Raw genomic sequence first — 127667 nt, forward strand, 5'->3', positions numbered from 1 at the left:
CAGTCTTAAGTAGGGCGTTATGGAGATTTGCATCCCAAGTTCACATTTTTAGGGTAGTCTAGAAGTAATCTCAGTTGCCAGTTTAGTTTAAAGTGGTCATTAGCTGGTAGTCATCCCAGACAACTAGCAGAAACAAATGTAAATCCTGAAGAAAAGCACTTCATCCCACAAATACTTTTTCAAGAACAATGAGCAACGTACAATAAAAAATAACCAAGTATATAAGGAAAGAGACAGCAGGAGGGAGAGCCAATAGAAACAATGGGTAGCAGAAACAGCCCTCAAAAAGAGTCAGCTATTAGATTGTAAGACACGGAGCACAAAATAATAACACTTGGGATGTTTAAAGATATTGAAAGCTTAGACATATCTGCAGAGAATAGGAAACTATAAAAAGTAATAAAGAAGACTTGAAATAGAACCAAATAGAACTTCTAGGAATAATTTAAAAGGAACAATCAAAATTCAAAACTCATACTTTCTTTTACTTCCATTTTTTATTGTGGTAAAATATACAGGACATAATATTTACCATTTTAACAAATTTGAAGTATATAATTCAGTGGTATTAAGTACATTCATATTGTTGTGTAGCCATCACCACCATCCATCTCCAGAACTTTTCCATCTTCCTGAACTAAAATTCTGTATTCTTTAAACACTGTCTCCCCATTCCCCCCTCCCTCAGTTCCTGGCAGCCATCATTCTGCTTTATGTCTGCATAAATTTGATGACTCTATGTACCTTGTATGGGTGAAATCAAATGGTATTTTCCATTTTGTGTATGGTTTATTTCACTTAGCATAATGCTTTTAAGTTTCATCCATGTTTTAGCGTATATCACCATTTATTTCCTTTTTAAGAAAAGGAATATACACATAGCATAAAATTCACCATCTTACCCATTTTTTAAGTGTACAGTTCAGTGGTATTAAATTCTTGTGCAACCATTCTTGTGCAACCATCACCACCAATCGCAAAGTCTCTTTCCATCATATAAAACTGAACCTCTGTACCTACTAAACAATTCCCCATTCTCCTGTCCCCCCTCAACTCCAGTAACCACCATTCTGCCTTCTGTCTCCATCAATTTAACTACTGAAGTACCTTATATAAGTGGAATCATACAGTATCTGTCTTTTTGTGACTGACTTATTTCACTAAGTATATTAGCCTCAAGATTCATCCATGTTGTCACACATTGCAAAATACCCTTCTTTGCTAAGGCTGGATAATATTTTAGTGTATGCATACACCACATTTTGCTTATTCATCTGATTACAGACACTTGGGTTGCTTCAACATTTTAGCTATTGTGAGTAATGCTGCTATGAACATGGATGTACAATTTGGTCTTTGAGACCCTGCTTTCAACTCTTTTAGGTATATACCCAGAAGATGAATTGCTGAATCATATGCTAATTCCATTTTTAATTTTTTGAGGAACGATTATACTATTTTCACAGCAACTGTACCATTTTACAGTCTTACTAACAGTGCACAAGGGGTTCCAATTTCACATCAGCAGCACTTGTTTTCTGTTCTTTTAATAGTAGCCATCCTAATGGATGTAAGGTGATATCTCATTTTAGTTTTAATTTACATGTCCTTAATGATTGGTGATACTGAGTACTTTTCATGTGACTTTTGGCCATTGGTGTATTTTTAAAAAGTTTTTAGGGGCGCCTGGGTGGCGCAGTCGGTTAAGCGTCCGACTTCAGCCAGGTCACGATCTCGCGGTCCATGAGTTCGAGCCCCGCGTCAGGCTCTGGGCTGATGGCTCAGAGCCTGGAGCCTGTTTCCGATTCTGTGTCTCCCTCTCTCTCTGCCCCTCCCCCGTTCATGCTCTGTCTCTCTCTGTCCCAAAAATAAATAAAAGCGTTGAAAAAAAAATTTAAAAAAAAATAAAAATAAAAAAAAAATAAAAAAAAAATAAAAAGTTTTTATTTAAATTCCCATTAGTTAGAGGCGCCTGGGTGGCTCAGTCAGTTAGGCATCTGACTTTGGCTCAGGTCATGATCTCACAGTTTATAAGTTTGAGCCCCGCATCAGGCTCTCTGCTGTCAGCACAGAGCCCACTTCAGATCCTCTATCCCTCTCTCTCTCTCTCTCTCTCTCTCTGCCCCTCCCCTGCTTTCTCTCTCTCTTTCTCAAAAATAAATAAACATTAAAAAAAATCAAATTCCCATTAGTTAACATACAGTGCAATATTAATTTCAGGTGTATGACATAGTGATTCAATACTTCCATACAACACCTGGTGCTCATCACAAATGCACTCCTTAATCCCAATCCCCTATTTTTTTTTTTTAAATTTTTTTTTTCAACATTTATTTATATTTTTGGGACAGAGAGAGACAGAGCATGAACGGGGGAGGGGCAGAGAGAGAGGGAGACACAGAATCGGAAACAGGCTCCAGGCTCCGAGCCATCAGCCCAGAGCCTGACGCGGGGCTCGAACTCACGGACTGAGAGATCGTGACCTGGCTGAAGTCGGACGCTTAACCGACTGCGCCACCCAGGCGCCCCCCAATCCCCTATTTTTAAAATTTATTATTTTTCATTTAAATTCCAGTTAGTTAACATGAAGTGTAATTTTAGTGATGAATGGATAAAGAAGATGTCACACACACACACACACACACACACACACACACACACAATGGAGTATTACTCTGCCATAAAAAAGAATGAAATCTTGCCATTTGCAATGACATGGATAGAATTAGAGAGTATTATATTAAGCCAAATAAGTCAGTCAGACAGACAAATACCATATGATTTCACTCATATGTGGAATTTAAGAAACAAAATAAATGAGCAAAAAGAAAAAAAATAGAGAGAGGCAAACCAAGAAAGAGACTCTTAATTATAGAGAACAAACTAATTGTTACCAGAGGGTAGAAGGGTAGAAGCATGGGGGAAATAGGTGATGGGGATTAAGGAGTGGACTTGTTGTGATGAGAATCCTGTGTTGATCACTGTATTATACACATTAGTCTATCTTTGATGAATTGTCTATTTAAGCATCCAGCTTCATGGTTTTTTTTGTGTTTTTGTTTTTGTTTGCATGTACATATAGTTTTCCCACCATCATTTGTTAAAAAGATTGCCATTTTCCCATTAATTAATCTTGGCAATCCTAGCAGTAGTCATTTGACAATATGTGAAAGGGTTTATTTCTGGGCTCTTTATTTTATTCTATTGGTCTATGTCTGCTTGATGTTGATACCACACTGTTTTGATTACTAGAGAGTTTAGTAATTTTTGAAATTAGAACGTGTGAGTCCTATGGTTTTGTTCTTCTTTTCAAAGGTTGTTTTGGCTTTTCAGGGTCCCTTGAGAATCTACATGAATTTTAAGATAAGTGTGTCTATTTTTGCAAAATATCATTGGGATTTTGCTAGGGATAACATTGAATCTGTAGATTTTAGTACTGACATTTTAACAATATTAATTCTTCTCATTCATGATGTGTTTCCATTTATTTATGCATCCTTGATTTCTGTTGGCAATGTTTTGTAATTTTTACTGTATGAGTTTTTCAACTCCTTGGTAAATACCTGAATATTTTATTCTTTATGATACCATTGTAAATGGAACTGTTTTTATAATTTCCTTTTCAGATTATACATTATTCATGTATGCAAATGTAAATAAGTTTTTGTGTATTGATTTTGTATCTTGCTACTTTGTTAAATTCATTTATTATTTCTCACAGTTTTTGTGTGTATGTGTTTGGAATCTTTAGGCTTTTCTATATATAAGATCATATCACCTACCAACAGAAATAATCTTACTTTTCCTTTTCCAATTTGGATGCCCTTTATTTCTTTTTTCTTGCATAATTACTCTTCCAGTATTATTGAACTGAAGTAGTGACAGCAAGCACCCTTGCTTTGTTCCTGATCTTAGAGCAAAAGTTTTCAGTCTTTCACCATTGAGTATGATGTTTGCTGTGGGGTTTTCACATACAGCTTTTATAACATGGAAGTGGTTTCCTTCTACTCCTAGTTTTCTAAGTGTTTTTATAATGAAAGCATGTTGAATTCTATCCAATGCTTTTTTATACAATTGAAATAATTACGTGGTTTTTTCCCCTTCATTCTGTTGATGTGACATATTATACTCATTAATTTTTGTATGTCTAACTGTCCTTGAATTCCAGGAATATATTTCACTTGGTCATGGTGTATAATTCTTGTAATATGTGGATGAATTCTGTTTACTAGTATTTTGTTGTGGATTTTTGAATCATTTTTAAAAAGGGATGATCATCTGTAGTTTTCTTGGAGTATCTTTTTCTGGCAATGGTATCAAGTAATGCTGGCCTCATAGAATCAGTTTGGAAGTATTCCTTTATCTTAAATTATTTTGGAAAAGTTTGAGAAGGATTGGTATTAGTTTTTCTTTGAATGTTTGGTAGAATTCACCAGTGAAGTCATCAGGTCCATGGCTTTTCTTTGTTGGGAGGTTTTTTATTATTGATTGAATATCCTGACTAGTTATAGATCTATTCCAATTTTCTAGTTCTTCCTGATTTAGTCTTGGTTTGTTTTGTATTTCTAGGAATTTGCCCATTACATTTAGTTTATCCAGGTTGTTGGCATACAGTTATTCATAGTACTTTCCTGTAATCATTTTTTATTTCTATAGAAACAGTAGTAATGTCTCCACTTTCATTTCTGATTTTAGTAATTTGAGTCACTTTTTTAATTAGTCCATCTAGCTAAAGGTTTGTCAATTTTGTTGATCTCTTTTTAAGAACCAACTTTTGGGGGGCGCCTGGGTGGCTCGGTCAGTTGAGCATCTGACTTCGGCTCAAGTCTTGATCTCGTGGTCCATGAGTTCGAGCCCTGCTTCGGGCTCTGTGATGACAGCTCAGAGCCTGGAGCCTGCTTCTGATTCTGTGTCTCTCTGTCTCTGTTTCTCCCCTGCTTTCACTATCTCTCTCTCTCTCTCTCTCTCTCTCAAAAAATAATACACATTAAAAAAAAAAAAGAATCAACTTTTGGTTTCATTGATTTTTCTCTATTGTTCTATTCTCCATTTCATTTATCTCTTCTCTAATTTTCATTATTTCCTTCCTTCTTCTAGCTTTATGCTTAGCTTCTTCTTCTTTTTCTAGCTCCTTAAATTGTAAACTTAAGTTGTTGATTTGAGATCTTTCTTGTTTTTTAACGTGTTATAGCTATAAATTTACACTGCCCTGCCATGTTTATATTGTCTGATCCGTTTTGGTATGTTGTATTTTCATTTTTGTTTTTCTCTAAGTATTTTTTTCATTTTCCTTGTGATTTCTTCTTCAATCCACTGGTTGTTTAACAGTGCACTGTTAAATTTTGGGGGCGCCTGGGTGGCTCAGTGGGTTAAGTGTCCAACTCTTGATTTCAGATCAGGTCATGATCTTCCAGTTCATAACTTTGAGCCCCATGTCAGGCTCTGCACTGACAGCATGGAGCCTGCTTGGAATTCTCTCTCCCTCTCTCTATGCCTCTCTCCTGCTCATGTGTACTCTCTCTAAATAAATAAACATTTGAAAAAACAGTGTGCTATTAAATTTCCAAAATTTTGTGAGTTTTTCAGTTTGCTTTTTGTTAATTTCACATTCTTCAAGAACATCTTTAAGATAGTTGCTTCATCTCATTGTGATGAAAGAAGATATACATTGTATATTTAAAATTACATCTTTTTAAAAATTTTATTGAGACTTAATTTGTGACTTAACATATGGTCTATCCTGGAAAAAGTCCCCTGTGCACTTGAAAAGAATGTATGTATACACTGCTGTTATTGGGTGGAGTGTTCTGCATATGTCTGTCAGATATAGTTAGGTTAATGTGTTAAGTTCTCTATTTCCTTACTTCTGCTGACGTTTTCTATCCATTACTGTGAGTGCAATATTGAAGTCTCCAACTATTATTATAGAAATGTTCATTTCTCCCTTCAATTCTATCCATTTTTGCTTCACATATTTTGAGCGTCTGTTATTAGGTGCATAAATGTTTACAATTGTTATATCTATTTCTATATTGAGTTTTACTAACATATAGTGTCCCTTTCTGTGTCTTATAAACTTTTTTGATTTAAATTCTATTTTTTTCTATTAGTGTAGTCACCCTGCTCTTTTTTAGTTACTATTTGTAGGGACTATCTTTTTCTATCTTTTCACTTACAACCTGCTTGTAAATTTGGTTCTCAAGTGAGTCTCTTATAAATAGAATATAGTTGGATCATATGTTTTTATCCATGTTGCAATTTTTGCCTTTTGATTGGAGAGTTTAATCCATCTACATTTAAAGTAATTTCAGATAAAGAGGAATTTACTTCTGTCATTGTGCTATTTGTTTCCTGTATGCCTTATAGATTTTTGTCTCTAATTGCCTGTATTTACTATCTTCTTTTTGTTTAGTTAGGTTTTGTTGTTGTTGTTGTTGTTTGTTTGGAGGTTTTCTTGGTAGTGAAATGTGTAAATTATTTTTTCATTTCCTTTTGTGTATATTCTATAGCTATTTTTTTTTGTGATTACCATGGAGATTACATTTAACATTTAAAGTTATAATACTCCAGTTTGAATTTATATCAGCTTAACTTCAATAACATAAAAAAGAAATCTCTGTTCTTTACAGCTCTGTCCCCACATCTTTTGGTTGTTGATGTCACAAAATTACATCTTTATACATGTGTGTCCCAAATCATAAACTAATAATTTCAAATGCATTAGTCTTTTAAGTTATGTAGAAGATAAGATTTGAAATCATAAACAAAAGTTACAATAGCACCCCTTTTTACACACATAATTTTTTTTCGTTAAACATAATAGTCTCTTCAATCATGTAGAAAACAAAAAGTGCAGTTGCAAGCTATTGTTACAATAATATTTGGTTTTAGAATTTCCAGTGTATTTTCCTTTATTGAGATTTTTATTTTCCCATTCTGCTCAAGATGCTATCTAGTGCCCTTTCATTTCACCTAGCAAAGAAGTCTTTGAGCATTTCTTGTAGCACAGATGTAGGGGGCACAAATTCTCTTGGCTTTTGTCTATCTGGGAATGTCTTAATTTCTCCCTCACTCTTAAAGGATACGTTTGCTGGATATAGTATTCTTGGTTGACATACTTTTTTTCTTTTAGCACTTTGAATATATTGGCCCACTGTGTTCTGTCCGCCAGCATTTCTTTTTCTTTTTTCTTTTCTTAAGAACTATTTTATTTTATTTCTTTATTTAATTTAATGTTTTTTTAATTTACATACAAATTAGTTAGTATATAGTGCAACAATGATTTCAGGAGTAGATTCCTTAATGCCCCTTATCCATTTAGCCCATCCCCCCTCCCACAACCCCTCCAGTAACCCTCTGTTTGTTCTCCATATTTAAGAGTCTCTTATGTTTTATCCCCCTATCTGTTTTATTATTTTTGTTTCCCTTCCCTTATGTTCATCTGTTTTGTCTCTTAAAGTCCTCATATGAGTGAAGTCATACAATATTTGTATTTCTCTGAGTGACTAATTTCACTTAGCATAATACCCTTCAGTTCCATCCATGTAGTTGCAAATGGCAAGATTTCATTCTTTTTGATTGCTGAGTAATACTCCATTGTGTGTGTGTGTGTGTGTGTGTGTGTGTGTGTGTGTGTGTGTGTATACCACAACTTCTTTATCCATTCATCAGTTGATGGAGATTTGGGCTCTTTCCATACTTTGGCTATTGTTGATATTGCTGCTATGAACATTGGGGTGCATATGTCCCTTCTAAACAGCACATCTGTATCCCTTGGATAAATACCTAGTAGTGCAACTGCTTGTCCTCCAGAATTTCTGATGAGAAATATGCTGATAGTCTTATTGAGGATCCCTCATATGTGACAATTAATTTCTCTCTTGCTGTTTTTAAGGTTCTCTGTCTTTAACTTTTGAATTTTTGATTATAATGTGTCTCATTGTGGTTCTCTTTGAGTTCATTTTACTTGGAGTTTGTTAAGCTTCTTTTATGTTTATATCCATGACTTTGATCAAATTTGGAAAGTTTTCAGTCATTATTTTAAAAAATATTCTCTCTCTTCTTCTTCTGGGACTCCTACAATGTATATATTAGTGGACTTTATGATGTTCCACAGGTTCCATAAGCTCTGTTCAGTTTTCTTCAACCTTTTTTCTTCTAGTTCCTTAGATTCCACAATTTCCATTGTCCTGTGATCAAGTTTACAGATTCTTTCTCTTGCCTACGCAAATTTGCCTGTGAATCTCTAGTGAACTCTTCATTTCAGTTATTGTATCTTTCAGCTCCAGAATTTCTTTTATTTTGGTTTTCTATTTCTTGATCATTTCTATCTCTGTATTGATATTCCCATTTTGTTCACACATAATTTTCTTGATTTTCTCCACATCTTTCTTTAGCTCTCTGAGCGTCATTAAGATGTATTTATTTTAAACTCTTTGTCTAGGGGTGCCTGGATGTCTCAGTTGGCAGAGGATGCAATTCTTGATCTTGGGGTTGTATGTTTGAGCCCCATAGAGGGTATAGAGATTACTTAAAATCTTTTAAAAAATATTTAGAAAAAGTATTTCAAAAAATAAAGTCGTTGTCTAATATATCTGCCATTAAGACTTTTTCAGGGACAGATTCTGTTGATTTATGTTTTTCTTTGAATGGACCATCCTTTCTTATTTCTTTGTATGTTTTGTAATTTTTTGTTGAACACTAGACATTTGAATCTAATAATGTGGTAACTTTCGAAAGCAGATTCTCCTCCTTCCACAGGGTTTGCTGTTTTTTATTACTGATTTTTGTTTTTATTTTATTGCTATAGGCTGTCTCTGTGAGGAGGATCAGATTGAGTTATAAACTTAAGATCTTCTCGGGTCTTTTTTTTTTTTAAATTTTTTTTTTCAACGTTTATTTATTTTTGGGACAGGGAGAGACAGAGCATGAACGGGGGAGGGTCAGAGAGAGAGGGAGACAGAGAATTGGAAACAGGCTCCAGGCTCTGAGCCATCAGCCCAGAGCCTGACGCGGGGCTCGAACTCACGGACCGCAAAATCGTGACCTGGCTGAAGTCGGACGCTTAACCGACTGCGCCACCCAGGCGCCCCTTCTCAGGTCTTTTCTGGGCCTCTCCATGGGCATGTGTGATCATTTTCTAATTTTCCTCATACATGCAGTTGTTTTTGAATGTCCTACTCTCTGACGTCTGGCTCCCAAAAGAGGAAAAAGCAAAAAATGAACAGAGTGACAAAGGACAGTAGCTCTTTAAGTCCCTGGATGCCACTTTAGCCAAATGGAGAGAAGTTTCCAATAATGGAGGGAGGTATATGGTTGCATGCCTCTTTGACTACATACCTGTGAGCAGAAGTAGCAATCAGTGATCACATATGGAGTGCATGTCCTTGTATTTGGAGGACAGGAGGATAGTCTTTTTTGCCCACTGTGGCTCCTGTAAGATGTGTGCAAGTTGTTCTAGGAACACATGCATAGCTGCCTGCCACATGGCTGGGGATGGAAGATGGGTAGCTGCTACTGTGCTAAGAGCTTGCCCAAAATTAACAAATTTTACCATCCAAGTCTTTTCCTGGATGTTATAAGACTTCAATAGACCCCAGATCTCCAAATAGCTATATCACACATTACCAGTACAATGGTTGTTTAGGTTGAGAGACAGATTTTTGGTGCTTCCTTCTCTGCCACCTTCCCAGGATCCTCCTCTAAACTCAGATCTTTTTTTTTGTTTGTTTGTATATTTTATTTTTTGAGAGAGAGACTGAATGCAAGCAGGGTGGGGCAGAGAGAGAGGGAGAATCCAAAGCAGGCTCCAAACTCTGAGCTGACAGCACGAAGCCTGATGTAGAGCTTGAGCCCACAAACCACAAGATCATTACCTAAGCCCAACTCAGACACTTAACCAACTGAGCCACCCAGGTGCCCTAAACTCAGATCTTTTAATAAGAGGTTAGAAAAAAGTTAAAGAAAGAATTTGGGAACTGGAAGTTAAGTTCATAGAAATTATTCAGAATGAAGCACTGAGACACATAAAAAATGGAAAATATGAAAGAAAGGTGAAGAGACATGAAACGTGGAGTTAGAAGATAAATACGTATTTAATCAGAAGAAAGCACAGAAAGAATCAGGCAAACTCAATATTTGTAAAGATAATGGCCAAACACTTTCAGAACTGATGAAAGTTTGGAATGTGTTTCTGGGTGGTGTTCCTCAATAAACACATAACAAAATTTGCTCTGCTGTTATATTGTTGTGGGTGTTAGAAGGACTCAGGAAATTTTTTAATTTTATTAAACCAGGATCACATCACCCCACCCCCTGAGCTAAAATCCAGTTTCAGTGTGATAATGCACTGCAAAATCAGCCTTCACTCCTAATGGGAATGATGATTTCCAGCCCAGCTGAAATGGAGCAGAGGAAATTCTTTAGAACACTGATCTCAGGTTAGGATTCCTTTGAAATCTCCCAAAAGAGCCATGACATTTCATTTTTAAAAATCAGTATCATTGGTGAAAAAGCATAACTTCCTCAGAGGATGAAAAAGAAAATCCCACAAGGTTCTACATCAACAACCTAGGCCAAGGCGCCAGAAAAATTTCACATGCTGTCTTGTCATGAGTTACAATCATTGTTCTGGGAATTTTCTCAGGGCTTGGCATTTTTCCTTATAAACAAAACTACATATCACTCTTGAAACTGTCTGATAACTGGAATGCAAGCAATTGCAGCATCTTCTTCAAGCCAAGGAATGATACCCGGTGGCTCCCATAAACCAGGAGTTTATGCTTCATTCTTCATTTCCTAGTGGAGCTGCCTCCATTCAGGACACATATGGAGAGAGGCATCCCAGATATCTTCAATCTGGCCCCAGGAATCTCACACATGGACCTCAGAGGTCCTTTCTCCTTTACCCCACAGAGTCTTATCTCCACCTGGAGATCAAGGATAAGGTTTCTGAGGACCTATTAGTGTGGACACGAGTTCTTTAAGATCTCTGGATCAAGTACCCATGGTTGGTACCTGTCCCTTGTTTGTAAATTAATTCTGGGATAAAGTTTACAAGAAAAAGTTTGATGACCTCTTGGATAAAGACATGTAGGCTCAGAGATAGTTTAAATAAATCAGGCCAAAACAGAAAAGAAATTATCATTAACAAGCCTTCCAGTCATCTTTTTTTTTTTTTTCTAGTTTCCCTCTGTTAATATCAGGGTAGTGCATCTCTGTATTATGTAGTTTTGATCTCTACATGCTCTGAGCCCAGAGTTTTCTGATTCCTCCAGGGATGGATAAGGGAGCATCCTACACTTCTGTCTTGTTATCACCTCTTCTGGTTGTGGTGCTGGATCCTCTCTCACAGGTACACAAGAGTGACCGCAGTGGGATAGGCAGTGGGTGACTTACAGTTATTCTTAGCTACCTTGACAGTCTTCTCTCATTTAAGTCTGTGATCTCCCCTTCCCCAGCTTCTTCTCTACTCCAGCTCCCTTTACTTCCCCCAAATACTCTTCTTTTCTTCAGTGATTTCCCATTGTCTTAGGGATCAAGACCAAATTCGTTCCTTTGGTTTTCAAGGACTTCCTCAGTCTGACCGCAAATCCCACCCTGATTTCCAACTTGTTGGCTCTAGTGGGTCTCCACAAGGGGTGCCCTACAGGGTGTTTGGAAGTGAATAGAAGCATTTTGGTTGCTACAAGGATAGGGTGGTGACTGGCATTTATTAGGCAGGGTCCATGCATGCAAATTGCCCTTTAATGGGACTCCCAACAGTCCCACACAGTAAACATCCCAACCTGATGCCAGCAGTGCCCCTGTTGAGAAATGCTGCTTGATTCTGGCCAAACTTGTTCACTCTTCATCCATCAAACCAGTTATGTGTGTTTGTCTATACTGTTCCATCCCACCTGGAATTTCCCTCCTTTCCTCTCAGCTTATCTGAGTTCTACTATTTGTAAGGTCTGACTTGCTTGGATACCCTCCTGAAGCCATCACACCTTCTGAACCCTTGAAACAACTGTCATCTACCACTGGGAGGTTAACAGAGTCATGTGAAGGATATGGATTCTGGAGTCACACAGAACTGAGTTTGGTTTCATTCTGCCACTTTACTAATATGGTCTTGGGAGAATCACTGCCCCCGGCCAAGTCTAGTTTCCTCATTTCCAAAGTAGAGGTGATAACTGCATCTACCTTAAAAGGTTTTATGAGGATGAGATGCTACACGGTAGGGTAAAGTGTCCAGCATCACCTGGCAAGTAGTAGTAACTCCACTAATACTATACCAATTTTATTTTTTTTTCAACACAATATATGTATTCAATAAACACGTGTGGAGTTAACATTTACCCCTAAGACTGTGGAGTTAAAGCACTAGGTCCCATCATTCTAGACAGGGACTGTGTAGGCAGAGACTCATTTTTAATCAGCCATGTAAAATGACTTAGAAAATGAGCCACTGAGAAATGACAAAGGAAGAGGGACCCCTAGAAGGCAGCACCCCCTGAATTTTGACTTTACGCTAATGCTGAGTATAGTGCCGAAACACAGGCTTAAGTCCACTCTCTTAAGTATGTGCCCAGCCCAGAGGAGGCCTAAGAGGAGAAACAGGGGCCCATATATCTCTTTGAGAGAAGTGCCTACTCAAGTCATGGACACCACAGAATGGGAACAAGATGTTGTCTCTCTGACACAGTATGCCACAGTCAAGCCACCTCCCCAGCTTCTCTTGGCCACTTTTTGCTCTATGCACTATGAAAACCCTCAATTACCTTGGAGTTCTTCCAGTTTGGCTTTGCTCTTGGCCTGAGAAATGTCATTGTCTCCTAGTCAAGGAATGGCAGATATGGGGTCAGAGAACAGCTTCACTGCTTTTATTCCATGACATAGGGCATCACAGATCTTCAGGGAAGTGTACAAGGGTAGACAGCAAGTGGGCCCAGGTTCTCTGGCCTGATCAGAAGCCCAAGTCCCCACAAGATGTGCACTGGCTCTTAGCAAGCACTCAGGGGCTAGCTGATGAAGGCTGAGAATATGACTCACTCAGTAATAAGAAGTGAAAGTTGGTAGAATTTCTGCTAAGAGATGACTAAGAGAGATATTGTAAATCAGAGACCCTTCTCCAATTCCTTCTTATTATTTCCTACTTTTAAAGTTAGCAATATCCCAAAAGTCTACAAAGACCCATCAAGAGTATTCTAGCCCAGCTCCCCTCACCCCAGAGAAACAGTTCAGGCATGAGGCACTGCATTTGTTGCAATTTGAAAACAAGGAAGTGGTCCCAAGCAGACCTAGGTCAATGGACTGATGGAGCATACTGTACCTTCCTGTGTGGAGGAAAAAGGGAGGAGGACTGGAACTGAGGCATGGTTCTGCCACCAAGTGGCCAGAAGGTTCTGGGCACCTCACACAGCTTCTCTGGGTGTCTGTCTCCATATTTATTCCATCAGAACATTGTCCCATAAAGATTACTTCTATGATGATGATTTAGTTAAATACCCGATTGACTTTTTTACCCAAAGAATTGGTGAGTAGTTGGAATGATTATGTTGTTCATTTGACTGTTGGCTCTTCCCACAGAAGACTTCTCACCCACCATCCATAAAGGTGATTGGAGGATATCACCCAGATCCACCCTGGGGGGGGGGGGTTCTCCATATGACCAGGTTATATGTTCCTGGCTTCAAGTCCTGGCTCAAGCTCGGATCTTGACACCTGTCATCTATCATTTACTCCCCAGGACTGTCTTTTCTTTGTGTGTCCACTGATTCTGCCCCCAGGCCTGGGATAAGGCAAGCTACATAAGGGCTCTGGGCTGGGGGGGAGGGATCAGATGGCACTTGTGACCCAAAGGCCAGACTCAAGAAGATGCAGTGACTTCCACTGCCCACAATCCACCAGCAGTGGATGGTGTTCAGCCAGAACACTCAGGTGAGAAATGACAAGCACCAACTCGGGTTCTTACTCTTACAGAGAAGGTGCAATGAGGGCCCAGAGCAGAGCTGGAACAGATAATGATTGTACAACACGTGCTTGCAACACCCCTTTCAATGCAGGGTCCCATCACAAGTTATGAACAGAAAGCCACTATCATTCACACTCTTGGGGAAGCTGTCCAAAAGAGCCAGGCTGAGGAGTCTTCTTTGGCCAAGGACAAACACAGCTTCCCTTTCTAGGAGCTGGAGAAGATTCAGTTTCAACGTGAAGAAGCGTGAGTCCTTCTCAAACACACCTCCAGCAATGCAAGCACATGGCAGGGGCCAGCTGGATGCCTCCTGCCGGCCTTCATACTTCTGGCCTCTTCAACTCAGAGGTTTTACTAGAGGACAAAAACCTTAATGAACTAGAGTCCAATCAACATTTTGAATTCCTCAGATCATTTTTGTAAGATTTTCCTGTAACAGAAAGAGAAATCACACAGTAGAGAAAGAGCATGTCTCTGGTGACTCTTCCTCTTCTTATAGGGACTCTAATCCCATCTTGAGGACCTCACTCAGAGGACCTCATCTAAATCCAGTTACCTCCCAAAGTCCCACCTCCTAATACCATCACGCTGGGGGATCAGGGCTTCAATATCTGAATTTGGGGGGAGGTTACAAATGTTCAGATCATAGAAAACATTCAAGTTCTATGTCATCGGTATCACCAGGGCATGTAGAACATGTTTTCCTGCTGCTCCAAACCTGCTCTGGCCACAGGCTCCCTCCCTATGCAGTAGCCAGGGAAGCAAACCATGTGTAACCCCCTTATCCTATGGTTTCCTGGGCAGAGTCAGAAGGGTAAAGAGGCAGTGAGGGAGGTCAGCCTTAATTTGGAGATTTGGTGGTTTTAGACATAGATCCTGAGCTTCCATCCCAACGTTTGGTGTATGGCTGAGAGTGTAGGCCTGTACTCTGGCCTTCCAGAAGGTCTATACTCTTCTGGACCAAAGAGTAGAGCAGGGGTGGTTCCCGGGCCAATGCTTCTTTCTCTGCAGGAACACATAACTCGGCAGCATCTGAGGCCTATGGCAAGGCTGAGCTAGTGCCCTGACTGGTAGCCCTGCAACACCAGCTAAGAGGGGTTCAGAACTGAACCTCAGCCCAGGCTGATGGGGCGGTTGCCTCTCCCTTACATCTGGCTCAGGGCTTTGTTTGATTTATTCTCAGGACACATTTACAGTCGGAGGGTCCTCGTTCCTCACCCATCCAGGGACTCTAGCTATTTCCCTGATCACCTCCCCCCCTAAACCCTCTCCCCCACTGCTGCTGTGACACCGACCCCTGGGAACCTGGATGGCAGAATGGATCATTCCTACCAACACGGCTGGCATGGGGGAGGAGCTGGAAGTTTTTGCCGGTAATAGGCTACCTTCTTCCCTTGCATCAGCATGAAGAGGCTGCACAGCCCACTTTTCCTGTAATTTGCTCATCTGCTCTTGTAATCCTGGGCCGAGTGATGTAATTAATGCCTCTCTGTCCCCCACTTCCTGTAATGATTTCTTTTACAGGCCCCGTTGAAGCCAGAGGCCCACCAGACGTTTCCATTTTGTTCCTTCCATTTCTCCCTTTACCATCACCCTTGCAATCCATCCTGAAACCTTCTGAATGAAGCCAGAACAGCACATTCTTGTTTTTGGCTCACACTTTTCTCCAGTTGAAAGCTCACTGTGTTTCCCTACAAACCGAGAGGCTTCGTGTTGAATATCTCTGAGAAACTCTTACTCAGTTGATTACAACATTGCTGAACTTTTGGCAGAACGTATGTTTATCCATTTAATTATCATTATTAAGTTTCTCTCCCACTCAAATTTTTGGCTTTACATATTATATCATTTTTGGCTGAGTGTCCATGACTCGGGGGAGGGGGTCTATGGAAGGGTAAAAAAAGATACAATTACTCCTATTGACTATCATGCTGTGTACTTAAACTTTCATTTTCTCCCAAGGATAAATAATTAAGAGCTATCTATGGCACTAAGCAAATATTCCTTTCTTTAAACCAATTTCCTTTTCTTTCCTTAGTTTCCCTTCCATTGTTTCTGCCCTCACCAAGTCTTACTCATGCCTCAGTCACTTCCTACTTGGGTTAGAGATGGTTTTGTCTCACCACTGGTCTCAAATGATGTCTTTTGAATATTTCAGAAGCCAGCCAGACAGCAGAACGATTGATTCTAGGCTCTGGAAGAGAAAATTTTAGTCATCTGCTTTACTCACTTGTTAAGCACATTGAAGGATTAAAATCAAAAGCACTCATTCAGATTTCCAAAGCTTCGTTGTCCCAGTAATTACCATAATTCATACTTCACCTGTTACGTATGCCTCCCTTTCCTTAGCATGTTTGTGGGTGACCATTTCCAAACCACTGGCCAGGGGAAACAATAGAGCAGTTACAGATGAGCCCTCTGTGGGAGCCCCAGGCCTGCCTTCTTTCCCACCCAGATCCACGGCTCCCTTACTCTTGAACCCACCTGTCTCCAGGGTATGGTGCTATTGGAGGGACTCTGACAACTTTCAGGCTAAGGCATCCACATTTGGCTCTGCTCTAACTCCCATTTCCTAACAACTAACCATTTCTTTTGCTCATCGACATACCCCACCAAGGTTCCCTGCTCTAAGCCTGTCTCCCAGGAGACTGGAGCCAGAGCTAGTCCACAGTTCTCAGGGAGCCATGCTCTCACTGAGTCTGGGCCCACACAGGGATACGTCTCTCCTTGACTGGGATCCTGAGAGTATTTCCCTTCTCTTTCTCCTCCAGTAAGTGGCCCTCAGAAGGCAGCCTTCTCTTACCATTACCCACTTCTGTCTGGACCTTGTCCCTACTGAGGCAGAGATGGCCACCTGCACACCAAAACTGTGTGCTCCCCCACCCGGGTATGGGATGCTCCAGCCCCACCTGCACTACATTTCCCACCTCCCTGGCATCCAGGAGAAGCCATGTGACTAGTTCTGGCCAATGGAATGTAAGTAGACGTGCAGAGAGCCCCTTTAGGTTGGTGTCCTCTCTAAGCAGATGTGACCTCCCCATACTCTGCTCTCCATTTGCCCGCTAGAGAAATAGAAAGCCAAGGGACTGGCAGACAGCAGAGATCCAAAATGGAAGGGCTCTAGCCTGACATAACATATGGAAGAAAGTCACCCATTGACCAAGAATGTCTGCTTTGGACCATCGCATGAGAGAACACGAAGGTCTATTATGCTCAACCACTGAGAAGTGGGGGATCATTGTTATAACCACTGGTATTACTTCCCCTTCGCCTCTGGGGCTGCCATCCACTTTCCCAAGGGGCTAATTTCCCCACAACAGCGGAGACCACACCCTGAGGGTGGGTGGTGGAGCCAGTTTGGGGCCTCTACACCTTTGGGTGAGGTGACTTCCACTGTGCCTTCAGGGTTATCCCCAGCGCCTCTCTCCCCAGAAGGATGTCCAGCAGGTATTGCCCTGGGTGCTGTGAGGAGGTTGGGGCTCATTTGCCACTAGGGGTGAGGCAAGGCTATCTTGGGGTCAATTTCCCAAGTGCACATCTGCACCCTGACTCCATGGTTGTCTGGCCTGTCTCTATCTCTTCCACCTGCTAAGTGGCATGATGATATCTGTCCCACAGGGAAAGTGTGAGGCTTTCAGAAGATAAACTACTCAAAGTTCCTGATAGCAGAGTGAGGGCGCAGAACATGTTAACTCCCTTCCACATTCACCCCACTCTTTCCCAAGGATATCCAGATACGAAATCTTAACTCTATGCCTGCAAATTGCCTAGTGAAACAAAGAGGGGAAACCCCCCCTAAGAATCCAAGATGGCCAAGCCAGACAGGGCAGGTCACTTCTGGCTGCGCCTTTCCTGCTTGGGGGTGAGCTCAGCGAGCCTTGCCGCATTCCAGGGAAGTGAGCTGTCCAGGCCAGTTGTCCAAGCGCCCCGCGCCTTGTCAGGAAGGCCATCCCGGGCCCATCACGACTGCTCAGCAAACTCCTGCACCATGCCAGGAGCCTCGGAAGGGGCTGTGGGTGCTGGACAAGAGTCTGAGGGGCCCCTTTGCAACATCCACCTCGTGACAAGAAGGAAGCTGTCCCTTGGGACAACCCTTTAGAACAACCCCTCCATGAAGAAGGAAGCCCCCTGCACCATTGGCAGGAATGCAAACTGGTGCAGCCACTCTGGAAAGTGGTAGGGAGATTGCCCCCAAAACTTAAAAATGTAACTGTTACAAGTTACAATTCACACTGTCGTCGAAAACCGACCTCTGTACTCCCCAAGCCGAAATATGTAGCTGGAAGACAGAGTTTTGTGATAAAGAAGGAAGAGAATTTATTACTTTGCCAGGCAATTGGACGCTGTAGTGGCTAATGCCTCCAAGACGGCAAGTCCTCGGGGGGTAAAAGGCTGGGGGGTTTAATAGGACAATACAGGATCTGGGCGGTTTCGAGAGGAATCTGCTACTTGCTGCCAGCCGCGTTCTTACCACGTTCTTATGTCTTCGAGGTGGTCTCATGACTAGCCAGCGCTGCCATCAGAGTCTCATTACTAAGTATCAATATTGATACCTCGTTCCTGGAATAGAGGATTGTGCAGAAAAGCAAGGGAGGGGGTGGGGGAGGCTTCAAGAATGAGGAGGAAATTTGTTCAGTTTGAAGTCAAGAATTGGTGAAGCATTAGTGTGTCTGTCTTATTTTCCATTCACTTTTACATTTCTGTAGGGGTCTCAACACTACTGGGCATTTATCCGAAACATACAAAAACACTAATTTGAAGGGATACATGCACCCCTATGTTTATAGCAGCTTTATTTACAATAGCCAAATTATGGAAGTAGACCAAGTATCCATGGACTGATGAACAGGTAAAGAAGATGTGGGAAATATATAATATATTATAATATATAATATATATATACATTATATATATATATATATATATATATATATATATATATATATACATCAGATATATAGCTATCAGAAAGAATGAAATCTTGCCATTTGCAATGACTTGGATGGAGCTAAAGAGTATTATGCTAAGAGAATTAAGTCAGAGAAAGATAAATACCATATGATTTCATAGTTGGAATTTAAGAAACAAAATGAGCAAAGAAAAAAAAAAACAGAGAGAGAGAAAGACAAACCAGGAAACAGACTCTCAACTATAGAGAACAAACTAATGGTTACCAGAGAGGAGATGGGGGAAGGGGGTTGGAGGAAATAGGTGATGGGGATTAAGGAGGGCACTTGTGATGAGCACTGGGTGATGTATGGAAGTGTTGAGTCACTATATTGTACACCTGAAACTAATATAACACTGTAAGTTAACTATACTGGAATTAAAATAAAAGACTTAATGAAAAAAACAAAACAAAAAAAAGCCCCTTCAGGGCCCGCAGCTACCTCCTATCTCTGGTGCAGAATCAGCACTGGTCTTCTGTTTATGTGGATGCAGTCCACAGCTTGGCTCAGACGACCCCACAGCTACTTTCCCACTAGCCATCTGACAAGGAGGGAACACACTGGCTCTTTTCCTGGATGGTCTCCAGCTCTCCCATCCTCTAGGTTCCACCCTTCCCTTTCCCCCACCTTGCCTGCCACATCTCTTTGAGCACCTGGGCAGTCCAACCCAGATGCCCTAGGAAGGACACCTCATGCCCTGAACTCAGGAAGAGTGTCCACCAGAGCCCAGACAGAGATGCCTGCTTGTCATCTGTCATCTGTTGGAGCCTGCGACCTTTTGTGGAAGTCCTTCCGCCTGAACGCTGCTTCCTATAAGTCTGACTGCTCCTCCGGAAGGGTCAATGTCAGTGAGACACAGCCAAGGAACTAAAGTCCACTGGATGTTCCTGGTGATTCTGAAGAGTGATTCAGGACCTTTCATTGAAAATGGGGTCAAATACTGTACCATTATGTTGACCTCTTTTCTTCCACTGAGCACTGATAGCCTCAGAATGTCAGCCAAGGGAAGCTCAGTTTGGGGGCCACGTTTTGCTCACAATTGGAGTCACCGTTTCCTTATATTTAGGGGCATCAGGATGCCATCAACTCTCCCTTCCTGGTGGGAAGGTGGGGGGCTACGAGTGAGGGAGATGTAAAGAGCTCCATTCTTACTCTAATGCTTCACTGAGGCAGCTCTTCCCCAAAAGACTGGCCGGGGCCTGAGAACCTCCTGAGACCAGCTTCTAGAAGCAAAAGGGAGAAGCTAACTTCTGTGGGCCCCAATGCCTTCGAAGTGGCCCACACCCCATCCAGGTCCTCCAAATTAAAAGGGGCAGGTGGTATTTTGATCAGGGGAAAGGGACAGGAGAAAACATGTGAACTGCAGTCCTTTATGACAGGGGTGGATGGAACAGTCAGGGATGGAACCAGGAGACCTGCTCCCCCACGACTCCTTATTAGGTTTGGGGGCCATTAGAAAAATGTCAACCACAGCAGGGTCCACAGGAATCTGAACCTTCCCCCCACCCAGCTGGCCCCCAAATGACTTACACGTTTAGAAAAGACTCTGTCAGAATCCACAATAAAAATTCTCTAAATAAGAGTTGGAGTTTGAAGCTAGTGCAATACTTGGTCTGGAAATGTCAGCTGCTTCTCGAATGATAGACCCAACCCTTCCTTAAAATATCCTGCTCTGCCTGACAATAAAATGCTATCAAGGGTTTAAGGCACTCTTTTCAAAAAGATATTTTTTTTCTTTTAACATTATTCAATTTTGAGAGACAGAGCATGAGTGAGGGAGGGGCAGAAACAGAAGGAGACAGAATCTGAAGCAGGCTTCAGGCTCTGAGCTGTCAGCACAGAGCCCAATGTGGGTCTCAAACTCTCGGACCCACGAGGTCCTGACCCGAGCTATAGTCAGACGCTTAACTGAGCCACTCAGGCACCCTGGGTTTAAAGCACTCTTGATTTACCGGTGGTGCAAAACTGTCAGACTTCAGAGTTTTTTGACAAAGCCAAAATTTTCAGGTGGTACCTGGGTAAGTCAGTGACACCAACTGCTTCATTACCAAACAGCAGTGAAAGAGAAAGGGCTGAACTTGAGGGAGCAGACCCACTGCTGGGGATTCCCCAAGGGCCCTAGCCGCTCCTGGCTCCAGGAGGTACACATCCACCCTGCAGGCATGACACTTCGGTGGAAAATGCCTCCAGTTGGGGGCGGAGGGTGGGAAGGAATTTACACCCCAGCAGCTCTCCAGTGTCCCTTTGTGCAAGGTCTGGCCTTATGCTTCAAGTTTCTTTGCAAGTGATACAGACAGGACATTCAGAGAGGACATGCCATGTGGTTTGTGAAAGAGGTTGGGACAGGATTCCACGAGCATCCATGCCATATGAGGCAGGGCCATCAGGAGGAACGTGGGTACAGTCTTTGGTGCCCATAACCCCATCCTCACCCCTACTTCCTGGACAGTCTTTTCATCTCTGCGCTGCCGTCATCGGATGAAGTGTGTGAGGGCTTTCAGGGAATGGACTGTGCCGTGGCCAGCTGCCTTCACAACGTTTTAATCATCACATACTCACCCAGTGTTGCAACACAATGGTCCTTATTCATCCATTCTCTTAAAAACTGCTAAAAAAGAAAGAGCAAACCCCAAACGAAGTTGTTTCCGACTCCACAACAGCAAAGGAGACTTAATTACAGTTTCAACCGATCCCAGGAATGTGACCTTTTAATAGTCAATCTGTTAAAGTTTCCTGATCAGCACTAGTGAAGTCAAATGCATGATAAAAAAATAAAATAAAATAAAATCTTGGTGTTCGCTTCTCCCCAAAAGAAGATGATCTGGCCTGGAAGAATCCTTTCTTTGGCTAATAATTCCTTGCCTTCCATTTTGCACCACTCTTAGGAGCATCTCTCTGCTAGGATTCATGAACCCCTTAATAGAGCCAATTAGATCTTCACATTTATCTGGTTGAATTTCTTTTTTTTACAGAACTTTGTGTTGAGCACCAGGTGCTGAATGAACAAGACACATGGGGCCCATGATCATGAAGTTCACAGTCTGATGGCGGTAGAGTCCCGTAAGCAGGGAATAAAGAGACCCTACCACGTCTGGGCATCAGAGCAGGCTTCAGGCTGGACGGGAGGTCTCCGCTGAGGCCCGCAGAATGTCTGGCATGGGATGGGGGCAGAGAGTCTGAAGTGTAGTGGGCACCCAGGAAATACCATGCCACAGTCACACCAACAGGGGGCTGAGCACAGGCCAACAGAGTTTGACCTTCACCTCAGGGGCAACATCAGGACACAGACTTGGCATGCAAGTACCAGGTGGGTCAGCTATGGGGGTCATGGACTTTGAGATAGCATCAATTTTAAACCACAACCCATTTCAGAAATGTTAAAATGTGGGGGTGCCTGGGTGGCTCAGTCGGTTAAGCGTCCAACTTTGGCTCAGGTCATGATTTCGCGGTCTGTGGGTTCAGGCCCAATCTGGGACTCTGTGCTGTCAGGTCAGAGCCTGGAGCCTGCTTCAGATTCTGTGTCTCCCTCTCCCTCTGCCTTTCCCCCGCTCACTCTGTTTCTCTCTCACTCTCAAAAGTAAATAAACATAAAAAAAGAAATGTCAAAATATGGAAAAAATGTACATATTAGAATATGGGAAATGGAAGTTCAGTCCATTGCATGAAGTGAAAATCATAATCAGTTGAAAGCAACCTAAGCATATGAGGGACGGGCAGCCCCAGGCAGGGGTTGGGGAGAGAAGGCCCATATACAGCACCACTTGGGGGAGGCGATCTTGGCCCCTTCATTCCCTTCCCTCAACACTTTTGTTCAGACCAAACCAGATAAAAGTAAGCCTCAAGAGCTGACTGAAATTAAAAAAATAATAATAATAAAAATTAAAAGTCCAGGAAAAGGCTCTCAGAACTAGATGTGGAAACAAAGGGAAGCTTATGTATATGAGGCCCCCCACACTCCCAAAACAGAGCTACCTTTCTAACCCCCAACTCAACAGCACCCCTGAACCCCCAAACCATCTCTTGTTCTGTCTCTCCCCACCCCCAACATGGTAGCAGGTGTCCTGCCCTCCCCTAGACACTCAGTATTCACACACCATATTTCCCTGTTGGCATTTTACCCAGATTTTAATATTTCTGAAATCATGATGACTCTTACAATGGATGTGTACATTGAAGGTGATGGTGTTTTTTCCCCCCTGAAAAGTCATTAAACTGATGGCACATCTCATAATTGTTTACTATCTAGAGACTTGGACTCTAAAATATTCAGTAATCCACGGGCCCAGCAGATCATGCCGTAGCAACTGTGTGGTTTATTTAAAAAAAAAAAAAGGCACTTGGGCTTTTTTGTTTTTAAATGCTGCTGTCTCCAACCATCTCTCCTTTTTGCTGATGTACACAAAGAACCACTAATAAACAAATTCCAACCTCGATTGGGTAATTCCTCTTAAAAAGAAAAAAAATGAGGAATATCTAGATGGTTACAGGAATTGGAGTCACAGATATTTTAGGGAGTGCCTTTGCACCCACACTTAATGGTACAGTTTTTGCAGGGTGAGGAATGACCACAGCAAAGCAAGGTTGGGCATTAGGCTGGTTGCAATTTACTTTGCTTGCTGGCTGTCATTTGGCAGTGCCTGTTGACACTCAGCATCTTAGTCGTCTTCACAGTAGCCCTGTGACCACTGTCCAGATGTGGAAACTGAGTCTTGGGGATCTGGGGGGCTACCTGAGACCACACAGCATAGAAGAGGTGTGGGGTGGGACTGGAACACAGGTGCATCTAATTCTGTGGAGTCACAGAGACTCCCCAGGGACACAACACCCTCAGGGCTTTAACCCAGATGCAAATCAGCTTTCCTTAACCCCCTCCCTCCCCTGGGAGAAATTCACATGCATGTGTAGGGGATAAAGAAACTTTCTTCTTCCCTGCAAGTTTCTTCCAGCTGGTTTAGGAATTAAATTGACATGAGACAGATTAACAAGGAGGAAAAACCAAAGTTTTATTATGTGCACACAGAGGCACAATAATAAAATTGAGACCCAAAGAAATAACCAGTACAGGCAGTTTTTATACATTTTAGACAATATGCTTGTGAGGAATTGACAGAATGAAGAAAAAAGATGCTTGAGAGCTTTAATTAGTAAGGAATTCTAAGCAGAATTTGGGCTGAGGTAGTAAATTAGAAAAAAAATAAGGTTTCTACAGCTTTCTCGGTTTTGAAGTCATATCTCTGGTGATAAGGATGTCTTTTTGCTTCTTAGTTCAAGAAGAGCACTTTTATTATTTTTATTTATTTTTTATTTTTTAAAGTTTATTTATTTTGAGAGAGAGAGAGAGAGAGCACACAAACGAGCAAGGAAGGGGCAGAGAGAGAGAGAGAGGGAGAGAGAGAATCCCAAGCAGGCTCCAACATATCAGTGCAGAGCCTGATGCAGGACTTGAACTCACAAACCATGAAATCATGACCTGAACCAAAATCAAGAGTCAGATGTTCAACTGACTGAGGCACCCTGGCACCCCAAGAAGGGTACTTTTTATGGGGGGATTTCTTTCCTGCTTTCATGGGGATAGAGAAGGATCTGAGGGTCCTCATACCAGCTATTTTCCAAGTAGTTTCAATTCAAAATAATCAGTATGCCATTGTGGGACACATGGGGGCAGCCTGCTCTGGGCTCCTTTCACTTCCCTGCCACACAGCGCTTCTGTATTCCAGAGGGGTCTCTGAGTGGAGGTCAGATCCTGAGACTTTTCTTCCTTTCCATCTCTGCCTCTGACTCTGTGCTGGGAATGGCCCCTTGGCAGAGTGCAACACTTTCTGGTGCCTTCCAGATATTAAAGCAGTGAGTCCAGGCTGAAAGATCCAACCTCCTACTTGGCTGTCTTCAGCCCAGCCCAACCAATGCTTCTTCCTCTGGAGGTGGAGAGACCAGGAGCTGTCTTTCCTTCACCCCTCCATCTGTCCACATTCTCTAGCCTCTGAAGCTGGGACTGGGGAGTTGATCAGGGATATGTCAGGACCACCTGCTGGCTTGTTCTGGTTCTGTCCCATGTAAGGACCCAGAATGGGATAGGGGTGGTGTCCACCCCTGTAAGTCCTTATTCAAATCTCAGGCAGGAACAGGTTTCAACATCTGGATCAGGTGCTCCCTGAACTCCACATCACATGCCTTGTGGGCTGGTGGTCTTATGGTCCAGCAAGCAGTCAGCTGAGCAGACAGGTTCAGGTCCCCTTTCTTGGGCACCCTGGACTCCAGGAGGAATACCCATTACCCATCTCCCTCACTTGGCTGGGGTGAGGAAGAGCACAAAGTCTGCCCCTGCCCACAAGGCTGCCAATACAAACTTGACTTTCCCTCCTGCTCTCCAGTCCCCTCTTCTTACGGACAGAGGGGCAGGGCAGTCACAGTGCCGGGATGCTGATTGTGGCCCTGTGGTTCTGGCAGTTCTTAGGAAGCCTTCAGGGGGCTCCCTTCCCAATATACAAAACTCAGACCTTCCATTTGTAGATATGGCCTTATGCCAGAGCCCAGCCAGGGCCTATGGGGAAAGCTTCCTGACATGTTGTTAAAAAGGAGAGGGTTAGGTAGCTAGGGAGCAGAGTTCACACTCCTTGTACACTGGCTTACTCGTTCTAACCCTTCCATCTTCTTCTTATCTCCTGAAGCCACAGTAAGGCCCACTGTTAGCACTGGGTCCCAACTTTCTCACAGCCTCCTACTTTGATGAGCAAACTTTGAATGATGAACCTCACCTTTCCACCTGAATCCAGTGTCCAAAGACATTGTGGAGCTTGACTAGACCAAGGAGGCCACACACAGATGAGGTTCAACGTGATCACTGCAATCGGCTGAACTGTGCCCCCCGCCCAAATTCCTAGGTCAAAGGCCTAACCCCCAGAACCCCAGAATGTGACCTTATTAAGAAATACGGTTGGGGAGCCTGGGTGGCTCAGTCGGTTAAGCATCTGACTCTTGGCTTTGGCTCAAGTCATGATCTCATGGTTCTTGAGTTTGAGTCCCACATCAGGCTCTGTGCTGACAGTGAGGATCCTGCTTTGGATTCCCTGTCTCCCTCTCTTCTGCCCCTCCCCTGCTCATTCTCTCTCTCTTAAAAATAAATTATTTAATTAAAAAAAAGAAATAAGGTCTTTGCAGATTTAACCAAAGGTCATTAGGATAAGCCTTAATCTCATATGACTGGTGTCCTTCTATGACAGGGAAATTTGGCCACACAAGGGAGAACACCATGTGAAGAGGAAGGCATGAAGATGATGGTGATTCTTCAAGATACGGAATGCCAAAGATCACCAGCAAACCACCAGAAGCTGGGAGAAAGGCCTGGAACAGATTCTCGCTCACAGCCCCCAGAAGAAAGCGACCCTGTTGACACTTTGGGCCCAGACTTCCAGCCTCCAGAATAGTGAGACAATATACTTCTGTTGTTATGTCACCTGGATAGTGGTACTTTGTTAGAGCAGCTCTAGCAAACTCATAAAGTCACCAACATCCTGGATTCTCCAGAAAAGTCACAATCCCAACCGTTTTAAATCTCAGTCCTCAAAAGCTGTCAAATGTTGCAGAAATTCAAATTTCAGCTAGAAAATATTCTTTCTCAGGCTGCTTCCCAGACTCCCAAACAGCATAAAAACCCACTGAGGGACAATTAGTCTTGATGTAGGGTTCAGAAAATATTCCACCCACAAAAGCCTGCCTCGTCAGGACTCACTCTACCCAGCAGGGGAGCAACCATGCTTTCCTTTGCTTTCCAAACACACATGACAGAATCAGAGCTGGGTTGACTCTGTGGAAAGGCCTAGAGAATCTCTGTGGCACCCCAAGACTTGGTCACCTCCTCTCGGGTGGAAGGCTTGAAGCCCTGTGGGAGTGAGCCATCACGCACACATGATGCTCCCGACTTGGGGAGCCAATTCCTGCTCTCAAACCCTGTCCTTCACATCAGCGCCTAAGTGCCCACAGGAGGCCAGCCCTATGTGAAGCACACACACAGGTCACTGGGTGCCTTCAGACCTCTGGACGGGCTCCTTATCATATGTCACTACCTGTCTGTGCTTGAATATGTCTCAGACTGGCTGGTTGTGATTTGCCCTATCACAGTGACACAATTAGGATAGTTCTATAAAACCAACAGCTTGTTTTCTTTGGGGGTGTGGGGAAGACATTTCCAGAAAACTGAAATGCTGCTTTTACGCACCGTGAAGTTTCTCAAGCCAGAAGGCCATGGGTGTTTGGTTGGATTGTGCTGCTTGGTTTAGGTGTGGAGCTGGGCTGTCTGACTGTTGCCCACCCTTGGCTGGACAAGCTGACAAGGGACCCAACAGCTCTGCAATGTGAACATTGCCAAAGAGTCAGCCCTGGTTTGAAGTGGAGAAAATGATTCACAGCAAAATGTGCCAAGATGGCTTCCATCAAAATCAAACTCACAGTAGTTTGTCCTTGGAGGAACATCACCTGGGCTCTGGGTAAAGTTTTGAAACACCACAGTAATGTTGGCCAAGGGCTCAGTTAGACCTAATGCCACACCATTTGGCCCACAGAGGAAACTCTGAGAGTGTCTCAGACAGAAAGACAGATGTGGGCCACCATCCCACCTCCACCACTACCCCACCATGCGACTTTGGGCCCTCTGTGACTCAGTTTCCTCATCTTTACCCTGTGGTAATAGAGTACCCACCTGATAGCGTCATTCTGAAGGGTTAAATGAAATAAAGTGTACACAGAAACCCACATGCATGCACCCATGCACTAGCATTGTGAAAAGTTTTCAATAATCACAGCCTTCGGGCTGTTGGCAGCCCCACGGAATCATCTAGTGCCAGGGAGGAAACGATGGTCCAAGAGGAAGGCCACATTGTGAGCTCAGGACAAAGCAGATGCCAGCACTCAGGCCTCCATCCTGCACTCAGGGAGTTCTGCATCCTCATAAGGAGCTGGGAACACTACACGTCCTCATGTTTTTTCCTTATTAGACCCCGATAATTCTCCATGTCAGGAAAGATGATTTTCTTTAATATGCAAGCCTCTTATTTTACAGGAAGGAAATGATGTAAAAATGGCATCTAGGGGCTCCTGAGTGGCTCAGTCGGTTAAGCGACTTTGGCTCAGGTCATGATCTCACGGTTCGTGAGTTCAAGCCCCGCATCAGGCTCTGTGCTGACGGCTTCTGAGCTGTCAGCAGGCCCGAAGCCTGCTTCGGATTCTGTGTCTCCCTCTCTCTCTGCCCCTCCCCTGCTCACGCTCTGTCTCTCTTTCTCTCAAAAATAAATAAAACATGAAAAAAGTTAAAAATGGCATCCAGAAATGGTCACTTAGGTCAGGTGGGAGCATAGACACATAATGGTCTTCCATCCTCCACTTTCCCACCCACATTTCTGAGTGGGTTTGTGTGCGTGTGTGTGTGTACAAATGCAAAGAAGCCAGAGTCACAGAGTTTAAAACCTGAGGCAGGGAATTTTCAAGAAAGTCTCCTTACCTCCAACTCTGTGGGACCAACCAACATGGGCCATCTATTTTGTCATTCAGCTCTTGGTCTGAAAGATGAAATATGGGATTAGAGACAGAGAGGAAAAAAGAAAAAACCACCATGTTGTAATGAAATAAAGATCAAAATCCTCCATGCGGATGAAAACAAACAGGGCTGCCCAGGTCTTACCCTCCATGGGCGGCCGGTGGCCTCACCTCACTTCAACTGAAGTAAACATACAGGGAAGGAAATGCAAGTCGATTAGAGTGCCGCCGTGCATCACCAAATACCGGCTAGTTCCTGGAAGGGACGCCAGCATTTCCCAGCCTCTGCTAAGTAGCCAGATGTTTTCCTCGTTAAGGCTTTCCTCGGGTAGAAATGATTCTTGCGTGCTTAATGCTCAAGTAGATTAGCAGTCTTTCTGCAAGGCCTGGGAACTGTCTACTTTCAACTGCCTTCGGAGATGAAACTGTTTAAATGTATGCTAGTACACAGCATTGTCTATGCAACACATTTACAGAGAATGCTTACCCTGAATCCAACCTCCCTGCCAGGCTGGCTTTCAGTTTACAGCAAATACCAAAGGTAGATGAACAAGCTAAGAGGCACCAGGAATAAACAGTCACGCAAATCCAGATTATGGGACATTCTTCAGGCAGCTCTTCTAGATTCTTAATGTCATGGGATTAAAAATGAATAAATAAATCATAAGGTAGGGGGTATTGTTCTAGACCCAAAGAGACCCCTGGATGAAGACCAAATGTAAACCTAGATAGATCCGGATTGAAAATAATACCAAAATAGTTATAACAGACATTCTTATGGCAATTGGGGGAAATTTTGAATATGGGCTGGATATTACATTAGATTATGGAATTACCATCATTTTCTTAGGACCGATATTGGCAGCATGTTTCTATTGAAGATTGTCTTTATTCCTGCATGCAGGGTGAAGCACTTAGGCGTGAAGTGTCATGATGTCCACAACTTACTCTTAAATGGCTTTAAAAAATATGCATGTATATCCACATAGAGAGAAAGCAATAATGTTCAAATTCTCACAGGTGTTGTACCTACATGGAGGTATTCATTGTATAATTTCTCAACTTGTTATGTTTGAAAATGTATTTAAAGGCTGGGGAAAGAAAAACAGAAGCAAAATAAAAATAAAGAGAAAATAGAAAATATCAATGAAAGGAGAAATATTTTTTAAATGAAATAAAAAAATTTTAAGTGGGGGGAAAAAGGTCATTGTAACTGGAAGCCATGCATTCCACTCCTTTGTCTTCTGAAAAGCAGAGTGGAAAACGTATGTGCAAAAAAAATCCCACCAACCAAGCAAGGAAATAAGAGCATTATAAAATCCCAGGGCAGGCTGGTGGCGACTTCGCAGGAGGACGAGGAGTGCAGGTGCCAGTGAAAAGTTCAGTATTCCAGTTTTTGTGTTGTATGGAGGCTTGTTGACTGGAATATAGTAGCAAATGAATAAATGAAATGGGAGCACATCATGCACAGACTGATGATGACAGTTCAAATATCAAGTAAAATAAAACACTGCCCAGTGTGTGTGAATGCTAAGAAAATGCTCTCATGGTGGAGTCTCTGGTCCTCTGGAAGCAAAATAATTATACTCATTAAGTGATGCTTCCATTTACTCGTTTGTTTATTCATTCCATGAATATTTACTCATTGTTTGCTACATTGCAGGTATACAGTGTGTGTATATAGATAAATAAATATACATAGAAAAATATATACATAGATAATATATATATGTATATAGATAAATATCTATGTATATATATTTGTGTATATATATGTATGTGTGTGTATATATATATATATATATGTATACATGCACACACACATATACATATACATACAGACACTGAAGGTCTCCTATATTCCAGGTACATGTATGTGTATATATTTAATAAATATATTTGTTAAGTAATAATATTTAATAAATATACAAATACATAAATATATATAAATATGTGTAAATCTATATAAGTGTGTATATATTTATTTTATATACTATATATATAGTATTACATATTATATATTTATAAGTAACTTATTGGGGATCTGCTATATTCGAGGTATATAGTATGCACAGATATGATATATGCAAATATATATTTACTGAGGGTCTGCTATGCTGTAGGCATATATATGTAGGTCAAATGCTATGAAGAAAAACATAAGACATATAAAGGGGCTTAAGAACAGGGAGACTGACCTTTTAGACAAAGGGCTGGGGACAGGCTCTCTGAGAAGGTGTCCTTTGAGAAGGCTGGAATGACTGAGCAAACTATTCTGTGTTCTCAGAGGAGGAATATTCCTGGCAGAGGAACAGTAAGTGCAAGGAAGATTCTAGAGCAGGAGTGTGCCCCATGTGTCAAAGAACACAAGAGGTCAGAGCAGCTCCAGTGAGGTGATATGGGTCAGAGAAGGTTTGAAAGCCATGATAAACACTTCAGAGTTGTTGTGTTGGAAGCAATCAGTGGGTCTTGAGCAGGGAAGTTATCTCTCTGATTTGTGTTTTTAAAGGTTAAGGCTGAATGATTCTCTTGAACAAGTGAACCAGAACAGTGTTATGTCCATGAAGGCAGGGGTAATATTCAAGGCATTGAACAACTTGCAGGACCAATGTCATGACCAATCAGAACTGATGCTGGTCCTGGCACAAGAGCCAGATGCTGGAGAGCCCCTGGAACTGCTAGATCTGGGTGAGGTTTCCAAGGTTGAGGAGGCCTAGACCAGTGGGGTGCTGGGGACACTGGAGTTCTCAGACAATGACTATTTGTCCATCTGTATGGAAGTAGTCAACATTTTAACAAAGGAATGGTAAAAACACACTTGCATAAAGATCTAATGAACAGCTAGGATTGAATTGGAAGTTTAAGGAAACCCAGTCAAAGTCATCAATGAGCAGATCTACTTCCTCCCTTTATCCATGGTAGATATAAGAATCATCTGTCCATCCACCTGTCCATCCAGCTAGGCACAGCATCTGTAGGTTTTGAACTACTGGTATATGTCAAATACTGTTTTAGCGCTGGGATATATTGGCGAACAAGACAGGAAGTGTCATCAATTTCAGTTTAAACTTTAATGTAGACAGACAGTAAACAACTATATGTCAAGCAAATTTCAACCTGAGAAAATAAAACCTTTGATGAGATAGTAGTTAGGAAGCAGGGTGTATACTTTAGATTCAAGAGAGAATTGAGTAAGAAATGGACACATAAAAGAACTAGTTTCTGCTATCTCCCCAACTCCTAAAGTACCTGATACATGGAAGTTGCTTGATACACATTGGTTGGAAGAAAAAAAATGAATGTGGAATTTAGCCATTAACAAGAATTAGGCATAGTTACACATGGTAACAGGAAAGAGTTTCCATGAATAGAGAGAAGGAATCTGCAGAGAGATTATTTGGTAAAACTAAATGCACAAAGTCTTGGAAGAATCCACACTACATGATTAACGTTGAGAGGGAAAAGCAAGGGCTTTCATTTTTTACTTAATATTGGTTTATTGTTTGCATTTTAAGAGTATATACTCATTTTGAAATAACAAAGACTTTTCAAAGTATGCACACAATGATTCTGTGTATCAGAGGGAAGACCTGGAATGAGCCATGAACAATGGTGAACAGTTTGACCCAGTCATGACACCTACATCAGACATAGTCACTTTAGAGGTGATGATCCTCCTTACATGTGGGCAAAGCACGTTTGCTCACATTCAATGCCATCAGCCAGCCTCCCTGATGCTCCCCAGGGCCTCTCTGTGTCCAAGGAAATACATGCATAGAATATGTTACTGCTTCTGATGCACCTGTGTGCTACCTCAGAAACAAGAGGCAGAATGAGTAAAAACAGAAAATAAGGAAGAAAAAGTATTGCAAGTTTCAAAGTACAGCATCCTGGCTGCATTGTTGAAATGGTGTCGGGAGCTACTGGCATTTAAACAATCCAGATCTTCACCTTGAAGGAAGTTGAGCAATGCTGACACAATGATCTCTCAATCCAGGTGAATTCTGTCGCCGGTTTAGAACAAAAAAGAAGAGGAAGCGGTCCTTGTTCCTCACCCTGGAAAGACCTGTTGCATGTTGGGAATATCAAAACCTTGGAAACAAAGGCATCCTGTGCAGAATTTTGTGGAAGGATTAAAGAACAAACAGGCATGCCCTCCCTAAATTCTCCTGGGCAGTGCTGGCCCAAGAGCCCCACCATGGACAGCTGCACACAAAACATGGGTAGGTGGGATGCCGGCAGGAGAGCGTCCAGGGGTGAGGGCTCCCTGACCCTAAAGGCTGAGCCTGCGAATCACGTGGCTTCAACTCCTAAAAGACCCTGTAATTTTCAGTTGACTAATGGGGGGAAAATCAACATGTGAATCACCTTTCAAGTACTTAATTTAATTAGACAAGGAAAATGAGGCTTCTTTAAAATTCTTACTTGGCATTAACTTCTGTCACAAAGCAGCCTAGCGTAATTGGTAAAAGTGAAAAAGTGATTACTGAGGCTTAAGCTTATTTATCACAGCTGCTGCACTTTTACAAAGTGAGTTTTATGGTGCTAAACCCTCCGCCAGAGCAGTGCAGACCCTGGAGCATGGATTCCAGTCTTTTCATAAACCACCTCTAATAAGCTGCGGTAATAGGATGCGTGGGTGGGGAGGGGAGTATATTAAACAAACAACCCGGCTGGGGCTCACAGCTTGGTTTGCTGCTCTAGGTGCCCGTTCTTTCCCCTCCTGTCTTCTCTGTAACTTAGAATCATACAGTATGGCAGGTCAGGGAGCCCTTAGCACATCTCTTCTAATCCTTGGCAAATGACTTGTCCAGAGTCACACTGCCAGTTACCAGCAAAGCCAGATAAGCCCAGGCCGTGTGAATCCCAAGTCATGGATCTTTCTATCTCTAGCAAGCTAATCAGAAAGAATGGGGAGCTGGATCTCGGGAGCTACAATTCAGGGTGTTCTGCGGCAGCCCTTTATCTCTTGTTCTTCAGGGTCCTTCCTGTTTTCCATCGCGTTAGTAATTTTCATTCACCATCTCTTCTCTCCCAGGACCTAAACATTCGAAGGTAGGTTCCTGATCCCATACCTCTTGGGTTACTGAGGGCTGACTGCAGTGCACTGTATTCAGGAGGCCCTGGATACAAGTGTGTAAAAGAAAGAAACCACGCCACGTTAGTAACTGTGTTAACCGATGAATGCTAAGAGTGTTTCCTCAACTCAGTAGGCTAAAACATGAATGGATGCCTGCTATGTGTCAAGCTCTGTGCTGGAATCCAAGAACTGAGGAAAAACCAGGGCCAGCCCACACGGAACGTACAATCAAGCTGGCAAGAAGACAATTTTCCTTTGTGTTTTGGGGGAAAATATAACACAATATTTGCAATGTGAAAATAGATTTGCACATCCAGGGGCTCCTGGGTGGCTCAATCAGTTGAGGTCCGACTTCGGCTCAGGTCATGATCTCGTAGTTCGTGGCTTCAGGCCCCGTGTTGGGTTGTATGCTGACAACTCAGAGCCTGGAGATTGCTTCGGATTCTGTGTCTCCCATTCTCTCTCTGCCTTCACCTGCTCATGCTCTCTTTCTCTCTCTTAAAAATAAACACAAAAAATTTAAACTTTGCACATCTAAGTTTTGTCATATTCACTTGGTCTCGCAACCAAAACCAGACAAGTAAAACCAATATAATAGCAGGACAGGATTGTCTGTCCTGGACCAGGAGGCCAGGGATTCAGCTGCACTTTCCTTTAGAAAAATACTTAGGCAAACAGGAGATACAGGGTTTGGAGAATAGACCTGCTGAAATCCTTCCAAGGCATCAGAGACCCTGAATATTTTATTAAGCACCTCTGCCTGATGAAGGACTTCCAGCCCCCGTTCTACCTCACATTTACACAGGCTGCATCATCATCAGGCAGAGGCTACATGGCTGATGGGCAGGACATGTCACCTGCAGCCACTGTCCCAAGACCCACTGGGGCCAGGCTTTGGGGCAAGGGGTAGGCAAAGCGTCCCTTGGGAAGTTCCCTCAGAACCTTTGGGAACACCACTATTGTCTTTGCCACATGTGTCTCAACCTGCTCTCCTACCCCCCCAGGCCCCCTGCCCCTTGAGACTGGAACCTTGAGAGCGACACTCATTACTTCTCCCAAGTCCCGAGTTGCATGTAGCAGCTTCTTGCACCATGAGGACAAACTCTGAACACTGCCTTTCCTTCAAGTTGTCTGTTTTTCCAACTTTCCAATGGGAACAATCAAACTCATCAGATTGTACACATTAAATACGTAAAGCTTTTTGTATAACAATTACAAATTCAACTAAACTGTTGAAAAAAAAAAACACGACATGGTAGGGAGGAGGGAACACCATGAATTCTTTGTTTTTAGCAGGTAGATTCCATACAGAGATGAGTCCATTTTGGTGGCTCTCAGAGTGGCTCCTGAACCAGCAGTAGCAGCAGCCCGTGCAAAGCTATACTCATTTCCTGATGACTTTGTGTGTGTGTATATGTCTTAAAATGGGTAATACCAACTTAGTCTCCAAGAAGCCCACGCTGCATCCCGGGGCTAGGAAAGGATTTGCGGGTGCAATAGTTTCCTCAGGCTACTGTGGGGAGCTCAGGCTGCCCCCAGCCCAACCTGGCTTGGGGCATCCCTGCTGATGCTTCTTTCCATCTTCGGGACACGCCATTGGCAGCTCGCCTCGTGGGTAGAGCCAAAGCACATGCTGGCTGAAGCAGCTAGAGTCACGGTCTCCCCCACCCCAGAGCAGGCTACGACTGTCATTACCAATGTTTGGCAGCCATATTATTTACAGGCTGCTTAACTAGGCTGAAGAACAAAAACAGAAGGATAGCAGAACTACAGGCTACTGGTTTTGTCTGTGCCCAACTTAAATTAAGTAGTTGCAAAAGGTAATTGGAGACATAAAGGACCAGACGTACAGTCAGCTTGTAAGGGGGGAGATTTTTATTCTTTGTTAACACAATACATATAGAACCATTCAGGCTGGCCCATAAAGGGGACTCATTTTACCTGTGGTTTCTGAGAATCACTAGATCTACTTTATTCACAACTCATGGACAAGTAGGAAGGTGGTTTCTATAACATCTCATACTAACTGTTGGATTGTTATCTTTTCTCCCTTTTGTCATGCAAAAGCCTGAGGTAATACCTGTCTGTGGTGGTTCTAAGTGTCATCTGCTGACCAGCAGCATCAGCATCACCTGGGCACTCATTGGAAATGCAGATTCTTGAGTTTCCCCCTGCCCCAGACTTGCTGCATCAGAAACTCTGGGAGTGGAGTTCAGTGATATTTTAACAAGCCCTCTGGGGGATTCTGATTCTCACTCAAGGTATACAGTGGAGTACCATAATTCCACACTCCAGGAATGGTGTACAGTTTGAATTTAAAACATGGAAGCCCTTGGGCAAGCACAGCCCTACCTGATTTCCACACAGCCTGGCCTCCCCACACCAGCCCTGCTTCTTCCTCTCCCGCAATCCCCACCCCATTATCTCTTATCTGTCACCTGGGCTCCATCACCAGCTGGCTCCTTGAATGCTGGCACTATGCTGGCCCCTCAGCACAGGTGCTAAAATATATATAAATATGTATGTATTGATTGAATGAGCCAGCAGTTCTCAACTGGATTTCTCAACTTTTCTGGGACTTTGTGAACATGCTCAGTAAAGACAACAGTGGTGGGGTCTGTGGATGTTACATAAGGGACCCCCCATGCAGAACTCAACTGGGGTTCCACTGTGTTAGGAAGACCAAGGGACTCTTCTCAGGAAGGAGCTTTCTCATACAGTTTTCCAGGGGCACAGTCCGACTGGAGGAGTATCTCAACTTCTATATCATTGAGATGATGAGTTAGAAACTACTAAGCAGGCATTTTATTTTTATCCATTAAAACAAAGTGATTAAAGCACTTTTTAATTTTAAAAATTATTATATGGGGAAGGAAGTAATAGTATCAGTTAATCTCAGGTCAGGTTTTTTTCGTTTTTTGAAACCCTGTAATAAGTTCCTAAACATCAAGCATTTCCATGAAGCTAGCCACTTACTTAATTATAGGCTTGGTGAGTAAGTGCTTCTACAGAATTCTCAAAGGGATTGCCAGGATCCTCATATAATATAGGGTTTAGATGTTCCACACTGGAGCCTATATACTAGCCCTTTTATCTTAACTCACAAAGGTGCCCAGGAGAGGATGTGATGTGGGGGTATACATCGTGGGGAGCCAGCCTAGCTCAAGGATGAGGCAAGCAATTGAAGGCTGTGAACCAAAGTGCCAGCACCCCCACCCATGGGCCACAGTAGAGCCCGTTCTGGCCACAGTAACCATTTGAGGGCCTCTCAGGACAGTAATGTAATGGCTCATCATCCAGAAGAGTCAGCATTGCTGTTGTTCCCCTCAAAGCTCCGAGTTTTTCTCTGAGGTAACTGGGGAGCCTGCAGATGTTGGGTGGAGGGAAGCACAGTGGACGGCCAGCAAGAAGGGCCCAGCATCTGGCTGGCACCATCATCTGCTGCGAGGCCACGGGCAAGCTCTCCAGGCTCTTCTAGTCAGGGCGTCCTCTCCTTTCCCCAAATTACAGAATGGGGTCCCCCAGGCCCCTTCTTGCCCCAAAACTCTCTGCTCCCTAAGACCTTCTCACTGAAGATGGAGGTTTAGGACTCATGTGGAAATAGTTAAGTGAGGAGATGAGAAGAAAGATGGGGGAGGAAGGGAGACCAAGGCAGCCGACTCACACCCCAGCCCAGTCAGGGCCACGTGGGAACTCCAGGCCCAGGAGGCAGGAGGAGGTGTATGCCAATCATCACCTGGCTCAGCGCGGAGTACTCAGGACTTAGGCCAAATACATGGGCAGGGCCCCAGAGGTGGGTCGAGGAGCTGCCCTTGGTACTGGGCTGGCAGGGAAACACACTCAGAAACTACCACAGGGTCAATGTGCCACTTGTTGACACTAGGGGATGACAGGGCCCTTTGACAATTTGACAGTACCCCAGACCCTCTTCCCTAGAAAACTCACATGCGCACCCATACAATATGTCACACACTTAGATTTCATAGGTTCTACATTAAGAACCCTCAGGAACACAAGTGCACACAATGAACAAGACAGTGGGTGGCATCTGTGATAACAGGGGCAATACAGATGTCTGGAGGAGCCCAGGGAAGGGTGAGTGAGGCCCGTTTGGAGGCTTGGGAAGCATCCCTGGGGAGGAGGCACCCTGGTGAGGTGGGTGGGCCAGGGCCTGGCAGAGCTTGACAGGCAAACTGGAGTGGGGAAGAACCAGCTTCAGCCTCTTCAGCTGTGAAAACGATCAAAGTACCTACCTCACAGGGTGCTGGTGAGAATCGACAAAGAATAAATGGTAGCTTAATGGAATCTATGTGAGCAAATCGAACACTGGTTCTCCTCCAATTTTCTTACCTGATAACAGAGCTTTCAAGGGGCTGTTATACCCCGTCCCTCCCTCCCTCACCATCTACAAGGCCCCATGACTACAGCCAGGCATTGTTTGCTGGGCCACAAAGCCCAATGCGAGATCCTGCCTTCCAGGGGCTTCCAACATGGCAGGTGGAGACAAACCTACAAACCGGTTTCCCCCTTGGAAAGAGGAACTGCAGGACAATCTCTCCAATCATGACTTCCCAAGGGAAGGAAGCAGAGGGGAAGGGCATTCTCACCACTGGAACAGGAATGCCTTGGAGAAGCTGTCCCAAGAGGCAATCCCAACTACTGTCCTGGGTTCGGGCTGGGTGTCCAATAGGACGGGACACCCCTGCCCTGCTCCCCCCACCACAGATCTCCCAGCTAACACTCATTCCTGAGCACCAGCCCCTCCACTGCCTCCTTGCCTTAGTTTCCCATCCCCTTCTAGACCTGACTAACCAGTTACTATAAATCCTCAGGCCCCTAACACGGAAGTCCTGCTCACGTCATGACACACAATCAGAGTTGACCTCTGCAGAGGCACGCAGGCCTGCCCTACTTCCATGAGAGCCAGTTTTCTGTCCAACACTATTCTTTGATCAAAATCTCATCTCCGTTCATCTAAGGCTTTATTTTAGTAATAACACACACACACACACGCTTTTGTGGGGGTGTGTTAACACATTCATCACTTATGCATTATGGGACAGATACACCAGAGGACAGATTGAACAGGAATCAGGAGTCAAGGCAAGTGTGCTCAACAGGCTGTAGCAAGTTGCTGCATCCCAGGCCCACAGCTTCTGTGACTCAGGTGAGGCCATTCCTTATTCTTTAAGGGGCTCCAAGGTAAGGAAGAGACTGCTACCAGCTCTGGCTGTCTCAATTCTAGGCTCCTGGTGGTGTATCTTGGATTTTGTTATGGAATTGTGGCCATGTGTTGAACCCATTCCTTCCCGGACGAGCTCTTCCCATGAGGAGGTGTGAGGCGAGGGATTTCATCTCTCCACTACTGGTATTACCCCAGCAGGTGGAGACCCTAATGGCCCTACAACTCATGCCTTAGAAACACCTGCCAGGGGTGGGGAGGTGGTGGTGGTAACTTTCAAATCTACCCTGAATTGGGATTGACAGGAAGTTGGAAGTGAAATGACCACCTTATTGACATGTCTGCTGTGATTTTAACCATGGGACCTCCAAATGTTCCATGGATACTTTCTGGAATAAAGCATTATACTTTTAAAGGCTGATGAATTAGGGTAAAATAATTGGACACCCTTCCTTTAAAAAAAATTATTTTGCTTAAGAGACTGTTGAGAACTGAGAGCAAACTGAGGGTTGATGGGGGGTGGGAGGGAGGAGAGGGTGGGTGATGGGTATTGAGAAGGGCACCTTTTGGGATGAGCACTGGGTGTTGTATGGAAACCAATTTGACAATAAATTTCATATATAAATAAAAAAATAAATAAATAAATAAATAAAAAGAAATAAGGGAAAAAAAGTTAATAAAAAAGTTAATAAAAGTTCACAGTAAAAATTAAAAAAAATTATTTTGGTTCTAGTTAGTTAACATACAGTGCAATATTGCTTTCAGAATTCTGGGATTCATCACTTACATACAACACCCAGTGCTCATCACAAGTGCCCTTAATACTCATCACCCATCTAGCCCATTCCTCACCAATTTCCCTCCATTAACCCTGTTTGTTCTCTATTATTAAGAGTCTCTTACAGTTTGTTTCCCTCTTCGCCCCTTCCCATACGTTCATCTGTTTTGTTTCTTAAATTCCACATATGAGTGAAATCATATGGTATCTTTCTTTGACTTATTTCACTTAGCATTAATACACTCTAGCTCCATCCATGTTGTTGCAAATTTCATTTTTTTAAATGTCTATTTATTTTGAGAGAGTTGGGGGGGCAGAGAAAGGGAGAGTGAGAGAGAATGGGGGGAAGAAGAGGGACAGAGAGAGAGAGAGAGAGAATATCCTAAGCAGGCTCCAGGCTGCCAGCACAGAGCCTGACTTGGGGCTTGATCCCATGACCACCAGATCATGACCTGAGCCCAAATGAAAAGTTGGATGCTCAACTGACTGAGCTACCCAGATGCCCCAAGATTTCAGATTTCATTCTTTTTGATGGCTGAGTAATATCCCATCCCATCCCATATATAATACATACATACACCCCACATCTTCTTTATCCATCCATCAGTTGAGGGGTTGAGGGACACTTGGGCTCTTTCCATAGTTTGCCTATTGTTGGGAATACTGCTATAAACATCGGAGTGCATGTACCCTCTCAAATCTGTCTTTTAGTATTCTTTGGGTAAATACCTAGTAGTGTAATTGCTGGATTGTAGGGAAGTTCTATTTTTAACTTGCTGAGGAAACTCCATACTGTTTTTCAGAGTACTGGCTGCACCACTTTGCAACAGTGCCAAGAGGGTTCTCCTTTCTCTGCATCCTCACCAACACCTGTTTCTTGTGTTGTTAATTTTAGCCATTCTGACAGGTGTGCAATGGTATCTCATCGTCGTTTTGATTTGTATTTCCCTGATGATGAGTGATGTTAGCACCTTTTCATGTGCCTGTTAGCTATCTGGATGACTTCTTTGGAAAAATGTCTATTCATATCTTCCGCCCATTTCTTAACTGGATCATTTGTTTTTTGGGTGTTAAGTTTGATAAGTTCTTTATAAATTTTTGATACTAACCCTTTATCAGATATGTCATTTGCAAATATCTTTTCCCATTACATCGGCTGGCTTTTAGTTGTTTCCTTTGCTGTGCAGAAGCTTTTTATCTTGATGAAGTCCCAATAGTTCATTTTTGCTTTTGTTTCCCTTGCCTCTGGCAACATGTCTAGTAAGACGTTGCTATAGCCTAGGTCAAACAGGTTGCTGCCTGTGTTCTCCTCTTGGATTTTGATGGTTTCCTGTCTCACACTTAGGTCTTTCATTGATTTTGGATTTATTTTTGTGTATGGTCAAAGAAAGTGGTCCAGTTTCATTCTTCTGCATGTTGCTGTCCAGTTTTCCCAACTCCATTTGTTGAAGAGACTTTTTTCCCATTGGATATTTTTTTTCTGCTTTCTTAAAGATTAGTTGGCCATATAGTTGTAGGTTAAACTAACATGACACCTTCCATGTCAGTAGTGACACTTGGTCCCCCCCCACCTCTAAATCTGCAAGTTTTACTTTTTAATTGCTGAAGGTAATGATTTAATCCCTAAGAAAATTTATCAGCACCCTACACACAAACTTCAGAAGCCTCCAGATAAAAAACAACTATTTCTTATTTTACTTTTTAAAGAAGCATCTATTTAAAGTGTACACAACAATTAGCTGCTATCTGATACAAGGATATTTATTTCAACTCAACCTTATTGCTAAGATGAAATATCCAAGTTCCTCCCTCTACTTCTTGGCAGGTCTCCTTAACTCCCAATGGGAATGTATATCATGAATATAAGAGATCATAAAATGTGATGGAAGGATGGGAACATCTATCAATCTTAGTTGCCTGCATCAAAGATGAAAGGGAAAAAAAAAAAAAAAGCTTGAGTTTGAATGTCACAGGGGTCTCAGTACAGGCTCATGTATCCAGTTATGGGACATCTTGCAAACATGCAGTGCAAAACAGAAACACAGCATGCCGAGAATTTCTGTTGCCACCCTCACAAGGATGGCAGTGTACTTCCTAAGGGCATCTCCAGAATCGTAGTTGTTTCTCTTCAGTTCAAAAAGTTGTGGCAGAGGCTAAAATGGAATTTTCAGAAAACATTCTGTAGGAAATTACAGGCAGTGTATGGATGTGTGGGCTTTAAATCTAGGAAGTACGTATAGAAAATCCCGAGCCCTGCCAACTCTTGCCAAAGTGTGTCTCATCCCATCATTGCTGTGTGAACAATGGGTCAATTGCTGTTCATGGGAAGCAACTGGTGCCAGTGAGAGGAGAGCCAGCTAGTCCCGGGAGGGCCGGAGAACGCAGGGGTTGAGGAAGCCTGGCTTCGATGCCCTACCGCCAGTCACTACGTGCGTGGCCACAGCTACCAAATCACTTCCATTCTCAACTGCCCAGCTTTCCCACCTGTAAAAGGAAGGGTTTGGACGAGATTCAGTCATTTGAAAAATATTGATTGTGTAATACTTTGTGAGGCACCATGCCAAGGAGGCACTCAGGAGAAGGTTGAAGAACATAAAGAGCCACCTATGCTGGTGCTTTCCTACTACATAGAAAGTGATACGATTTGTGCTCTGCAGGCTGAGCATGGAGGGTAGTGATGGGCCAGGGGTTCTGCCTCGGTCCCCATCTAGCTGCCCTGAGGACTGAGGAGAGCTCTAAGCATGGCTGTAGCCCACGGAGATACACAGTGAGTCGGGGCTCCCTGTCTAGACATGCTGAATTGGACATACATGGAGTGTCCACTGCCCCAATGGGAACAGGAATCCTTCAAGAAGCTTGATGCGCTGTGCCAGCTCAGGACGCAGTCTCCTGGTAGACAGAATTCCCTGCAGCCAGAGTCCAGCAGTCTCTCTTTGGAAGCTTGCCATCACAGTGTCACGCATGGTTGATCATGTGAGTCCGCTGCCCAGTGACGATGGTGGAGGGGAGGCCAGAGGGATGCGGACAGAGGGGAGGAGGAAGGAACAGCAAAAGGCAATACTGGCAGGAATGAGGACTCCACTTACCTGAGATTTGGAGCTGAGAAAAGCTGATGCTGTCATCCACTTGTCCCTGGTTTCCTTGGAGGCTTTAAGGGAACTGTTTGAGATTTAGGCAAATAAGGCCAGGGATCTGTCCCCCAGGAACTCACTGTGCAAAGAACTCACAGCAAATGGTTTCTTAAGAGCACTGGTAATAAACCAAGAAGAAATGCAATCTGTTCCTCTGTGGCGCTACCCAAGATGACAGATGGATGTAGCCCTGACTAGTTTGCTAGGCATTCTTCCTAAATGGTAGTAAGCTAGAATTCTACCCAGGTAAGGCAGGAAAAACAATCTGGGAACGCTACAATCAGCACACAAAAGCAACCTGGTGTGGCCAAGGCCATACCTTGTGCACGTGTATGTACTTCGCTAAAGGGTTAAGTGGCCAGAACTAAGAAAGGGAAAACCTAGAAAGCCCCTAGAGAAATACAAAATGGTCATGTACTGTAAACCCATGCCCTACCCCTACAAATGGTCTTTTTTTTTTTTTTTTTTTTTTTTAGTAAAGAAAAAGAAAACTGAGCAGTGACCTGACCCAACACTATCAGAGGAAGAAAAGCAACATTAGCTTCAAGCCTGAGCAGCAAGAAAAATAGGACTCCGTTTGCCAGATAAAATAGGAACTCCCTGCAGCTGGATTACCTCTGTGTCAGTCACAAAGGCACAGCCTACTCATCACGTGACCGAGTCTCTCAACTTCAACTAGGTCCTGTTGTCCAAATTAAGCCACTTCTTTTCTGATTCATAAAATACTGTTTCAGAGAAAAGTGAATCACTTCATTACTACTTAGTGTAACGTAAAAGAAGTCACACTTAACTAATGTGAAACAATTACCTAATTAAAAGGAAACATAAAAAATGTGCTAAGCATGATTTTTAAGATGCTGGAATAAACCAAGATTCAGAACGTATTTATAGTAACAACAAACAATTATATGAATTTTTTTTAAGGTCCTATCTGCAACAGAAGAGAGTAATTCCCTGGAATCTGATCCTTTACCCGTAATGGATCTTCAGAATTGATAAATTGCATGGTTTGTGGATGCGCAATGGAAAACGCAGCACAAGGCACTCTGGGTGTCAGCGAATGAATGAAACAAAAGAGCACATTTCAATACTGAGTGTGACACTCCTTTAGGACAAGAGACCAAGCACTGGAGAAGCAGCACTAGCTCAGGGTTTCATTCCCACACCGACCATCTCTTACAGGACCTTCCCGCAGATCACCTCAGTCTTTCCAAATGGGATTCAGAATGTTAACTGTCGCTCAGGAATCACAGAGTTCTTCTGGAAGATAAAGAAATACCTATAAAAGGCATCATGATCCCTTAGTAAAGAAATATACTTACAAAAGTTTAAATACTATTTACCAGCAGTGTACAAGAAAAGTCATGAGATCCAGCAGCGCCATATGCCGACTTGACACCTCAGTTATCTAACACTTAAGACATCTCAATGGTAATGACCAAATAACTAATGACCGAATAAAGACCAATTACCTTTGTATCTTAGGAGTCTAGAGCAACTCGGGCCTAAATATCTGGCAGTGGATATTTAAAATCTTTATTGGTATTTAAGCTCATATAAGTTCTAACATCAAAATTTGTAAGACGTGTTAAGAGAACACAGTTACATTATGTTACATAAATACAGGCAGCAGATACAAATCCATTTTCTCTCTTCTCTGAAACGCAGCTACATGGGATGTGGAAATATTTTTTTATCAAGTAGATAATCTGTTTTATCAATAGCTAGTAAGCCATTTTTGTAAATTGTCAGCTGAAAAAACAAAACACTACTTACATCATATTGGAAAAGGAATGACCTCAAGATTTCCAAGCAACACAGCTATTTTTCACATCTGAACTCCCCTGCTGATCATTAGGAGTGGTTTCAAATGTCCCATTCTTGGCCTTTGGTTGTGCCAAACCCTGGACAAGTCCTCAACAAAGTTAGTTGCAAAATATCGGTTATTTCTGCATCGGGGTGCTCCGTCTCAACTGTCTGCCCTCCCTTTTCCTCAGCACACCGTCACTCACAGTAGTGTGAAGTCTCTCCTGAATCAAACTGTGTTTATATTACATAAAGGAAGTGTGAAATCAGAGTTGTCTTGCTTCTATCTCCTGCAGACTAATCAACTACCTCCAATTCATCATTCTGTTCTGTGCTTAGAAACAATGTGGTCCGAACTCTGTGCTCAGTCAAGGTGTGGCAGGCATGAGGCAGAGGTGAATTGGGCCCAAAAGGGCTCGGTGCTCAATCAACACTCTTTTGTGGTGGTACATGCAGAACACGGCGAAATAAGTGATTGGGGGAGGGGGCAAGAACTGCCTTCTCTGATCTAAACTGATGCTGTTTTCTGGATCATGCTCTCCATACAGTTCCCAATGATCTAAAATGCCGATGAATGAAAGACAGATCTTCGTTTCTTTTCACCGAACAGCCTAGAATATGAAAAAGCTAAGGTAGACTAGAAATAAAACACAATTCCGAAAGGGTTTTAAACCAGATTTAAGTTTTTTTTTTTTTTTTTTAATTCAAATTGACCCAAAGCAAAACTTACATTACAAAGGAAGAACAAAATACATTATGATATAACACTAGGAGTTACATGAAAGCTAAATTTGTGGGCAAAGGGCCTCATCCCAATCACATTCTGGGCTACTGAGCAAACCTGCAGGGAAGTTAGAATCTGTTTGCATACGGTCCACTCTGGTAATGAAACTATACATTCTTGTCTCTTAGGGTGTGCGTCTGACAAATCACTCTAGACTCCTCAGGCTCCAGATGTGGACTCTTTCTCCTGCCAGAACATTGAATTCTCTAGCGGAAATGCTGTTCCAAGCATGACTGATAATGAATTAAAAAAAAACAAAACAGTCAAGTCCTCCAAACTAACAAGCGTGGATTATTCTGTAGTAAATAGTTTAGAAATATGGGAATTAAATAACCTAAAAAACACTCTTAACTCTGCTGTACATTTATAAACACAAATATTTACACACACAAAAAAATCTTCTGTTTTCAAAAGATGAGGTTGGCAGTTCATTAATGATCATAATCTTTTATGAGTTGGTTTCTTTGGTGTACTTGCCAAATATATTTTTATAAAGGTTTAAGAATAGGTTTAAACAATAAATTCCAAAAGGAACATAGAAGGCTCAGTGACAAATTTGATAATGTTTGGAACACTGTGGTAAAGATTCAGGAAAAACCAATCAGTTGATCTTCTGAAAATACTTGTTCTCTCTACTCATGACGTGACCACAGAATGCATCCCTGCCAATTAAATTCAAATGCGGACCTGCACGTTTGTCCCTGTATTCTACTGGTTACCACCTTTGAGACTGAAGTTTTAGTTGTGGTTGAATAGGGTATGTGATTGGGATTTCACTAACAAAACCAAAACATTCTCTTTAAGCTTCCAGGTAAATCAAACTTCAAACAATAAACAATGGAATTATCCACTTCTTCATTAAATAGAAATTTCAATTCCAGGAAGAGCTCTCATAATTTTTTTCCGAAGTTGCAGCAGCAATACAGAACAAAGAATTTACCTTAATCTGATCTTCTTACTTGGAATTCCCTGACTCAAACTCAGTGGCTAACTTAGTTTGGAAACCTCCAAATGGCTGGGGAAAGAAATCATTTTAATCTACCTGAATAAATGAATACACACGTTTGAGGAAAGAAGCCCTGTGTGACGGTAATGTTAATATTCCTGCTCAGAGTGCAGGGTCCCAGGCGCCCTCCCGGCTCCTCGCCTCCCTAAGGCCTGGGCTTTGAGGGGGAAGTAACACTCAATTCATTTCTGGCCATGCCATGCCCCTGATCCTGCAAGTATGTCTCAGTTCTGACTTGGGCACTGGTTAAAAGAATGAGAACACAGTTGACTTCCAAAAGGGACTCTCTCTCTTGGAAGATGGAGATGACCCATTTCTATCTATCAGGTTCCAGTTAGTTTTGGAATGGTTATAAAACTGGCCACGCTCTCACTGGCTCCCCGCAAAAGAGTCCATGTACCCCATCAGCAATCCCCAAATCATTGTTTCCAAAGCTGCCCGTTCTTGTTCTTCATAAACCTATGCAATGCCTACAGCAGATCAGATACTCCAACACCAAAGCTACTCCGCATCCAAGAGAACAGACTTTGTGCTTGAGAAAATGGCACTGCTGGCTCTCTAAAAAATGTAAAGCCAGAGTAGATTCTTAATTCTTGCTTGCACTTTCCAGATGAAAACGTTTTATACTGAATGACTTAAAACTAGAAATTCAGACAAGAGAAGCCCTTCATCTTGTAAACTTCTGATAACAAATTTATTACTAGTGTGTAAATATTTTGAAATTTCCCAAAGCACTAAGAACAATACTGGGATATTTGAAAAGGTTCTTCTGAAACCAATATGATGACAAATCAAGCACAGAACACATTTCTAAGGGCATCATCATAGATCCCTAATGCTTCTGGAACCTTTCCCGGTGTTACACGTTATCATAACCATGTTTACACTGCAAACGTATGCCCAATCAACCCAGAAAATAAAACGACCGTCCAGAAGAGTTTCACTGTGCATAACCTTAAAATGAATAGGAAATGTTTAATTAGCATAACAGGAATTAACCAGACTTACAACTGCGCACCCATTCGAAACTGTACCCTTTAGAAATCGTTTTTTAAACTGGGAAGAGGAAAAAAAAGAAAAGAAAAAAAGAAAACACCATGAAACCACCCCGAATTATTGAACCGTTAAAGCCAAATGGTTTGACAATATTTTGGGCTATTTTTAGGGAAGACTCTACCACCAGGATATGAAATTTTCTGCTTAAAGTGAACGACAAAGCTTACAATGGAAATTGCAACTGACACACTATGGTTCTGCAATTAAAATTAAAAGTAGCGGTTCCTGTCCTTGTGGGCATGTTGGAGCCGGTTGTGGAATGAGAAACATCAAGTGAAATAATGGATAAAATACACCAGAAAGAGTATTGCACGGAGGCACTGTTTTAAAAACAGAACACACTGGCTTTATAAAGTTATCTTCTTTTTCCATTAATTTTTTTTTTTAAAAGCACGATTCAACTAGAGACAGAAGTTGAGTTCCAATGTCTCCGGGTAGTGTACTACAGTTGTTAAAAAAATAAGTTAAAAAATAAGAGCACACCAACAGGAAAGCAGAGGTACTGGATTTATGTCATCCGAAAGCTACATTAATTAGGAAAGGAACAGTTTGAAACCGCCAATTTGTACTCATTAAAAATGAATGAGGTGACAGCATTACTTTAAAAATTTCTTCGGGCATTTTCCAGTAGAACCCAGGGTCCCCCCCACCCCCCCACCCCGGGTGGAGCTGTGCCTCCAAACCTTAACAAGTGCTCTGCCGGTTCATACCATCGTGCGCGCCCATGAAACCATAAATTTGGAAAGGGTAAATTCTCCACTTCAGCCCTGCTTGTGTCATTTTGGAAAAACAAGTTTTGTAAATGCAATATTGTATAGAAAGCTTGGACCTCTTAAACTTGGACCAAGAAACCAAATTAAGACCTTCAAGCATGTGGGATGTGTGTGTGTGTATGTGTGTGTGTGTGTGTGTGTGTGTGTGTGTGTGTGTGTGTGTGTGTGTGTGTTTGTGTGTGTGTTTATATATATATATATAAAAAAAATCCCTCCCCTACCATGAAAACCAACCAAACAAACAAAAAACCTAAAAGTGTATACCTGCTTTCTGACTTCACAGCAAATCAGAAATTGCATAGGATATACTTTGTGCAAGGCAAAAAGCCTTTTAAGTATCTGGAATATAACTCCTAATCTTGCTCACAGTTCTGTGTACATCAGATATCATCAAATTTGTGTTTTAAGTAGTCTTTCATGACCTTGGCAATTGGTAGTTCGTCAAGTAGCTTTAGGTTTTGAAGGCCTATACATTGTCGAATTTTAATTCGGCACAGGTCCTGTAAGTTTCTGGGCTGTCCTAAAAAGACAGAAAAAAAGAAACTGTTACAAAGCTACAAAGTACAGTATTTAAGGCAGGCTTTTCAGTTTTGAAAACAACTGTTTATTTCAGAGGGATGCGCCCCTCTGTGGACTTCACATGCAAAGGATCAGACAGACTTCTTACTGAGAGGACACATCCCGGGTACCTTTGTGGGAGGTCTTATTTGATGCTTTTCACAACCTTGGGAGGATAGATATTTTCATCTCTATGTTACAAATATAAGGACTCAAAGTCTTAAGGATGGGAGTAAACTGCTCAATGTCAGATGACCACCAAAGGCTTTTCAGCAGAGACTAAAAACAGTTCTTTTGATTCTAAGGCTGGTATTCTTTCCATTACAAATCAGAATGCTGGTTTTCATCCTGGGATGCCTCTAATATGCTGAGTGAGTCCATATGAACAAATCATCCCTCCGGGCCAAAGTTCCTCCATCTGAAAAGTAAGGGGGCTGAATGAAATGCTGTCTAGTGTGGCCCCTCCTTCCAGCTCACCATCCAGGACACTGGAGCCTAGAGATAGCATGATCTCTGGGGAGCTTTCTCAAACAACATCGGCGCACCTGCTCGCCAGGATTCCGGACATGGCACACCTTGGCTGTGGGCATGAGGGCCTGGACTGCGAGGGCAGGGAGGCAGGCGGAGAAAGCACTCCACACTATTCTGAAGCCGTGTGTCTTCAAACCTCACACCCTGGCCATGTGCCAATGAAAACCGCTGCTGCCACTCAAAAGAAAAATTACAAAACCAATTTCTTTCGCTTTGGAACACTGTATTTTACCAAAACGACTTAGATGACCACAAACACAGGCAAGAATTCGAAGCAGCAGTGCCTCAGTCGTGTTTGGATTCACATAAATTCTGCTTCCATATTAAATGGTAATAATAACAAAAGCTCACATGCCAAACGCTTACTCCGGGCCACGTACTCTTCTAAGCTCTTGACATACCCTAACTCGTTTCATCCTTTTATGAGGGAAGTACTTTGATCATCATCCCCATTTTACAGACTCCTTGCGTCTCAGAGAGATTAAGTAATATGCTCAAAGTCAGGTAGAATGCCATACTTCAGCGGTTCTCACAACTTATTGGTCTCAAAACCTCTTGGCATTTAAAAAATTTATCAAGGACCCAAAAGAACTTCCATCTATGTGGGTTGTATCTATCAATAATTAGGAGGTAAAGCAAATTTTAGAAACAGGTATTCATTAAAAAAAGATAAAAATAAGCTCATTACACGTTGCCATAAATAACACCGGCACAAAAATAACAACGTTTAGAAAAACAATATGAAGAATGACATTCTTTCACATTTTTGCAAAGTTCTTAACAGGCTGGCTTAATAGATGATAGTGGAGTTCTCATATACGCTTCTACATTCAATCTGCTGTGCTGAATTCACATCATCTCGTCTCTGGAAAAGTCCACTTACACTCATGAAAGAAGGAACATGAAAAAGGCAGGTAATGTCTCAGTATTCTGGAAACTGTTCTGACCTCAGATGGGGAAGGGGTCTTGTGGAACTCCAGGGGTCCCCAGGCCCTACATGGGAAACCACTGCTATCCTTAGTACTTTATACCCCTTACTTGAACTGTCCTTGTTTGTAGCAATCGCCATTATTCAAAATTAAGTAATTCTCCATAAATGAAAAGGGCTCCTTAAACTGCTCTGTAAAAAGCCTGTATGAACATGTGCTTTCCAAGAGTTGCTTAAGACATGGTCTCTTGACAGAATCGCAGAAGCTACTGCTTTCCTGGAAATGCCTGTAAAACAGGTGCATGGGTATCTACGGATATCTGCCCTGGGATCTATGTGAGGCTGTGACACATACACACTCACGTGTCTCCCGCCAAGACTTGTCTTCTCCATTGTCCAAATCTTTGCTAAAAAAGCACTTCATTAGGATTGACAAAGTCAGGTTCCCCATCAGATACTCTAGAGCTCTCTTCTACGACAGCACTTAATAAGGTTATGATTTTACATTTATTTGGTGACTATCTATTAATGCCCACTTTCCTCACTATGTCACATGTTCCATGAGGGCAACACCACTTCTGGCTGCCAAGGAAGCCCAGTGCCTGACACAATACTCCATAAATACTAGTTGAATGAATAAATACTTAACAGGCTTGTCCATAAGGGATAAACCAGCCAACTTATTCCAAAACCCACCCATGTCAACAGCAAATCATTTTCTAACCTGTTTTGAATTATTTTTCACCACCCTTCATGGGCTACCATTAGGAAGGGAATAAATTATCATTGTCATTTTTCAATAAATGCTTACAGTATTTGATCTGCAAATGCAAACCAGAATAGGAGTTAGATATGAACCTTCTTTTTTTTCGAAACAAAGAATCTGATTTTGCTAATAGATGGCAGGTTCTTTTCAAACAGAACATTAATAAAAGGAATAAGCTCAATGTGTTCAGGCAAAAAAAGCAGGTGAGGACAAAGTTAACATGTATGAGTATACATGCGCACTTAAATGAAAACATACCATCCAACAAAGTAGAAAAACCATGTTACTGGAATTTGCTTAGCTAAGGAAAAAAGAAGGGATTGAGACAAAGGAATATTATGTATGGGGATCTTCTGATAGTCTTGTTTTGTGGGAGACCATGCTCTCCAAAAGTAACTACACCTTCGCCTATGCCTCATGCTCTTTTTGTACAGACTGAGAACTACCACCATTAAGGTGCCCTTTCCTTGAAACTATGGCAGAAGTGATGTTATGTGACTGCTATGGCTAAGTCATAGAAGGGGACACGCTTTCACCTGGCCCTTGGGACATTCACTCTGCGAACACAGCTACCCCCATGCCACGAAGAACTCCAAGCAGTCTATAAAAAGGAACTGAGGTCACTCACTGCCCAACAGCCCTGGCTGAGCTCCCAACTGCCAGCACCAAACTGCCAGCCATTGGAGTGAACCATTTTGAAAGTGGAGAGGACCCAGTCAAGTGACTCCAGATGGAGCAGAGAAGCAAAATAATCCACCATTACTGTGTGAAGGCACTAAAATTTGTAGCATTCGATAACTGAGATCCTGGGACCCGGAAGCAGGGTGTTGCCATTAAAAAAAAAAAAAAATCTAAAATATGTGGCTCTATCAGTGGGACCAGGTGGTAGGGAAGGGCTCTGAGGAGGCTGTTAGGGCTTAAAAGAATGTTTCAAATGTTACTAGAAGCTGGAGGAAAGGGGAATCTTTCATTAGTGGCAGAAAGTTTGGCAACACTGTCCCCTGCTGTAACGTGGAATGTAGTAAATGCCCTAATGATCTGGTTAAGAAGATTCCGCAGCCAGAATACTGGCTCTCCTCATTGTCTATTATAAAATGCAAGAAGGCAAAGATAAGCTAGCAACTTTAATCCAAGAGATGCAGCTACAGAAATACTATCATCCTCAGAAGGTATCTCCATATGGGCCTTTCCCAGGGAGAGATGTACTTTCTATGTCTAAATATCAGACAGTTTTACTCAATTTGCTACTGATTTTCCTTCTCCTTAAGCAGTTTGTTGTGCTGTGGCAATCTTTGCCTATCTTGGGACAATCTGATTTTTTAGAAATTTCTTGACCATGTATAATCCCTGTCTGCAGAATGGCCTTTAATGGGAGAGTCTTATCTTGGTGGTTAAAAGCATCCACGCTGGAGCAAGATGGCCCAGGTCTGAGTCCTAGCCCCACCACTTTCAATCTGTGTGGTCCTAGGCAAGCTACTCAGCCGCCTGCTTCAGATTCTTCATCCATGAACCAAGGATAGTAACACCTACATCACAGGCTTTCTACCAGCATAAAAAGTAAATTTTGCTAACATGCTTATGGCACAGTAAGAGCTATTTAAGTATTCGGTAAATAAATATTAAAATGGTAATTTGTAAATACTTGTAAGGATAACGTCTACTTCTCCTTCCCAGAAAAGAAGAGGACTCTTCTTGGAAGCTGAGGTCTCCATCTTCCTGGTGTTAAGATAGTGAGACACCTAGCTGACACCATGGGAGCAACTGGTAATCCATTACGGGGAAAAGACCCTGGGCAAAATGATGGAAATGGCACTCTGGAAATCACTGCGTGACTCGAGTCAAGCAGAGGTGTAAGAGCTTTGTGTAAACAGCTGTGCAGTGATGACAGGAGAGATGTCCTTCTACAACGGTGCCACAAATACACAAATACAGATCTGAACTAATCTTGCCATGAAAAGCAGGCTAAATAGTTAAGGAGTGGTAAGGACTCCTTGTTGTAATTACTGCTATTTCTAAGACTAAGGAGCTATCTTTTCAGGAGTATCATTTTAGGAATGGAAGGTCATGATGGAAAAAAAGTACTTATTTTGTTGTCAATACATCACTCAAAAGTACTTACGGAGCACCTACTATGTACTCAAAAATGCACCGCCCAAGGATTAAAGGGGTGAGGGGAGAGGAGGCAGCAGTGGCAGAGGAGAAGAAGGCAGAGGAAGAGAATAAAGAGAACAAAACCAAAACCAAAACCAAAAACAAAAACCCTCAATACGCACGTGCACAGTGTTTATTAGGTGTCTCAAAAAATTATTCCTACCCTACTAAATAACAACTGCCTTGTCCAAGGGATTGTAACAGGGGAGACCTGGGGGGGGGGGGAATCTCACAAAAGAGTATAATTTAAGGAATCATAAACACTTGGGGAGATGCAGAAACACTATAAGGTGTTCACACTAACAAACTACAATGGAATTGCATAACAGTTCAAAGGGCTATTAGTCTTTCCATTTGGTAAAGAAGCCCATCATTAGTAATAATTGGGCTGGTCTAAAGTAGGAAATCAGCTTTTGAAGGGTCTGGTCTAGGATAAATTACAAAACCAGGCAGCAGCATAATTTAGAAAATTAAATGTCCTAAACCACCTCCTTTTGATATCACCATTACCATATTTATGATAGGATAGGCAAAACATTTTTGTAGAAGCTAAGTAAAGAAAATGAAAGCACAACAAAGGTCCCAGTCTTCTTTGGGAGAAAGGGAGAAGAGGCTGGACATTTCAGAGGGGAGGGTGGAAAGAAACACAAGGAAAGACTGAGCTTCCTCTGGACTGCTTTATACAATCCAGCTTGTCCCTTCAAGCACGTCCCCACCTCAGGTCAGCATCTGGAATGGTCTCCCAATACTTCTGTTTTACTTCAGCTTCCCATTTTAAAATCCTACTATAAACATGTTTTATTCCTTTGCTCTTCTCTCTGAATTCCTTTCACAGGGACTCAGTATGAAATGTGTTCAACAGGGGCAGCTGGGTGGCTCAATCGGTTAAGCGTCCGACTTTGTCTCAGGTCATGATCTCACAGTTCATGAGTTCGAGCCCTGGGTCAGGCTCTGTGCTGACAGTTCGGAGCCTAGAGCCTTCTTCTGATTCTGTGTATCCCTCTCGCTCTGCCCCTCCCCTGCTCACACCTTCTCTCTCTCTCTCTCTCTCAAAATAAATAAACATTAAAAAATATTAAAAAAAAAAAAACGAAATGCGTTCAACAAATCTTACTTCATAGGACAATGGCAATTTCTACCTTGCCTTAAAATAAAAACCATGGTATTGTAAAATAATTTAAGCCTTAGAATCCAAATATATACAATATCAGCCTTGATGACATCTGTCCATTGGTTACATTTTTTTCCACAGGCTAAGTGAGCTTTGACCTACATTCTTCATTTGCACCAAACAAAATATTGCTTCCTAGCAAGTGACAAATCTCTAGAAGCCTACGTTAAAAAGCAGAGTGCAATATAGGGGCACCTAGGTGGTTCAGTCGGTTAAGTGACTCTTGATTTTGGCTTAGGTCATGATCTTAGAGTTTGTGAGTTCAAGCATTGGGCCTGCAATGGGCTCTGGGCTGACAGTGTGGATCCGCTTGGGGTTCTCTCTCTCCCTCCCCTGGCTCATGCACACATGTGCACAAACTCTCTTTCTCAAAATAAATAAGTATTTTTTAAAAATTCAGAAAGCAAAATTAGTATCATGAAAAAAAGTCAGAATAAGGTAATACTTTCTATATCAAAGAACCTTAAAATGTAGGATAAGTTGATTTAGAACTGTGTACTATTTATTTCTAAAAGTGATTTTAGTAATTGGTACTGAAAAGCCTAAAGACTACAATGTAGATGTCTGGCAAATTCCCAACTTCTTTGGGAAAAAAAAATCAATAATCAAAAATCACCTTAGGTAAAATGTGTTACATAAATGATTTCTCCAAAGAGTAATACTAGGTAACACTGTTTTGATATCATCCTACCAAAAAAAAAAAAAAAAAAAATCAAAGAAATTGATTAAAGAAGCATTTGAAAGAAACACAGGAATAAGGGCACCTGATATAAAGGTGTTGTTTTATGTGATCATCTGCTGACATGCCTGCCGTTCCATTAGATTTAGCAGAGAACACCACAGCCTAAAATTTTCTTAAAATTAAAAAAAAAAGTCATGACCTGTATTCTTACTTTTTAAAGTTCGAAATTGTTTTGGAACTTTAACTTTGCAGCTAAAACATAGTGTTTGACTATTTAAATAAAAACACACTTTAGATTACTGCAGTGTTTATAAAACAGTGTTCTTAATTTTTTTTTTTAATGTTTGTTTATTTTTGAGAGAGAGATTGACAGAGTGGGAGTGGAGGAGGGGCAGAGAAAGAGGGAGACACAGAATCCCAAACTGGCTCCAAGCTGTCAGCCCAGAGCCTGACACCGGGCTTGAACCCACGAACCATGAAATCATGACCTGAGCTGAAGTCGGACACTCAACTGACTGAGCCATCCAGGCGTCCCTAAAACAGTGTTTTTAAACACCTGTGATGCTGTTCTAGAAAGTAACAAGCTTACGTACTTGACAGATTTAAGTCTCCACCAAAACAATTTACCCAATTCATTTCCCTTCTACCTAATCTTTTTTTCAGAAATATAAGCCATTTAATTTCTTAAATTATACAATTTGAAATACAACCCAGTCCTATCTTTTACGCACCACTGAAGCATACTGAGTGGTTGCTTCAGGTCTATGAACAGCATCTACTGGAAACACAGATCGCTGCATCAACTTGGACTCCTTAGGACAGTAAACACAAACCCAAATAGCATATTCTTTGCCGTAAGAAAAAATCTATACCAGAGCTTGCCACAGGAATAAAAGATGCTGTGTAATTTGTTCAGCTGTTTAGTGAACAAAATAAAATGGCTAATTTACTGGACTTCTTGCGCCTTGGATATGCTGCTCTCTAGAAGTGGGATCTAGAGTCCAGGGTACTTACTAATCCTCCAAATTAATCTGAATAATGAATCTGTTTGCCCTCATGCATCTGATAGAACCACAGTTTTACAGACACACTTCAGCAAACACTGATCTCTAGAGATCCTAAATTGTAAATATGCTGGCATAGGGCAAGTCGTAATTTAAAGCATTTCATTTTATCCAGGCGTTGTTTTATGTGATCACAGAGAAAGAGAAACTGTAACTGCAAAGAGAAATATATCAGAGATTCACCAAATCTGAAAACACTAGGCTAACAAGGTGTCCTTAAAAATTTGAATAGAGAGGTTATACATCATTAGGTCTCAAAGTTTTTAAGTTTTATGGCCTTTATGCACTCTTAAAATTGGAGTACCTCAAATAATTTTTGTTGTGTGGGTTACATCTATCAGTATTTGCCACACTTAGAAATGAAGATTGAGAAATTTAAAACGTATTCATTGATTCATTTAAAAATAACAGTAATATGGGGTGGGGGGCGCCTGGCTGGCTCAGTCAGTGGAACTTGTGACTCTTGATCTCGGGGTTTTGACTTCAAGCCCCACGTTGCATGTAGAGATTACTTAAAAAATAAAATCTTAAAAAAATACAACAAAATAAATAAAATAAAAATAACAGTAATATAAATTCATCATCACTTGAAGTAAATTTTGTGGGGAAAAAGAAGCTGCTTTCCAAGATAAAAAAGGTTTCACGAGAAGAGTGGCACTGTTTTACATGTTTTTGCAAATTATCTCTTAAAGTCTGGCTCCATAGAAGACAGCTGGATTCAGAGATCTGCTCCTGCATTGTTGTGATATGCGGTGTTGATTGAAGTTAAGTGAAGAACACCCAGCCTCACATAACTGGAAAGGGAAGGAATATTTTCACAGCCTTTTAAGATAATCATCATCTTTGATACTTCACCAAAATTCGACAAGTGTTATTTTTTTTAAAGGTTAGTTGCAATAGGAAATCTGAAACAAAATCAATGAACCTTTTGTACTCTTTCACATTAAAATCCATTGGTCCATCTTGCCCTTTGAACAGTTCACTACGTTATGAGATCTTCCAAATGGTGGCCCATTTCATTATACAGTATCAAAAAATCACTTTTGTTAGTATCACTGCTGATCTCAAAAAAGTCTTTACGTATTGGGAACGTACCAAAGTCACAGTAGCAAACACAAGCTTTTCAAAATTCTAATTTTCACTTGAAAGCTCAGATTTTATGGCTTGCCATAAATACTGTCAGTTGTTTCCCTTAGGGTGACAAGGAAATGTCTGCCAAATATCCAAGGTGAAATGGCTGTAAGTGTGGCTGTCAGTCGCCCTTCCAGGTAAAAATGGGTGTTCCACACACACAAAAGCTGCTGGTGTAGCTCAAACAACTCAAAGGAGTGCGTTTCCTCAGTTCAATCACAGCACTCTGCAACTCAGTAAGAATACTTTCCATCTCCATTCCACAGAATATTAAAAAGGCACACATGCAGAGGGATCAGATTTAATGGGATTAATTTTACTGCTTCGTCAAAGACATCCCTAAATGGAACTGGAATCTTCTTTAGTGAGATTGCCCGGCGGTGAAGAGCACCAGGACTGCTGGTACCCTTGGGGGCCATGGCCTGAGGAGCCAGCAGGTTCACCTACTGTTGCATTCACACCCAGTCAAATGTCAGGGCAGTGAAAGAGGCAAATCACGTAGCGTTGCTAGGAAATCTGTTTTGCCTGCGTGGGCACCTAAAACGGTCTCGAGGACCCCCGGGGAGTCTGCACTGTTGCACATAAATTGTAAAATAAAATCTCAAGCAGCAGGAAACCATCCCCTTTAAGAGTGGTTACTGGCAAGAATTTTAAGAAGGGAGAGACCCCAGAGACTATGGTCTGATCCCCCCATGGTTCAGAGGTGGGGCACTGAGAACCAGGGGGAGTGGGGAGGCCCAGCAGCTTGCCCAAGTGTTTTTAGGCAAGTCAGACACAGACAGGGTCAAGAACCCATTAGCCCCTCTCTCCACCATTAGATACACCTAATTTAATAGCACCTCTGACACAGGCAGAGCTGAGAGGTCTTCAGAATGGTAAATGGGAGAGATGTGCCCTCAATTCCAGTGGGCAAATCACCACTCAGCCCAAATGACCACGGATAGGATGGTTTTTCACATTGTAAGTAACAATGATAAAACTAATGAACAGACTTTCAGTTTCAGCTCCCAAACATGTCAAGAGCTTGGAAGTCATCACTCCCATCCTCATAAGAAGGAAAAGCTGAACAAGCTCAAAATCAATGACTTCTCTTGGACCAGCCCACCCGTGAACAGACCTCCCAGGGCAAACGTCCATCACAGAATCAGGAGAGAGGAACAAATCCAGAGAGTCACTGCGGAGATGTGTGTGCCTGGTGCAGAAGACGTCAGAGCCCTGAACTGGCAGAAACACTTAAATGATAATTTTGATGAATTACCTGAGGCTGTGTGTGGACTGGCCTGACAGTGAGAGCCCCCACCTGTTCTCTCAGTTTTACTCAGGAGCCCCACCAGGTTCTCACAGTGAATAGCTGATAAAAACCCCTTTGTGGTTCTAGCAAGGGAGGGCAAGAATAACCATATGACCTATGCCCAGAACCTTCTCCATAACAAAGGCCTGTTCTCTACAAGGAAAGACATTACCAGAGTCTTATCCCACCTGGAGAAAGAACATTTCTCTGACTTCAGCCCCCAACAGGCTTTCGGTCTCACCAAGGGGTGTACGTGTTGAGGAGGAGAAAGATGCGGGGGCTCGAGGGGGCAAACTAAGAAACACTTATGAAGGCCACAGCCCAGGGACACAGGCCCCTGGATACACTGAGATCTTCATCTGTAGACTGTAGACTGCTATCCTCCCCACACCCTGCCTCCACAGCAACAGGGGTCCAGTGTGGGGACAGTGGACTACAGGTGCATGTGAAAGAGCCGCGAGACGCCAACACTTCCGAGAAGCCCAAAGTCAAGAGGGGAGACAAAAGCAAGGACACAGGAGTTTGAAGCCTCCGGCACCTACGGCCTTGGCAGACACAGCACACAGCCCAGCTCCTCACCAGGTTAACACAGAACCTGACATTTAAAGGCCTATTTACCTCAGTTCCTGTTACCTGATCCATCATGCCTGGCTTCAATAAAAAATTACAAGACAGGCTAAAAGGCAAGAAAAAACAACAGTCGGAAGAGACAAAGCCAAGCATCAGAGCAGACTCAGCTATGACACAGATGCTGGAATTATCAGACAGGCAATTTAACTATGATTGCTCTTTTAAAACTAACGAAAATATTTGATGGTGGTGGTAAAATCTTGCCTGTCTAATGCCTTAATGAAATAGCAGCTCTGCAGAGGTAGATTCCACACAGTAAGTATAGACGTGGATGTCACTGGCAAAGTAAGGAATGGGTGACGAGCGCAACCTCTCCAATAGCTCTTGACCTTGCTGCTTGCACAAGTCTTTGATTCCACTTTGCCTTCGGAACATTTCTTTCTTGTGCAGAAAGGGTAAGCCTTACAATTGAAGGATTTCCTCGGCAGGCAGCACAACACGGCACCCGTTCTTCAAACAGTCCAGCCTATCAGACATGGAGGCAGCCTCCTCTCAGGGGGCGCTCTCCAACAGGGAGTCATCTTGTTCAAGTGGCGCTCTCCAGCAGGGAGACATCTTGTTTACTGCCCTCTCTACTCTGACTTGACTCTGTTCTCTAAAACCTTCTTCCAATTTCCACACCCTTGTGCACAAGGAGCTGCAGGTACCAGTTCTGTTCAGTCCTGAGGCCTTCTCCTGCAGAGGTGGCTGGCTGAAGAAAGTCCATGGCGACCACATGTGTGATCTGTGCCTGAGCATGAAGAAGTAGGCTTTCCCCTGAAACTAAGTTCCTCACTACTTCTCTCCAAACAAAATTCCAGGCATGCAGGTAATTAAAATCCCTTTTTGTCCCCCCATAAGTTTAAATGTTCTTGCTGGTCAATGCCTGAGGTTCAGCTTTCCTGTGGAATTCCTCTCTCTTCAAAGATTTTACATTCCGAATAACTCCTTCGTCAGTAGGTATGTTGAGGAGGGAGGGGAATTTACATTATGGCACAGGGAGATGATAAGGGGTAAAAGAGCACTGGATTACAATCGAATAGCTCAGGCTGAGTTTGGTTATTATTTAACCATATCCTCAGGGTAAACTTTACTGATGAAATAGTCTTTATCCACGTTTAATACTGTACCTGTTTTAACATTTTCTTGTGCTTGCCCTTTTTTTATTCATAAATGTTTACTTTCTTTTTTGAATTGGGCAAACATTCCTACAATGTTCTGCTCTTCCCTCAGGCTGGAGAATTTGAGCCCATTTCCATAGACCAGAGCTTCCAGGATCCTCTTTGCTCCGTAATGGTGTTTGACGCTATGTGCAAATTATTCTCCTTTAGTTACCTGTGTTCATTTGCATGATCCTGAAAATGAGTTTTTCCTTAAATTTTGTGCCCTAGGCACCCGCACCCTACTTGCCTCACCCGAGCCTTGGCTTTGGTGCAAGGGGCTGTTTAACTCCTCATCCAGGGACTCAGCCCTAAATGGACCTCTCCCTACCAACAAATGGGTGTCTGCTGCAAACTGTCTCCACTACCATTTCTACCTGTGATCAGTCACACCTGCATTGTTCCGTTGTTCACTTTCTCGTTTTTTCTTCCAAGTAAAAGAACTAAAAGAACAGAAACTGGCTTCTCTAAGCTGGAAACATCTTTCCTCCTGCAAAGTGATCCACATTCTTGTTCCAGGGCACAAAGAAGCTGCTCCTTCACTTGACTGGTTTTCTGGAGGAGACCATGTCGAGTTCCAGCCATTCTAGGAAACAGAAGTTTCTGGAAGTCTGGTTGCAGGTGAACAGTACCAGCAGTTCTTCATGGTTTCTGCCTCTACCCACAGTCAACAAGGCACCAGCAGATACTAGTTTATACCTAAGCCACTCGACCTGTTCTGTTTCTATGCGGTTTGTATCAGAGTTTTTATGGCAATTTTTCTAAAAAGCCACAGTAGCGTTTAGATTCCATAGGATTATAACTGTCTTGAGCTCTTCTAACTTAAATAAACTGCTTCTAGTCACAATGGTGCAATGAACAGTAGAAGAGACTTGAATAAAGACCACCAAGTGGCATTTCTGCCATCCTTATACCTCAGGGGTCTCAGATTAGAAGCCAACAGCTCGGTGCCTGGTGCTCAATGGTGTTGTGGAGGCCAGAAGGAGCTTGCAGATTTGACTTAGTGCTCCCTGAACTATCCGACCTTCCTTCACTCTGGCTTTCAAGAGAGCTCAGTAGAGAGCTCCAAAAAGCATCAGTTACAGTTGGTTCTTCTAACAGATAATTACTCACTAGGAAAAGAAAATCTAATAAATGATGCACAGGTCAAGCAGAAACGTTAACTTTGGTTTTGGCAGGAAACATCACTGGAGAGTCAACAAGGAATGGACTATGTTGAGGCACCTGAACACAACGATACCGTAGCCTTCAAAAGGTTGATGGCCCTTCACTTCTGAAAAGCATACCAAGTTTGCTCGGCCACCAACCACCAGTCAACCAGCTGACCCACATTTCCTGAGGGCCTACCAGGTACACAGCTCCACTCTACGTGTAGCAGGAGATCTCAAATACGAAGAGGCAACCCCGTAACTCTTTCCACGTGCCCCTAATTTTAAAGGTACCTGTGAGTTTTCTCTGTAACTCAACAGTCTTGCTCCCCAGAAGCACTCTGTGCTGTAACTCAGCAGCTCTGAGGCTGATGGGAAAGGGCAGCGCCCCCCATCCCTCCTTGGGTCTCCATATGCAGACTACAGAAGAGTCCACCGAGCTGAAATTAGGAAGCAAGGGGAGAATAAGAATCTAGGGGATTCGCTCTATTGGAAGCAAGCCAGCCTTTGCTGTTCATCCACTCCCGTTTAATTATTTTATTTAGAAAAGTACACATAGCCATTAAAATGTGCCAGGCACTGTTTTAAGTGCATTATAAATATTAACTCATTTAATCCACATGACAAGCCTGTAAAACAGATATAATTATCCTAATGCTAACAAGAGGACACTGGGGCACAGAGCAGTTGGGTAACCTGCCCAAGCTGACACGTGGCAGAGTCAGGGCTTGAGCTTGGGCCGCCTAGCTCTAGTTGATGCTGTTAACTGCCGAGTGAGGTATTTAACAAAAGGAGCTGAGGCATTTATGTATATAATATGCCTTCCCGAAGGCAGTCACGCTAATAAAACCAGGAGTCTCTAGTGAGAAGTTAAGACAAAAATGACAGCAAGAACACAAAGATACTCAGAATGTATAAAGAATAAAAGATACTTCACAGGCTATTTACCATGACAGAATCCTAAGCTCAAGTTCAAGAGTAATCTTCTCTCTCATAACACCAATACCTCTCCCAGTCTATGCGTGAAGACTGCTAGAAAATTTGCTGAAAAGAATCAGCACTTGAAATTTCACAGCAAACTTTTCAGAAAATGTGGCCTGGATCTGAAGAGTCAGAGTAAACTGGTGGGTGAGGAACCAACATACACAACATCTCCCATCTCTCCAGAGGTCCCGTGCCTAGAAAGCTCTCAGCAAGGGACCACCTACCAATCAGCCCAAAACACCTCTCCCAAGGCACACAGACCTGTACTGTGGAACATGGGAAACACCAGGCGCTTGTAATTACAGTCAATACAGTTAAATTAAAAATTCAGTTCCTTGAGGCACCTGGGTGGCTCAGTCGGTTAAGCGTCCAACTTCGGCTCAGGCCATGATCTTGCAGTTCATGGGTTCAAGCCCCACGTTGGGCTCTGTGCTCACAGCTCAGAGCCTAGAGCCTGCTTCAGATTCTGTGTCTCCCTCTCTCTCTGCCCCCTGCCCCCACCCCTGCTCATGCTCTGTCTCTCTCTCAAAAAATGAATAAACATTAAAAACCTTCAGTTCCTCAGTGGTGTTAGCCATGTAACAAGTGTACAACAGCCACCATATTGGACAGCACAGACAGACCATTTTCAGACCACGCAGAAAGACCTACTGGACAGCACATGTTAGATCCTGAGTGTGATTTCTTTTTATGCTTTAGTGTGTATACACCCAGTGGTGATAATGTCTTTTCCTTTTTACAAACATACAAAATTCAAATTATACTTCATTTCTAGACTGCTAGAAAACTTGCTGAAAGAATCTGCAAATTTCTACTCCCAAGTTCAGTTCCAAACAAGGGGGCAGATTATCTACAAGGTCAAGTAAACTCCTTACCCCTCGGTACCTGGTACCCTAATTTCTTCCTTATTAATGACTGAAAGGTAAAAATCAGGCGAGGAAAGAGGAATTCACTAAAAAGTGCAGCAGTTGGTAAAATCATATATTTTGTTTACAGACTTTAGCTTCATGTTTGGAAGCTGAGCTCTGAGACACACACTCGACTAGTCACACAGGACATCCAGCAAGAGAAGGAGGCAGTGTCCGCACAAACCAATACCCCTGCCGGAAAAATGATGCAAACATGTGCACCACAACATGAGGTAGGTCATATGCCTCCAGGCTTTAAGAAGAAGTGCCCACACAAAACCGTGTCGAAAGTGGAAGTCATGTGGACCAGGGACAGTGGCACCAAATTTCCTACTGACAAAAAAAATCTTTTCTTACAACAACTTCTAGCATCCTTAACCTGCATTATTAGTATCCCTAAATCAGGAACACTGCTGTTCATCTCATGTGGGGTCACATCATAGGAAGCCAGCAAAGAAACAATAAAACGGTGAGCAACAGCTTAGCAAGAAAGCACAAATTCTAGGACACTTACACAGACATAGAACCTAAAATCCCAAACTCTCCTTCTCATTCCTCAAGCTGAAGTCCATGAAAGCCTGAACGACTATGTATATGACCAGCAAGAACTGCTTTGTTCTAACACAGATCTTAGTGAATTTAAAAATTTCTCTTCTCTCTGTCCTTTTCTCCATTTCCTATCTCAACCTATATACATACCCCTGTTACTTTCAGTAATGCAACTGAATTTGTATGAAACCCTGTGATCTAGAAGTTTCTTTTTACTTCAGATGAATGAAGTAGAATATTAATAATAACTTATTAATAAGCAGGGCTAATAGGAATCATTAGTGTCTGGTCATTTTAAGTTGTGAAAACATCTAAAGCCCCTCAGAAGATGAACATTTTAAATGCAATGACAGTAATAATGAAATTACATACTTGTGACTTCTTGTAAGAAATCCAAACATGGTCGACTACTTCCAGAAATACTTATTGAAACAGCCAATGGGGTCTGTCCTTCATAGTTCCTTGTGTTTGTGTCCGCTCCATAATTATATAACATCCGTGCACAAAGCACATCATCCCTAAGGGCAGACAAATGTAAAGGAGTCTGTCCATCTTCTAAGCGACCCAAGTTTGTGTCTGCTCCTCTCTGAAGGAACATTCGGCAATAAGAGTGATTGCTTTTGATCACAGCGTATCGCAGCAGGAAACCGTTCTGGATGTCAATGTTGGCATTGTGGTCCAGGAGGATCTTCACGCAGCTTGACCTCTCTCGGATGATAGCGAGCTGAAGTGGTGTTGTGCCTTTATCACTGAGCGGGTCGACCTCCGCCTTGAACTCCAGTAGAAGTCGGACAAAAGAGTCCCTCCCATAGTGAGCAGCCACATGGAGGGGAGTCCAGCCGTCATTACTTTTGGCATTAATAATGTCACTCCTGTATTCAGACTCTAACATCAGGCGTGCGATCCGGGCCCGGCCATGCATAGCTGCATAATGAAGAGCAGTGAAGCCTCCGATCAAGTCCTTAACTGTAGGATCAGCTAGAGTTAAAACCAAAACGAAAACATTAGCAGACTTGAAGACAAAACAATGGTCTCTACCATGGCACAGGGCATTTAAGACGTTTCCATAAAAATTGCGAAATGACTGAACATTATAATGAACATCAAGTACTTCTTTCCTCAATTGAAGCATAGTTTCATGGAAAATAAATTTTGGTAGAAAGTTACCAAACCTGGGTTAACAGAATGAAAATGACTTACAAAGTATTTAAAAGATAGATGGGCAAAAACAGAGAGTTCAGATCGCCACATCCCCTCTCTTGGCTAATTTAACCAATTGCTTTTGGCTACTCAACTCTCTCATCTCTGTATTGTTTCATGTTTCTCTTCTGTTTTGAACTTTTTATTTTATTTTCTCTTGTGTTTCTTGGTCTTAAAGAGAAGCATGTGTAGCAACATCTGCTGCTCTAAATTACGGATGTACTGTGGTCTGGCAGGCCATGTTGTTTTAGGGTGTATTAGGTAAAAAAAGAAAAAAAAAATTTTCTGTGGTCTGTAAAAATTCCAAAGCATGTAAGATATATGTTAAGTGATCTTGATAAATCATGTTTTCATAAGATAAAAGACTATTCTGGATTCTTAGTTTTACAAGAATTTTGGAGTTTATAAGAATTAAACACCACATTGGGTGAAAAATTCGGAGAAACCTCAGCACTGTATAAATATTATTTTCTAAAACAGTTCCAAAACTCTCTCCTAAATGGATTGATTTCTGGAGAGAAAGAGAGAGAGAGAAATGGGGGGGGGGGGGTAGGGGATGGTGGGAGGAGGGAGAAGAGGAAAGAATAAAAGAGGAAGAAAAGCAATAATCTATCTGCTATGTCACTGACTTGTCACCTGCCCCCAATCTCTCCTGAAAGCAAGGGTCAGTTCTGTATAGCTCTCCTCCCACTGGCCTTCCGGGGCTGTGGGTAGAAGAAGTGCTCCTTCCTACTATGTAGGTCACTGCCTGGAGGCTAGCAATTTCACGTGAAAATAAATTGTTCAGACCTAACTACTTAGGATTAAAATGCTTTCTCCTTATAAACATCACCCTTAATTTCTGGTTTGTTCATGAAAGAGAGAAATTCATGAGTGTTTTTCAAACAAACGAAAAGCTTCCCAAGTTATATGATTAAACATTCAAGTACTGTTTACTAAAATGTTATTTCATTCCAAACTATATTAGGACAGCTGTGTCCCTCAGGAAAATCTGTGAGGCAGAAAACTATATATAAAATATTAATAATACTATGGAGAATAAAAATGACAATTAAGAAGTAGTTGCTAACAAAACCTGTAAAAAAGGTTAACATTTTTATGTAAGCTGTATCAGTTGAATTTATAAAACCACTTAGTATAAACTGACAGTACCCAAAGGTTGTATTACCATTTAAAGAAACTAAGAGTATTCCATCTGCCTTGGCCTTCGCCAAAAGAAAAAGATACAATACCTATTTACTCTGTGACTTAAAAAAAAAAAAAAGAAAGAAAGAAAAAAAAAAAAAAAAAAAAGCAAGAACATTTAAACAAAGCATTTTGCTGCCATCTGCTGGTATCAGGAATGAACTTCAGCTACTAATGTTTTCATTTAGACAGCTGACACTGAAGCCTTCACATCTGAAACCTACCTCCCTTATATACAGAGACCAAGTGAAGACAGGCATGAATCTAAAAGAATACCTTTAATTCAAATGAAACAATGAATTTTGCCAAGACTTCCATTTCTAATCTATAATGAGCTGCTTCCAACATTCTTTCTTAACTTGTCAGATTTAAGAATACCTTCTTTCATTTCTCTCACCTTTTTTCATCCACCAGGGGGGTCTTTAAGGTGTCAGCACACAGTCTTGTGCTGCATCCTATACTTGCTCTATTTGACAGTTAAGACTGAAAATATGTTACGTGAAATGGCACTAGCATCTTTGGTTTTCCACTTTACTACGTCTTTTTTAGGTGCTACTTACATTTTGGTGCTATACTGAGCTAGGAAAAACAAAGATTAACAGATACAACAAGGATCTGCTCAGTCTCAGAAAAACCATGAAAATGCATTAAGTAAGCACACGCTGGAAACACAGCACAGCAGAGATGTAAATTAACAATGCATGAAATTGTATACTTACTGTCCTCAAGGAATTAACAAATGGGAGACAGAAGACCATTGAGGATGCAAACAAAGATTAATTTAAGAATTATTATTAGCCAGTGCAACAGATAAGAAAAAGATCTCATTTGTGATAGTAACAGAAACCACAGAAATCTAGATAGAAATTAAGAGATGGAGCAAGGCACACGTCAAGACATTTCTTTGAACTCAATTCACTTCATCTGTATCTGCTCAAATGTCCCTTCTGAGAAAAAACTTTCTCTGAACACTAACAGAGCAGCCCCACCCACCTCATTACTTTGTCTGCTTATAGCAAGCCTCCCTCCCTCCAAGGTGCAACTTACTTTATTTTCTATTTTTATGTTTTTCAAGTGCAACTTATTTTAAACAAGTTATAGTATAGTCTCAAGAAATCCATTTGAATCTACTGAAAAAATTTAAAGTGTGTATAAAAAATGCTTCCCACCAATAGGATTTCTTTTTTTCCAACAGCTTGACTGAGGTACAATAAAATCCACTCACTTTAAACGGAGGTTGATGAACTTTGACAAATTGTATACAGCCATGTAACCACCACCACAATCAAAATATTTCCATCATCTCAAGAAGTTCCTTCCTGTCTCTTTACAGTCAATTCCCTGCCCAGACTCTGGGTCCCAGGCAACCACTAAAGTTTTGCCCTTCCAGAATTTCATAGAAGTGAAATCACATAGTGTGTAGACTTTTGTGTTTGACCTGTTTCACTCAGCAAGATGTTTCTGAAATTCACCCATGTTATCAGTGTGTATCAAAGGTTCATGCCTTTGTATTGCTGAACTGTATTCCATAATATGGATACACATTTATTTATGATTCACCAGCAGGTGGACAATTGTGTTATTTCCAGTTTGAGGCTACTATGAATAAGGCTGTTGTGAACATTCACAACCAAATCTGTAAGTGCATATGATTTCATTTCACTTGGGTAAATATCTAGGCAAGAACTGGCTGGGTCACACATTAAGTGCATGTTTAACTTCCCAAGAAATTGCCACATTGTTTTACTAAGTGGCTATATTTTCTCATAACTGAGTTTATAATTTAATTGTGTATATATTCTGGATACAAGCTTTTTGTTAGGTATGTTTTATAAATATTTTCTCCTAGTCTCTTGATTGCCTTTTCTTGTTCTATATGGTTTTGTTTTGTTTTTTGAAGAGCAGAAGTTTTAAATTTTGATGAAGTTGACTTTTTTTTTGTTTTTTATTGCTTGTGCTTTGTGTGTCCCATTTAAGAAATCTTTGCCCAACACAGTATCACATAGAATTTCTATGTTTTCTTCTAGAAGTGTTATACCTTGTTTTTTAAATTTGAGAGAGAGAAAAAGAGCATGTGTGAGTAGGGGAGGGGCAGAGAGAAAGGGAGAGACAGAATCCCAAGCACATTCGGTGCTGTTAGCACAGAACCTGATGTGGGGCTTGAACTCACACGAACCGTGAGATCATGACCTGAGGTGAAATCAAGGGTCAGAATGAGCCACGCAGGTGCCCCTAGAAGTGTTCAACTTTCAACTCATATTTAGAAGAATGACTTATTGCTAGCTGATTTCTGCGTACAGTGCGATCAGATCAAGGTTCACTGTTTTCCACACAGGTATCTAGTTGTCCAGCACAATCTGTTGTAAAAACTATCTTTTTCCCAATGATTTATGCTTGTGCCACTGCTGAAAACCATTTACCATATGCAAGTATGGGTCTATTTCCAAACCCTATCCTGTTCTATTGACCTAAAAGTGTATCTATACACCAATAGTGGCTTGTCTTGATTACTGCAGCTTTACAGTAAGTTTTGATAGCAGGTAGTATATATCCTCAAACCTTTTTAAAAACTTTTTTGGCCAATAAATTTTGGAATTGACAATTTCTTCAAACAAACCTGCGGGATTTTGATTGGAACTTCATCACCTCTAAAAATGGAAACCATCCCCTAATACTTTAAATAATACTGATTCTTCCAAACATGAACATGAAGTATCTATTTATTTAGGTCTTCTTTGATTTCCATCAGGAATGTTTTGTACTTTTTCAGTGTGTAGGTCTTGCACATCTTTCATTACATTTATTGCTAAATATTTTAAGTTTTGTTGGTATAGTAATGCAGTTTCAAAATTTCATTTTCCAAGTATTAAGTGCTGATATAGAGAAATAAGGTTCATTATATACTGACCTATGTATTGTCTACCTAACTAAATTTTAGTTCAAGCACATTATTGTATATTTGTTATGCTAGTCTAGGTACACAATTACATTCTGTGCGAAGAAAGCTTCATTTCTTCCTTTCCAATCCACAGGCCTCTTATTTAAACAAGAGTTGAATAAAAGTGGTAAAAACATCTACTCTTGCCTTATTCCTGATCTCGGAAAGCAATAGGCAATTCACCATTTACTGTGATGCATATTATAGCTTTTCTTAGGTGCCTTTCCTTAGGTTTTAGAAGTTATCTTCTGCTTCTTGTTTGCTGAGTCTTTATTGATGAATGGGTATTTCATATTGTCACATGCATCTTCTGCATCTATTGAAATGATCACTTGGTATTTACTTTAGTTCTATAGACAGTGGAAATTACCATGCTTTTCATATCTTAAACCTTACATTCCTGGGGTAAACTGTAGTTGGCCATGATGTAATATTCTTTTTGTTGTATACTGATAAGATTTGCTAGTATTTTGTCCAGGATTTTTTTTTTTTTTTAACCTATTGTCACAAAGGATACTGGTATATAGTTTTCATTTCTTTCAGTGTCTATTTGGTTTTGTATCAGGGCACTGCAAACCTTGTACAGTACATTTGGAAGTGTTCCCTTAGAGTTTGGGTAGTGCTGTTATTGTTTATTTTTTTTAATATTTGAAATAATTCAACAGAGAAGGCAGCTGGGCCTGAAGTTTCCTTAGTGAAAAGTTTTAATTATCAACAAAATTTCTCCAGTATAGGGCTATTAAATTGTTTTATTTCTCCTTGAGTCAGTTTTGACAATTTGTCTTTCAAGGAACTGGTTCATTTCTTCTGAATGGCATAAAGGTGTCCATTATATTCCTTATTACCCTTTTAATGTCTGTAGGATCTGTCCATACAAAATACTGGTGATATGTCTTTTATTTTCTTCATCAGTTTTCCCCATCATTTTCCCATCTTCGATCCCACTGATTTCTCTTCTATTATTCATTCCTATTATTACTTTGGGTGTAATTCCAGCAGTACATAGAAACTGTTCCAATACAGCTCTTTTCCCCTCCCCTCTCCTTTGTGCTACCATCATCAAATATATTACATCTCTACATAAGCCTAACAGCAGTTTTATACTTGTTTTATACTGTTGTCTTTAAGAGATGAAAAGGAGGAAAATACATTTATACTGTTTATGGCAGAATGATTCTAAGGTGGCCCCTCCCATAATCCCTGCCTCTTCATGTCCATGCCTTTCTGTAATCCTCTCCCGGCCAGTTGTAAGCAGAACGTAGGACTTCCTTCTAACCCAAGAGTGTGGCAAAGGTGATGGCTTGTCACTACTGTGATTGTGTTCTGTTATATGAGATTCCATCTTGCCGGCAGACTCACTATAGGGACTCTCCTTGCTGACTTGATGAGGTAAGGAGCACAGGTGGGAAAGCCTACAGGACAAGAACCTGCAGCAACCACTGGAACCTCCAGCCAACAGCCAGCAAGCAGCTGAAGTGCTCAGTCCTAGAAGCCCAAGGAAATTAACCTGGTAACAACCTGAATGAGCTTGGAAGCAAATTTTTCTCTACTCAAGCCTACAGATGAAAACATGCTGGCCAACACTTTAAAACTGTAGGGTAATAAATGTGCACTGTTTTAAGCCATATGTTTGTGTAGTTTGTTGCACAGTAATAGAAATGAATATACTGTTTGTTAGATATACCTAAGTGATTACCTTTACCAGTGATCTTTATTTTTTTGTATGAAAAACAAAGGACAGTTTTGTTAGACATAAAATTCTTGATTGACAGTTTGTTTTCAGCAATTAGAATATGTCATCCCACTGCCTTTTGGCCACTGTGGTTTCTTATGAGAAATTAGCTGTTAATCTTACCAAGGAATTCTTGTACATAATGAGATACTTCTCTAGGTGCTTTTAAGATTTTCTCTTTGGTTCTGGCTTTCCACAGTTTGACTACTATGTGTATAGATGAGTTTATCCTACTCGGAGTTTGCTGAACTCCTCAGATGTGTAGTTTAATATTTTCCATCAAATGTGGGAAGCTGTGGCTATTATTTCTTTAAATATTTTTTTCTGCCTCTTCCTCTCTCTCCTCTCTTTTCTGGCTCTCCCATTATGCCTCAGGCATATGTCAGTATTCTTGATAATGTCCCACAGGTGTGTGGGGCTCTATTTTTGTTGTTGTTCTTTTTTTGTATGTTCCCCAAACTGAAATAATGTCTGTTCATCAATTTTCAAGGTCACTGACTCCTTCTGCCAGTTCAAATCTGCTGTTAATTACTCTAATGAATTCTTCATTTTAGTTACTGTACTTTCAGCTCAAGAATTTCTATTTGGGGACACACACATATATTCATATGTATGTAAATTCTATCTCTGCATTGCTAGTGTCTACTTGATGAGTCACTGTCATCACATTTTCCTTTAATTCTCTGAATGTGGTATCTGTCCTTAGTTCTTTGAACACATTTATAACAGCTGCTCTGAAATTTTGTTAACTAAGTATATAGCATCTGGGCCCCTCCAGAGACACTTTCTATTAGCCAGCTTTATTTCCTGTGTATGAGCTATACATTCCTGTTTCTTATGCATGTCTCACAATTTTTCTGAAAACTAAAGATTTTAGACTATATTGTAGCAACCCTTGATTGTATCCAGGTGGGATGCCATTGCTGTTTGTTTTAGTGAAATGGGCAGGCTAACTATACAAAATCTGTCTCCTCTGCAGTATGCAGCCACTTGCATGTCTGCTTAGCTGTTAATATTATTAAATTCTGGCTTCTAGGGGCCACTACCAAGAATAACTTATGTTTGGCAAAAACAACTCTCTTTGACCAATGACTGGTCAGAGGTTGTACTTAAACATCTCTAATGAGCAAGGCTCCCACACTTTTTGCTAAGGTGAGATGTATACAGGTTGAGGCACACATTCAATATTCAGTGAAGCTCTCATCTTCTGGTCTCCTGTTCAGCCAGGGTTGAGTCGATAACTGGGGTCCTTTGTGGTCTTTCTTAAGCATGCATGTAGCCTTCCAAATTCCCAGGAATATACAGAAGCTCAATAAAGCTCAAATGGCTGTCTCATTCTCCAGGTCTCCTATTAAATGTGAGGGTACTGTGTTGCTTGCTCCAACCAGTATCACAGCCTGAGGCAGCTGTGTTGTTGGCCTTTCTAGATTGTTTGCCACCTAATTTGAGACCATTGTTATTTTCAACAATGCTCCAGGCTTAGGGCATTTCTACTGAGCTCCAAAAGCAGGTCTGCCCACTGGCAGCAAGGAGAATGCCAGTCCTCATGATAACGTGCCATAGAGATTGTTGGGGGACAGAAAGGGCAGATGGGGGCAGCCACTCTGAGTTCAGTTTCTTATGGTAAAAACTTGGATAACTGGTATAAAATTCTTTCCTACTATAAGCAGTGAAAGTTATAAATTTCTCTCTAAGCACCAAATACATCCCACAAATTTTGATATATTGTATTTTCATTAGCATTCAGTTCAGAACACTGTTTAATTTCCAAACATCTGAGGCTCTTCTAGATATCCTATTGTTGTTGATTTCTAATAAAATTCCACCGTAGTCAGAGAACATATTCTTACAATTTCATAAAATTTACTGAGACTTTATCCTGGTATCCTATCATGTACGCATGAAAAAAATCACGTACGCAGGAAAAAAAATGTAAATTCTGAAGGTGCTGGGTGCAGTTTTCAAAAATCTCAATTAAGTCAATGTGTTTGATGTTTTTCAGATTTTCTCTAGTTATTGATTTCTTTATCTAGTTGTTCCATCAACTGCTGCAGGATGTTAAAATTTTCAACTGTGATTGTATAACTGTCCATTTTTCCCTTTAATTATCAATTTTTTGCCTCATGTATTTTGGGCTCTCTTACTGTGTACACATCCCATGATCCTTACTCCTCCTTCTTCAGTTCTGGTACTAGTTTATGTCTTAAAATAGATTTTATATGTTAGCCATAGCCACTCTGGCCTTCACTTAATTACCATTTGCATGGTGTATCTTTATCCATTCTACTTTCAACCTATCTGTATCTCTATAGCTAAAGTGTATCTCTTATAGGCAGCATTTCATTGAATCTTGTCTACTCCTTTTTGACAATTTCTAGCTTCTAACTGGGAGTGTTTAGTCCATTTAATATTTAATATAATTATTGATACTTAGATGAGCTTAGATCTGCCATTTTGTTTTCCATTTATCTCCTCTCTTGTTCCCCTTCTTCCCTTTACTGCCTTTTTTATACTCTTAGGTCATTTTTTTAGTATTTTATTTTAATTTCTCTATTGACTTTTTAGCTACGTAATAAAACCTTGGTTTGCGAGCATAATTCATTCCAGAAACATGCTTGTAATCCAAAGCATTTGTATATCAAAGCGAATTTCCCCATAATAATGGAAACTCAGATGCGTTCCACAACCCAAAAATATTCATATAAAAATGATTACAATACTGTAATATAATACAAAATAATAAAGAAAATACGAAATATAAAGAAAAACGAATTAACCTGCACTTACCTTTGAAAACCTTCGTGGCTGGTGTGAGGGAGACAACAGAGAGGAGGGTTATTGTACAGGACGACTTTTGCTAGCATTAACGAATCACAGCTATCTACTGACTCAAGGGAATCATTTTCTTTTTGTGCAACTTTATCAAGGAACCTATCCATTGACCCTTGCTTTTGCCTCCTTTTGAAGACTTCACAGAAATGTAACACTGCATTGACGATCAACCACAATCCCACAGCAAGAGAGAGAGAACCACTGGCTCCATTGTGATCACATGATGTCTGGCGTCAAGTACAACTCATATTGCAAGACATTGCTCATTTATCAAGTTAAAATTTATTAGAAATGTTTGCTCGTCTTGCAGAACACTCACAGAACAAGTTACTCGCAATCCAAGGTTTTACTACTGTACATCTTTGTTTTTGTTTTTTTTTTTTTTTTTTTTTTTAGTGATTGGTCTAAAGATTGGAATATACATACTAACCTGGCCAAAATCATAACCAGATTTGTATAGATGCACTATGATATGCATCTCATTTGTATTTAAAAGCAAAATCCTCAAATCAGGAAAATACACAGATGAACACCATACCGTAGTTCACTATACATGTGATTACTCTTTAAAAAAAGGTTTGGGAAGCCCCAAATACAATTAGCTAAGTTACACAGGCACAGGCATTGCGTGGAGGTCTAAAACAGTTATACATTGTGCTGTATTAACACAGGATAGAAAGGCAACAGTGACGGAGGAAAAAAAAATCTAGACAAATACCTAAAACTTTGCTAAGAATTCACCAAAAAATACAAAGTTGGAAAGTCAGATGGTATAATGTCTCCAAACAGGATTTCTCCCAGAAACAAATTTTTTCATTAATGAAAAACTGAAAATTTAGAAAAGCAGCAGCAAAAAAACCCAGCATTTCCTGATAATTACTCTCACCACTGACAGTAGGCTTGCAGCTTTTCTTCTATACCTTTTAAAAAATTACACATACTTGTGATTACAGTCTACCAATTTAATCATTTCTCTGTATTTGGGCATGAGAATTTTAAAAAATTATATGAAATGAAGGGTGAAATTTTCAGACACAAAAAAATTCCTTCATTTAAGATGGATTTATTGGAATAAATTAATTAGAAGTAAATTTACTGGACAAAAAGATCTTCCAATTCTAAGGATCTAATACATACTTTCAAACTGCTTTCTAGAAGTGCTTTCATAAATTCCTACCATTAATGTTTCTTCTTTATCACATTTGGGATAATAATTTGCAAAATCTTTCCTTTTTGAAAAGCTAAAAATAATTTCTCACCACACTGCTATGGATTTCTTTGATTCATCCCTTACCTCTCTAACTTATTTTCATGTGTTTCACCATGAGGATTTTACCTACTGTATCAAGAAGAACTCTGAGATTCTTTCCTCAGGTTCCTATGGGGATGTGCTTTACGAACTTAACTTCTACTGCCCTCCAGGTTAGTTACATGAACCCAATCTAAAGACAAATAATCCCACCTAAGATAGGGTCTCTTAATGTTATTTTTATAAAATGTCCAACATGATCTTAGAATTTTTAGAGAGATTCCTAGTGGGAAAATGAAGATGATAGTAATAATGGGTTTCTTATACTTTCCACTATTATAATACAGACTCTTCTGTGTAACTTCAACAGCACACTAATCTGAACAGGAAGATTAAGAATTTGTAATATACTATCACTAATTATTATATTAGTTATTATATTACTAATATATTATATTATGTGTCCAATATTTGATGTTACTGTTGTAATGGTTTGGGGTACCATGAACTATATCCACATAAGATGGGAATAATAAGCAACAGCAACTAGCCATTACCCCATCTTTCTCCCTCTCCTTCCTGTCCCCTGAGACCTAACAATACTGAAACTAGGCTAATTTATAACCCTATAATGGCCTCTAAGTATTCAAGTGAAAGGGAAGAGCCATGTGTCTCCCACTTTAAATCAAAAGCTAGAAATGATTTAAGCTTAGTGAGGAAGGCATGTCGAAAGCCAAAATGGGCTGAAAGCTAGGCCTCTGGAGCCCGCTAGCCAAGCTGTGAATGCAAAAGGAAAGTTCTTGAAGGAAATGAAAAGTGCTACTCCAGTGAACACACAAATGATCAGAAAGCAAAACAGTCTTATTGCTGATACAGAGAAAGTTTTCGTGGTCTGGACAGAACATCAAACCAGCCACAAGGTCCCTTAAGCCAAAGCCTAGTCCAGAGCCAGGTCCTCACTCTCTTCAATTCTGTGAAGGCTCAGAGAGAGGAGGAAGCTGAAGAGGAAGAATTTGAAGCTAGCAGGTTGGTTCATGAGGTTTAGGGAAAGAAGCCGTCTCCATAACATCAAAGTGTAAGGTGAGCGTCAAGTCAAGTGCTGATGTAGAAGCTGCAGCAAGTTCTCCAGAAGATCTAGCTGAGATAGTTAATGAAGGTGAGTACACTAAACAATAGATTCTCAACGTACACAAAACAGCTTTCTATCGGAAGAAGATGGATGCCATGTGGGACTTTCGAAGCTCAAGAGGAGAAGTCAATGCCTGGTTTCGAAGCTTCCAAGGACAGGCTGACTCTTTTATCAGGGGCTAACGTGGCTGGTGACTTTGAGTTGAAGCCAGTGCTCATTTACCATTTCGAAAATCCTGGGGTCCTTAAAAGTCAACTAAATCTACTCTGCCAATGCTCTATAAAGGGAAAAACAAAGCCGGGATGACAGCACATCTGTTTACAACACGGATAACATACCATTCTAAGCCTACCTTTGAGACTTACTGCTGGGAAAAAAAAGATTCCTTTCAAAATGTGACTGCTTGTTGACAATACACCTGGTCACCCAAGAGCTCTGATGGAGATGTACAATGAAATTAATGTTGTTTTCATGCCTGCTAACACAACATCCATTCTGCAGCCAAAGGTTCAAGCAGTAATTTCAACTTTTAAATCTTACTACTTAAGAAATATATTTTCTAAGGCTACAGCTGCCATACACAGTGATTCCTCTGATGGATCCAGGGAAAGAAAATTAAAAACCTTCTGGAAACAATTCACCACTCTAATTGTAGTTAAGGACATTTGTGATTTGCAGGAAGAGGTAACATATCAACATGAACAAGAGTTTGGAACAAGTTGATTCCAACCCTCATGGATGATTTCCAGGGTTCAAGACCTCAGAGGAAGAAGGGACTGCAGCTGTGGTGGAAACAGCAGGAGAACTAGGATTAGCAGTGGAGCCTGAAAGGGGCACCTGGATGGCTCAGTTGGTTGAGCATCCGACTTTGGCTCGGGTCACGATCTCGTGGTCTATGAGTTTGAGCCCCACATCGGGCACTGTGCTGACGGCTCGGGGCCTGGAGCCTGCTTCAGATTCTCTCTCTCTCTCTCTCTCTCTCTCTCTCTCTCTCTCTGCCCCTCCCCTGCTCATTCTCTCTCTCTCTCTCAAAAATGAATAAATATGAAAAAAAATTTTTTTTAAAAAGGAGTGGAGCCTGAAGATGGAATTGAATTGCATCTCACAATCTAACTTGAACAGTGAGAAATTGCTTCTTACAGGTAAGCAAATAAAGCGGTTTCTTGAGACGGAATCTACTTCTGGTGAAGATGCTATGAAGGTTGTTGAAATAACGAAGGACTTAGAATGGTACATAAACTTAGTTGATAAAGCAGTGGCAGGGTTTGAGGAATGACTCCAATTTCGAAAGAAGTTGTGGGCAAAATGCTATCAAGCAGAATCGCATGCTACAGAACAATGTTCATGAAAGGAAGAGGCAATCGATGTGGCAAACTTCACTGTCATTTGAAGAAATTGCCACAGCCACCACACCCTTCAGCAACCACCACCCTGATCAGCCAGCAGCCGTCAACATGGAGGCAAGACCCTCCACCAGCAAAAGGATTAGGACCGGTTGAAAGCTCAGATGATGGTTAGCATTTAGCAATTAAGTATTTTTTAATTAAGGCATGTAGAAATATTTTTAAACATAATGCACACTTAACAGACTACAGTATAGTATCAACATAACCCTTACGTGCACTGGAAAAACAAAAATTCATTGACTTGCTTTACTGTGATAGTCACTTTATTGACATCGTCTGGAACCCAACCTGCTCATCTCCAAGGAATGCCTGCAAAGCAGCAAAATGTAATTTACCTGCACAAGCTAATGTTTTATATCTGTGAGGCCTAACACAGTAGCTACTAGTTACATGTAGCTATCGAGCACTTGAACCACGGCTACTCTCAATGAAGAACTGAATTTTTTAAATTTCATTTAGAATTTATTTTTTAATTTCTTTTAAAATTTCATTTAAATGTAAATAGCCATGCCTGCTACGGACAGCCTAGGATTAAATAAGAAAGAGCTATATAAATAAAAAAAAAATATATATATATATATAAATAAAAAAAAAAAAAAAAAGAAAGAGAACCTCACTTTTTTTTTCCTACCTTCTGGAATAGAGACAGCATCAACTAACCAAGTCAAACTTGCTCATTTTCTCAGTGAAACTGGATTCCTCCCACAGGACCAACAAGTATGGCTTCACACAGCTGTTCCCTGACCAGGCTTCCCTGGTGGCCATATCGCTGGCATCCCAGTAGGGTCCCAGGCAGCCTGTTATCTCTGCATTTGGGTTAGAGCTGATCATTCACTAGCGGTTTCACTGTGCAGGTGAACAGGTATTACAGTGGTGAATGGTTTGTATTAAGCATCTGTGTCTTTTCTTTTTAATTTTTTTTAATGTTTATTTATTTTTAAGAGAGACACAGCACGCGAGTGGGGGAGGAGCAGAGAGAGAGAGAGAGAGAGAGAGAGAGAGAGAGAGAGAGAGAGACAGCATCGGAAGCAGGCTCCAGGCTAAGCTGTCAGCACAGAGTCCAATGCAGGGCTCAAACTCACAAACCATGAGATCGTGACCTGAGCCGAAGTCGGACGTTTAACCAACTGAGCCCTCCAAGGTGCCCCTATGTCCCCTTTTTCTTAATTGCATTTGGTTAACTTTCAGCTGCTCATTCAATGGCAACTCTTTCTCCCCCAGGCCCCAGACCTCAGTTATCTTGATTTCTTTTCACTGCCACCACATGGCCAACTAATCTATCAGCAAAGCCTGTTGGCTCCACTTTCAAAACCTCTCCTGACCACTTCTCAACGTAGGACCACTTCTCAACTCATCCTTCTTGTCTAGGATGAGCCACTAGCATCTCCTGCCTCAACTATTCCAAAGCTTCCTGACAGGTCTTCCCCTTTATCTTTTGCTCCTCTACAATCTACCTCCTTAAGCCAGAGTGAGCCCTTCAGTAAGGTCTTCTCATTCTTCAGTTGAGAAGCCTTCAATGGTTTTCCATTCTCAGTTGGAACAAAGTCCAAAGCCTTCTTGAACCTTCAAGGACCTACGGAACACGCCAGCTCATCATCTCTTTAGCCTCTCTCCCATCGTTCTGTTCTTGCTGTAGTCTTCCTGGCTTTTTCTTCAAAGTGCTAAGTACGTTCCCTTCCCAGAACTTGTGCAGCACTCGCTTGTTCCCTTTGCCTCTTTAAAAAAATTTTTTTTTTTAATCTTTATATTTGAGAGAGACAGTGTGCAAGCAGGGGAAAGACAGTGTGCAGGCAGAGACAGAATCTGAAGCAGCTTCAGGCTCTGAGTGGTCAGCACAGAGCCCAATGCAGGGCTTGAACTCATGAACCACAAGATGATGACCTGAGCCAAAGTCGGCCGCTTAACCGGGGCCACCCAGGTGCCCCATTGTTCCCTTTATCTTTAACGTTTTTCTCCCAGATATTCTCATGGTGTGGTCTTCATTTCTTCCAGGACTCAATTCAAACAGCACACTGGAGGCCTTCCCTAAATACCTAATTTAAAACAAAATCCTGTATACCTCTTTATCCCTTCTCTGCTTCACCTTTCTTCACAGCACTGATCACCACCTGACATTGTACATTTCACCATCAATTTCCTTCACTCAGAAATGTTTAAGGGCGGGGGGGCCTCGGTGGCTCAGTCAGTTAAAGCGACTGACTCTTGATTTTGGCTCAGGTCATGATCTCAAGCCACTCATTGGGCTCTACGCTGATAGTGTGGAGCCTGCTTGAGTCAGCTCAGGTCTTCATATCACCGTCCGTGAGATCAAGCCCCACATCAGGCTCCATGCTGATAGTGCAGAGCCTCCTTGGGTTCTCTCTCTATGCCCCGTCCCCACTTGCACACGCTCGCTCTCTCTAAACAAATAAACTTAAATACAAAAAAATGAAATGTAAGTGCCATGACAGCACTTTATTTTGTTGCTGTATTCCCATTATGTTCAGAACAGTGCCTGACACATAGCAGGTGCTCAATAAATGTGTTTAGAGTGGGGTGCAGGGAAATGAGACCAGAGTTCTGATCAGGAAGCAGGCACCCACCTGCTCTGGCTGAGACTGCAGGCCCTTTTACTAAGTTCACATACTATCACTAGTGAATTTGCTAAAATGCATCCGTTTCTGCCACTCCTCTCTATCAGATGTCAAATGGCTAATACAGTCCATAGAATAAATTACTGGATATGCTCTAATCATACTGAACTTTTCTCAGTTCCTAAAACCAAACATGTTCCTTTCTTCTTCTACCCTTCACACTCAGTGTCCTATGTGTTTCAAAAATCCCACATCTCTGTCCTTCCACTGCCCCATCCCTGCCCCACCTTTCAGGATCTCAAGTCAAACCATATTTTCTCTAGTAAACCTCTTTTGCTGTGGCCCCCACATCCACCACTGCAACAGTGGGGACTTTTTATACCCGGCACTTAGCTCACTCTGTTGGAACTGCATTGTATCCGTATAGGCAGGCCATACAGAATCATAGCTAAGACAGTGGATTTGAACCCTAGCTCCACGGTTTATGAGGTGAATGGCCTTGAGCAAATTATTTCCCATTTGGTGGCTCAGTTTTCTCAATGGAAAAACTACTACTCACCCTCACAGAGCTGCTGTGAAGCATTAGGCTACTACTAAGTGCTCAATAAGCATTGGCTATAAATCTATCCAGCCACTTGACTATGAAGGACCAGACAGCTAGCACAATGCTCATTCTGTACCTTGGTGCCTGGCGCAGAGCCTGGCATATGTTAGGTACCCAATGAATATTTGCAGAATAAATACATGAATAAGTGATTTATGGAAGACCAACGGGCCACCTCATCTAACTATCTCTATGAACCTTCCCCCACCCTCATGGGACTGGGGGCCAGGAGGAGGAGGGGAAGAGAAATGAACCTTTGTTTTTTGTGGCTTATTTTGCTCACTTACCCACATTTGAACTGGACTTCAGTTCACCTTAATACCAATCACAAGAGAAGCTTATTAACAGGAGGGGGGGGGCCAATCTGGAAATTTTCAAGCTCTTAAAGAAACTATGGTTTTAGGACAAGAGCAGGTAGGTCAAATTCAAACACTTTTCTAATCCCACCACAAGACTGGCCCATTTTCAACCAATATTCAATATTTTTAAAGAAAGGATTAGTCTTGTCTCTGTATGGCTGGGGAGCAATCCTGTGAGATAGCTGGTATGTGTTTCCTCTCTCTCTCATTGAGAACAAAGAAGATATGGGTGCTACCCTCCGAAGCTTCAACAGGAGATAAAGACATTAAATAGAATAGTACACAAATAAATCATTACACTTGTGATAGGAGCTAGAAAAAAAAGGTACAGACAATAATATCATACAACAGAAGGATCTGCCCAAGTCTGGATGATAAGAGATTTCCTTGAGAAAGTGATACATGAGAGCTGACAGAGAAGCGGGCATGAATGAGGTGAAAGTGGTAGCAGCAGGGTGAGCAGGGGGACTCAGCAGGTCCTGCGCATAGGCCTCTGGGCTCAGTGGATGTGAATGAACACAGAGAGGCTGCGGCTCAAAGATGAAGCTGGAAAGATATCACAGAGGAGCCAGAACAATGAGGGTCATGTAGGTCACATTAAGAATTTTGACTATTACCCTAAGAGAGATGGAAAACTTTCAGTGATTTTAAAAAGGAAATATTTTCATTTTAATTTTTTTAATGTTATTTATTTTTGAGACAGAGGGAGAGAGGAGGGAGAGAGAAGGAGAGAGAAAGAGAGAGCGAGAGAGACAGAGTGCAAACAGGGGAGCAGCAGAGAGACAGGGAGACAGAATCAGAAGCAGGCTCCAAGCTGTCAGCACAGAGCCCGATGCAGGGCTCGAACTCACAAGCCGTGAGATCATGATCTGAGCTGAAGTCGGATGCCCAAATGACTGAGCCACCCAGGCGCCCCATTTTAATTTTCATCACAGATCATTCTGTTTGGAGACTGGCTGGGAGGGGGCAAGACTGGAAGCAGGGATGAAGGCGAACATCATCACAGTCCTGGTGAGGCACGAGGATTCCTCACCCAAATGTGGGGCAGTGCCTCCAATGAAAAGAAATGAGAAGATCTGGCAACTATTTAGAAGAGCGTCAAGGGTGGTTTCTAGACTGCTGGCCTAGCAGGCTGTGGTGCCGTTAGCTATAAAAGAACATGTCCAAGCAACAGCCTGTGCTGTGTGTGAGCCAGGAACGTGCAGAAGCTTAACACGCAGCTGGACACACTGGTCTAGAGGTCAGAAGGCAGGCTTAGACTAAACACAGAGCACTGAGAAGCATTACCTGCGGCCAAGGGCACAGGGAAGGAGGAAAGTTCTTCTCCTGTTAACGTTTCCAAATTGATATATAACGTGCTAGGAAAAAAATACTTCCCAAACCTCCTAATTCTGTTAGGGTAACAGGAGTGAGTAAAAGGTGCTATGTAAAAACAATTGAGAGGCTTCTCCAAAACATTTAGTTCTATTGTTTTAAAATTTTATAAGAAAACATAAAGGGCTAAGAGTAGCCAAAGCATCCTTAAAGAACAGAATAACAAGGAGATTTGCCATACCCGCCTCCTCCTGCAAATCAAAACTTTAATTACAGAGTGATATTAATTATAACAGTATTATACTAACTCAGGGTTATACCAACAGACACTAGACTCAATGGAACCATGCATATATGAAAACTTTATATCTGAGCCAGAAAGACACAGCAATGAGGACAGAAGTGATGACTGAGGCTACCCTTATGGGGAAAAAGTATGAAATTGTACCTGACCATCTCATACTAGACACCACAATCAACTCTGGAATAGATTAAGGATCTATGTGCCATAAAACTTTTTAGAAGAAAATACAGGCAAATAATGACCCACTGGCATGGTGTGCAAGACACAAAAAGCACACATCCTAAGGCAGATGAAAAATAAAATTCAACTACAATAAAATGCAAACTTCTGCCCAACAAAAACAAACATGACATCAAGAAGATAAAGCTAAAACCAGAGAGAAGATTGGACAACACATATCTAACAAAGAAGAATATACGAACAATTCCTACAAGCCAATAAGAAAATGATCAGCAAAGCAGCCCAGTGTTGCAATGTTTTGTTACTCAAATGTCATTTCGGGGGGGGGGGATGGGGGGGGAGGAAGGAGAGAGAGGGGGAGAGAGAGGGGGAGAGAGAGGGAGAGAGAGAGAGAGAGAGAGAGAGAGAGAGAGAGAGAGATAAGCAAATCACAAAGAGGAAGAGCAAACTATCTTGTGATGGATGCCTGGCAAAGGTGGGGGAACAGGCGCTATCCTACTGGTCAGTAAAGACAGAGCCATCCTAACATTTGCAGAACAATTTGTCAAAAAATCTATTAAAAAAAACTTTTTTTTAACATCCTTTTGGTTTGGCAATTGCACTTCTAGGAATTATCCAAGAGATAAACTCTCACATACATTAAAAAAAAAAAAAAAATTCAGTCAAGGACATTCTCTGTAATACTCTTTCTAGTAGTAGAAAAATGAAAAATCAAAATGTCCAACAATGAGGGATAAGTTTAAATAAATTACATCTGTGCGACAGAATGTGAGATACTGTCAGTAGTGATAAGGAGTTATTGCTGGGCTAAACTGGCAGGTGGAAAAAGCAAGATGTGGAATAGACTATTAACAAGAAAAGGAGCAGGCTACAAGGAGGAGGATGGAATATTATATGCACCTAGACACACAGGTTATATCTGCCGGGACACAAAAGAAACCAGTAAGAGTGACCGCCTCTGGGAAGGGATGTCACGGACAGGTGCTAGAGAGCAGGCGTTTTCCCCTCACTGAACAGTGCAGCATAACTATCCTTTGGTTTTTAACCACATATATTATGTTCTCAACAAATAAAATCCACTGAGAAAATTTTAGCCATGCTCAAATAATAAAAAATAAAGAATGGTTTAGACAAAAGACAGTGTGTCCATACTAATAAATATTATAATTAGCGGCTAAAAAGAACACAGTAAATCTATGTGTATTATAGAACAGGCCCAAGTATTTTCGGGGGTAATGAAAATGTTCTAAAATTACTTGTGATGATGGATGCCCAACTCTACAAATATACTAGAAGCCACTGAACTATATGCACACTTTAAATGGGTGAATTGTAAGGCATGTGGATTCTACCTCAATAGAAGCTGTTAAAAATACCTACACACACACACACACACACACACACACACACACACACACACACACACCCATGGCTACACAGAGGGGAGGGTGAGTGAGGACACAGGGTTCAGAAAACTGTGGCCCACAGGCAAACTTTGGCCCACCATTTGTTTTTATGAAGTTTTATTTGCACACAGGCATACTCATTTGCTTCAAATTGTCTATGGCCACTTTCATGCTACCTACAAAGGCAGAGTGGAGTATTTATGACAGAGACAGTAGGGTCTGCAAAGCCTAAAATATTTCCTATCTGGTCTTTTACAGGAGTTTGCCAATCCCTTATTTAGAAAAAATCTTAAGTTGTACAGTTCAGCAGAAAACAACTGCAGAATACCATGGTCAGTACAATATCATTTTATGTTCTAAAACCACACACAACACAATATGACATATTTTCTGTAAGTATAATTAACAATATGAGGAAATTATCCCAAACTCATACCTATGGTTACTTCTGAGAGGGGCAGGCAGAAAGGATTGGGAGTTGGGCAAAGGTGGGAGTTGGCTTTATTTGTGATTTATTTGAAAACTGTTTTATTTAAGGAGACACAGTAATGTTATTACCTGAGTAATTGACTTTTTTTTTCCCCTTAGTTAATTGCTTAAAAGCAAGGCTGGCAGAAGCAGAAAGCAACAGGACTAGGTTGTCAACTCTTGGGGTCACCTGGGTGGCTCAGCTGACAGAGCGTCCAACTTCAGCTCAGGTCATGATCTCACAGTTCATGAGTTCAAGCCCCGTGTCAGGCTCTGTGCTGACAGCTCGGAGCTGGGAGCCTGGAGCCTGTTTCAGACTCTGTGTGTGTGTCTCTCTCTCTACCTCTCCCTGCTTGCTCGCTTGCACTCTGTCTCTCTCCCTCTCAAAAATAAATAAACATTAAAAAAAAAATGTCAACTCTGATCTTGGTAAGCACTGCCAGAATTTTTCAGATCCTATGGCTTTCAATTTCCCTGATCTTTCTCCTGTTCCTCTCTGTATTTCCCCTTCATCAACATCAGGACTGAGGTTTCTAAAGAGGAAGGTGAACTGAGGGAAGAGCCAGGGTGGCAGGAGGGAGGGAGGACAGCTACACAGCAGGCATGGGACAGCGAATGGCTGGGCTGTCAACGATCCACCGTTTCAGGGATTTAGTTGCTGTTATGGAATCCCTGGGGTGTGTGAAGACCCGGGGTCCCAGGCTTAGCATCGCCCTGCAATTAGTTCCCACTCACAGCCTCCATGTCCCTAGTTTCACGTAATTCACACGACCTTCAAGAGAACCCTGGGACTTCTCAAGTTTTCTGTACTTCAGGTGGGTTTACAAGGCTGACTCATCTCATAACATAGCACACCTTAAAACAAAACCAAGTGGTTGTCAAAGAGCAGTGCAGGCCCCGGAAGGGGCATGTGTGGAACCTGAGTCCCAAATAAGCTGCTTTACACCATAATTTACAAAGATAACATGGGTATGAATACAGAATACATCTAGCCCATCTTTGGAAAATTAAGAAATTCAACTGGGGAAAAAAGTAAACTAGTCTGGGATAATTATTAGTTATTATTATGGAAACTGTTAACTATGGGAATGCACAGATTTTCAAAGCAAAAGCATAAAATGTCAGATGTCGTTCCCAAATGTGTATATTTATACACAACAAGACCTCAGATAATCTATCTTCTAACATACAAACTATGTACAGACCTGGAAAAGGCAGGAGCTCTAAAACAGTAATAAAAGATGCCATCCAAAAGTTTTTTTTTAAAGAGGTAACTTCAAAAGATAGGACTTCATTAAGGGCATGACACTTAAAGGGACCCCTGCTAGGTCTGTTTGCATGAGCAATTATCAAACGGGAAACTTGTGCAACTCTCTAATTGTGGGTACCACAACCACTTCTGCTTCCGAAACAGAAGCAGCCGGACAACATGGAGGGCTGCTTTTACTTGAAATGACCCAGGAAAATCTGGCTATGTATAAATACAGTTACAGGCAGGGGAAGCACATTATATTCACCAAATTGTGCTTTAAACAATCTGGTTTTAAGCAAAACGCAGCACACCTGCAACAAATCTTCACAAAGGAGAGAATAAGAAGGTGGGTATCAACCAAAGGGAAGCATTAAACATTATATACATGTACACACATATTTAAACTAAATATAATTTAAGTTTCTCCTTGACAAAAAAGGTTTGTTTCCAGAAAACTCACCTCCATGTTCTAGAAATACTCGAACACATCTTTCCTTCCCTCTTGCTGCAGAGAAATGAAGAAGGGTCCAGCCATTAGCATCCCGGCCATTTGGAGAATAGCCTTGTTCTAACATCTTTCGTACTGTGTGAACATCCCCGGCAGCCACTGCAGCCTGAATCTGCAATTCTTCCTGGAGTTCAGGGTTCCTTCGACAATGGTGGTGTAACATCCTAGCTGAGTCCACTTTTTACCAAGGATTCATTAGGTCACAGGGAACAGCCTTTAAGGGCAAGTAGAATATGTGAAATTTAGAATACTTGCTCCTCACAGTGTGTCTATTAAATAGCACAGAATTTTCCCTTGTTAAATCATGTAAATCTTAGTCATGACAGTTCATCCTACTACAACTAATTAATATGCACCTCTTATAACCGGAACTTTGGTAGCTTCCCAAAGATTATAAAAGATTTCAAACAAAAAGCCAGGCATAATGCCTTAAGTTGCGGTTACAGGACATTTCTTCTGTAGTCTTTTGAAAACTCAAAGCAAACATCCTATGAACATAGCAGCATTATTTTAGGTATAATGGAAGGTGATGCTGGGCAGCCAGAAAATGGGAGACAACAGAGTAGTCAGGTGAGTGCTTGTCTTAAGAGTTTGATTTCCCTGGGGCACGGTGGGGGGGGGGGGGGAGGGAGGGGACAAGGCTCAGTTGGTTAAGCATGTGACTTCCTCCACTCAGGTCATGATCTCATGATCTGTGAGTTCGAGCCCCCCGTCAGGCTCTGTGCTGAGCTCAGAACCTGGAGCCTGCTTCAGATTCTGCACCTCCGTCTCTCTCTGCTTCTCCTCCACTCATGCTCTGTCTCTCTTTCTCTCTCTTAAAAATAAACAAACATTTTAAAAAATTTTTTAAAAAGAGTTTAATTTCCCTAATGCATGCAGTTATAAACCATTCAAGGACTCGATCACAGATCAGTGAGTGAATGCAGGGTATCAAATGGTCAATTCATAGCCTATGAAGATTAAAGACTAAGAGAAGCAGTTCAAAAAAAAAAAATGAAAAACTTTAGATGAGTCCCCTAAAGTATTTCAATATTTTATTTTTAGCCCCAAAGGGTGAAAGGTTTGGGGGGGGAAAGAAGTGCGTGGGGTAAAGTAAAATGCATAGAGAGTATGCATTTTCCTTTTGTTTGTTTCTTTCTATCCTCCCCACTTTGTTATTTGATGCATGATTTACCACCCCTCTTTTTCTGCCACGTTATCTTTTCTACTTTTCTAATTTCAGTTTTCTAAAAGTTTTACTCTAATTGGCAAAGGACCAAGATCACACAAAATATCTAAAAACTCTAAGAATCAGGGCACCTGGGTGGTTAGTCAGTTAAGCATCTGATTTTGGCTCAGGTCATGATCTCACGGTTCATGAGTTTGAGCCCCTCTTCGGGCTCTCTGCTGTCAGCGCAGAGCCCACTTCGGATCCTCAGTCTGCCCCCTCCCCTCTCAAAAACAAATTAATTTAAAAAAAGAAAATGTAGAAAATCCAAGTGAGATTAAAAAAAAAAAAAAAAACCTGTAAGAATCGAAACAACACCACATGAAAAAAAAATCATTTTAAAGAAAAAGTAGTGTCCTGGACTTCTGCACCCTCTAACAGGTCACAAAAGAGGTGTGCACTCAGGCTCAATACAAAACGAGATCTCCTTCATGCAAAGAGGAAAAAGTCCAAAGTGAATTGTGAAAAGTGGCTCTTACATGTGTGTGTACAAAAACTTTTTCAGTGGGTTTTTAAGCTTTACAGAAGCTTACAGAAGCTTAAACTAACACGCTTCTAAGAAGCCATTCCATCTGGGCTAATTTTAAGGAATAGATTAGACTCATCTCCTAATTAGGCGGCTTCCATTTCTAAAAATAAAAAATTATGTGATAAAGTCCTTTAAAGACATTTTGGTCTCCTATGTAGGTTAGACATCTTGGGATAATCTTGTTACCAATAATAATTTATCTTGCAAAACCTCTTGCTATAGATTGTGCAAAGGTAAACTTAAGCCTGACCTAGGTCAAATCATCACAGCTTAAGAATACAATCAAATGTCCTATGTTGTTTCATAAAGTGAAAATGGTTATTTCAAACTCGTATTCCTATTAAGTAATATAATTTAAAAATATCAGGCTACTATTACAAAGAGCTATCTCCTCAGAGAAAATTTGGAAATGAGAAATTTCCTGACAATTTGTCTCCTTAATAAACATGATTTTCTCCCTTATCCCTTTGCTTAATTACTTTTTCAATCAACACTATAAAACTAAGTCTCTCATCTTAAAAACGACCAAGAACCCTTTTGGAATAGCTTTCTGTGTATTTTTAGAGTTGTAAGCAAAGACACTGAATACCACTGGAAGAAATTAATGAAAACTACTACTATATGCTCAAAATCAGTTTTAACAGATTTTTTTTTTTTTTAAATGAGACCATTATCTTGGCTCTTAAATGAGGTCTACTATGTAAGATTCAAACAGTATAATAAATAAACAAACAAAAACCTGGATTTTCTTTTAGCAAGTGTTGTGTTTAGTATATGTTAGCTGCTTTGAAGGGAAAAGCAAAAGCTATATGGATTTTCCTCCCCAGAACTGCACAGATGACCAATAACCTTCAGTCACTTACCTTGTGGAAGAATGTCCCTTCTTCTGATACGTGGATTGCCTAATAACCATTGTGCACATACAGCATTGTGAGGAGAAGGCTCAGAGTGTGTCCAGATTGCAGCGTGATTGAGCTTTCTTAACCTAAAAACAAATACCAATTATGGGAAGATTCCTAAAAATAATAAAAAATCAGAGATGCCTACACACTCTACCTTTCGATGAGCTTAAATTTTAGTGCTTTCTATCAAACTTCCAGAGCAGAGAAAGAACTCAGGTCAGTTCTTAGAGAAAATGATCTTGAGACTTACATTAATCTCCAAACTGGTACAGGATATGGTGTATTTTCAGGATTTTTTTTCTTAAAAGGGCAGTTTTTTGAAAAAGAGTAAATTAAAAAAAAAAATCACACATTTGAAATTCAGATGCAAGTACAGGTTCCTTTTATCTTATTTTTTGCTCTATTCAGAATATATTTTCAGGCTTGCTTCATCTGAATTACTTTTTAACTGACACTGTTAGGCGTGTGCTCTTTTCTAAACAGGACAAAAATGAAAGTATGTGTTCATTCAATATAGTAGGTGGTCAGGGCCAAAATGGAATCTATGACAACCAAAAGGAGAGTATATCTTTAAATGCTGGTTCTTCATATGCCCTAAAAAGCATTATGTTAATCATTTTGAAATGGTTATTCCTTTATATATACATCAAACTGCGTAAAAGATTAACAACATCCTTGCCAGCTTCCCTATATGAATTCTGGAAAAATCCTCTCTACAATTGAAAGAAAAAAAGGATCTTTCTTCATATAGATTAAACCCTAGGTCTATGAACTCCATTAAGGTTAAGAGCACATGCTAAGTGACTTCCACACTTTATGCTCAAATCACTCTAGAAATTACTCACTGGGAGAACTACTACCCCACCCCATCCCAGTAGGGTAGGTATGCTAAGCCCTCCATCACTTAAACAGGAAAGGCTGGGCTACCTGAAAACCTACAACCTGACGTACTATGGGGAAGAGTGGCAGTCCTAGGTGCCGCTGGTTGCACACCAAAATTTACAACCAATCCACATCAGTATATAGTCCACTTTGACCCTTTCCTTTTTCCAAGTCCAAAGACTTGGCCAGCACACACTTGGAAACAGTATTTAACTTAAAACTAACTATCATTTCTTAAAAAAATGAATTAGAGAATTAGACATGATCAGAACAACTCCTACAAGGCAAGCTGCAAAAAATGCAGAACTATCCTTACAGAGATGCCCAATTCTGAGAGTGGGGCAGGAAATATACAATATGAGCCTGGAGCATCTCACTGTGCCAAAAAGGAAGTGCTCAAAGAGAAATGCAGTGATGGGGGAATGTCACAGGAACACGGGCCAACCACAAGAGCTCTTAGTAGCTAAGCTGGAACAACTTGAACAAGATAAATATAAGTGGTATGGATTCTAACCCAAAGTCTAGAATAAATACCAACAGGCCCATAATGCTCTGATTGAATAAATAAAGGATGGAGCAGAAACAAATCTCCTGTACAGAATTCCATATAATTGCATGGATCCCCCCTACTCAGGGAGGTAGAGCATAACTCCCTTCTCCTTTAGTGTGGGCCATGTAGAGATTTCCTTCCCATGAGGACAGCATGGAAAAGGAGGGAAAGAACAACTTTACGGCAAGAAACCTGAAAAACACCGCCTCAGCCTGGTGATCGTGGTTAACAGGCAGCAGTGCCAAGTCACGTGACAAGCATGGAATGAGGAGAATGGCAATTTACTGTGGTGATCTTTCTCTCCAAAGCCCATAACCCCCACCTAATCATGAGAAAAACACCACACAAATTCCAGCTGAGGGACATTCTACAAAATACCTGACCAGTACTCCTCAAAATGTCAAAGCCATCAAAAACAAGGAAGTCTGTGGAATTGTCATGGCCAAGAAGAGCTTATGGAAGCAAGAAGGCTAAATGTAATGTGGTATCCTAGATGAGATCCTGGAACAGAAAAAGCATATTAGGTAAAAGCTAAAGAAGTATGAACATGATATGGATTTTAATTAATAATAATGTTCATTGTTGGTTCATTAATTGTGACAAATCCATCTATTAATATAAGCTGTTGGTGGCAACTGGGTGTGGAGTATATGGGAATTCTGTACTGTCTGTGCAATTTTTCTGTAAATCTAAAACTATACTAAAATAAAAATTTGTTTAAAAAATGCAAACCGAGGTCTCCAATGATAAGCCTCCAGCATTTTCCACAAATGAACAGGTGATTATTTTCCACATGAGCTACATCTACATTGCAAAAATCAATGGCACTGACTGCCTTACTTCTAAGGGTGTCCTTGGTATCCCCCGCCTCCCAAGAGAAGCGGAGATAGCTCTCCATGGTTTCAAGCCTTTAGGAATCTTGTTCTTAGGCCTTCTATCTACCCATCGCCCCTTCCATGGAGGCAGAGGGGGTAAGTGCGGAGGAGGGCATGCAAAGTGGGGGTTGAGGGGAATATGAAATGGTACTGATTTATTAATAATATCAAGAAAAGGCTTTTTGTTAAAGGATGAAGTGACTATTTCTCTGAACAAGAAAGATGCACAAACCACAATAACTTGCAATAATGCCGTATGGGCTACTTCAATCAGACAGATGAAAGTCCACGGAGCCCCTGACATGTGTTTGGCACACTGCTAGGCCTTGGCCACTGGTGTCGCCCCCTGTAAAACTTTACTAGAGAGTTCTGCATACTTAAAATAAATTAGATACACCTAAAAATGTTAAGATCATTTTTCCCTTTTCTGACAATACCAAGTGCTATAAACAATAACTATAGGTTTAAACCAAAAGAGCACTTTACATGCAACAGTTTTTACTGGAAAAAAAACAAGACACACATACCATGCACACAGAGTCCTTTGTCAGCTGCATCCCTTAAATTATGAAAGGCAATGACTTAATTACCATTACCAAAACATCCTAATAGTCCAAAGCACCAGACAAGTAATTAATTTTTATCTTGGTGTTATTTTAGGAGAGTTTGCACTTAATAGAGTATAGCTATCCATATATGAATACATTAAAAAAAAAAAAGACTACTGAACTTAAAAAATAAATACAATATCTAGCGCTAAACATACTATTTAAAAAATCAGAGAGAAGTTGGGGTGCCTGGGTGGCTCAGTCAGTTAAGTGTCCAACTCAGGTCATGATCTCACAGTTCATAAGTTCAAGCCCTGCATCGGGCTCTCCACTGTCACTGCACAGCCCACTTCAGATCCTCTGTCTCCCTCTCTCTCTGCCCCTCCCGTTCCTCTGCACGTGTTCTTTCTCTCTCTCAAAAATAAATACTTAAAAAAAAAAAAAAATCACAGAGAAGTCCAGACACAGGAAAATGGAGAAAAGTCTATATTCCCCTCAAGGAGTGCACATTTGAAAATCTGATAGTTCATGAAGAAGTCACCTATAAAATAATAGAATATGGCCAAGGAGGCTATTTTCTAAAGAAATAAATGTACAGTGTAAGCTGTTTTTAAATTAATGACTCACAATGACTAAAATTCTGAGGGTATAATCTTAGAAATCCCATTCCAGGTTTCAGTCAGAAAAGACAAGAAACAAAAAATAAAAAACAAACCATGCAGACAAGACCTCAGAATTATGTATCAAAATGAGCCACTTCCCCAATGTCTATCATTTTTATATGAGGTTTTACTGCAGGATAGTGTGTTGAATTGTGTTGTTTAAATTTTACGAATCCATCTTTTCTAATCTACGTTAGGTCTAAAGGAAACAATGCAGGCCTCTGAGCTTTTACACTGTTGACCATACTAGAAAGTATACATTTAGGAATTAAAATTAACACTGAGGCACCTGGGTGGTTCGTTCAGTCGGTTGGGCATCTGACCTCAGCCCGGGTCATGATCTCGCGGTTCGTAGGTTCAAGCCCCACATCAGGCTCTGTGCTGACAGCTCAGAGCCTGGAGCCTGCTTCGGATAATATGTCTCCCCCTTTCTCTCTCTGCCCCTTCCCACTTGCGCTGTCTCTCTCCCTCTCTCAAAAATAAACATTTAAAAAAAATTAAAAATAAGATGTTAACACTAAATTCTATAAAGATGCCAAAGGAACTTCATTAAGTTAAAACTAAACTTCTTGCTTCACATAATTAAAAGAAGTTTATATTCACAGAACAGAGTGAAGAGTAAAATAACTATAATATAAAATATATTTAAGACCTGTCTAAAATTGTATAAAACTTTCACCAGATTTGCCACATGTCCCCGATTTCCTCTGGCATAAATGATTAGTCACTAATGGCTCTTTGCATATTATTTTCACTAAAAGTCCACATATTTTTGGATTAGGTGATACAAATTAGAACTGTGCTTTCAGATTTCACACCACTAGAAACAAGATAACAGCTTGCTACTCAAAAAAGGAAATAAGCATTTCTTTGTAGAACAGACAGAGATATACAGGCTGGTAAGAAAATAAAATCAGCAACTCCAAGGATATTGGCTCTGAGGAAAAAAAAAAACACCATTGGGTCACAAGTTCTAAGAGGGAAGATGGCTGCAGAAACACTGTAAGGCCCAAAGTGTACAACATGGAGGTCTATGTTGACCAGCACTATTGATATGATCAAGAGCCTGGAACCCAAAATAAAGTAGAAGTGTTTTCTAGTATCACTCCTCATGGTTAGCATGGTGTTTATGTTCTAAAACAAGTAAGGGTATTCATATTTCCTCCAAATTACTGGGCCTCCGCGTAACACAAGGATGTGTTATCATGCACAACTTATCTATAATTCTCAAATGTTCCAGCAGAAAAACCAACCATTTTCACGGAATGTGAAGGAGGCAAGAAAGGAAATTGTATAATTCACTATCCAGACTCAACTCAAGGCTTAAATCACAAATGTTGTAAATGAGGAGGTCTTGTCAATATTATCATATCAACCCCTGTCCGGCTTTATCATCTTAGCAGCCTTACATCAGTACCTAGAAGGTTTGCAAAAAAAAGAGACAATCATTCTCCTTAGGGAGTGTCTTCAGCTGAAAATGAAATAAAAGGCTGTAAGTCAGATATTAGGTAACATATAAACCTTATCTGACTTTAGGCTTTTTAAGAATAGTATGAACTGCTGTGTTACCAAAGTTAAACGTGAAGAAAATAGATATATATAGAATATGAAATAATCATGCATGGTAATACTTCAGGTATAAAGAATGTAAGTATAGAGCCACAGCATACTCTAAATGCATCACTGTAGATCTTCAGTTAAAATCAGTTATTCTCCCTATGTGACTATAAATCTGTATTTGGTTATCAAATAAATCAGGCTCTTTCCTTTTTTTTTCTCTAAAAACCTGTATACACGGCAATCGAATTAACACAAAGTTAACTACCAATCTGAAAAATATAAACTACCTAACTGTCCATGCTGGTAAATAATTACCCATATTAAACGTTTTAAATGTTCAGCATAATCTAGACCAAACACTCTCAATCATGCTAATACTAGGAATAGATGCCAACGATTTATATACATATTCCCTAATCATAGAAAAGCAGTTAAAAGCTGAGAGGAGCAATGAAATATTATTTAAGCAATGAGAATGATCTGGCTGGCAACCAGAAGAAAGCAGTGTTCTCTCTGTAACTTACAAGCCTGACTCGCCACAGACCTGCTCCCTTACCATCTCAGGTGGTAACACCCCTTGCAAATGAAAACATGCTAGAGTCATATCTAAAGTAGAAAAAATATGTAAGTGAGAAGGCCTGAATAGAAAACACATCATTTGTCTTTACCTTAAAAACATATTCCAAATATGTTAGCATTTAAAAGACAAAATTCCTAAAGTAATCATTGGGCATCTCTCTGGAGATTTGCATATTTGCATAATGAAAATTGCCTTTAACTTTTATAGACTTCTGCCTAGCTTTTACTGAAGTGAAGTGGACCCTATATGCACATAAAGGCTGCCCTAAATGTTCACCATGGAACAGTCAGTGGTAGATACTGACTTTCAATTCCATTCAGTAGCATACACTCTCCCTTTGGAGTCCAGTACCAGGTCTCAAGAATATGCAAACCCTCAGAGCACTTAAAAGTATCTTTAGCAATGTCTTCACAATTAAAAGAATCAGGAAAGGCATAAATTTCTTTTGGGGGAAGGCAGAAAGTCCAGTGGAACAGAGTAAATCAACGATTTCCTAACAACTTCTGCTATTTTAAGTACTTCTTTGTACCTGAAATTCCCTAAACAATCTGAGATATTAAAATAACTCTGAGATTAACAAGTCACTTTATACTCCTGTTATTGGATGTTAGAGAAGTCATTCACTTGACTAATTTGTGAATTAACTCTTATATAATTTCCCTGATCATATTCCCTCTTTAGGAATTACATGAATGTCCTAAACTTACCTTTGGTGTATTTTCCAGAAGCAGCAACAAAATACGATGACAGAAATGTGATCACATGAATTAGATGCTTAAATTTCAATCTAACAAATTATCTGTAAGGATTTTGAAATAAACCTTATCCATGAAGAGTGCAAGAATAAAGCCCTAGATTCTAAACACACCAAAACATCCCTTTGTTTTCAAATTCTTGAGTGTCAAATGATTAACAAAATATTGTATGAAGTTTTGTAAGTTCTTCTAGAAAATCTAAGGTGTCACAAATATTACTTATCGTTTTATAACAGTTTCAGAACCCATTCACATCTGTCAACAGAAACACATAAAAGCCAGAAGAGTTAGTTACAGGTACGTGCTTCAGGAGCAAATATTGCTTTCATACTATCCACACTATTAAGGTACACAGATTCACTTTTCACTAGCAGAAAAAGTCAAGTTATTTTCCGAAAGTCATAAATTGCAAGCCATTACCGCATCTTCCTCTACCAAACCCTTGTCTGTTAGTTAACTCAAAAGATTTTCTGACAGAGTTAGAGGAAAGGTGATAGGCAGACATAAGGGGAAAACAGAAAATTGTGGTTTAATTAAAAAGCAGAGTCATTCAGAATTAACAAGCAATTAACAAGGAATTGAGGAATTCCTCTGGGAGTAAGGTTTGGGGAGAGGGCTACAAAAAGGTCTCAAAGTCTCAGAGCAGGGTAAATGGTACAGTGTACAGAAAGATAATGCAAAAAAGAAAAAGAAAAAAGGAAAACACAATGTACAGAGAAGGGAAAATATGTTTCTGGGATAGAGAAGTTATTATTAATTAAAATCTTAAGGATCAGGCACCGGCAGAGTTTTGTTTTTGCTGGGAAACTGGGTGCCAGGAAAGACTTGCATTTCCAGGTAACCACGCTGAAAATAAAGCAATGCTTAATGAGATAGGGGCTAGAAATAAACAATGGGGGTGGGGAGATCTGGCTTATTACCTTTATATAGGATGCTGGTCAGAGGCTCTCTGCTGCTTCTCTGGTGGGTGGCTTGACCCTTCCTGCTCTCTCGTCTCCTCTAGCCAGCTCAAACCTGGAAAGCAAAAACCAGTGAGTGGTGCAGTGACCCAGGGGCGAGGAGGAAGGGGCTCTGAGAAGGGGTAGCAAAAGGAAGAGTGATAAGGGCAGGCAGGAAGAAGCAGTGATTCTTCCTCCCCGCCAGTCCCCTTCCCCTCGGGGGAGGTAACTGACTTTACCTGTCTCCTCAGCTGCTGCTTCTCTTCCTCCTTTCAGCCTTCTCCACACTCACCAACTTCTCCATTGAACAAACATCCCAGTCAGGGCCGGACACGGGTGTTCCTGATCCTTCTTGGTGCCTCACGGCCCCAGCCCGCCGAGCATCCAGACAGCCGAGCAGAATGGGGGCGACGGTCCTGACCGCCGGGCAGCCTCGGGGCAGGGGTGCAGGGAGGAAGTCCCTGCTCGGGTGGGGGGGGCAGTCCCGGTCTGAGGGCTCGGAGCAGGGGGCTGCCGCGCTCCGGGCCGGAGGCTCCCAGCTACCGGGGCACACGAGAGGTCTCGGGGCAGCGAGGTCCCGGGTCATACAGGGTCCGAAGTGCCAGCCGCAGGGGCTCCAGGCAGGGGGCTTTCGGGATGCACTTTGCACTGGGCCACCCCCGCCCCCTCCCTCCAGCACTTTGGGGTCACTGGGATGGGACCAAGCCTTCAGCAGCCAATCAGCGGCCGCACTGGAGCCTGAGCCCGGAGCCGTAAACCAGGTCCGGGGTGGGTGGGGGTGGGGGGTGGGGGCGACTTGGTTGGTTGGTTGCTTCCTTCTCCCCTCCTTACCCCCAGCTGCCCCCACCCCTTGCCTGCCGTAAAGCCATCTGCGCATTCGCGACAGTTAGAGGAGGCGTGCCGATCGAGGCTGGGACTCGTCTCGGATTGGCCTCACTCATTTCCCCCTCGGCTTCCCCACTGTGGCTTCCGATGCTCCGCCCCTGGCGGAGGGACTCGAAGCCGTTGCTAAGAGACACTGTACGCCGAACGGGACCTCTGCGCATGCGGAAGGAGAAACTAGCTTATACTTTCCGCGAAGTACGGTGGCCCGGAGGGCGCTTTTGTGGGTTAGGATGGTGGTGGCCAGGCTGAGTCTCCCAAGCCAGATCCCCGGCAGGTAACTGGGAGCGGCCGCGGAGCTCGGCGGCGGGGGAGGAATGTGTGCCGCCTACTGAAAGGCAGGTCAGAGGGTCTAAGGTTGGGGTGGCCGCAGTCCGCAGGAAGCGAGGAGAGGGGCACCCTGTGTCGCCGCCCCTCCTCAGCGCTTTTCAGAGGCGGGTGCCGGGTCTGTGGCTCGTCTTTCGGTTCCCGAGGCCCCTTTACCGACCAGGCTGGGCTTGCCTCTCCCGGAGAGGAGAAGAGGACTCTCTTTGGAACGGTGGTAACGCTGCAAGAGCTTTCCTGCGAGGATAGCGACCCTCGCGGATTTCTGACAATGGAGGGGAAAGGAGAATGGAAAATAATGCGAGATGGACGGGTTTATTGAGTGCGTGTATTCATTTAGAAAGTGTTAACTGGCTAGACACGGTTCTAGCCGGTAGGGAGACAACAGTGAACAAGAGAGGTGCGATCACCTGTCCTCGTGGAGCTTTCGCTTTAAAATAGGAGACAGATAAACACAAAATTATCACAAAGGGATAGGTGATATAAAGAAAGTGAAGCAAATAATGGGATCGAGTTTGACTAGGATGTGATGACTATCTTAGGTAAGTAGTCAGGAAAGGTCTCTGAGGAAGTGATATTTGAGCTGAGATCTGAATGAGGAGGGGCCAACCGTGCCAAGATCTGGGGCGATGGGGTGGGGATAATTTTGAAGGCAGGTGGAATCAACAGTACAAAGGCTCTGATGCTGGAATAATCTTTGCTGTTTAACAGCAACCGCAAGAAAGAAGACCCCCGTACTTGAGCAGAGTGAGTAAGAGGGAGAATGATTGGTAGTAAGGTTGGGGGTGTGGGAAAAACTGCGGATCTTTGCAGGACATTGTAAGCCATGTAGGGAAATCACAATATCTTATTTATTTTTTGAAAAAAATCCCTGACTGCTCAGGGGGAAAGACTGTAGCTGAGAGCAGGGTTACTGCAAATCTGGAAGGCTATTCGAGTAATCTAAACAAGCATTGACATTATTTTAAACTGAGCCATCTGATATACCAAACATTTGGCTACCACCAATGTCTACATAGAAAGGCCTATCTGATTATATAAAAGAAGTAATTTAATATGCCAATTACTTTTAAGTAATAAGATAAATTAAGATGTTGTGTGGCCGGTGGGGGTCGCTGCAAACACTTTGAATTTGCACGCGCCCCCTCCCCCCCGCCCCCGCCCCCCCCCCCCCCCCCCCCACGTTGTCTTCTACACTATTCTTCATTCTGGAGTACATGTTTTGGTGCTTTCCTCATGAGCTACATACTGGCTTATGTAAGCAAACACCTCAGTCCTGCCCAGGGAAGCCCATAGTCAAAGTGTGGGTAAACCAAACTAGAAAATATTTATAGACCATGCAGTGAGATAAATAGTGTAGTATAGGCTGAGGGAGCACTTGGCACGGCCCCCTAATCCTGAGTTGGTTATGTGAAAGCCTTCCCCTGGACTGCAGGTTTCCACATTAAAGGTTGAACGTGGGAGGGAGAAAGTTGAATGTGATTTAGTCAGAAGGTATCATCAGGCCAAGCTTGGGAACCCTTAAAGTGCATGGTTTTTGAGGACCTTAGAGAAATCCTGTAGCTTAGTTTGTGGGGCAGAAAGTTGAAGGGATTCCAAGAGGCAGATCTTGAAGGACCTCTAAGCCCTGTCCAGGGGTTTGGACTTTTTCCTAAGGAAGGTGGAGGGGTTTTTCAGAGGAAGGGTGTGATGTGGGAGAAGAAACAACCACGTAGCGAAAAATCTGTTAATTTGTCGGGGGCAGAAGTGTTGTACTGCAATAGTGGCTGTGAAAATGGAGAGAATTGGGGTGAGGAAGGGTTCCAGGAAGATGTCTGAGTTTCTAGCTTGGTTGACTCGGAGATACACCTAAAGTGAGATGTAAGAGAAAACAAGTTTGAGGGACCTTAGAAGTTGAGCTGAATTTATGCTAAAGGTGCCTGTGGGACCTCCAAGTGCAACTCTCTGATAGCGTTTTGAGTCTGGAGCCCAAAACTCTCTGGGCATACTTGGGTATTAGCACCCAGAAGACACCTAGACCCTAACTGGATTCTGGAGTTGTTAGCATAGAGATAATAATTGAAGACATTGAGAATCCATGAAATTGCTCTAAGAGAGAGGCTATAGAGGACTGAACACTTAAAGATGCCAACTGTTTTTCTATTTTATTGAGAAATAATTGGCATACACGATTGTGTCTGTTTAAGGCATATGGCATGATGGTGTGATTTTTATAAATTGTGAAACGGTTGCCGCAGAAGGTGCAGCTAACACCCCTCTTCTCATATAGATACAATAAAAAGAAATGAAAAAAAGGAAAAAAAATGTTTTTCTGGTGATGAAAACTCTGAGGACTTACTCTCTTAGCAACTTTCCTGTATGTCGTACAGCAGTGTTAGCAATAGTCGTCATGGTATACCTTACATCCCTAGTATTTATTGAACTTATAATTGGAAGTTTGTATCTTTTGGCCACCTTCCTTGAATTCCTCTCCGCTGCATTGTCTGCCTTTGTAACCACAAGTCTTATCTCTTTTTCTATGAGTTTGGAGTGCTCTTTTGTTTCGATTCCACATATAAGTGAGATTATATAGTATTTTTCTTAGCATAATGCCTCCAGGGTCCATGCGTGTTGTTGCAAATGGATTTCCTCATTGTTTATGGCAGAATAATTTGCCATTGTATGTATATTACACAACTTCTTCATCCATTAATGGACACTTACATCACGTCCATGTCTTAGCTATTTAAATAATGTTGTTAGGAACATGAGGGTGCAGATATGTTTTCAGGTTGGTTTTGTTTTTTTTTTTATGCTTTTGGGTATATTCCCAGAAGTGGAATTTTTGCATCATATGGTAGTTCTGTTATTAATTTTTTAAGGATCCTCCATACTGCTTTCCAGATTCCAGAGTGGTTCCACCAATTTACATTCCCACCAACGGTGCGCAAAGATTCCCTTTTCTCCACCTCTTGCCAGCATTTGTTAACTCTTTTTCATGATGGCAATTCTTAACAGGTGTGAAGTAACATCTCATTATTGTAGTTTTAATTTGCATTTCCCTGAGTGGTGAGGTTGAGCATCTTTTCACGTACCTGTTGGCCTTTTGTATATTTTCCTTGGAAAAATGTCTATTTAGCTCTTTTGCCCATTTTTATTTTTTTAAATTATTTATTTTTATTATTTTTTATTTTTTAATTTACATCCAAGTTAGTTAACATATAGTGCAATAATGATTTCAGGAGTAGAATCCAGTGATTCATCCCCTACACATAACACCCAGTGCTCATCCCAACAAGTGTCTTCCTTAATGCCCCTTGCCCATTTAGCCATCCCCCCACCCACAGCCCCTCCAGCAACCCTCTGTTCTCTATATTTAAGAGTCTCTTATGTTTTGTCCCCCTCCCTGTTTTTATATTCTTTTTGCTTCCCTTCCCCTATGTTCATCTGTTTTGTATCTTAAATTCCACATATGAGTGTAGTCATAATGATATTTGTCTTTCTCTAACTTTGCTTAGCATAATACCCTCTAGTTCCATCCACATTGCTGCAAATGGCAAGATTTCATTCTTTTTGATTGTCAAATAATACTCCATTGTGTATATACACCATATCTTCTTTATCCATTTATCTGTTGGTGGGCATTTGGACTCTTTCCATACTTTGGCTATTGTCGATAGTGCTGCTATAAACATTGGGGTGCATGTGTCTCTTCGAAACAGCACACCTATATCCCTTGGATAAATACCTAGTAGTGCAATTTCTGGGTTGTAGGGTAGTTCTATTTTTAATTTTTTGAGGAACCTCCATACTGTTTTCCAGAGTGGCTACACCAGTTTGCATTCCCACCAGCAGCGCAAAAGTGTTCCTCTTTCTCCGCATCCTTGCCAACATCTGTTGTTGCCTGAGTTGTTAATTTTAGCCATTCTGACTGGTGTGAGATGGTATCTCATTGTGGTTTTGATTTGTATTTCCCTGATGATGAGTGATGTTGAGCATTTTTTCATGTGTCTGTTAACCATCTGGGTGTCTTCTCTTGAAAAGTGTCTATTCTCATGTCTTTTGCCCATTTCTTCATTGGATTATTTGTTTTTTGGGTTTGAGAAGTTCTTTGTAGATTTTGGATACTAACCCTTTATCTGATATGTCATTTGTAAATGTCTTCTCCCATTCTATTGGTTGCCTTTTAGTTTTGCTGATTGTTTCCTTTGCTGTGCAGAAGGTTTTTATCTTGATGAAGTCCCAATAGTTCATTTTTGCTTTTGTTTTGTTTCCTTTGCCCATTTTTAAATTGGATTATTTGTGGTTTTTTGGTTGAGTTGTACGAGTTCGTTATGTATTTTGGACATCAGATGTACGGTTTGCAAATATTGTTTTCCGTCCTGTAGGTTTTCTTTTCACTTTACTGATGATTTATTCAGCTGTGCAGAAGCTTGTTAGTTGGACATAGTTCCACTTGTTTATTTTGTTGCTTGTGCTTTAGCAGTCATCAAAAAAATTACCAACACCCATGTCAAGGAGCTTTATTCCTGTGTTTTCTTATAGGAGTTTCATGCTTCTTATATCTGAGTCTTTAATTCATTTTGAGTTAATTTTTGTGAGTGTAAGATATGGATCCAATTTGATTCTTTTACATGTGAATATCCAATTATCTCAGCACTATTTATTGAAAAGATTGTCTTGTCCATTGAATATTCTTGAATCCATGGTTAGATATTAGTTGGCTGTATATGTGGGGATTTATTTCAGGGCTCTCAATTCTGTTTCATTGGTCTGATTGTTTTCATGCCAGTTTTGATGGCTATAGCTTTATGGTGTAGCTTGAAATCAGGAACTGTAATGTCTCTTGCTTTGTTCTTTCTTAGGATTTTTTCTGGCTTTTGGGGGTCTTTAGTGGTTCTGTGTAAATTTTAGGAGTGTTTTTTCTACTTCTATTTTAAAAAATACCATTGGAATCTTAATAGGGGTGGCATTGAATCTATAGATGACTTTTGGTAGTATTGACATTTTGACAATATTAATTCTTCTAATACGTGAACATGAGATACCTTTCCATGTATTTTGTCTCTGAATTCTTTTATCAGTACATTGTGGTTTTCAGAGATCTTTCACCTCCTTAGTTACATTCATTCCTAAATGTTTTTGTTTGTTTATTTATTTTTGGTGCTATTACATGTGGGATCAATTTCTTTGTTTCTTTTTCAGAAAACTTGTTGTTACTGTAACAAAATGCTACTCATTCTCATATTTAATTTTGTATCTTGCAGCTTCACTGAATTCTTTGATTCGATCCAACATTTTTTTGGTTGAGTCTTTAGGATTTCCTTTATGTCAAGTCATGTCATCTGCAAATAGAGATAGTTTTACTTCTTCCTTTCTAATTCTGATACTTTAATTTAATTTTCTTGCTTGATTGCTCTACCTAGGACTTCCAATATTGGAGAATACTGGGGCACGGAGAAAGATCAAGAGTAGAACTAGGAGGGCAAAGCACGCGACATGCTGTTGGAAGATATCCCTTCTGCGTCCATCTTTTATAGGGGAGGGAGGTCCTCTTGAAATCACAGTTCACCAGCTATGTTCCTTTTGTCTTCCAGGCCTTGTCAGTGCCTTAGCCACCCTCCTCAGCCTCCCCTGACTTTGGCATCACCCTTGAACTTTCTGTAGACTCTAACTAGACTCATTTTATTTGTTTGTTTGTTCATTTGTTTGTTTAGACATAATGATTGCTGTCTTAGTTGGGACAGAAACCAGAATCATGGAAGGATAGCCTTTGTTTAGAAGTCTCAACTTCTGCCTTTAGAATCACAGCATCTTCATTAATGGAGCAATGTAGGTTCAGTGACCTGTGGAGCTATGATCAGATTTGAACTTACTGTTGCATTTGGCCAAAGCCCAGTTTTGAGTTTTTCAGTCAATTGACAAACTATAGTAGCTTTTCATACATAGAAATCATTTTTTCATTATAACAATGACCATGAAAGTAATTATTTTTCTGTGTTCTGAATTTAAATATATAGGTTATCTAAAGAAAATCGTAAAGAGATAGTGGCACCTTTTTTGTTGTTGTTTTTATTTTCTGCATACAAAAAAGGATTAAATTACTAGCAGCTTGGTTTTTGATAATTTTGATATCGGGTGATGGCAGAATGTTTTCTAATGAATAGACTGTGCACTTAAAATTTCTACCTATTTTTTACTTAGGAATATTAAAAAAGGTTTTTTAATGTTTATTTTTGAGAGAGAGAGAGCGAGAGAGACAGAGCATGAGCAGGGGACAGGCAGAGAGAGAAGGAGACACAGAATCCATAGCAGGCTCCAGGCTCTGAGCTGTCAGCATTGCCCCACAACATGGGGCTCAATCCCACGAATGGCGAGATCATGACTTGAGCTGAAGTCAGATGCTTGACCGACTGAGCCACCGCCCCTTACTTAGGAATATTTTTTAAGAAAATACTTTTTAGGGCCGCCTGGGTGGCTCAGTCAGCTAGGCATCCGACTTCTGCTCAGGTCATGATCTCACAGTTACTGAGTTCGAGCCCCACATCAGGCTCTATGCTGACACTTCAGAACCTGGGGTCTGCTTCAGATTCTGTGTCTCCCTTTCTCTCTAACCCTCCCCTGCTTGCACTCTCTCTCCCAATAACAAATAATAAACAAAAAATATTTTTTAAATACTTTTTAGCATTTTAAAATGCCATTCTGCTTAGTTTTCACTCTAGGAATTTTCAGAATCAAAGTTCTAATATCTTTACATTTAGATAAAGTTGATATTAATGAAATTCTATGCATATTAATGCTTGGGATCAGAAGGCTGATGTCTGTAGCTGAAATCATTATATTTTCTTCTTTTTTTTTTTTTTTTAAGGTAGGCTTCATGCTCAGCTTGGAGCACAACATGGGGCTTGAACTCATGACCCTGAGATCAAGACCTGAGCTTAGATCAAGAGTTGGATGCTTAACTGACTGAGCCACCTAGGTGCCCCTGAAATTATGATATTTTTAATTGAATTGTTAATTTTGAGAAATTGTAGATTCACATGCAAGTGTAAGAAATAATACAGAGAGAGACTGTGTACCCTTTGCCTAGTTTTCCAATGGTAGCATCTTTCACAACTATCGTACAGTATCAGAAGCTAGATATTGACATTAGTACAATCACTGATCTTGTTCAGATTTCCTGTTTTACCTCTGTTCATTTATCTGTATGTATATTTAGTCCTATGCAATTTTATCACACACAGCAGGTTAGTGTTGCTCTCACCACTTCCATGGTCACAAGGATCCCTTGTGTTGGCCTGTATAATCCTACTGCTAAGCGGGAGGGGCCCTCCCTAACCACTGGCAACCACTAATCTCTTCTCCATCTCTCTAATTTTGTCATTTCAAGAGTAGAGCCATACAATATGCAACCTTCTGAGATTGGCTTTTTTCTCTTGGCTTAATTACGTAAGAGCTATCCAAATTATTGTATTTATCAATAGTTCTTTCCTTATTGCTGTGTAGCGTTCCAGTACGGTATGGATGTACCACAGGACAACCATTCATCTATTGAAGAACATCTGGGTTATCTCCAGTTTTTGGCTATTATAAATGAACCTGCTGTGAACTTTCATGTACAGGTTTTTGTGTGAATGTAAGTCTTCATTTTGTTGGAATAAATGACCAGGTGTGTAATTATTAGGTCATATAGTAGTTGCATGTTTAGTTTCTTATTTTGTTTTAAAGATCTTTTATTTTAGAGCAGGTTTAGGTTCACAGCAAAACTGATCAGAAAGTACAGAGATTTCCTGTATATATACCTCCTGCCCCTCACACATGCATAGCCCTTCCCTGCATTATCAACACCCCCCCATCAGAGTGGTACATTTGTTACAATTGATGAACCTACTTCCCAAGTCCATAGTTCACACTAGGGTTCACTCTTGGTAGCGTACATCCTCTGTGTTTGGGCAAAGATATAATGATACGTATCTACCATGATAGGATCAAACAGAGTATTTTCACTGCCCTAATAGGGATGCTTCCCTGTTCATCCCTTCCCTCCACCCCAACCCCTGGCAACCACTGATTTTTTTACTGTCTCCATAGCTTTACTTTTTCCAGAATGTCTTATAGTTGGAATCATACAATATATAGCCTTTCACATTGATTTTTTTTACTTAATACTATGCATTGAAAGTTCCTTTGTGTCTTTTCATGGCTCAATAGCTCTTCCTTTTTAGGACTGAATAAGATTCCATTGTCTGAATGTACCGCAGTTTCTTTATTCATTCACCCACTGAAGGATATCTTAATTGCTTCCAAGTTTTGGAAATTTTGAACAAAGCTGCTGTGGACACTTGTGTGCAGGTGTTTGTGTTGACATAAGTTTTCAGCTCCTTCAAGTAAATACCAAGGAGCACAACTGGTGGAACATATGGTTAAGAGTATGCTAGCTTTTTAAAGAGACTTTACTAGACTGTTTTCCAGAGTGACTGTACCATTTCATAATCTCACCAGCACCATAAGAGTGGTCTGGTTCTCCATATCCTCTCCAGAATTTGGTGTCACTAATTTTTATTTCAGTTATAATGATACTGGTATTTAATGTGATTTTAATTTATATTTCCCCAGTGGCTGATGTGGTTGAACATCTTTTTAAGCACTTATTTGCCATCTGTATATCCTCTTCAGGGAAAGGTTTGTTCATGTCTCTTGCCCATTTTCTAATTATTATTATCTTTTAAAATACTAAGTTTTGACAATTCTTTATAGATTTTTAGATACTAGCGCCATGTTGGATATGTGAGTAGCCAATATTTTCTCTCCATCAATAGCTTGTCTTTTCATACTCTTAATAGGGTCTTTCACAGGGCAAAAGTTTTTAATTTTGTTGAGGTCTGGTTTATCAATTTTGTTTTTATAGACTGTACTTTTGGAGCCAAGTTTAAGAACTTTATGCCTAACCTTGAATCCCAAATATTTTTCTCCTATTTTTTTCTTTTTTCCTAAAGTCTTATTTTAAGTCTTAAGCCCATGATCCATTTTGAGTTAGTTTTTGTGAAGAGTTGAAACTATTTTAAGTGAAGTAAAATCAAGGTCTTAATCACTCATATTTATACCGCCTTTAACCGTTGATAGGCTGATGTTGATATATGATGTGTGGATACTTTGGCTTTTCATCTTGGGTTTGATGTATCTTCTGAAAGTAATTTAATATAAAAATTCAATCAAATGGATGTCCTGATTAGTGTTTTAACCTTTGGTTGCTGAGTGTCTTTTGAAAAAAGTAATCTTGGTTTGCGTTGGGAAGTTGTTTGGTAATTGACCTTGAGTTTAGATTTTGTGCAGCATATGAAAATCATTCTAAGAATAGGTATTCTGCTTTACAGTATTATGGGAGAAAATCTAGAAAGTGTTGAAGATTAGTCTGTGTGAATTTTCACTCACAAAGCTTTCGATTTGGAAGCTTATTAGAGCTCCTCTGTTCATCCATTGTCCTGAGGCTTGGAGCATCAGACAAAATTTGAGGAGGACCCCAGGCTTTCAAATCAGACTTTGTCAGTTCAAATCCTGACTCTGCCACTTAACTCTTTAACTTTATCTCTCCTTGCCTTAATTTACTTATTTGTAAAATGGGTATGATAATTATCCACCTCATAAATCTGTTGTGAAACTATCACTCACTTAGATCAGTGTCTGGTACATAGTAGGCACTCAGTAAACTTTAACAATTATTATTCCCAAAGCATCGACTTTATGTGAAGATGAGTGGGAATATATTGTTTTTATATTAAGACAAACACAGTTTATTAGGAATAGAATACACAATTCAAATCATTTATAGCACTTCAACAGTAAAAGAGAGACTGGAGGCAAATTTTATGCTTATACTAGGTATTCCCTTAGGGAGTCTGGTGGTGGAGTTCATTCTCCTCTGCCAAGAGGCCTTTTCTGAAAAAAACTCTTTGAAAGACACTACCCATTTACTGTCCCAAACAGACCTTTCCTAATATTTGTTTCCTTCTCAAGCTAGACATATTTCTCACGTATATCTAGCATGGCTTGCTCAAAAGCTTGTCTGAGGGGTACGCCTTCCTCCAGCCCAGGCTGGTAATGAGCTTGAGACGTACCAACCTTGGAATGACACTTCAGGGGGAAAAAGTGTGGTTGGTCAAATCCCCTAGTTCGTTTTTGCAGGATTTGTCCTTTCATGTAATACTATAATTCCTTTCACAAAAAAAGCTATCATTCTCCACAGGCTGCTCACAGACGTTTGTTTCAGTGCAGGTTTCTTTGGCCAGCACCAGTACTTGAAAAGACATTGTCATGAGGAAAGATTGATGCTTAGTCACAGAAGAACCAGCCTAGCATCTGTCCTCTTCATTCATTTGGTGCGTGTGAAGGGAAGGAAAAATTCTTCCTCCATCCTTCAAGCTTCAAGGCCTTCCAGCAGGACTAAGAATTAAATTTACATGAGATGGATTAACAGAAAAAAAGTTTTATGATGTGTGCACAGAGGCCCAATAATGACCAGGACGCCTAAAGAAATGACCAAGATAAGCAGTTTTTATAGTTTTTAGACAAAGAGACAATAAATCTGTGAAGAAGTAACAGGACAGAGAAAACTTAACTTCGGGAGCTTTTATTAGTAAGGAATTCTAAAGAGAATTTGGGCTGGGGTAATAAATTAGTAAAAAGTCACAAGGGTTGTTATACAGCCTTCTTGGCTCTAAATTCCCTATCTCTAGAGGTAAGGGCATCTCTACCTCCTGATACAGGGAGGACACCTCTCATGGGAGATTTATTTCCTGCTTTGGCAGGGACAGCGGAGGAGGGTCTGAGCGTTCTTGACAGGCCATCTCTTAAGTAACTTTTATTTGAAATAATCAATGTGCCAAAGTGGCACCTTTCGGGGCAGCCTCTCCTTGGCCCTGCTACACCTGCCTGGCATGTGTGGGCCCCCGTTGATGCTTTTGTTTTTTCCTCTGTCTATAAAGAGTCATTTTGAAAATGTCTCTCCTTGATTGAAAGTTTATAACTTTTAGACCTGATTTCTCGCGACCATGCTTACCAGAGAACCTGGGTCCCACTATGACAGAAAATAGCCCATATCCCCCCCGAAATGCTCACTTGCTCATTTGTTTGTTTATTTATTCATTTACTGGTATCCACTTCAGTTTTGAGTGCTGAAATGGCCCTTTTCCTAGGTCAAAAATGGTTGATTAGCAGCAATCTTAGTCTCATTCATGGTAAAAATTCAAGAACTTATAAGATATATAGAAATATTATTGGAAGTGTTTTTACTGTTGTAGCATTGAAATAAAAATAATTTCTTTTGTGGCTAAAAATTATAATACACTCACACATGTGCTATTAGTTAAAACCTAAAATAGTCTATTGTCATAGGATATTTGACATACAAAAGTGTCAGTAGTTTATGTCAACTTAAGTAAAAGATGTTATTGGTTTTATTGGGAAGAAATGTTACTATCGTAACTAAAATATAAAGTAAAATAAATACAATGGAAATGGACTTTGAAGTAGAATATGAAAACTAGTTTCTGATTTGTGGCAGACGGAACTCACCAGACAATTAAGAAGATAAGTTTATTCAGGCTATTGCAAAAGGGAGAATGTTCATTAATAGAATACCTCTCAAAGAAGAAGGAGAGAATGTGAGTTTTTATGAAACAAGGGAGTCAATGAGGAAGCATGGAGGGCAGTCCTATCTGGGAATGTGGTGAGCACTTTCTTGTAACATTAACCATTTTTGCTTTCTGGGAGCACAGTGTTCAGGGTAACAGATAACACTGAACTTTGTCAGATAGAACAAAGTTACCGATAATTACTTACATTTCCAAATGATGTGGGATGTATGCCACAGTTTGAAAAGAGGATTCAGAGAAACTTAACCAAAGTTTCACTCATAACTTTACATTAAAATTTACAGGTTTCTTAATACTTACAGGACAAAAACAAGGCAGTTATCTTGGCGGAGGAGAGGGTAGGAATCAGGAGTTGAAATGCCCTAGAAGCTAAGCCAGGGAAAGAAACCTGTAGTGAGGGAGGTTTAAAGACCAGGCAGGGGCAAGTCAGTGGGCCATACTGTAGAAGTGAGACCAACCCAAAGTAAGTGACAGGACTCCTAGTAGGTTTCCTCCAGGGATGACTGAGGTTAAAGATGGGCAGGGCATTTATAAATGGGCCAGAGTAGATGAGGCAAGGCTGTGGAGTTTATTTAAGGGTAGATTGTCAGACAACAAAATCATCACCAGTACACAATGAACTTTATCGGCAATTGTATTTAACTCGTTAACTAATGAAAGAACTAGGCAAATGTCACAACTGGCCTAAAGAGGAAAAGTTAAAGAGCCACATGAGTTTATATGGAGTAAGAAATGTGGAAATAAATTTACAAATAGAAAACATAATTGGCTTTTCCCACCGACGGGAGGGTTGCCCCTCCCCAGACAATTATTTACATGATTTGGGGGTTCCCCCTTCCCACCCCCCCCCGTTTTAGTGGGGTTTTTTTTACATTCTTTTTTTTCCCCGTTATTCTCAAGTTAGTTAAATACAGTGTAGTCTTGTATTTGCATGTTGTAAGACAACAATTATTTGCATTGCTATCAGTAATCTACAACTTACAAAGGTGTGAAATAGCTCAAAGGCTATGAAAGGACTGAGTCCCAGAGGATCAGATAATTTCCTGAGGTTCAGCATTCCATTGGATTTTCAGTAATCTCTAGTTTCTGCCAAGATCCTAAATTTTTCCTCATCATCTTGCTCTTTAGTAACTACATTAATACTCCTGTTACTCGTAATATTTTCTGTTCTATTCATCTATCAGTGATTGTCCATATTCCCTGCTTTATAAGCCATGCCTGACCCCTTCTCCCCACTCTTGCTGGTCTCCATTGTGTCAGAGTCAGGGACACCCGAATGTCTAAAGTTGTATCCAGCTACAAGTACAGTGTGCTCCCGTTTGGATTACTTTTGCTTATTAACATCTTGTTTTTTCCTTGGGATGGCATTTTTAAATTTTTTATTAAATGTTGAAAGCGGTGACTAAGGATCTTTATATTATCACTAAATTCAAGTTGGGAATTAATCATCATAACCACAATAGTTTGACCACATAACTATCTAACTAGGTTTTCATCTGTACGTTGAAGGTAAAGTGTTTTTTTCTTAGTTTATTTATTTATTTTTGAGAGAGAGAGAGAGAGAGAGAGAGAGAATATCCCAAGCAGGCTCCACACTGTCAGCACAGAGCCCGATATGGGGCCCGATCCCACAAAACATGGGATCATGATCGGAGTGAGCCAAGATCAAGAGTTGGACACATAACCAACCAAGCCACCCAGGTGCCCCTGAGATGAAGGTTAATGAATTGGAATTGAGCCCCATGGGTCTCAGCCTGAGTGGGTTTGCCCCCAAGGGAGGTGCTATAGGCATCTAGTGGGTAGAGGCCAAGAATGCTGCTATGCCGCCTACAAGGCGCAGGCCAGCTTCCCCATAACAAAATTATCCAGTCCCGAGTGTCAGTGCCAAGGCTGAGAAGCCCTGTGGCCCACTGAAAAATGTTAGAGGGAAGGTGAAGTTTCTGCTCCGATAAAATTAAAAATAATTTTATGGCCTTAAATCTTACAGAAAGCATGCATTTCGTTTTTATGGTCTTAAAATAATGTTCTTATTACCAGTTTTCCATTTTAGAAATTAAGCAGTCGTCCTTACCTTTGAGAGACTAATGATTAAGTGGAAACAGATGCCTTTCCCTTGTACTACGATGTATATAACACTTGTAATTTAAAAATTATTTTTCCTATTTTAGGTTTCACCGAAGAACCCTCTTAGAGATTCATCGCATTTCTAAGATTAATATTTACAGTTTGGAGTCGTCAGCTTTCTCATGAGATGTATTTTGGCAGCCAAAATGAAAGCTTTTTTTGAAGTGTTAGAACAATTCTACAAGAAGGTACTTCTGGGAGCCACACTTGAAAATGAGAGCCAGGAATACATCTTTTATCTCAACCCAGCAGTTTTAGCTCAGGATTGCTCTACAGCCACTTCTCCAGAATGCTCGAACCGCCGTGGTGTCCAAGGCAGGCACCAGCCACCCAGCACCACGTTGGGTACCATTTCCGTAGTGTCTGTGTGTTTGAAGAGACACTCTCCGACGTGCAGCGCCCGAGAAATCATGCTCCTTCAGTTAACAGTAATCAAAGTGATGATAACCAGAATATTGTCTGTTGAAACTGACTTCCACGCAAAGGAAAAATACAGAGATATAATTACAATTCTTTTCAAATCCTCTGACATCGATTCAACCTTAGTAAGCCAGTTGTTTTTTGTGGATTTTTTTTTTCTTTAGATGCAGATTTTTAGGACAAAAGTTTTGACAACATTTGGCAATGGTGGATAAACTTATTTGTTTTCCCATAGACCTGTATGTTCCAAAACTCGGATAAATTGTTATGTCACATGGCTGCCAAGTGCCTTGCACTACTTCTGTATTTCCAAATGAGAGAAGAGGTAAGATAAGTAATCAAATTATGTTACTTCTTTTATAGTTTCTTTAAAATTGTTCTTTGGCCCTCGATTTTCCCCTTCAGATGTTTGTACCAATAAAATGTTTGCTCACCTAAGAACACATACATCCACAAAAGTGTAAGAATGGAGTAATATAATAGTGACTTGTATCAAAGATTAGAGTCTTAAAGATGTTGTAAATCATTATAAATCAGATTCTTCACCTCAAGGATGGGTTTCAAGTCAGTCCATAACTTTCTTCAGCTTCTCAGAGGAGCAGGTAGGCCTGCTTCCTTGTCTCCAAAGAAAGATTTAGGAACCCCTGCTGAAGACCAAGACCATTTTTACAGGTTTAACGTAAATAAATTCTAAGAATGGTCCTCAGCATAATATTAAAAAAAAAAAAAAAAATACAAACAAACAGCATCAGATTTTTCTCTTATCTCAGAATTCGTTAATAAATGTAAGCACCTACTGATTTATTTTAGCTATAATTCCTTGCTGTTTTCTCAACATTTTTGTCCTAAATACAAAAAGGTGGTATTTGTAGTAGAAAATCTGGAAAATGGGAGAAAGTGTAAAGAACAAAATAAAAACCACACGTTAACCACACATTATCCTACCACCTAGAAGTCATCACTGCTAATATTTTCATGTTCACTGTCGAGATTTTATTTCTATGGCATGTTGAATTTTTTAGTTGAAGAATATTAGGATATTTGTGTCCTTGTTTTCCAAATACTCTGCTTTTTTTTTCCCCCAAGAGAATAAGAAATGTTATATGGAGTTGTATATAATAGGTAATTTGTAATTATAAAGAAAATTTTATGTTATAACTTTACTTTTTGTTTTTTGTCGTAGATAGCATTAAGTAATTCCTGGATTGCTTTTTGCCAGACAAATCTTTCTGAATACCCTGAAAATGAGAAAGCAGTGTACTGCCTCTGGACCCTTACTTTTATAATAAAGGAAATCTTTAAAGACACATGTTCACAAAAAACAGGTACAAATTATGGTCCCCCATAAATGCCATTCTTTTGCTCCCAAGGGGCGTGATGTTTATAATGAAGATTAAAATTTATTTTACAGCATCTGATCTGTCCTCATGTATGAAAAACTAAAGACTCTCCCTCCAAATTTTTTGACTGAAGATACCTTTTTAAAATAAAACATAAGACAAAAATTAAACCTCTTTATTATTATGTATCCCTTTCATAGTCTGATGCTATTGATATTTGTAAAAAGGATAATTAACCCTGATTATTAGCTTTTATTCTTTTGTTTGTTCATTTGTTTCAAGTTTTTATTTAAATCCTAGTTAATTAAGAAATAGTGTAATATTGGCTTCAGGAGTAGAATTCAGGATTCCTCACTTACATACAACACCCAGTGCTCATCCCAGCAAGTGCCCAGCTGAATCCCCAGTACCCATTTAGCCCATCCCCCTGGCCACCTCTCTCCCAGTAACCCTCAGTTTGTTCTCTGTAGTTAAGAGTCTGTTTTTTGGTTTGCCTTTTCTTTTTTCCCCTGTGTTCATCTGTTCTGCTTCTTAAATTCCACATACAAGTACAATCCTATGTATTTGTCTTTCTCTAACCGACTTATTTCGCTTAGCATAATTCACTCTAGCTCCATCCACGTCATTGCAAATGGCAAGATTTCTTTTTGATGGCTGGGTAGTATTCCATTGTGTATAAAAACCTCCTCTTATTAGCCGTTATCCTATGTATCTTCACTTGTTCACATGAGTGAAATAATCCAAATCCATTTTTCATCGTGTAAAGTGATAGTATTTATAAAAATTGAATTGTAAATTGTGTTTTAAGAAGGCTTTGTTTTTCTTGTTGTTGATATTACTGTTTTTATCATTGCAGAAATTTTAAAGCAGTTCCTGACTCTTTTTGACACTGCTTTTGAAGTTTTTTACAATTCCTTATTTTCTCAGCATTTTGAAAGCTGCCAAGACACCTCTAAAATAATAAACAGCTTGATATGTTCCCTGGAATTGCTTGAACTTCTTATAGCTTCCAGAGTCCATCTGAAGCTACATTTCACTTGCCAGAGGATTTTATTTTTGAAACCCTCTTGTGTGCTAGGTGTTATTACCTGGCCTGTTCAGGCTTTTGTCAAAAGGAAGTTCATCATATTCATCAAAAAGTGCCTTCTCTGGAAAGTGGGTGAAGATCTGTGTCGGGGATCTGGCCCTGCCCTGATGCCACCAGATCAGCATTTAGGTGTAGACATGTTGGCTTTAGCTGATGCTGTTTTGCAAGCTGTGGATTTGGGCTTATTGAGGACATTGTCTGTCCACGGAAAACCTCCCTTCTTCGGTGGAGATGAAGTTCAACCTGCACATGAGCGTGTCCCTGGTCCAGATCATGTAATCCTCAGAGCAGCAAGCCTACTTATCATTAAATCCTTAGAAATCAAGTTTCAAAACTGTGCTTCAGCAAATGAAATGAAAGGTAATTCTCTGAATTCCTTTTGTGTGCAAAGTGACGAGTAATTGTTTAGTGATATAAAATAATTCATAATTATCAAATCTTAGGACTATAACTTCACTAATCTACATGTTATCATAGTTATAATTTATTAAGTTTTCTTTTAAAAAAAGAATTAGAATTCCCTTAAGAAACATGTCAACTTTGGGGCACCTGGGTGGCTCAGTCAGTTAAGCATCTAATCTCCACTCAGGTCATGATCTCACAATTCATGAGTTCGAGCCCCCCCATTGACAGTGCAGAGCCTGTTTGGGATTGTGTCTCTCTTCCTCTTTCTCTCTGCCTCTCTCTCTCTTTTAAATAAGCTTTAAAAAAAAGAAGAAACAAGTCAACTTTTTGTGGGCTAAACTGAATTCATATAGTATAATTAATGACAAAAGTTAAAAAGGTGTTATTGAGTCGCCTCAAGGCAGGTGCTATAAGTCTGTTCAGTTAAGATATTTGTACTATTTCATTCATATTCTGCTTCATAAAATTGGGGTAACTACTAATGTAGATAATGGATAACTAGGAAATGAATTGAAACTAACGTGAGAAGTTACACTGATTAAGAAATTGTTGCATATAGGGGCACTTGGGTGAGTCACTCGGTTAAGCGTCTGACTTCGGCTCAGGTCATGATCTCATGGTTTGTGAGTTCGAGCCCCATGTCAGGCTCTGTGCTGACAGCTCAGAGCCTGGAGCCTGCTTTGGATTGTGTGTCTCCCTCTCTCTCTGCCCCTCCCCCACTCATGCGCGCGTGCGCGCGCTCTCGCTCTCTCTCTCTCTCTCTCTCTCATAAATAAACAAAAAAAATAAAAAGAAATTGTTACATATAATATTCAGGATCGTAACTCCAAGGACTTCTGTTTAAAGTAGAATATTTAATTTAGGTGTTGCGGAAGACATGTCCTCCATTTCATGTGATAAAAAGGAATAGTAGATGTCTCTAAACAAGCAACATATAGTTTCACTGAACGGTTTGAATTGTAAGCCCCTGCGTTGCTTTGAATGGAGACCATTTACGGTGTAATTACTACATCCTAGATACCATCCTCACCCTGCGCAGTTATAATTTACAACACTAGGTGGCATATGTTCTACAAGTCAGAGTTTTAAATTGCGGTTACAACTCCCCAAAACTTTTTTGGTTTTTGTGCTTGATAGTAGTCTTTCTTTTAATACTTTAAATATTTAAACAAAATTTTTTCCTGTTATTTTGAAGGCAAAATGATTTTTTCTTGGTTGCATTGTCGCTTCTAGTAACAGACAGCTGCAGCTTCCAGCGAAGTGATTTCTTTTGTCTGCTACTCCTTCATTTGTATGTTTCTAGCAAGAATTCATGTAACTCTTGCTTCTCAGAGAGCATCCATTATTTGGCACTTGCGGCAAGTAGATGATCTGGTTGTACATTTTAATTGTATCTTCTTGAATGAGTCACTTCTTTTTCTCTGATGTTCAGTTTCCTAATTTGCAAAAGAGAGCTCATCCCTCACAGGATTTTTGAAAAGTGTGAATTATGATGATAATGCATGTTGGAATACTTGAAATGCTATAGCTTTCTATGTAGCAAGATATAAATGCATTCCTGAGCTGTTGCCTGCTCTTTGAAATTTGCATTTTTTGAAGTTGGTTTACAGAATTTCATGGCTCAGTTACTGACCTTCTTAAAGCCTCACCTTCAGCCCTCCCTTCAGCCACACAATGCATGTGAGTGGATCTCCAGGGTCTTCATAGAACAAGACGATGACATGGTGGAAGCTGCCAGAGCATCATTGGGCATCTACCTAACGTTGATCAGGCCAGTAGATTTTAAAGTAATTGTAGTAACTACATGCCAGGAAAGCAGAAAACATTTTTAATAATGTGCTGGACATACTGTTTACTTTCCATCATTAAGGGGGGAAAAAAAAATCTGTAACAATCTTGTGGTTTCCTTATAAGTTCCAATTCCTTTCTTTAACCCTGCCCTACATGAAAATGAGATTACATTTGAGTTCTCATTATGAAAACTTGGCTGGGTAGGCAGATCTAAGGCAGTAGAACCAGACCAGGGGGCTGGAAAACTCGGGTTCTGGTTACGCTTCATCAGTTTCACCTGTGCGATCAGGAGTACGTTAGTACCATTGTCCGAACCTTAATTTAATCGATGTTCAAAAATGCTTTTCACCCCCAAGACTAACTTTCCCATAATGAGCTTCTAGGACTTTCACCTTTTTAAAGGTGAGTACAAACGTGTAAGTAACCAAAGCAGCAGCTCGAAATTTTTATTTTAGTATACAGTTGCACTGAGGCTGATACCAACCTGATGCAAATATGTGAAATTGGTCATGAAGTTTTGTTAGTGATGACATGGTTTCCGCTGATCCTGTTTCTGCTTTAGTAAAGCAGCTGCACATGGGGTCATATCATCCCGTGGCAAATAGCTGTAATCGGCTACGGAGTTAATAACTGATGACCTTTTACACTATTTCTGCTCTGCTTTATTAAAGTCCTAAAGTATTTGCCTTATTTCCATTTCTTTCTTGGCTTCAGAGAAAGGGATTTCTTACTAATGACCAACGGCACAGTGTCACGCTGCCAGTTTCTGACTTGTATTATGGCCCTGCTGGCAGTGGCTGCCTTCAGACTGTAAGTGTTTGGGGCCAATTTTCAAAAGGTTCTAATCAAGAACACAAAATTCCTGCATGTGATTTGAGTTAGGCTCCAAAACGGTGAGACACAAATTCAATCTGAAAACACACATGCCTATTAAAATAGATCTTGGTTGTGCTCAAAGCTGACTTCTTACTCCTCAGGAAGGAGGAAGCCTCTGAATTAAATTTCTAACTTTCTTAATTTCACTATGTCCAGAGAGGCATGTGCTCATGCCCTACGTATTTTTCCTAATATAGTTGTATCTGTTAAGATTGTTTGGCTGTAAAAGGACCAACACAAACTGGTCTAAGCAAAAAAAAAAAAAAAAAAAGGAATTTATTAGCTCAAAATTAGAAATTCCAGAGGGTCATGTTGGCATCAGACGTCACCGTATACACAGGGATACAGTCACGTCATTGATCATCGCTCTTCTTCTCTGCACTCATTCTCAGGCAGGGCTGCTGGCAGTGCCCAGCTGACACCAGCCTTACAGTTCCAATCGTTAATAGCTCTAGCAAAAGTCCCAGCGGGGGGATCTGATTAGCCTGCTTGGGTCACAGATTCATCTAAGGAAGCAGTCATTGTAGCCAGGAGCATGAGGCACTCTGACTGGCGGTCTGGGTCACGGGAAAGGAAGGAGGTCAGTCTCCAGCCCCCACCTTACTCCATGCAATTAGTTACCTGTAGGCGTGAGGAACTCTGATGTCAAGACAGGAAGACAGAGGACTTTTTTTGGCAGACAATAACTAGTACTGCCAAGGTCCCTGAATTTTACTTATTTTATTGACTTGGGTTATTATATAGAGTTTGTAGAGGAAGAGATTGTTTTGATGTTTTTTTCTTTGAAGATAATGCATAGATTAGAAAATAATCCGATAGGTGAATTTGTGGTATGTGAATTATATCTGTTAAAACTGTTATTTTTGTAAAAAGTCATTAATCTGAGGTCTCTGTTGCCTTTATTTTCAGAGAATGTAAAGCTGCTGAAAGCTTGACCCAAGAAAAAGAAATGTGCAACCATCACACACATGAATATGGCTATAATCCACACTGCGTCTTCTTATTCTTACTAAAAAATATAGGATTTGATGCTTCAGTTCTTCTTGACTTTTTGATTTCATCAGAAACCTGTTTCCTTGAATATTTTGTTAAATATTTAAAGTTACTACAAAAAGACTGGACTGACTTTTTCACGATCTGCAAGTATTTTGATGTAACCAAATCTAAAGACAACATAAATATCTGTGCTTGTAGCCCCTCACTTGTCCAAGACACGAGCAGCAACCAAACAGAACTGAGACCTTCGGCTGCTCTTGGTAATCACAGAAATGCCCGTGCTTCTGGCTCCTGGGTTTCTGATGCCTCTTCCAAACCTCTGAACCAGCTTGTGATGCCCAAGGAGACCCCCGCCACGCTCCTGGCTGATAGCCCGTCTCCCCCACGAGCTTCTCAAAGTCTGGTAGATTATGACAGCTCTGATGATTCTGAGGTAGAAGGCACAGACCAGCGTTCAGCAAACAGTAAACAAGTATCTTTACACCAAGAAGCAGTGAAGAAATTTCAGGACACAGTTGGAACAAGTGGGGATGAAAAAGAAGTGAGCCTCGAGCCTCAGTCAAGGCCTCTGGTTCCCAAACAATCTAATATTCTCTTCTCCGTTGATTGGGATACAGTCCCGAATAACGTCTCTGAAGTGGGACTGTCTTCCAAAACACTGAAGTGCTTTGAGGAGCTACAAAGTGCTGTTTACCGCTTGCAGAAGAAAAATCTTTTCCCGTATAATCCCACAGCACTTTTAAAGTTGTTAAAACGTATCAGGGCAATATATAATGAGAGTATGAATGCCTTGTAAAACGGTAGCACTTTATTTCCAGGAGCTGTTTTTCCCTAATGTAAATTGTGCCTTAATGAGATAATAGTAAAAAAACAACAAACAAAAAACCAAAACACCCTCATAAGCATTCTCTAAATCAAGTCTATCTTTTTGTCCTTTCGAAGTAACCTAGTGACTGACAAATATACATCAAATGCCAAGTCACCTGATAAATCACTTGAAATTTACAGGGTTCAAATTTGGGTTGGTCATTTTGTTAGGTTGCTAGGGCTGCTGTAACAAATTACCACAAAACTTGGTGGTCCAAACAACAAAAATCTATTCTCTCATAGTTCTGGAGACTAGAAGTCCATAATCAAGGAGTCAACAGGGCCATGCTTTCTCTCAAGGCTCTAGGGAAGAACCTTCCCTGCCCCTTCCTATCTTATGGCAATTGCTGGCACTCCATGGTATTCTTCAGCCTGGAGCTGTGTCCCTCCAGTCTCTTCCTCTGTTGTCACATGAGGTTTTCCCTGTATGTGTCTATCCAGTTTCCGTCTTACAAGGACACCAATCATTGGATTAGGGTCTGCTGTTGTGTAGTATGGGCTCATCTTACTATATCAGCAAAGACCCTATTTCCAGATAAGGTCACAGTCACGGGTTCTGGGTAGATGTGAGTTTTGGAAATGACACTATTTAATCCAGTGTTATTTGTTATTTCCCTCTGAGGTATTTACATGTAATATGATACATAAGAACTTAAAATCTCAGTGACTATCTCTGTATATGTAGGTGTATGGTCTGTTCTGTGAAAAGGAGTCTATTCTTTAAAACACATTTTTCAATCACTAGATAATACTTCTATTTAAAATCGTTGTAAGGTGCCCCTGGTGCCTCAGTCGGCTAAGCATCCAACTTGATTTCAGCTCAGATCATGATCTCACAATCATGAGATAGAGCCCTGTATCAGGCTTAGTACTCATTCAGGTGGAAGTGGAAAGATCAGTGGAACTAAAAAGAGGACTGCTAACTGAGACAGCAATGAGATGCTAATGTTAACCAAATAGAAGTGCACAGGTCAAGGGGTGCCTGGGTGGCTCAGTTGGTTTCACCCCAGGTCATGATCTCATGGTTTGTGGGTTTCAGCCCCACTTCTGGCCCCACACTGTCCGTGTGGAGCCTGCTTGGATTCTCCCTCTCCGCCTCTCCCCTGCTTACACTCTCTTTCTCTCTCAAAATAAATAAATTAAAAAACAAAAAAAAAAGAAATGCAGAAGTCAGCAAGTTTGGTAACAGTTGGTATACATTGGGGCAGTTTCTACATAATTTAAAAAGCATATTAAAGAATGTGTATTCAAAGATGTACGATGCACATTGTAAAAAAAGCAGAAATACCTGGTTAAATAACATGTATACTCTATAGAAGACTTTATACTTGTGGAAACAATGGGTTATATCCATGTTTACAGAGATGAAGGATCTGCAGGAAAAAACAAGTGAATATATAGGGCTCCCATCTGTTTAAGAAAAGAAGGGGACAGGAGTAATGCACCTATACATTTATATATGCTTTTGTGTGTACGAAACATTTATATAAGAAAGTCCTAACTGATTGCCTTGGGAAACCAATCCGAAGGAGATTTGGCTTCTCGTTGCATATCTTTTTTTACTCTTTTATTTGTTTGTTTTTAACTGGGTGCATAGTTTTATTTTTGTTGTTTTAGTGAAAGTAACCTTTTATTTAAGAAAAGCAAAAAACAAACTGGATTCTTTATGCTCCTAAAGGTACATACATGTTGAATGCCTTAAAAGACATGCTTATACTGTTGTGGTTTTGACCTACCAGTGTTTCTCTATAAAGTTAATAAGGAACCATCAGCCCCTTGTTAGACCTAAAATGAGGGAAGAGGCCATCTTCTAAGTATACTGAGTGTTGGTATTTCAGTCTCTGACCTTTGGGTGTAAGTCAATTTGTCAGACACTCATGAAGTCCTATTAGTGGTCAAGGTGACTGATGTTGGCTATCCTTGGCCATTCAGAGTATCCAAGAGCCCTTCTGAGTTAGCCCATAAACGAAGACCAAACTAGTGATGCTTGGCGTGATGAGTTCCCAGCCTGTAGCTCCACCTCTTTAAGTGAACATATAATGTGTCTCCAAGTAAGCACAAAGTATCATGAGTCTAATTTATTTTTTTAACTAGAAATATTAACAGATATAGCAAGTTCCACATATAAGTGTATGGCTTGATAGATTTTCATAAACAGCATACCTGTGGAACCAGTAATGACATCAAAAAACTACTGGCACCCCAGAAGTCCTGCTGGGATCCCCTCCTGGTCACTGTCCACTTGTAACCATCCCAAATTGCAACAACATAGACTAATTTTGCCTGGTTTTGTTTTTTATAAAGGGAATCATTAAGTATGTGTTCTTTTATGGCTGGCATCTTGAACATTATTTGGAAATGTGTTCAAATTTGGTTTTTAAATAATTGCCAATGAAGCGCCTTTCAGCTATTATTAGTAACAAAATACCTTTAACCCCTCAAAATTGTCTTGGCATTCCCAGCATGCTAGGATGGTGAAATTGACAAACTGGTTGAAACAAAATACAGACTCAAACAGGTTATGCAGGGCCTTGTGCAATTGGCCCCAACCTGCTTCTCCAGCCTCACCTGTCGGGTCTCCCCCCACCCACTGTCTTAGCACAACCTTTTGTCGTACATAATTGTTCATCAAGCCCCATCTTAAATGTCGGGTCTGTGAAGCCTTCCCCTACTGTTCTCAACCATTAGATCTTAACATGCTTCGTATTCTCTTCACTGTGCTCTTTCCTGTATTGTAGGGTTTGTCCCATTATATTTTAATCCTTAGTCAGTCTTCATTTGCCAAGCTCCTTTTACGTAGTCGTTTGTGGATACCATCATGTCTGTGCCATTATATGTCCCACAAATGCTGACTAAATGGGATAGAGCCCTCTCCAAGGACTTGATAATCTCCTGGAGGAGACAGGTGTGAAGAGGCTTTCCTTTAACACTCACATGGCACTTCCTATGCCAGCCACTGTTTTAAGGGCTCTAATAATACTCGCCATTATGTTGGAGGGCAGGTACTATTATAATCCTTGTGTTGCTGATGAGATAAGTAACTTGGCCAAGATCACCCAACTGGCAAAGTGGCAGAGCCCAGAGAATGGATCGAGGCAGTTTGGTTCCAATGTCCTCATACTGTTCTCCACGATCTCATGCTAGAAAGGGATATTGGGGTCAGATCATCCACGACCTTCGGGGCTATGCTAAAGAGTTTTAATTGTTTTATAGGCAATGGAGAGCTATTGAGGTTTTTGAGTAAATGACTGGTTTGTGTTTGAAAAAAAAAAAAAAAAGGTGACTTCCATAGCAATATAGTAGCTAGGCGGACAAGCAGCAAGATTAGAAAGAGGCCTGCAGGAGTCCTACTGGAGTCAAGGGCAGTGGAAATGGCAATGAGGCAGCAAGTCCTGGCTGAATGCCTGCATCCAGCTCTCTCTCTCCAGAGACCCACTACAACAAGAGTAAAGAGGCAATGAGACACAAGGACTGACTGAGCAAACCTTAGAAAACCAAATTCTTGGCTGCAATGGAGAAAGTTGAGCATCCTGATTACCAGGTGAATCTCCCTGAAGACAGGAGTATCGAGCATTGCACTGTGTGCCAGGGGATGGTTGATTGAAAGCCTATTTGAGAATTGCCTCTAGACCCTCTGTCCAATTTCGTGTAGCTAAACCATTGTGCTCTCTCTCATGTATGTAAGAGGCTTATTTCCCAGAGAGAGTGAAACGGGGACTTTGGTCTAGGGAACACCAGGCACAGCTGAGGATAGGCATATCACACTGAAAATGGAATTAAGTAGACACACTGTTGAGAACCTCTGTTGTCCCCAGCCTTCTCCCCCACAAGACCAGATACCACTTTACTGAGGAATCTGACCAACCCCCCAAAAAAGACCTAAAGCTATATGGGAAGGTTCCCCAAAGAAATTTCTCACCAAGTCACCCTACTCTGAAGCCCACAGTCACAAACCTCACCCAAATGCATAGACCTTCTGATGGGCATTTAAATGTTCAACTCTTAAGTATGAGTGAACAGCCAAGGATCATCAGGCATTTGGGGAAAGTCTCTAACATGGAAGAGAGGCCAAAACGAACTAGACAGATTAAGCTGTTAGGAAGTTAATCTATGAATATCCTCAGAGATAAATGGTTATAGAGGATATTACACTTAAATTTTTTTTCATATAAATGAATAATATGATAGAAATGAGGGGTGCCTGAGTGGCCCAGTTGGTTAAGCATCCGACTCTTGATTTCAGCCCAGGTCATAGCACAGTTCATGGGTTCAAGCCCTGCATCAGGCTCTGCTGACAACATGGGCCTGCTTGGGATTCTCTCCCTCTCTCTGCCACTCCCCATTTGTGCTCTCTCTCTCTCTCAGAATAAATAAAATTAAAAAAAATTTTTTTTTAATATGATAGCAGAAATAAACTCAACAAAAATGTAGTCAAATTAATTTGAGGAAATCTAGAAAGTATAGCAACATGACAAAGAAAATAGAAAACAGGAGAGAGAAACCATAAGAAAACTTGAGGACCAGTCCACAAGTTTCAACAACAGGATAATGGAAGTTCCAGAAAGAGAAGGAAAAAAGGGAGACAGTACTAAAATTCAAGAAAATTTTCCAGAACTAAAAGACTTGCATCATGAAACAATATTTGCATATATAACTGAAAAGAAAAAAAAATTAAATTTTTAAAAGGGAAGACAGGACCAACCAGAGACAAGTGCCCCAGAGAGACAAGTGCCATTTTTTCACTTGTGTGGCTGAAGATGCTGCTGTTCATGGAAATAAGGAAGTAGAAAGTCTTGTGAGGAGGGAGACAGATTCAGTTTCCCCTGAGTGACTTCAGACACTGTCCCCCACACATGTTGGTGTCCAGCAGACAGACAGAAGTCCCATGTTGAAAGTTAGAATGGTGCTCGGCAAACATGGAGGGCAGTTGCACACAGGTCTGATGAAAATCATGGGGCAAAGTGTGATTGCCCTGAAACTCAAGTGAGGCTGGAGAAAAGGCCTGGTGGAAGAAGAAAAGTGACAGGTCAAGGACAGGAGAGCAAGAAATACCCTGAGGAAACTCTGAGGTGTTAGGCAGGGCTTTGAGAAAGAAAATGCATATGGCTCTGAGTATCTCTGAGAAGAAGCTAATGGGCACTTTAACCATTAGGAGGCTGTTGGTGAAGTAGGAAAGAGGGATTTGGTTGGACCAAGTATGCACAGGAGAAGATGGAGAAACCTCAGGGACAGTAGTTTTCAACACATTTGTACCATCTCAGTAGTTGGAATTTTTGGTGGCATCTTTGAAGTGGTAGAAACGCTGAAAAGCAAACTATCTGAGTTAACAACAATTTGAACACTATCCCCAGGGGCAATGTTCTTGCCACCAGGCATCTCCTCAGGCTCTGGTCTGACCTGCTGCTGCTCCTCCCACCTCTTCTTGGCTGCATTCAGCCTACTCCTACTGTCCAGGTGTTGGGAAACTTGACCTAAATACTGAATTTTAATGGGTCTTGTCATTTACGACAGTGTATAAAATTGTCTTGCTCTATTAAAATGTCTATTTTAAAACTGGGGTTGATAAAATGCTTTTTTCTGACTATATTATCATAGCCCAAACTAACAAACCAAGTCTAAGTTTTTCTTGATTATGGAGCTGAACAACGCAGATCAAAAAACCCTTACAGTTAACGCCATGTATCCCGTCCTAATTACAAAACCCACTAGGATGCTTTTTTTTACGATCTGGGAAAAACAGTGATCCCTCTCTAAATTTCCCATTGACATTGAGCTATACCAAGTAGTTTGACGCAAACTAATACAGTTACTTCCCACACTGGGTAAAATACATGTTTGTGGAGAGCTAGTATTGCTTGTACTTTTCTGCTTGGAACTTTAGCTTTGTTTGCAAGGAAAATACAGTTGTTGGTTTTTTTGTTTTTTTGTTTTTTTTTATACTTAGAAGAACTGAGAAATGGGAGGTGATCAGGGTATGATTTCCTTCCTGGTGAGAAAAGTTCAGGTATTTTTAGTCTGGCTTCAGACAAGAGTCCACCTAGTCATTGAAAGCCACAGAGTTTAAAACATGCATCTATATTAAAGATATCTTCTAATGTGCTTGAGATTGTCTGCAGCTTCATGGCAGCACTTGTTTTTTTAAAGGCTCTATGTCTCCTGTTGGCATATTTCTCCCTTGAGTCTCATGAGACGAACACACCAACAGCACATTTATGATTGCTTATGACTTTGTTTTTTTAAGGTATTCAATACGTTGTAATAAGGACTGGTGGCTTTCCCAGAAGCTAAACTATTTTTATTTGCTAAGAAGAGAAAAGTATATTTTCTATCTCTAAATTGCTAGGTGTTTTTTTTGTTTTTGTTCATTTCTGAAAACAAAAGAGTATTATAGCTTTCTTGTATAAAATAGAATTGGAATTTTGACTGTCAAATCTCTTGTAAATGACAAAATTCTTTGAGTTTGCTTAATTTCTACAATAAAGATATTTCCCTTACTCTTTAGATTGTTGACAAGTAAATCATTTTTGATGTCATGTGGCATCTTTTGCTTGAATATGGCATATGCCCTCTTAATTGTGTGTCACTTTTGATATGTATAAGGAATGATTTGATGATTACATGGAAGGGAAGATAAGTGGTAAGTGGAAAATAATATTAGTTGGCAACAGCTTTTCTACCACATGGGTGAATCTCATTGCAAACTAATAGGAGAATAAAAGTAACATTTGAGAGTAATCACAAATAGCCCAATTCTCTCCAACGTCCGCATGGGCAAAAAAAAGAACGTCAGCACACCTTCAGATGGAGATTTGGAAATGGATCTTGAACAGTACTCTGCACATCCTAGATTGGCATGGAGAAAGAAGTAACAACATCGCAAAAAGTACATTAACAAGACTACTTATTTTGTTCTTTAGTGGTCTGTTGTGGGGGATGGAAAAGGCCCATCTCCAGTGAAGATGTGTCATTACAGTGGTTATAGGTCAGTGACAACATATCCACTGCGGGAGACTGGACTGACAAACATGGGGACATGGCATTTGGAATAGTGATACGTAGAACATATGACGCTGGAACCCTTGTGCAGTGTACATTGTCTACCTTGACCCTGCAAATTGAGGTGGGAACCAGCTGGTGAGAAAAACCACTGTAGTATCTAAAGAAAAGTGCATGGGGATCATCCAAGACCAGGGGTTTTGGATGATCTATTATGTGACCTTGACAACTAAACCTTTTGGAATGATTTCTTTGGTCTGACCATGTACAGTTGACCCTCGAACAATACAGGTTTGAACTGCACAGTTCCACTTCTACTTGGAACTTAAAAAAAAAAAATACAGTACCGTACTGTGAATGTATTTTCTCAATACATTTTCTTAATAACATTTTACTTTCTCTAGCCCACTTTATTATAAGAATACAGTATATAATACATAGGACATACAAAATATGTGTTAATTGGCTGCTTATGGTATCAGTAAGGCTTCAAGTCAAGAGTAGGCTACTATAAAGTTTTTGGGGAGTCAAAGTTATACATGGATTTTTCTACTGCACAAGCGTCAGCACCTCAAGGTGTGCTGCAACACCACATTTTTCAAGAGTCAACCATATAAACAGTAGATAAATCAATTTTATAATATAAACACAATCAAAAAGTTTTTAATAATCCAAAAGTTATTCCTTTTTATTCAAAGTATAACATACATATTTTTAACCTTACAGATGATTTTTCTTGTCATAAATTACATCTTTGCTATTTCAGTTTATTCTTCCTCGATGTTTCCTTTGTTTTTTCTTGGGTTGCATATGGGTTGTTAGTAATTTATATTTATTTGTACAAATAATTTGGATTTATGTCTTGTAGTTAATTAGAAACATACCTACTTTTTTTTTAACATACAAATCATTATCTTTTTATGCTTTCAAAAACCATGTTCGAAAATTCCTTTTTCTAGTCATCAAAACCAAGACCAAAGCCATAAGCATAGACTCCATTCTGTGTAACATTTTGCTCACTTTCACTTCCTTGCTCCTCCAGCTCTCTGGCCATTGCTAATGTCATCTGAACTCATAAACCACATGGCTATTCCCAATAAACTTTTACCCTACGTATCTTCTACAAATTTTACTTTTGCTTTTTACATTCCATTTTATTATCATTACTATATTTATTACTATTATTATATTTATCACTTAGTCTTCATTCTCCTTTCCTCTTCTGTCACAAGTGTGTCCAATGAGCTCATCTTAATTTTGATTCCTCTCCAGGTAAAGTTTCCAGGAAGGATGACTGGTGTATGGCTCTCAGCAACCGAAGGTGGGTATATTTTCTGAGACCTTGCATATCAGACCGTGTCTTTTGGTTGCCATTCCTTTTGTTGACCTAAATGACTTATCTGGGAATAGTTTTTTGTGTTGCAACTTTTCTTCAACTGTTGCCATTTTGCCTCATTGTTTTCTATCCTTAGTTGTTCTGGAGGAGAAAGGCAAGACCATCCTCACTGATTATTTTTAGGGTTAACTGTGATTTCTCCGGTGGGTGCATCCCAGATAATTTCTTGTCCTCAAAAGGTAAAAATTTCCTGAAACTCTGTCTAGATCTGGTTCTCTTTTGAGTACTCTTGTCTAGAACATGTCTTA

General features: G+C 40.8%; 2 protein-coding genes across 12 annotated transcripts; one reads left to right on the forward strand and one right to left on the reverse strand.

Annotated features, from left to right (window-relative positions):
- Positions 1 to 47917: 47917 nt before the first annotated feature.
- Positions 47918 to 97059, reverse strand: ASB7 (ankyrin repeat and SOCS box containing 7). 3 transcript variants are annotated; one of them, XM_086711410.1, is made up of 6 exons: positions 96525 to 97057; positions 96268 to 96361; positions 88897 to 89008; positions 86250 to 86511; positions 64031 to 64636; positions 47918 to 48547 (listed from the first exon to the last, which is right to left on the reverse strand). In XM_086711410.1, exons 4-6 carry the CDS (start codon positions 86458 to 86460, stop codon positions 48408 to 48410), a joined length of 957 nt encoding a protein of 318 aa, XP_086567536.1. In that variant the 5' UTR covers positions 86461 to 86511; positions 88897 to 89008; positions 96268 to 96361; positions 96525 to 97057; the 3' UTR covers positions 47918 to 48407. The 3 variants fall into 3 exon arrangements, with proteins under 3 accessions (XP_086567536.1, XP_025775504.1, XP_086567537.1); XM_025919719.2 differs by having other exon boundaries at positions 88897 to 89018; XM_086711411.1 differs by lacking the exon at positions 47918 to 48547 and adding an exon at positions 53077 to 61657 and having other exon boundaries at positions 88897 to 89018; positions 96525 to 97059.
- Positions 97060 to 97340: 281 nt separating this feature from the next.
- Positions 97341 to 121347, forward strand: LINS1 (lines homolog 1). Of its 9 annotated transcripts, XM_086711405.1 has the most exons (10): positions 97400 to 97444; positions 98203 to 98238; positions 107743 to 107846; positions 109031 to 109195; positions 111290 to 111790; positions 111901 to 111990; positions 112849 to 112990; positions 113862 to 114452; positions 116097 to 116268; positions 118074 to 121347. In XM_086711405.1, exons 5-10 carry the CDS (start codon positions 111368 to 111370, stop codon positions 118954 to 118956), a joined length of 2301 nt encoding a protein of 766 aa, XP_086567531.1. In that variant the 5' UTR covers positions 97400 to 97444; positions 98203 to 98238; positions 107743 to 107846; positions 109031 to 109195; positions 111290 to 111367; the 3' UTR covers positions 118957 to 121347. The 9 variants fall into 9 exon arrangements, with proteins under 9 accessions (XP_086567535.1, XP_086567532.1, XP_086567528.1 ...); XM_086711402.1 differs by having other exon boundaries at positions 97361 to 98238; positions 107738 to 107846; XM_086711406.1 differs by lacking the exons at positions 107743 to 107846; positions 109031 to 109195 and having other exon boundaries at positions 97358 to 97444.
- The last annotated feature ends 6320 nt before the right edge of the window (positions 121348 to 127667 follow it).

This window comes from Puma concolor, chromosome B3, assembly GCF_028749965.1.
Source record: "Puma concolor isolate L17-30 chromosome B3, mPumCon1.1.hap2, whole genome shotgun sequence".
Classification (NCBI taxonomy): domain Eukaryota; kingdom Metazoa; phylum Chordata; class Mammalia; order Carnivora; family Felidae; genus Puma; species Puma concolor.

What these genes read in the sequence shown, in the direction of transcription:
- ASB7 (XM_086711410.1), bottom strand. Translation starts at nt 86,460, where the DNA reads ATGTTACACCACCATTGTCGAAGGAACCCTGAACTCCAGGAAGAATTG. An exon ending in AGTATTTCTAGAACATGGAG is followed by an intron (nt 64,637 to 86,249) that starts GTGAGTTTTCTG and finishes TTTTAACTCTAG; the next exon opens with CTGATCCTACAGTTAAGGAC. An exon ending in TTTCTTACAAGAAGTCACAA is followed by an intron (nt 48,548 to 64,030) that starts GTATGTAATTTC and finishes CTGTCTTTTTAG; the next exon opens with GACAGCCCAGAAACTTACAG.
- LINS1 (XM_086711409.1), top strand. Translation starts at nt 111,368, where the DNA reads ATGAGATGTATTTTGGCAGCCAAAATGAAAGCTTTTTTTGAAGTGTTA. An exon ending in CTGACATCGATTCAACCTTA is followed by an intron (nt 111,791 to 111,900) that starts GTAAGCCAGTTG and finishes GTTTTCCCATAG; the next exon opens with ACCTGTATGTTCCAAAACTC. An exon ending in TTCAGCAAATGAAATGAAAG is followed by an intron (nt 114,453 to 116,096) that starts GTAATTCTCTGA and finishes CATTTTTTGAAG; the next exon opens with TTGGTTTACAGAATTTCATG.